General features: G+C 40.1%; 3 protein-coding genes across 5 annotated transcripts; 2 read left to right on the forward strand and 1 right to left on the reverse strand.

The window, feature by feature from the left end:
* The first annotated feature begins 17280 nt into the window (after positions 1-17280).
* On the forward strand, positions 17281-34864 carry NUDT4 (nudix hydrolase 4). 2 transcript variants are annotated; one of them, XM_070599484.1, is made up of 5 exons: positions 17281-17998; positions 27551-27661; positions 28933-28977; positions 31103-31190; positions 31440-34864. In XM_070599484.1, exons 1-5 carry the CDS (start codon positions 17900-17902, stop codon positions 31640-31642), a joined length of 546 nt encoding a protein of 181 aa, XP_070455585.1. In that variant the 5' UTR covers positions 17281-17899; the 3' UTR covers positions 31643-34864. The 2 variants fall into 2 exon arrangements, with proteins under 2 accessions (XP_070455585.1, XP_070455586.1); XM_070599485.1 differs by having other exon boundaries at positions 17282-17998; positions 31106-31190.
* A 6176-nt stretch (positions 34865-41040) lies between these two features.
* Positions 41041-75817, reverse strand: UBE2N (ubiquitin conjugating enzyme E2 N). The gene is made up of 4 exons (XM_070599486.1): positions 75200-75817; positions 42839-43085; positions 42511-42651; positions 41041-41779 (listed from the first exon to the last, which is right to left on the reverse strand). The coding sequence occupies exons 1-4, from the start codon at positions 75227-75229 to the stop codon at positions 41739-41741; spliced, it is 459 nt and encodes a 152-aa protein (XP_070455587.1). The 5' UTR covers positions 75230-75817; the 3' UTR covers positions 41041-41738.
* Positions 75818-87671: 11854 nt separating this feature from the next.
* Positions 87672-114050, forward strand: MRPL42 (mitochondrial ribosomal protein L42). 2 transcript variants are annotated; one of them, XM_008537636.2, is made up of 6 exons: positions 87672-87783; positions 89715-89806; positions 92710-92773; positions 94718-94802; positions 100924-101087; positions 113873-114050. In XM_008537636.2, exons 2-6 carry the CDS (start codon positions 89737-89739, stop codon positions 113916-113918), a joined length of 429 nt encoding a protein of 142 aa, XP_008535858.1. In that variant the 5' UTR covers positions 87672-87783; positions 89715-89736; the 3' UTR covers positions 113919-114050. The 2 variants fall into 2 exon arrangements, with proteins under 2 accessions (XP_008535858.1, XP_008535850.1); XM_008537628.2 differs by having other exon boundaries at positions 87695-87783; positions 89643-89806.
* The last annotated feature ends 30129 nt before the right edge of the window (positions 114051-144179 follow it).

A 144179-nucleotide genomic window follows, 5' to 3' on the forward strand; every position in this document is an offset into this window, starting at 1 on the left:
TATTTTGACAATACTAAGAAATAAACCAAGGCAGCCTTTCTGGAGGCCATTTGGCAATATCCCTTGAAATGAGCCTTTTTAAAAATATGCATGTATTTGACACAGCAATTCCGCTTCTAGGAATATAAGTTTATGTCACCTCGTGTGCAAAGACTTAACTACACTGATATTGGTAACAGGGATGTTTATAATAGGAAGAGAGGAAGGGAGGGTGTTAAAGAAATCAAAATATCCACCAATAGGAACTGGTTAAATAAATAAATATGGTGCAGTGCATTCATAAAAAGCAATATTAGTTTTCCATTAAAAGTGATGTTGTGGATAAATGTTATTGAAATGAAAATCATTCACATATGTACTAGGTTGTTTTTTAAAAAAATACAAAACTCTTTGTAACTGTGCTTCCATTTATTGAAACACATTATTCCATTGAAGTTCAAGAACAGGCAAAACCAATCTGTAGCCATAGAAATTAGAACAGTGGTTGTCTGGGAGGGTGGGGAGCAGGCAAAGAGACCAGAGACTGATTTGAAGCGAGATAAAGGAGATTTCTGGAGTGATGGAAGTGTTCTAATCTTGGAATATGGCTTGAGGGGGAGGAGGAGAAACAGAGTGGGTATACATTTGTCTGAACACATCAAAATGGACACATCTATACATTCCACTTTATGTAAATTATACCTCAATTTAAATAAGGAACAAAACCCTTGAATGTACATCATCTCAACTTTATAACAAAAACAATGTTTGGGGCCAGCCCGGTGGTGCCGCGGTTAAGTTCGCACGTTCCTCTTCGACAGCCCGGGGTTCGCCAGTTCGGATCCTGGGTGAAGACAATGCACCGCTTGGCAAGCCATGCTGTGGTAGGCGTCCCACGTATAAAGTAGAGGAAGATGGACACGGATGTTAGCTCAGGGCCAGTCTTCCTCAGCAAAAAGAGGAGGATCGGCAGCACATGTTAGCACATGTTAGCTCAGGGCTGATATTCCTCAAAAAAAAAAAAAACTTACAAAAAAAAAGTTTGAATATGTCCTTGCAGAAAAGGATTTGGAGAGGATTTTGGGTCGTGGGATTACGGGTATTTTTTTTTTTTTTTACTTTTTTTTAAACTTGTCAACCAGCATTGTAACAATTAAAATAAATACAAACATACAAATGTATCCAAATGTGCTTCATTCACCCTCTCTGGCCCTTAATCTGGATATTCCCTCCTACTCCCTCAAAAGGTAGAGTGCAGATCACCCCAAGCACGGGGGGCCACCCTCAGGTCCAGAGTGCCCTATGTTCCCATGAATGGATACCACTGGGGTCCCACCCCTTGTGGAGGTCCTTCATAGTATGCACTCTCTGGTCGTTAGTTTCAACTTTCAGACAGCTTCAAATCCCAAAGTTAAGAAAGGCATGCTTTAAGTAGATTTTCTTTATAGAACCCAAATTCCTCTCAGGTACAGAGGAGAAAGCTTCCAATTACTGAAGGCAATGCAAATGCTTTACAGCCCGAGAAGTAGCTATTCTTTCGCACGTGTCCTGCCGAGCTTCTAAAAATGGTTTTGCCCTTACTTGCAGCCCCATAAGCAGCCTAGCCGGAGCCCCACCCCAGCCAGCAGGCCTGTCACAGAGAAGTCAGTCGGATTCCATGGGCCAGGGAAGCCGCCTGCGCCAGGTGTGCTCACCGCCAAGGCTGGGTGTCTGCCACCTCTTGCTGGTGGCAGCTCATGTTCTCACGCAGCCGGCAAATCTCAGCATGGGCTGCTGGGTAGTTAACCAGGCAGGCACAATTACCTAATAACAGTAACAATGCCAACAACCATGGGGCAGCTAGTTGATGGGCGGGAGAGGGAGAGAATCACAAGAAGATGAAACATAATTACATTCCTCCTCCTTAAAACCCCTGCAAGATGGATACAAATTGAGAACTGAAGGAGGTGGGAACAAGTGAGAACAGAGATCCAGCTTCTGGTTGGGAGACAGCCAAAGAAGCTGGCGAACAAACAGGGCTAAGAGAAACTCAAACCCAACAACCTGCTTGAATCTGGGGTGGGGGTGAAGCCAAATGCCCACGGGATCGGTATCTCTAGCCCATTCGACAGCTTGCCAAAAATGTCCCTCAGGGCCATCAGACTTGCCCGGTTTCAAATTGAACATCCCTACATCGCCCTGACCCTGATACTTCTTTGCAAAGCCCCCGTGTGAATGACACCCCCGTCTTCCCCTTTACCAGAGCAAGAACCCAGAAGCCATTTTAGACCTCCCCCTCCTTCAATCCCACATGCAGTCCATTTCTGGGTCCTGTAGATTCTATCATCTAAATATCTTTCCGATCAGCCCTTTCCGCCAGTTCATGCTGCCAAGTGTCACAAAACCTGCCCTCCACTTTACTGCCTGAACAAACTTCCTAAATTGCAAATCTGATCATGCCATTGACCTATCCCAGACTTTCTATGGCTCTCCATTGTCTACCTAGAGGTTTCTTGAGACAATCTCAAATGCCTTCACTACCAGGCATTTAAACACGTGAAGTCGTGGAGTTTAATATAGCAAAGTCGGATGCAGTATGGACCCAGAAAAGACTTGTCCCACTTAAAGGCATTCAAACCTAAAACTGTTTTAAAACAGCTGTGCCAGCCTGGTAAAACTCTTTCCAAGGTCATTTTGATACTCCTGGTCCACACAATAGAGTCCCAACTCCCTAGCCTGCATCTAAGTCTGCGATGTAGCCGATGCCTGCTTCTTCGGCCTCGTCTTCAGCTATTCTCCAGAAGTGGCTTTCTCTTTCCTGCAGATTCTCTTCCACACAGCAGTGCCTTTGAACACGATCTTCCCTCAGCATGGGCCCTCTTCTTCTTTCCCTAGCCTGCCCAGAAACTCTCAAGACCTCCACTGCCAGCCTTCCCGGAGCCTGGGAGAGAGCTGTACCCTGGACACACATCTGTTATTGTTCTCTTTTCCCAGCGAGCAGATATTTATTTTTCTTCCCCACTAGATAGTACTTAGGAGACTTGTCTTATAATTGCACAAATTATATGTTACAAAGTAAACAGCAAAGGCAAAATTTCCTAGGGACAGTTTTCCTCCTCAACATTTTAAATAAGATTGAGAAATATTGTTTGCAACACAGAATACAACTTAAAAAAAAAAAAATTGGTGTCCTTGGGGAGTTAATGGAGATCTTTGGGGGCCTCCAAATGTGTCCTGCTCTATGTCCTCAGACAGTGTCTGCCCACTAAACCTTCACTGAATATGGTATTGCAACAATCTTATGCCAGAAAAGCTGCTTTAGGCCTTGATTGATTTCCCAAAATGCTAATGGGGTCATATTAATCATTATCACAAATTTTCAGTGTTCAAAAGAAAGAAAGGAAAAAAGAAACTGTTACATGCTCCAACGCCTGTTAAAAAGTCACTTGAAGAAATAAAAGGGAACTCAACTCCACTCCCACAGCTGGGTCACCAGCTCCATTGGCTGAAGAAGTTGAACGCTCAGTCACATGAAATAGTTCTATTTCTCAGAACTTGTCCAAAGGGCCCTCTCCTGCCTGCAGAGATAGAAGTAAGGAAAAAAGAATCTTTCCTATACCTTTAAGTTTGACCTGCCCCATTTTTTCCTCCCTTCCTGTACGTTGATTGAAGCCATCCAGGAGGTATGGAAATAAAATGGGAAGTTGGAAAGGGAAGAGCTAGCGAAAGATGAAGCAGAGGGCAGTAATGGGGACTTTCAAGGTGTCCATGACTGTAGTGGCCGAGGTTAAATGAAGCTAACCACAAAGCTGCAGTAACTTCCCCACTTCCTACTTGGCACGCTAGCAGCCTGAGCTCTAGGCTGGACTTAAAAGTGAGTGATCTGGAGTGAATTCATTCGTATTACAGCAGCTCCTCCAAGAATATTATATTTTTAAATCATTGTTGGGATTATAAGAGCTTTTCTTCTTATTAACCAATGTGAAAGCAACTTCCTTAATATTTGGCAAAAAAACCACACACACAAAAAGAGACTCTATTCTAATATAAAAATGAACATGCTCATAATAAAAAAATTGGAGTAATACAGGAAAGTATCAAGAAAACCCCCCACCTATACTCAAGGGTCTTTATATAATTGTAACTGTATTGTATTTACTTTCTACACTTAAAAAAGGAACTTTGCAACAAGCTCTTGCTTTCTTTTTAGAAACTACTTCAGCATTGTTGTTTATTGCTACATAGTACTCTTTAAAGTGGATATATTATAATTTCTATAACCATTTCTCTATACTAGGAATTTGGTTTTTATCAAACATGTTTTAGTATAATAATATGGATTTAAACCTTTTCAAAGCTCTCAGTACCAGCAATGAGTAAATTAAATGAGAACTCTCCAAAGAAGGTGTAGGCAGCAGTAGGGGAAAAGTTTAGGACGCATTTTAGTTTTTGGTTTCCTTTAGCCAAGAAAAACAGATACAATATCACTGAATTATGGACAAAAGCAGGAAATACTCTGAAATTTCCTCAAGAATAATGCATTTTTTTAAGCCTCTGTTGTGTCGGAGGTGGGGCCAGTTCTAGGAAGTCTTTGGGGGAAAAGAAGAGTGTTGAATAAGGACCACAAATATATGAGAGGTGGTATAAAGACACGAGGTTGGAAATAGAAAACACAAGTTCTTAATGTGATAACAGCAGAGTTTTCTACCCATCACAGCTTTTGCTGATGACTAGACTCTGTCTGAAAGCTTGCCACAAGTCCTTACATCTCAGAGTAACACTTTTTTTTTTTGCTGAGGAAGATTAGCCCTGAGCTAACATCTGCTGCCAATCCTCCTCTTTTTGCTGAGGAAGACTGGCCCTGAGCTAAAATCCGTACCCATCTTCCTCTACTTTATATGTGGGATGCCTACCACAGCATGGCTTGCCAAGTGGTGCCATGTCTGCACCCAGGATCCAAACTGGCAAACCCTGGGCCACTGAAGCAGAATGTGCACACTTAACCACTGCACCACTGGGCTGGCCCCAAGTAACAAAGAACTTTAACAACCATTTGTTAACACTAATTTCCTACCTACCCTGTGTCTTTTTACTAAATCATTCTTTTTTTTTTTTTTTCTTGCTGAGGAAGATTTGCCCTGAGCTAACATCCATGCCAATCTGCCTTTATTCTGTATGTGGATCACTGCCACAGCACGGCCGATGAGGGGTGTAGGCCCTGTTTGGGATCCAAACTGGCGATCTCGGGCCACCAAAGCAGAGCACACCAAACTTAACCACCAGGCCATGGGGCCAGCCCATTCACCTTTTCCCAAGCTCTTCAGACTTTATGAGCCACAGAGTAGGTGGCCAGATGTTCTTTCACAGAATCCAGATGGCTGAAATCACCACTGTGGGAACGCTTTTAAAGTGATATAGAATTTAGAGTCTTCCTAAAACCCAATTTCCCTGGACTGTTGGGCAATCTGGGGAAAACAAAATGCTATGTGTCGTTATCCTTTCATTTGATTCTCACTTAAATCAGTTCTTTTCTTAGAAACCTATCTTAAAAATTTGTATTTGTTCTACATGCTTTGCCCAAAGTGTTTCCAATTATTTATTAACACAGTTCGTCTTCACAAAGCCCTGAGGGCTGGGCAGGGCAGGTGTTACCACCTCCATTGCAGAGACAAGAAAACAGATGAAGAGAGTTAAGGTGCTGCCACTAGAGCCCAAATGTCTTGTCTTTTGGCCCAGTGGGTCTTCTCCTCCCAGAGGAGACTGTCACAGTGGCTTTGTTAGATGGCATTGTGAGAGACTCTATGGCTTATGATTCTGTGATCAGATATCTCAGAACAGTTTTGTGCTTGTTTCAAACCTCACATATAAGCCTGGATACTTTCCTCAAGCATATATAGACTGTCTTAAAGCATCTCCCAGTTTCTTCAAATACGCATTTTAAAAATTTCCTATCTATTTAACCCACATAGAAGTAAGAACCAAAGATAATTTTAGCATTCATTCTTCCAAATAGTTAAAATAGGTAAAGATACATCTAAAGATACAGTGGCATATTTGAAAAACTATGGGTGAGATTTAAATGGCAAACAAAACTTGGAAATGTGAGTGTGTCTCAAATGCAGAAACGTCTACACTATGTGAGGTTTAAATTAAATAAATGAATATTTATCTTAAACTACCAAACTCTGCCAAATAAGGTAGAACAGTACTTTTTTTACATGTCTAGATATATAGAGGCTCAGCCTGAAAAATTCGACAGAAAAATGCTTCCATGTATGGATGTTTGCCTTTTTTAATAATGTAACTTTCCGGGCCGGACCAGTGGTGCAGTGGTTAAATGAGGATGTTCCGCTTCTCCGCGGCCCGGGATTTGCCGGTTCGGATCCCGGGTGCGGACATGGCACCGTTTGTCAAGCCATGCTGTGGCAGGCATCCCACATATAAAGTAGAGGAAGATGGGCACGGATGTTAGCTCAGGGCCAGTCTTCCACAGCAAAAAGAGGAGGATTGGCAGATGTTAGCTCAGGGCGAATCTTCCTCAAAAAAAAAATAATAATAATGTAACTTTCCTATGAAGCTGGAATGGAGAAGACTCTTGGAAGAACATACAACTGAAATAGGACGTCTTCTATATATCATACGTTAATGCACTATTGATTTTAGTTTTAAAAAGGAAAGGAACAGTGATGTTGAAAGTTCCTTTCATTAGGGATGGGAGGGTGTGTGTACATGTATGCACGCACGTGTGTGTTGTTATTGAAGAACAGCCTCCAAGAGTCCTCAGCTTGCCTCCGAAGGTGGCTACAATCTGGCACTCAATCACCCTGAGTTTCACACTTTACTCCACACTGCTGTTCTGCCTTGTATTGTTTCATGTTTCCTGAAAAGACTGCAAGCATCTTGAGATTAAGAATTCTTGTCTTTGGGGCCGGCCCCATGGCTGAGTGGTTAAGTTTGCGTGCTCCCCTTTGGCAGCCCTGGGCGTGGACATGGCACCGCTCATCAAGCCACGCTGAGGCGGTGTCCCACATGCCACAACTAGAAGGACCCACAAGTAAAAATACACAACTTTGTACTGGGGGGCTTTGGGAGAAAAGGGAAAATAAAATCGTTTAAAAAAAAGAAAAGAACCCTGTCTTCTATTTCTGTGTCCTCCACAGTCCCTGCCACAATGTTTGTATTGAATTTAAAGAAATACATCCAGTCTTCCATGAGCACCCATCCTACAAACCATCCAATCTTTGAAATAAATTATTCTCATTCTCTGAACTATAAAATTGAAGGTTAATGTTTTTATTTCACAGAACATCTTGACCCTACAATAATCTGCATTTGTATGATACAGTTGCAAGTATTATTATTATTGTGAGAAATAATCATATTTTTGTGCTTGCTCCCTGAAAATTTTAGAGCCTCAGACATAATTTTATAAATGTGGTGAATAGGAGGAAGTAATAGAAAGCAGGCTCATCATTGTAGATTGGTTTGTTTTTTGTTTTTTTGAGGAAGATTAGCCCTGAGCTAACTACTGCCAGTCCTCCTCTTTTTGCTGAGGAAGACTGGCCCTGAGCTAACATCTGCCCATCTTCCTTCACTTTATATGTGGGACACCTACCACAGCATGACGTGCCAAGCGATGCCATGTCTGCCTCTGGGATCCAAACCAGTGAACTCCGGGCCACTGAAGCAGAACGTGCACACTTAACCGCTGCACCACCGGGCTGGTTGCCCTTGTAGATTGTTTCTAAGGGTTTGGAGAGATCCCTTAGAAAGGAGAGTTGGAGTCATCATATAGTTATGTGGGAGTTCAGACACATTAACTCACACTGGAACACAGAATTGTCACTGGAACACTTATTGTCTTTCCCGAATCTCAAATCAATTCCTTTTCAAGCAACAGGTATTTGCTAAGACTGTCTTTGTTGTATTCTTTCTGTTCCTCTTTCCCAGTTCCAGACATGTTTCTATCCCTATATCTGGATCTGATTTACAAGCTTATGACCAGCTCATGACCACACTATCTGATTCTTGAACGCTGCACCTGGATTGTTGACAGTGTTATCTGATTCCAACTTTGACTCTAACTTCCTATCCAGAGATCCAGACTCCTATTGCCCTTGTCTGAGATTTACACATGGGTCCATTTCAGCTAGTGGTTCTTAACCCTTTTGAGGAGTTCCTTCAAAATGTATGAAAGCTACAGACTCATCCCTTCCAAAATATTTATATATGTACACAAACACATAAGGATTTGCATATAATTTCAAGAGGTGCTTGATTCTTTTTTTAAATTTGTTTTTGAGGAAGATTAGCTGTGAGCTAACTCCTGCCAATCCTCCTCTTTTTGCTGAGGAAGACTGGCCCTGAGCTAACATCCGTGCCCATCTTCCTCTACTTTATATGTGGGACGCCTACCACAGCATGGCTTGCCAAGCAGTGCCATGTCCACACCCAGGATCCGAACTGGCGAACCCCGGGCCACTGAAGTGGAATGTGCACACTTAACTGCTGAGCCACCAGGCCGGCCCCAAGAGGTTCATGATTCTTTAGATGACCCTTTTGAGGGGCTTCTGCTGGTAGTAACCTATAGGGTGTAAAAAAAAAAAACCTACAAAAACAGTGCATATCTGTATAATATAGAATCGATTTTTATACCTATCAGTGAATAATTTCCTTTCAATTTTTTTTTTCAGGGAAAGATTTGTCCTGAGTTAACATCTGTTGTCAATCTTCCTCTTTTTTTTTTCCCTCCCAAAGCCTCAGTCCATGGTTGTATATCCTAGTTGTAAGTCCTTCTAGTTCTTCTATGTGAGCCACCACCACAGCATGGCAACTGACAGACGGGTGGTGTGGTTCTGCAACTGGGAAATGAACCCAGGTGGCCAAATCAGTGAGAGCCCTGAACTTGAACCACTAGGCCATCAGGGCTGGCTCTCACCTTTTAGATAGAAGAAAGAAAGACATATACTCTGCTTTCCAGAACCAAATTAATGACCTTGTATGGTTCTTTTTCAATCCTGATCAAATAAATATCTAAATAGCCAGAAAAGTTCAAAGACTCCCTCTGTTTTCGTCACTCAAACAGATGCCACTAACTCTTGGTGGACTTTGAGAAAAGCTAGTGCTTGACTTTATCACTTCCAAGATTTTCCTTCCAAAAAATTGCCAAAGTAATATACGTACATTGTAGAAATGTTGAAAAGTGAAGAAAAGCATAAATAAGAATTTTTAAATCACACACAAGCCCAGCACTAAAGATATCCAATTGTCAATATTTTAGTGTACAAATTTCCAGTCTTCCAAAACACGTATTCATTAGATTTCCAAAACATCTGTCCTTCAATTTCTCCTTCAAGTTTATGGGAACCTGTTGTACATTCAAAGACTTAGTTCAATCTGCAGGGGTATAAGAAACTTCCATGTTGCCTGGGACTTGCCCCAGGCCTACACACTTTTGAGCTCTGACTGCAAAGTTACCTGCCAGTCTTGTCATCTATACACAGCACATACTCTAGCTGAAGGCAAGGCATCCACCGGAGACTGCTATTGTCTTCTGGTCGTTAGCTCTGCCATCAATATTTGCCACTGTGATAATTATAGTTCTGGAATCCAACTGCCTGAATTCAACTCTTGGCTCCACTGCCACCTTCTAATTTTGAGAATTGGACAAGTTACTTAACTCATCTGTGCCTTGATATTCTCATCTTTAAAATGGGAATGATGATGGAGGAAAAATGAGTACCTATAAAGGATGCAGTACACAGACTGTCACCTAGGAAGCACTGAATAGATGCTAGCCATCACTGCTATTGTTTATCTAGTGTTGTTGTTATTATTCCCCTGGATATTTTCTGCTTTGTTAGTCCAGCCATCACTATTGGTCCTTGTGAGCCACTTAGTCCATTGTATTCTAGCAAATTCTTCTTAGACTTAAATGGTTCTGCCTCAGATCTTTGCAAGTGCATTTCTTTATTCTACTGACATTCTTTGACAATGACTGTGCTGGCCCTACATTTGGCCCTGGAAACAGTAGAGGCCTCAAGTATTTGGAGTCTCTTGGGAACAAGAGACAAAAAAAGAAAATGGAAAGAGTATTTGCAATACCAAGTGATGTGTGACCATGGAAGAAGTACAGGGCACCTAAACAGGGGACCCTGACCCAGGCTTTGCAGGAAGAGGGAGGTAAAGCCTCCTAGAGGAAAGGCCTCTAAATTGAATCCTAAACCAAGAGTCAGCCAAAGAGGGACAAGAGCCAGAGAGAGGAGCTATGTTTGTAAAATAACGGATTTGACTATGATCTCCAAGATTCCTTTCAGTTCACAAGTTGAAGGACTCAGCTGTCCATCTGATTGGTGAAATCCACCTGACCCTTCCTGCCATGTCCATCCTCAGCCTAAGACCCTGCCAAAGGTGATTTAGCTAGAGGCAGTAAGGAGGGAGCATAAGCTGCCAGTAACGCTCACTAAAGCAGCCACACTGCTTCCCTTTAGATGCACAGTTGATATTTTCTCACTATTATGTAAACTGCTATAAAAACTGTGCTTCTGAGAAGTCCCCTCTTCTAACCAGATCACCAGCCCTAAGTCCCACCTAAAGAGAAATTCTGGAGTCCTTTCTATAGCTACCTGCTATAGACGGAAGATTTGTGTCCCCCTCAAATTCATATGTTGGAATCCCAACCCCCAATGTGATGGTATTAGGAGGTGGGCCTTCAGGAGCTGATTAGGTCATGAGGGCAGGGCCCTCTTGAATGAGGTTAGTGTCCATTTAAGAGACTAGAGGGAGCTCCAGGGCCCCTTTCACCACGTGAGGACACAGGGAACCAGGAAGTGTCTATGAACCAGCAAGCAAGTTCTCACCAGACACCGAATCTGCAGGCACCTTTGATCTTGGACTTTCCAACCTCTAGAACTGTGAGAAATAAATGTCTGTTGTTTATAAGCCACCTAGTTTATGGCATTCTGTTATAGCAGCCCAAACAGACTAAGCCAGGTACATTTTCATCAATGGTCCTCAAGAGCCCCCATTTATTCATGTCCTTTTGTCCTCATAGTCCATTCCAAATGCCCTCTCTCCCAATAGAGCCATTCTTCTGAGTAAATGTATATATTTTTCTGTTCTAATATATTATTGTAAACTATGCATTGTTTTATGTGGATGTATTTTTAATTTATGCAAATGATAATTACATATCTTAGTCTTCTTAGGCTTCTCAAAAGCAGATCTGTCTTTAAGATCTATCCATGTTGCTTTTATTTTTTATTTATTTATTTATTTATTTTTTGAGGAAGATTAGCCCTGAGCTAACATCTGCTGCCAATCTTCCTCTTTTTGCTGAGGAAGACTGGCCCTGAGCTAACATCTGTGCCCATCTTCCTCTACTTTGTATGTGGGACGCCTGCCACAGCATGGCTTGCCAAGTGGTGCCATGTCTGCACCCAGGATCCGAACCGGCGAACCCCAGGCCACAGAAGCAGAACATGCGAACTTAACCGCTGCACCACTGGGCCAGCCCCATGCTTTTATCTTTTTTTTTTTTTTTAAAGATTTTTTTATTTTTTTCCTCTTTCTCCCCAAAGCCCCCCGTACATAGTTGTATATTCTTCGTTGTGGGTCCTTCTAGCTGTGGCATGTGGGACGCTGCCTCAGCGTGGTCCGATGAGCAGTGCCATGTCCGCGCCCAGGATTCGAACCAACGAAACACTGGGCCGCCTGCAGCGGAGCGCACGAACTTAACCACTCGGCCACGGGGCCAGCCCCTGCTTTTATCTTTTTAATCCATGTTGCTTTGTGTACTTCTACTCGGTACTTCTACTTGGTTGCTTCTTTTTTTTTTTAAGGTATGCTTCTCTTTTATTTTGGTGAGGAAGATTGGCCCTGAGATAATGTCTGTTGCCAATCTTCCTCTTTTTTTCTCCCCAAAGCCCTAGTGCATAGTTATACATCCTAGATGTGAGTCCTTCTAGTTCTACTATGTGGGATGCTGCGGCAGCATGACTTGATGAGTGATATGTAGATCCACGCCCAGAATCTGAACTGGTGAACCCCAGGCTGCCAAGGCAGAGCACGCAAACGTAACCACTAGGCCACAAGGCTGGCCTGTCTAATTGGTTGCTTCTAATGCTGCCTAGACGTCAGCAGCGAGCTCCCACCTCTTTGACCTTTGTATAGGGGGCCATTTCACTTCTGAACATAAAAGCAAAAATCCTCCTAAACCACATCTAAAAAAGTCAAAGACTGATGGAAGTCCCTTTTCTAGCTCTGAACAAGTGGTGCTTTGAGTAACGTCACACTGCTGTTGCAAGTGAGGCGGGATTCTTGTCATATTTCAATGGGAACTTAAGGATTTAGGAACAGTCAAGTAACACTCCCTTGTTCTTTGGATATGTATCGCCTTTTGTCTTCTATTTGGAAATCCTTCACTCAGGAGGGGGAAAGTCAACTTAATTAGCTAGGAAACAAAATCTACAGGAAATACTCAAACTCATTTTAGTCATTGGATGATGCGACTAAGATATATAATCATCATTTGCCTAAGTTAAAAATATATCCACATAAAAGAACACACAGTATGCAATAATGTATAAGGACAAAAAATATATACATTTACACCAAAGAATATGATCAACTCAATCCTTGGCACCTGAAGTCCCCAAACCAAAAACAAAACAATAAGCCAAAATCAAGGAGAAATTTAAAACTTAGCATAAATAGTAAAAAAGAAAAAAATTGTGTTCGTATTTGCTTTAGAGGAATATAATACATGATATAGTTATCACGTCATGAGAAGAAATGACCAAGAAGTATCTGCGGACGGTCTCACAGCCTATAAATGGGCACAACAGTGTCCCTGGGTCACCCAGGCTCTGCCCTCCTGGGGCTTGTAGCCTAGTTAGAAAAATGAAACTTTGCCTCACCAGGCAAGCGTGAATGCTGATAACCAAATCAATTACCATTAAATTTTCACATAGAAATGACTGTGATGAAATTTTCAATTCATAGAATATCAGTTAAAACTGTATGCTAGCTGAGTAATTTTTATAGGTCATGTTTTTATATTTCCTAAAAACAGTGTCTACTTTTCAAACTGTATTTTTGGTTATTCCAACCATTCTAGATTCTAATACTTATATTACAAGTGTGTACAACTTATATTCTAACAGTGTGGCGATGTATTTCCGTGCGCCTGGACATAGGGAACATTTCTCTTCTCCTCCTTTCCCTCTCCTTCCTCTCTCTAGATTTCCTAACGGCTTACAACTTCAACAACAATAAATTCATGGCCTATCTAGCTTCCTCCACACTCCCACCCATCTTCCCTGCTCCAAAAACCTAGATTATTTTGAAGGAAATCTCAGACACATCACTCCAGCTCTGAATGTTTTATTATATATCTCCGAGAGGCAAGGAATTCCTTTTTAAACATCATCGCAGGCCCCAAAAGTAACAATAGTTGCTTGATATAAAATATTCAGTGTTCTTCACATTCCCTAACTGTCCTATAAATGTCCCCCCCTGCCCTTTTTTTTAGTGTGTTTGTTTGAATCTAAATCAAAACAAAGTGCATACATTGCAATTGATTCACGTGTCTCTTATGGGTAAATATTCCTTTTTTAGCTTTATTCTCAAACAAAAATGCAGAATTGTTATGTAGCAAAAAGAACTATCTCCAAATAAAGCGGGAGTTCAAAATGCTGTCCTGAAGAAGTCGGTAAAAGTGTCAAGTCATTGCCCTTGCCAAGGAGATAACCACTTGGTGTATACCTTTCCCTGAATGATAAAGAGGAAAAGGAGGGACCGTGCTTCCTGGTAAACATTTTTATCAGCCACAGAGAACTGCATATAAACACGATGCTCATGAAACAAAGTGTTCTGCAGTAAATGGGAATTGAGGAAATAGAAAATGAGTTGTATATCTGAAAATTATTTCTTTATTTCAATGAAGGAGAAGTTTATCAACAGCCAAACCGGTCTGCTTTGAAAGTTTTGCAAATGCTGGTTGGATGGATTAATCCTTTTTAGTAGTTTTAACACTAAGGATTTAATTTAATTTAAGGCTTTTTCATTTTCAAACTTTGCTTACCTCTATGCCTTTGGTAAAAGAAAAAAAAATCACTGTAGGTAATATGAAATGAATCAAAGACTTCCACTTCTATTTCTCACCATAAGAGCATCTCTTCTGGATTTCACCTTAAAGCTCCTTTTTCACTTTAAAACTGAAAGAAATCTCAGTGTTACAGTACAACACATATGAAATAATAATTACCATGTAATAGAAGAAGCAGGACACAAGAAGTAACACAGGGCAGGAGTTAAGAATGTGGGCTGCAAAGACAGAATGCTGTCCCCTGTTTCTTTGTCTATAGAATGGGGACAGTAAAGAGTAGTTGCCTCCTAGGGCTGCTGGTGGGGTCATTCAAACAAGATCATGAAAAGCATCCAGCACTGGCTAACACTCCACGGGCTGTTATTATCGTTAGAAAGACATAGGAAGGGGTCATTGGTCCCAGATAAGTTTCACCAGGAGAGAAGGAACTTACTTTATGGTAAATTGTGAGTCAGTTACAAGAGAAGGAAACAAGCTCTCTGGCTTCACCCGTATGACAGCACCTCCTGGATCCTCTGCTACATTGTTAAAAGGACCCAGGGAAAAGTACCTTACACAGGCAATGCTAAAATGTTTCTCTCTCTGACAGTTAAACTTTTGAAAATTGTACAAGAAATTGCTCTGTGTATAATAAGTTCTAGGTAAGACAATACTGGGGTATGTGAACTAAACAGAGATTAACCTGAAATTGGACTCTGATCCCCTAAGGGAGCCGGCCGGTGCAGCCCAGTCCTCGCTGGCCCTGCAGAGCAAAAACAAGCTTGCGTCTATCTCAACTGCGATCTGGCTGGATGTCATCTAAGCTTTGAACAGTGTCTCAGTCCATTTCAGATGTATAATATGGGTTAGACAACACTGAGCAGAGAGCTCTGGGCTGAACTGACACCGGAAAATGAAGACCTGGCGTTTGTAATTTGGTCTGTCTCTATTCTCTCATTTTAGACAAGTTTCCTTTTCTGTCCCCCTGAAATAATTGCAAAAATCTAAATAAATTAATTGACAAAAAAATTGGGGGTGGTTATTCATAGTATCAAAACATTCTCCAGTTTAAATCATTGGTTGCAGAATTCCTTTTAAATTAAGATCCCTCCCTCCCAGTGTGAAAATTCAAAGCACCTGGTCCTCTCCATTACTTCTTTACTCCTTTAGAAAAGGAAGAAGAAAGAGGAGAGATCACCAATGAAAATTTCCTTGGTAATAACATCCTACATTTCTTTAAATGCTTTACAGTTTTAATGCACTTTCAGACCCACTGTGGTCTCTCAGTTAAGTCTGGTACACGATGGATTTATAGCTATTTGATAGGAGAGAAAGGCTACATATAGTAATTGGTACATGTGAGAACTGAATTCAAGATGAATCAACCAAATGCAAGGGTCTGGAACCTGAAGCAAGTGCCCCACACTCATGCTCACTGGTTTTGTGCTGCTGCTTTTTCTCCCTTTGGTGAGTTGGTTCCAGGCATCTTCCTCTTTCTTCCTCAGATAATTCTGATACATGCCTCACCTCATATAACCACTAAAGACTTGAGTGAACCAACATTCAGTCAACTAGTAATTCTTGAACACCAACTAGAAGCCAGACCTTTGAAGAGTTTTAAGCAGAGGGAAGCTTAATCTTCTTTGTCATTTAAAAAGACTACAGTGAGATTACTCACTTTATCAATTTGAACCAATTATGTAAAAACAATATTGGCGTCTTAGCCGTACTAGAGTCCTGGCTAGATGTGTTCTGTCCCTGTTCGTGAATCTGGAAATAAACTTCAATTGGCTTCTATGAGAAAGCTAAGGCTTAGAAAAATCTCTCTGCACAGACTTGATAAGATTTCCCCTTGCGCTATGGTAAAGCCCCATTTCTTAAACCGCTTACTAACACTAACTCAGTGTACAAACTTGCCTCGCTAGGCTCTGAAGGTGAGAAGACGAGTTAGATGCAGCAGTCCTGAACCTCAAGGAGGTCAGAGCCTACAACAGGAAGACAAGTGCCGTGCTCCGAGCCCTCCCAGGACCCCTAGGTTCTGAGAGCTTAGGCCTCATAGCCCTCCCTGCTGGAGCGGGAACCCGGCTCCCCAGCCTGTCTGAAGCCACACTGACCTTTTTCTTTCATTTCTTGGAACTCTTCTGGTTCCCTCCCCCCACTGGACTTTGCATAAGTCCCAGTTGTCTCAGCCTTGAAAGTTCACTGAGCTCTGGGTTCTCCTTAGCTCCTCCTCCTCCTCCAGCCCTCAGCCCCGCCCTGCTGCCTCAGAAAGCCTTTTCTGACTTGCAGATCGGGTCAAATCTCCCTCTGAAACCCACTACCACCTTAGACCTTTTGTCCTTTGTAGTTTTCCGTATACTTATGCGGTTGTTTAATACTTGGCTGTCTGCTCTCAGGTGCCTAAGATCCTGGAAGGGCGGGGACTGGCTTTGGATGCCAGGGCCTGGCACACAGTAGGCCCTCCAGGAATGAAACAGGCATAGCCAGCTGTGCCGGGATCTAAGCCCCTGGGGCCTCTGTGGAGGGGGCAGGATGCAGACGGTGAGCTTCCATAACACGAGGCCTCCTGGCTCCTATCTCAGCCCTTGTATGACACTCTGAAATGTAAAGCTTGTTTGTCCCAAGTCCCCAGGAGACTGTAAGCTCCCAGACAGCAGAAACTCCATTACATTAGTGGTGTGGCCCCAGCACCTAGCTGGGCCTGTTACTTGGCATGAATACACAAGAAAAACACTTAGTAAATAGCAGCCATTGCCAGATTAATAAATGCATTCTAGAGAGTGGGAGAAAGTGGGAGACGTTATCCACAGCTTCAAAGAAATGTTTAAGCTTGGCTGACTCTTGAAAGAATACAAGTGACCACCCGCCACCCGGCAAGCAAAGATTTCAAATTTTTTAAAAAAGGAAATTTTCTCTTCTCCCTTTCCTCTGGAAAGCAAACAAACAAAACCTCTTAACCACCGTCTTCACCTCTCTAGGCCTTCACTCTCCTCTCTCCCCGTACTGCACGGAAGAATTCTGGACGTGTCTACACAGTCACTGCGGGGCCTCTGCAATCGCTGCCATGCTTCCTGGCATTTCCTGACCAGGGCGCAACTTTGCTGAGGCTGTACCGTGTAGTCAGATCCCCTGTCGTGGAGATGCTATTTCAGGTCCTCATGGGGAAAGTCACGGGATTTACAACCAGGGAGGGAGGGGTCTTTGCCTGTTTCCACTCACTGGCATTTTAGCGGGGCAGAGTCAGGCCGCGCTCGGCGGGAGCCGGAGACCTGCAGCCGCGCCAAACCCGAGCCGCAGGCGCCCGCGGCCCCGCCCCGCTCCCGTCCCGTCCCGTCCCGTCCCGTCCCGTCCCCTCCCCTCCCCTCCCCTCCCCTCCCCTCCCCTCCCCTCCCCTCCCCCGCCGCCGCTGTCCCGCACGCAGGCGCGTTGGCGCGCGCAGAGCGGCGCGCGCGGGGGCGGGGCTTGTGCGGCCCCCTTAAATAGGGGCGGAGAGGGCGGCGCGAAGCCGCCGCGCCGCTGCTGCCCAGTCGGCGTGGGTGCTCGCAACTGTCTCCGCGCGGCGTGAGCCTCGAGCCTCGCTCTTCCCCCGGCGGGCTCCATGGAGAGCGGCGGACGCCCCGGCAGAGGCGGCGCTTGCTCCCTGGCTCCCGGGCTCCAGTGACCCGCGCTCGCGCTCTGCCCCGCGTCGGAGCGGCCGCCGGCTCCCGGACTGACCGGCCTCGCTGCTCGTCCCCGCGCCGCCGCCTCGCCTCCCTGCGCCCCGACTCGCCCTCGCCCCCTCTCTCCGGCGGGGTGGCGGCGGCCGGGCCCCCGCGGCGACGGCTGGAGCAGCAGCGGCAGCAAGAGCCCGCCTCTATGATGAAGTTCAAGCCCAACCAGACGCGGACCTACGACCGCGAGGGCTTCAAGAAGCGGGCGGCGTGCCTGTGCTTCCGGAGCGAGCAGGAGGATGAGGTGAGGGCGGCGGGGCGCCGGGGGTGCGGGCCGGGGCTGGCCGGGCGGGGACCTCCCCTTGCCCGCCCGACCCTCCGTCTGGCCGCGGGGCTGGGAGGGATAGCCCCCTCCCTCCCTCCCTCCCTCCTCCCCGCCCGCCCTCCTTCCCTTCCTTCCTTTTTCTGGGTTGATAGAGGAGACAAAGGGGCTCGCCCAGCCGCCGGGCTCCGCGGGGCCGCCGTGAGCGCGGGAGGCCGCCTCCCGCCTGGCGAGGTCCCGGGGCGAATGGGTCGCGCCTAGCGGGAGTCACCATCTTAACACGCGAATTGAGCGCAAAGCCAGATAAACCTTGAGTGTGAACGGAGGAGATGGAAATGGCGTGAGTGTTGCAGCCCAAGCGCTTCTCTGCCTCTGCTACATTTTCCTTCCACGTTACAAGCAGTTTGCGGTTTCGGATTCAATCCGGCATGTTTGTGAAACAGCCAAACAGCCGCCGAGCTTTAACATAAAATCCATTCAGTCTGGTTCGGTCAATTCCACTTTCAAGTGAATGCTTTTAACTCACAAGCACTTGGCATAATTATACTTGCTTTTTATTAAAAAAAAAAAAAAAGGCGTATTCTTTTAAAGTTTTCTGCCTGCAGAAAGATGGTTCATGAAAAATGTGAATAACGCCAGAAGGGGGGAGATGGACAAGAGGTGGGCAAAGTTGCCATTTTCAGACAGTAATCTCTCGCTCTCAGCATATTTATCAAAGCTTCTTTCCTTTGCTGTGTTTGGCTTGACATCTGGAGAGGAGCGGTCTTTCTTGTCTAAGAGTAAGCAGTCTATCTTCTATAATTTACCCATCTGCATTGGGTTGATATTGAAGCCTTTGCGGTTTCCTTGGAGAGCAGTTTTTACTTAGTTACATTTATTTAATTTGGAAAGGGCTCCCTCTTTTATATTTGCTTAGGGCGATAACAGTTGATTGGTAGCTGATGAAAATCTTTTAGCATCGCCACTCCTCAAGTGATTAGACAGGGAAAAATTAACATTCTGAGTTCTGCTGCTGTCACCAACTGTGTCCAATAAAATCCCAGGCTAAAGCTGGAGGTGGGAGTTTAATGGCTTCCTTATTGCTAGTCCCTGTAGTTAGGATGAGTATGATATAGTGTACGCTCAGTGGCTTAGTTGTTCTTACTATGCTAACAAAAATCAAAGTGCTTGAAAAATGGTGCTCTTCAAATTCTTGTTTATTTTTTTAAAAGAAACCAAGCTTTTTTGTGCTGATTAGTGCTCACTTGGGGGCCTTTAAGTGTTAACCCTAAATCCGGGAGGAGTTTTCAGAAGAAATTGGTCTGTATCTACGAGCTGGGCCTACTTAGGAGAGCTAGAAAGTAGAGGGGGAAAGGTTTTGAACATTTACAAAGTAACAGAGTCTACAAGCATTAAGTGCATTCTGTGAAAAAAAGATTAGAAGGTCCTTGAGGGAAGGGCCACGGGAGGACAAAGCAAACTTTGAATATCAAAGAATATAATAGCCAGAAGTGATCCAGGAAGGTCAAGGATCTTGTCTGATTGGCTCACGATGGTGTAATCATATTCTTGAGTGCTTACAGTGTAGGGGGCGCTGCCTGAAGACCTTTACATTGCTTACATTAAATCCTTTTAGCGCTGGTTTCAGGTGAGGAGACAGTTGCAGAGCATAAGTACTTTGCCCAAATGACATAATTAGGAAGTGGGAGAGCCAGAATTCAGGATCTGGTTCCTGCTCCTGATGCTGGGCTCTTGGCACAGGGCCCCGCCCATAGCAATTAGGTGCACTCTGCTGAATGAGTGAGATTTTGTGAGGCTGAGCTTGAAAGCCTTTCTGAAAGTGGTGACTTTGAAGTCTTGCCATAATGTGAACTTGGAATTCAGGCTTTGTAAATACATAAGTTCCCAGGGGGAAATATGGGAAATAGGAGGAAATCAAAGTGATCCGTATTGTGTGAATGGTAAAGCAAAGTCTGAGGAGAGCTTCAGAAATTACTTTAGCAGATAACTGAGTTATTTTTGTGCCTGGAAATTGTTTCCATTGTAATAAATGCAGAATTCCTAGCATCGAGTTCAGTCAACAGACTGGCGCCGTTAGATAAAATGAAGTAAGGAGCAAGATTTGGAGAATTTACCAGAGAAATCCATTACATAAAACTTTGTAAATCTGGTAACCTGTCGGTTGAGAAACGAAGTGAATCACTTGGTTACAGAATGTGCTCTGAAGGAAGATGCTGGCATCTCTAAAAAATGCACGGCCAACTTTATTAGCTTTTCTTCGCGACCTTCCTTGCTGTAGTTGTGTATAGTCGGGGGGCTCTTTCTGTTATACGATAATTACAGAACGAAGCCTATTAGTTACTTTCCTGCACATCTTACTGTTTTGCTATGAATTTCTTCCCACTCTGTTGAAATTCCGTTGCTAGACTTCCAAGGATAGGATACAAACCAGCCAGAACCCACCTTTCCTTTAGCTAATAGGTAAGAAATGTTTCTTCGCACCGGATTAGGAACTCCTACATCCTGGTTGGGAGATTTCAATGTGTGCTTTATTTTAGGGTGAAAAGTTTATAGAGTGTAAACTGAAATAAAATAGTAATTTCTATTTGACCCCAAAAAGCTACGCAGTGCTCTGATCTGGCTGTCTCTACTGAAGTGGCCCTTACTTTAGAACAGGTTGTTGTAGGAAAGACAGTTGTTCTAACAGCACAGTCTGTATTCTTTTGGGGGTGGTTTTATGTGTTAACCCATTTTATCTTTTTCTGCCCTCTGAGGTAAATCATAAACATTAGCATTTGTATAGGAAGAAATTGGGCAGCAGAAATAACTTGTCCCAAGGTCATGGAAGCTGCCAGATTGTTTTGAGCCCAAGCCCTTTATTTCTAAGTCTCATGTTCATTTGGTCCTCTTTCCGGCTAGTTATTTCTGTGGGGAACCACCCTTAGTTTTGGCAGTTGGGCTTCCAGACAAGCCCACAAATAAGTTTCCTATAGAGTAGCTGGGATACTGTGCTTGTGCAGTGAAAGAAGACAGTCCATTCACAAAAGGTAACCAAAAACGGATTCCATTGGACATATTTGCGTATACGATACTTTGAACAGGGATGCAAGGATGAGAACTGTCAGCTCCTAAGGACTGTGTTCTGTAGTGGGAGGTTAGACAAATGATTGATACAAAGGGAAATAAAGTAAGATAAAAGTGCCAAGAGGTGCTCCAGGGTTACGATCCAATGTGAGTCATTGGCATTTGGATTTCAGGAAGAGGGAAAGGAAGGACCAAGCATCACAAACGGCATAGGACTTGGGCCTGTGGTCTAGTTGGGCTGCAGCTGAAGACAGCATGGAACAAATAATGACTGCAAAACAGAACACCTTAAATGTAGGGCTAAGGAGCTGCTAGGCAAGAAAGGAACTCTTAGTTTGGAAGAGTGAACTTTCAGATTTTAGATGTGTTCAAGCTTGAGAATGATCTGGCAGCAAAAGAGGATGGAGTGCTAAAGGGATAAATAGAAATGACTCGATCCTGGGTGCAATCCAGGCACAGTTGCCAGTGAGAAACACTGACAGAACAGTCCTAAGAACTGACCACTGCTCTTCCATTTGGACTTAACTGCTCTAATCAGCTTTTAAGTTCCTGAGCCAGGGGCCTCATTCTGCAGCGAGTCAGCTAAACACCGAATGTATATTCCTAAAATGTCTGAGTTCTACAAAATCATGCACTAAAACTAAGACTCGGTGGGAAAAGTAGAGCCTTCATCTGTGCCTGCGGCTCTCCCAGACCTAAAGAAGGGCTTCTTAGAAAAATCCACTCAACCAGCCGCTTCCTTCAAGGGAAATCTCTTCTGTAGAATTCGACTCTGTTTTTCTTTTCGAGCCTTGATCTATCACCAGAGATTTCTCTAATTATATAAAAGCTTGCCCCATCACTTCAAAACTGACACGCTAGGAGAACACATCGCCATCAACCCAACTTATCATTATTGACATGCGTCTCTCAAATCTGATGTAATCTAATTTGGGTTAAACACATTTTCACAGAGTGAGCTGTTATTTCTGATCCTCCTATAGCACTGTGCCTCTATAGTCCAAAAAGTAGTACAAATTTATTTAGTAATAGCAGTAGGTAGCTCATTAGTGGATGTAATAACCATTCTTGTAACTTAGGCTCTTTTAAATGTCTCTGCATGGTGAGTGTTCCTAATATGCTGTTGGCCCAAATGCCTGTGAAACAGTTAACTATGGTAGAGGTAGTTTTCACGATTGTTGCTATCCTGGTTCATGAGGATGGGAAGAAAGAACCACCCCAGAACAGCTTCTAAATAGCTACAATTCACAACATAAAGCTCCTCATTCTTAGATTTAGGATCGCTTGAGAGCTTCTCTGAATAGCTTTGTCTTTTCCGGGAGAGTGTGGTAATTTGTAGTGACTGGCTGTTCCCAGAGGCATGTCCTGGCTGGGAGCAGTTAGAGGGCTAAAAGCTGAAAGACAAAAGCAGTTTGGGGACTGGCAATCCCACATTCCTCCAGCCTCTGGAGGCATCGCTGCATCACGCAGGCCTTGAGCAGCACTGTTCAGTTTACATGCTTTGACACATCCCCAGTGAGGAGGACTTGCCGGGCGATAATAGATCGTTCCAATTCACAGACGAACCTTCATCTGGTGAGGCTCAGGACTAGCTCCGAGTTGGCCACTATCATGACACTATTGCTGCTTAAAGTGAGAAATACTTCTATTCCAAATGCATAAAGCATTAGGTTTCTAAGAAAAAGACAGGTGTGAGAAATGACTTCTCGGCAACGCCAGGTGAACATGTTCTCTTCCGATGACTGCTCACTGCACGGGGAGAGGGCTGCGGTCTGCCCGGGTAGTGGGAGGAAGGCTTCTGTGAAGGTGGGCAGGTTGCACTGAGGAAGAAATCTTCTCACCCCTCTAACAGCATTGGCTTGGGGTTTGAGTGTGATTCAAGTCTAATTCTGCAACCTGGTGGGTTGACTAGCTTCCTTTTTATAAATCTTTCCTTTGCTCTCAGCTCTGTCTTGTCTGTAAGGTTGAATGTCGACTTTCATCTCTGTCATCTTGTTGGATACACAAAATCCAATATAACTAGAATAGTTGAAAAGAAATTTAAAACCTATGAATGACCATGTATGGATCTGTCAGCTGTTGGTGTAGCCTCTTACTACACTTTTATAACCTGTCTTTGTTACTTCGGTAATACCATTTTTAGAGCATTAGTTAGCATGCTAAAGCTATGGGATGGATCTAGTAGATTGGGGATGTTATAGAAGTGTTTAGATGGTTTTGCAGGCGAGAGGGGATATTGAATAGTAATGCTTTGTGGTGGGTTCTATAGGTTTAGATTATTCCAGTGTGTACAGGGAGTTTTCATCGTCCTTGTCTCTGCTTCTGCTATTCAGATTCATTTCTTCTACCCTGGAGACCTATGCCATAGTTCTGTCTACTCTTGTCTATGGAGTGCTTGCTCTTTCTTAATCACCACACACGAATGTGGCCTTGACCTCATTTGAACTCCAAATGAAGTACTCAAGATGAGTAGGCAAGTACTTAATGGAACACATTGGTTTTCAAATCTGTACTGTCGCTCAAAGGCTCACTGTCAAATCTCTTAAGCTGGTAGTTTAGATGCCAATCATTTCTTTTTTTTTCAAGCTTTTTTTTTGTTTTTTTGATGAGGAAGATTGGCCTTGAGCTAACATCTGTTGCCAATCTTCCTCTTTTTTGTTTCCCCTCCCTAAAGCCCCAGTACACAGTTGTATATCCTAGTTGTAGGTCATTCTACTTCTTTTCTGTGGGATGCCACCACACCATGGCTTGATGAGCAGTGCATAGGTCCATGCCCAGGATCTGAACTGGTGAACCCCAGCCCGCTGAAGTGGAGCACGCAAACTTAACCATTCAGCCACGGGGCCAGCCCCACCAATCATTTCTATACTACAGGTATTAATTACTCATTTAAACTGATCATTTTGGGGAAAGATACATTTGAAGGAAGTTAATGGCTTAATGAGATTTAATCATTTTGGAATGTCAAGGGACTCTTGTATGATGAGTCTTGATTTAAGCTAAATCATTTGTCCAAAGTTTATAGAATTGCTTTTGTAAGGCTTTCCAAAAAGTAATTTATGAAGGGAGATGTTGAACCATGCAGGGGTTCCATTCACTGACTTTTAGAAGAGAAGTTTAGTCATATGTTAATGATGTCCTGTAGATAAATATTTGGTTTTAAATAGGAAGCTTAAGTGTTAGTTCAGAAAAGCAGAGAAAGACCATAGTAATGAGTTATTCAACATTTACTAACCTTATGTAATTTAGCTTTTAAAGACTATTTTGGACAAATGGGAACATAATAGTCATTGACCTACATACATGACACTGAATTTCATTTTTTAAAGACTCTACATTATGAATATCGATATAGTTTCAAAACTCCCTATTTGCTAAATAAGGATGTACTTTCTCGGAGGCTAGCCACTTGCACTGTCTGTCCCATTATGAAAGTAATCAAGAAAGTTGCTTAGAGAGCACAGAATCGTGTAGTAAGAATTTTATCCAGGCAACAGCAACCAGATTATCCCTGACCCATGCTTTAGTGACCAGGAAACGAGGCCTCTAACTCTGCAGTCAGGACGGTTACTGTTCCTCTAGTTCCTGTTTCCTTTTCCTTTTTCTTTGTTTTTATGATCCTTTAAGATTGGTACCTGACCTAACATCTGTTGCCAATCTTCTTTTTTGCTTGTTTTTCTTCTCCCCAAAGCCCCCCAATACATGGATGTATATTCTAGTTGTGGGTCCTTCTGGTTGTGGCATGTGGGACGCCACCTCAGTGTGGCCTGATGAGCGGTGCCATGTCCACACCCAGGATCCGAACCGGCGAAATCCTTGGGCCGCCAAATTGGAGCATGCGAACTTAACCACTCAGCCATGGGGTCAGCCCACCTTTTTTTTAATTTAAAGCTTCAGTGCATAGTTGGGTATCCTAGTTGTTAGTTTCAGTTCTCTCTGCGAGCCGCCGCCACAGTATGACAACTGACAGATGGGGTGTGGCTCCAGGACTGGGAAACAAACCTGGGCGACGGTGGTGAGAGCGCAGAATCTTAACCGCTAGATCACCAGGGCTGGCTCTCCTTTTCCCTTGATGCAAGATATAATGCTTTTGTACCTTGAACATTTTTGTTTTAACTTAAAAACTTACATTCACTTGCCAGCCTTTGAATACCATAGATCCTCGGTAAGCTTCTTTTGTGAATAATATACAAAGGTGAAATCTAGTTTGCAGTTTGACTCTGTTTAGTGAATTTGAGCTTAGAGACTCTTGCAAACCCTTCCTGGATTTTTTAAATTTCCTTTTTTCCCGTCTTTTATAGTAGTCTCATCCATACTTAATTTTATAGCAGTTTTTAATAACCCACCTTTAATGAATCTTTGCAGAGTATTTCTGATAATTCCTTTCTGCCCTTATTTCATCAACTCTCAGTAATTATAAAACAAGTACAACTGGCAAAATATAGAGAACAAGTCTAATTCCTGGTAAGCTGATTCAACTCAAATGGTGGGAGAGCAGAAGAGCTAGTCACGGCCAACAGTGAGTGCTTAAGCCAGGATCTGAGATACTTAATACTCATTAACACGCAACAATCCTACAAGGAGAGTTACTTCTTTTTCCAGAGGAAGAAACTGACACATTGAAAGGTAGACTGTTAGCCTGTCATTAGCCCCCTGCATCAAGCGATAAAGCACATCTTGGTTATGCTCTGTACAGTTACCAACACCGTCAAGTTCAAACCTTTTTCCAGTTCTCGCCAGATTTGCTTATTCTGGCTGTTTTGTTTCTAATTTTGATACATAAGTCCTATTTGCTAATACTTAAGAAGGCTTAAATTTAAGGCTGTCTTAGATTTCATTTTACCAAAATTGCTATACTTGGACTTCGTGGTACCCTCAATGTCAAGGCTTCGGGGTGGTACTTTACGGGGCTTTCTCTGTATTTGCCGCTGTTCAGCCGGTTCCTCACTTGAAGGAAGGATGCTGGTGGAAGCAGCAGAGTCCTACTCAGATCAAGGACAAGGAAGCAATGCTCAGACTCTTGAACGTTCATTGACTCTAACTCGACGTGTTAGAGGTTTGAGGGAAAGGGAAGTGTTGCTCAACTACTTACTGTCAGCCTGGAATTTTCCAGTTGGGAAAGGTTGAGTTCCTGGCAGCTTCCTCAGGGAGCAGGTGAATCCTGTGAACTCTTCAGGGCCAGCAGTTCTCTGGCGGTAGGGAGGGAGCTGGGCAGATAGAACTTCTGCCATGCATATCAGAAAACCAGGACCCACGCTGGAGAGAAAACTTGGCTCCAAACTGATGCATTTATCTGCTTCCTTTACCTTTACTTACAGGCATATACAAAGGTAATTTTGCAAACAGTTTTGTTCAGGTTGGTTAAGACACTTGTTACCTTCATAAATGTCATTTGGTTATTTATCATAGCCTTTGGGAGAGGTTAATTTTAACCTAACCCACAATATTTGTTTCAGGTACTGTTAAAATAGTGAACCTCTAGAATACTCTGTGTTAATATAGTTAGTTTGTTTCTTTAAAAGTGTTTTCACATTTCAAGCTTAATGCTCTTGTTGATCAGGGTCTGCAGACTTTTCCTGTAAGGGTCAGATAATATTTTAGGCTTTGCAGGTCCTACAGTCTGTCGCAGCTACCCAGTTCTGCTTTTGTAGCATGAGAGCAGCCATAGACAACATGTAAAATGAATGAGTGTGACTGGATTCTCATGAAATTTTATTTATGAAGACTGAAATTTGGCTTTCATAGAATTTAAAAATATAAAAACTATCTTTAGCTCACAGACTGTCCAAAAACAGGCAGTGGGCTAAAGCTTGCCAGCCCTCTTCCAGATCACAAATTATAGCTGCCTCTTTTCAAAATGGAGCAACTTTTGCTCATTCATATAGGTTTGGAATATGGAGGGTGCCTCTTTCCACCTAATCATAATTATAAAAATAACAAGAACTCTCCATGTTCCCAGCATTGGCTTTACATGAATTTTCCCATTCCCTTGTCACAGTGCCTCTTATCTTCTACGTATTCTTACATTTTATAGGTGAAGGAACAGTGACCTCCCTGAAGTCACATGTCCTTAAATTTGGAAGAATAGTAAGATTCTGTGTCTAAAGAATAACAGATGTGACCACAAGCCTCAGTGCATACAGCTCTGGGGCTTAGTAAACCAAGTCTCTGCTTTTCTCCTTTGTTAGCATCCAAGAATTGGAGAATTGTACTAACTGAACCTGGTAGTTTAAATGACTTCGTGAGGTATAGAATCATTTAGTAATGTGATCATGTTCTTGTTGAATTCGGAATTCAGAAAGACAGCGTTTACAAAGGCTGTGCACTGCTTTTTTGTGGTGTAACGTGTACCCCTAATAATGTTAATGGGTTAATCTAGAAGAGATTTACTCCTCGTAAGGGCTTGAGAATGCTGCTTACATCCATAGTGCTTCTTCGGCTGGGAGTGTACGGTCGTGGTCTGTCTTGCAGGTGCTGTTGGTGAGCAGCAGTCGGTACCCAGACCAATGGATCGTCCCAGGCGGAGGCATGGAGCCCGAGGAGGAGCCTGGTGGTGCCGCGGTGAGGGAGGTCTATGAAGAGGTGAGAGGAGGAGGAGTTCGTTGGTTCTCCTTTCACACAGACGGTATTTGGGGGGTTTACAGGAACGGTCTTCTGCATGAGGTTCAAACAAGGCACTTTGCTACATACACTCAGGAGAAGGCAAGAAGACAAAGCAGGTCACATGGTTGCTTTTGTGTTCTCTAATTCAACATTTTTAAGCATGTGACAATAGCATTTTGCTAAACAGATATTTTTTGTACCTGGTAAAATAGAGCTAAAATCAATGTGGAAGTCCCCCAGAATTGTGTAACATGTAATTGTGTAACAGACCAGTAAGTCTGATTGGTGATCAATATATAGCAAGACGATGGCCTTGCCCGAGAGCCAGGTTAGTATTACACTGAGCAAGAATGTACAGAGACATTACTCATGTGCTGTAATTCTTATTCAGATGAATAAGAAGCAGATTGTTTTTCTTTTACTTGTTTTGTCTGAAAGCTCAGTAGAATGTGGCGTGCACTCATGTGCACGGAAGCACACGTGGCCTGCTTATCTTCCTACAGCTGATGATGCAGAACTCGCTTTTACTCAAGAGGCAAAACAGCATAGATTAATGCCATGAAAAGCTACTGAGCAGCAGTTACGGTAGGAGTGAAGCAAATGCTGTAGCTCTCATTGGGCCTTGGTGTAGTCGGCGAGGTTTCAAGGCGATGGGTCTTGAAGGGAGAGCGGCCTCCTCGGGGAAGAACACATTCTAGATAGAGGAGACAGCATGCACCAATCTGTTAGTTTGCAGTCTGGATTTGAATGGGGCCCACACTGAAGTTCCGGTCAGTGTGTCACATGCTTGCTAAAAGTATGAGGACTCTGAGTAGAAGGGCAGCATGGAGAGAGAATTTTACTTCCTGAGCCGGTGACAACAGGAGAGAGACGCGCCTTCAGGTAAGAAGAGGGAAGGGCATTTATTTTATCAGTTCATAGAGAAAAGTTCATTTTCATTCATAAAGCTTGTCCCAAATTGGTAGGAAGTCTAATTTTTGGTTAGTCCTTGCCATTTCTTATAAAATAAATGACAATAAATCTGATGAACAGGAAGTTGCATGTGGAACAAATGAAGCCGTATTTTATAGCAAGCCACAGGTTGCAAATCTTGGCACAGCCACAAAAAACTTCACAGAAGCAGGCTTGGTGTGGGAAGGCCTAGGCCGATGGTGTTTAGATTCAAAAATCGAAATAGCCAGAAAATAACTTTCATACAAATTTTTTTATGAAAAGGTAAAAATTTTTACATTTCATCTTTTTCTTAATAGGCTGGAGTCAAAGGAAAATTAGGCAGACTCCTGGGCATATTTGAGGTGAGTTATAAAAGTAATTCTCAGCTTGCTGGTAATAGGATTAATGATTGATTCCTTCCTAACCTGCCAGATTATCTGGCAGCAACCTGAACTAGATATTCCTCTAAAACTATCAGTAGGCAAGTAAGTCATAAGGATTAGGAGGGAGGGAAGTAAAAGTTAACTTTCCTATACCATCAGTTTTATGCAGCATTATTACAGTAACAATCACTTCTATATGACAATACAGTGGAGTTGATATAGAAAGACATCTCTTGGTTCACTGTATACTGTGCAGGTAGACTTCTTAGGAGGTGCAGTATCCTCAATATCATCTAAGGGCTTGGCTCTCTTGTGGATACTGTCTGGAAATGTACCCTTTGCCTTCAGCACATAACATTCAATGACATACATGACTATCCTTAAAGGACTCATGGGGATACAAAACTCAGATACATAGAATAGATGTTAAAAGCACAGAATCCTCTTCTGTGTAATCCCTTATTACTAAAGGTAGAAAGGAATTTGTGGGGAGGGAATTTGAAGTGATATATATACTATGGAAGGTAGGGAGAAACCAAGTCAGGTCATGGAGACCCAAGCTATTCTCAAATGGGTGTTCATCTAAGATTTAGACCAGATACATGGTACACCAAACACACTGACATTTTTTACAAGATACTATTTAAGGGTTGTCTCAGTCCTGGTAGAGCCATATAAAATTTTGTTTTTAAGCCTTTTTTTTACAAGAATTCAGGAAAAGATCTGTACAGCACTTGGTAGAATTGATGATTCCCAGAACACTATAGTAATTGTAAGAGTAAAGTTCTTAAGGTACTGTCACACTTTTCCAGAATTCCGCCCTTGCTTTCCCCAGTTAAAGAGCACCATCTCCTGGTTAAACTGAAAAACGTGTCGAGGGTTTTCCGTCAGTGTAGCCACGGTACAAATAGCATATCTGTCAGTATGCTGACAAGATTTTTGAAGAAAACTTCTCACATTACAAATAAAGCTTATATAACACAAGAAGGTGATAGTGTTATGTGCTTTACAAATCCTATTTAAATTTTATAGAGTCTGAACAGAATATAGTAATCAATGTTACTTTCCTTTAGAGAATATAAGAAAATTAGAAATATCCTGCTCGCTCACTGTGGTGATTTCAGTGAACATAGCATAATAAATGTATCGATGTTCCAGGCATAGAGATAAGACAACAGATTTGTAAAAATAATGAACAATAATGTTTTGAGTGAGAGATGCCTCTAACTTGTTGCTGTTCTCATTCCTTCCCAAAGACGTAATACACTGTTTGAATGAGTGGATTACTCAGGTTATTTGTGGTGGAAAAAATCAGGGCAATTATGTGTAGTCTTAGACTACAGCAAACAAGGCTAATTTTAACCGAGACGATGGTAGGCGTCTTCATCTCAAGGCCAGCTTGTGTTTGATTTTGAACACAGACACAAGACTAGGTGGCAGTGTTAATATGGGTAAAAACCGAGTTTGAACATACTAGGACTAAAATGTCATATTCCAGAAATGGACTAACCCAGGTATTGTCAACCTTGGCTATGCATAGTTCATCTGGAAGCTTTTAAAATATCAATACTGAGGCCTCATCTCAGATGGACTGAATTGGTGTCTCTTAAAAACCATTCATCTGGGTGATGGAATGGACAGCCAAGGTTGAGAAGCCCCAGGCTAGGTTATAGGCCTGTGCTTTGTGTTGTAAACTCTCAGAGACATGTTCTAAAGGAACTGGGGATGTGGTGTTCTGCAGAGGTCCTGAGAGAAGCATCATGTTGGAAGGCTATCAGGATTAGCCCTAGAGAATAGAACCTAGTCTAAAACGACAGGAATGCAGTTCTTTTAAAATAGATTCCATTCCAGTCTTAAGATTTTCTTTATGAAAATTACTTGTCTAATGGACAGAAATCAAAGTGCTAAAAGTTTAGTATTGGGATTTAAATGTTTCGTCTTACAAAAACTCACTTCTGTGCTGGATTATACAACCGTGCATACTTGCGTATGTTGGCAGAGACACTAGGCTACTGCAGCAGTATGCCACAACTGAGTTTTCCCCTCAAAAATGTGTACATGGCCAACTCCTGTAGATTGAAATGCTTTTCTTTTTATATTCAAGCAGAACCAAGACCGAAAGCACAGGACATATGTTTATGTTCTTACTGTCACTGAAATATTAGAAGATTGGGAAGATTCTGTTAATATAGGTACGTTCTCTTTTCTTCTATCTGAATTCTCTTAAATACTGCATCCTTGTATCCAATTTCATGTTCAAGGGACGATCAATGTTATCTACACATTTGAATTATCTTAAAATTCTTCCCCAATATATCATCATCTAAGCCATTCCAAAAAGTAATTATTCGTGGGGGAGGAGTGAGGGGCATTGTTAACAGGATATGGCTTTTTAAAGTTGACTTTATTGTACAGTGACCAATGTCATTACTATTTTCTAGGAAGGAAGAGAGAGTGGTTCAAAGTTGAAGATGCTATCAGAGTTCTCCAGTGTCATAAGCCTGTACATGCAGAGTATCTGCAAAAACTAAAGCTGGGTTGTTCTCCATCCAATGGCAATTCCACTGTCCCTTCCCTTCCAGATAATAACACCTTGTTTGTAACTGCTGCACAGACCCCTGGGTTGCCATCTAGTATCAGATAGAGGGGGCTGGGAGCATCTCCCCCACCATGTGCCACCTCACGGGGAGAGGCTTCTTTACTTTCCTTGGCAAACATCTGAATGACGCTTGCAAACTGTCTGAATTTGCCCTGCAGGATTTTCAAACAATTTGCATGTTTTTCAGATGATTTCAAATCTTTTTTTTTTAAAGTGTAAAATATTTTAATAAGCCAAAGCCATGTGGAATTTTTTTTAGATGCCTTAACTGTGCCCCCTGCCCCACCCCCCCATGTTATTTTGTCATTTTTTTCAGTGTTTTGTCCATTCGACATCAGTCTGTGGTTTTCGTCAGATCAACTTACTTGTGGGTACATTTTCCCCCTAAATTGGTCTCTCATTCACAGCATTAACGTATTCAACAAATCCTGTTGTGGGAATTTACGAAGATCCTGATATTAAAGAAATCCACCCATCCAAAAACTTATTTCATAGGATCACAATTTTAATTCATAAATTCCAGATTTGGACTCTTTCTGTATGGGTCAGTAACTATTTTGACAAAGGACTCAATTTGCTGTTTTTAGGAATTTGTCAACTCATTTGTCTCAATTTTCACAACTAGTGTTATTGTCACTAGCTACCTGATATGGCCAATTCCCCTATAACTCAATAGTCCTTTAACATAAAGTTCAACTCTCGGAGTTGGTGATTTTTAGGGAGGTATTGTAAGCAAAATGCATGAAGCAAATACATATCATGAAAACTGTATTCATGGGATTTGAGTTAGCATGTTTGTCAGTTCCCTTTATCAATAATCTCTCTTTACATAGAATACCTGAGAACCGTATTTCCCTCAATGTAAATTGCTTTTACAAATGTACTTTTGAGTTTTTGAGTTTAGTGACACCTCTTCAGTTAAACTTGCTGGTTACCGATAACCACAAGATTGTAGTCTAGCCTCAAATGCCAGTCAGGGGTGACTGCGTCAACGATTGAGTAAAAGGGCCTTTTGCTGTTCAGCTGTTACAGACCTAGATTGTTAGGGCACCACAGAATGTCTCATCTTATATAGGTTGTCAAGAGGTGCCAGTTGTCATCTAACTTTTGGGGCACTGGAACATCCCTGAACTAAGAATTATTTTGTGTCATACTTGTTTTTATACTCAAAATCAAGAATCCCATCTGAAATACATAGGTACCTTCTCTGAAACTCCTGGACTTCCCCAACCAGGTCAGAAATGAGGTGGGAGGAAAACCCTTTGAAAAAGATGTGGGGTGGGACGAGGGAAAGATCATCCTACACATAGACATTTGCCTCCTGTAGCCATTGTCCCTGGTGAGTACAGAGTAGACAATAAGTATAGGTATACCTCTCTTCTACAAATTGTTAACCTCTAAAAAGACAATTGCTGCTAAAAATAGTGCTGTTACACTTGAGGAAAATGGGTGCCACTGTTTTGAAAAGGAGATCCTGTGCCATAAATGCAGCTGAATAGAAACATTAGTTCACAAATTAATGCTGTCAAAAGAATGAGTAAAGTAGAAAAACTTTTAACCAATGACATTTCATTCTAAATTATGTAGTGTGATCAAACATGGTCATCAGAACTTGTATATTTTTCTTTGTACAGAGGTTATGTATTCTGGGTGTTTTTTAAAAAGGAAACATTTTAAATCCCACAGACTGACACTTTGTATCGACCTTCAATGGACTAAGATTTTTTTCTCAGTAATCTCTGAAGTTTCTTTAAATTATATACTTAACAGAGAAACTGGATAGTTTTTGTATATAAGACTGTGTCCACCTGAAATGCTGTCACAAGTATGGGGAGGGGGGGTTATCTTGTACATGATATTTTTAGAGGTAATAATGCATGAACTTATTTTATAAACTCTTGGACTATGTATTTGACATGTAAAATATGTACAGTATTAATGTCAGCCATCTCTTAAAAATGAGCCTATAAATATTGTTGTATAATTTCCTTTGGTCAGAAACGTTTGGACTAAGTACTGCCACTGGAGTCAGGATTTTCTTCAGTGCCATTTAGCTAACCACCTGTCTTTAGTCTATGCAACTAGCAAAAATCTGTATAATGCAGAGAGACACTTTACAGTTGTCACACTTTAAATTTCACACGAGGAGTTCTTCACTATTCTTCTGGAACCTAGTCTAGCAAAATTAGAGGAAGGGCCCTAAAGAGATTTCTGTTAAGAAAAAAAGCCTACATTTTCAGGCTCAACAGCTCCATCTACCACAGATAACAAACCGTGTCTACTGTCTCAACCCTCAGTTTACAGTTCTGGGACTGTCATTTGTGTGGGGTAGTTGGATAAAATTGGGCAGCTAAACTTCTCAGTCCCCGAGTGCCTCCTAAATAAAAAAAATAGTTTATAAATGGACTCACAGATACAAAGTAGCAGCTATCCTGCATGTTTGTTGTTGGGTTTTGTGGACAGGTGAACATGCATTCAGGCTTCGGTGGCTCACACAGTTGCACAGAGCAGCACACCTGCAGCAGGGTGATTGTTGTGTACATCTTACATTGCTTTGCATGGTCTCCTTTGAGATAATCAGTGTAAGAATTTTGACTTTTTTTATATTTGGAAACATCAAATAAAAATGGAAATAAATTATCTTTTTTTTTTTTTAAACACCACCATCCAAGAGAAAAATTGTGTGGATTCCATAGTAACAGCTTTACTGTTCTCCCATTGATGGTTATATGCAATTGGAGTTAACTTGGTTAAAAGGAACTGTTCACTAGTAGGGTGTCACCATAACTCTCCCAATGGATATTTTCCATCTTATTAGACACCAGTCTGTGCTTGTCTTATTTACTGCTATTCCCCCACCCTAATGGGGTTTTGTTAGAATTATTCTAATCATTTTCAAGAGCTCTTGCCTTATTCTATAAGCACTTTGCTGTAATATGTTGCAGATACTTTCTACACTACCATCACTTTAATTATTGCACCTCTTTAAAAGGGTGGTGAGACACCCTGCCCGCAGCTGTATTTCCCCAAAGTAGTGTTTACCCAAGACCAACTTTAGAATCCTCATGTAAAAGTTGTATTCAATCTCATTTAGTTTTTGTTTATGATTGTTAAATTGGGGGGGAAAGATCTTGGCATTTTCCAGTGTTTTCTTCACATTGGAATACAAGAATTCTCTTTAAGCAGAATTTTGTAGACAAAGTGACACAGTACTAATTAAACACTAGTTGAGTTTATTAAAGTATAATTTTTAATGAGTTGGCTATAGCTGGAATGTTGCTGTGTAGTTGATTCTGTCTAGAAGTTTCCAACACTGTCTCATAACTTCTCAATACAATGTTACCAGTAACTGTACAATGATAGGCATCTCCTTTGTGCCCAGCATCAGTGCTACAGCACAGAGCGAATTTCCACCCTCCAGGAGCTTATGTTCTAGTGGAGTAGAGATAAGTGGCTTTTCTGGGTGTTGATTTATACATAAGTTCCTAAAATGTCTTTCAGGGTGTTACAGCAATTTTTTATACAGACCTACATGAACCATCTGTAAAAGCAAAATTTTATTTAAAAATATCCCCCACCAAAGACTTAGCAGCGTTTTACATGGAGCTATAGAGCAAAAGTCAGGTTGAAAGTGATCTCATTCCTGGTGCTACTTTCTCTCCCTCTTATTTTCACTACTTTCCTGACTAGTGCCATTGGCTAAATTCCAGCAGCAGGCCCATCATAGCAAAGATCCAGATTTACTCAAAGGCTCCGTGTCTTTTTGCCAGAAACTAGCATTAAATTCCTTTACTTTGATATGATTTCAGCTAATTCTGATCCTAAAAGTTACTGTTCCCAATATGTGGAATATTGCCCTCTGGATATCACATTATCTGATTATTAAACACCAGTGCCAGACTTTTTAACTTTTACTCAAATTCACTCCTTAGTGAAATAAAAATATTTGGTCATTTGGGGTGAGCCTGGTGGCGTGGTGGTTGAGTTTGCGTGCTCCACTTTGGTGGCCTGGGAATTGCAGGTTCGGATCGCGGGTGTGGACCTGCACACCGCTCATCAAGCCATGCTGAGGTGGTATCCCAAATACAAAATAGAAGATGGGCACAGATGTCAGCTCAGGGACAATCCTCCTCACAAAAAACTCCCAAAGTTTGGCCATGAATGTATATCAAGAACCTTAAACATCTTTTGATCAAGTAATTACGCTAGGAATCCAACTAACCTCCAGGAATGTGAACACGATTTATGTAGCAACATAAGGCAACTGAAATGGTGATACAAGGAAAATGCCAGGCCCACAAGGGTATATCCATATAATGGAGCATTATACAGACATAAAAAATAACAGTCAGGTAAGGATCTGTGCATGTAAACTGGCAAAGCCTTTTGGAGAGCAACTAGTAGTACCTACCAAAACTTACTGCAGGGGCCAGCCCCGTGGCCGAGTGGTTAAGTTCGTGCGCTCTGCTTCAGCAGCCCAGGGTTTCACCGGTTCAGATCCTGGGCTCGGACATGGCACCAGTCATTAGGCCACGTTGAGGTGGCGTCGCACATGCCACAACTAGAATGTGCAACCATGTACTGGGTGGATTTGGGGAGAAAAAGTAGAAAAAAGACTGGCAACAGTTGTTGGCTCAGGTGCCAATCTTTAAAACAACAAAACAAAACAGTGCATATAACCCTTTCACCCAACAATTCCACTGCTGGGAATCTAGTCAACAAATACTTTGACAAGCTGCACAATCGAAATATGGTCAGAGATGTGTACTGTAGAATTTATAAAACTGGCATCAATTTAAATGTACAAATAAGGGAGATATCATCTATTCAACATAATATATGGATACTAAAGACAGGTGCTGCCACAGGTGGGGGTCCTTTCAATAATGCTGACTGGAAAAAGTAGCCGACTATGTAACATTATCTGTTACAAGTCACTTTTTAAAGAGCCTGTACAGATTTTAGATTTTTTAAAACGTATAATTTTAATTTTAAAATGAACATTCTGAGAAATTTTCAATGTGAAAATGTTCAGTAATCTTTTACATGAAAAAATTGGGCTTGATAAATGCTCGATCTGCACCTACCTCTTATTAGAATACGCATATAAACATCAAAGCAGAGAAAGGGAACCTGCACCACAAATCTTTGCTGTAATTATTACTGGGGTAACAGCAACGTATCAGTCCTTAAGTGGGGCAGGAGGAGAGGCATAGCATTTGGTTCTAACCTAAGAGCAGTGAGCGAGCAATCACTGCGGTGGGGAGGGTGGGGGGCACTCAGGCGACACGCCAAAGCTAGCCCCCAGCCTGTTTCTGCACAGCCCACAAGCTTAGGATGTTTTTCACATTTTTAGTGGTTGGAAAAAAACACTTTGTGACATGTGAAAATTAAAGTTTTATCAGAGCACAGCATGCTCATTCATTTAAAATTGTCTGGATGCTTTCTCATTACAATGGCAGAGTTGAGTGAGACAAATCCATGGCCTGCAAAGCCCCAAATATTTAATGTTTTAGAAGGAAAAAACAGATTGCAAGAATTTAGCCCTACTCCCTTCGATACTCAGTCCTAATGCTTCCTGCCAAAACTTAAAGGAAACAGCACCAAGGTCAAATCTAGTGGAACTGCCCTATCACGTCTAAGCTGCTTTTGACAGGTCTGAGTAAGTCTTGAGTAGTCTGCTCTTGAACTTAAGGCAGAATACTTTGTAAACTTGCTAGGTTATACTGAAACTGAAGGATTACTGGGATTTATTAATCTAGATCAGAGAACTATTTCAAAAGGCGTCACGTAGTGGGTGAGAACGGATCAGGAGTATGTAAAAAGGAAAGACACTAGTTACTGTACATGGTAGCACCATGAGATTATCAATCTTTTTCTAATTTCTAAAACACTTGTCACAGATACAAATGATTAGCAGAGGAGAAATGTTAAAGCTCCTTAAGAGCACTATAAAATGTATTTTTACAAGATAATGGGATTTCAGTTGTTGCTCTGCTACAAGAGACAATAAACAAAGTCTAAATATGCAGGCAACTACTATATGCTTCTATAATCAACCAGAATCTGAAACAATTACATCAAGTCAGAAGAGGCTCGGCTCGGAAGCAAGTCCACTTCACACACTTGAAACGCCACATGGACGCACGTATGGAATGAGGTTAGCTGAACGGTGGCAAAGATGAGCCTGGCTCGAAGACGGAGGACCCAAACTCTTCACGCTGAGTTTTACATCTACCGGGAAAAACTTTAGTGCAACTCCCAGTTTTGCAGCCAATGGAAACTAGCCCAATTTGTAACATAAAGCCGCAGCAAAGCCAACCCTTGGAACAAATCCTCCCAATTTTCAACCTCAATGATAAAACGGAAATAATTGCAGGGGATATAGTTAAGGAAAGAGACAAAGTATCACCAGTTTGGGTGGTGGATTATAGATTTTTATTCTTTATATTTCTTTCAAGTTATTACATTCAACAGGTTTTGCTTTTGTGATCAAGTCATTTAAAAAATAAACCCCTGATATAATTCCTTAAACTAAGCAGCATGCTAAATAGCTAAATGAAATGTTGCCCCGGCCCCAAAATACATTATTCCAATGAAATATTACATTTTTCTTAAATAAACTGATGAATTAGCTACCCTATAATCATGGCATTTTCTTTTTTTTTCTTTTGGCCCGTTTTTCTAGATAAGGCTATATTTTTAAACGTTTGCTACTGCAACTAACAAAAACTGAAGTGGCCAGAGTAGCCAGAAGATTCCTGAACCATCAAATAGAAAAATAAAGCCAATTCCTATCATTCCCATGACACCATTTAGTTCCATTTAACTGAAATTGTGTTTGTCTTGTAGGATCCCAGATTTCCTTCCCCACACTCAGAGTAACAGTGCTAAACCATAGCACCTGTGGCTTTTATATACTGATTTGTATTTAACTTTATTTTAAAATGCTTCTGAAATTTTGTATGAAAAGTATGTTCTTGGTCTAGAGCAGGGTTTAAGTTCTACATACTTCGGATCTAAGATTAAGATCTTATTAGGCAGCTTCTGAGAGGACCAAGAATAACCAATGTGGAAGCAAATCACAGCAAAGTCGACTACAACAAAATTAAAAAATCAAATTTAAAACATAAAGCTCCTATCAATGCGTCAGGATTTCAGAAAAGCTCCCAGAGGGGCAGAGTTTTCAGGAAGCCACTTATCAATATATTCAGATTCTTTTCCTCTGGCCCACGGCTTTGCACATGCTGTTCCCCCTGCCTGGAGGTGTTCCTCTGGCTTGAAACCAGAAGAGCAGCCTCTCCCAAGTACTTCCTTCCCTTCTCCAACACCAAGGTGCAACTGCTGTTTGTCCATGCCCCCTCCCCTCATTAGAGTAGAAGGTCCACAAGGGAAAGCCCCAAGGGTTTCATTTACCTAATCATCGCCAACTGGTAGGGTGTTGGGCACATATTAAACACTTTTATTTGTCAACTAAATTAACTGTTTCCTTAAGCATAGGAGTTACAAAGTCAAAGGCTTACAAGGGAACAGGATAGGACTACACAAAGGAGCTGGGACGGGACTCTAGGCACCTGGAGAGTCACTGGATAAGAGGAGAGCAACCAGCTCCAGTCTGAGTGGCTGCTCCTCAGCTCCTCCCAGCAGGGGCCATGCACTGAGGTGGGTCATATCCACTGTTGCTAGATCTTCAGATCATTCATGTGACCAGAATTCTGGATTTTCATGTGAATCTCCCAATTTTTAAAAACACTGGCATTGAATTCAAAATGTTTTGACCAACCACACTGTGTGGGCCAAGGAAAACAGGCCCAGAAGCTAGATGTAGCTGCCAGTTTTCAAACTCTACCTTGGCCTCTCCTAGAGCCCCTTAAATCCTAAGAGGCTCAGTCAACACACTGGCTCTTGATTCATCTCATTGGTTGAGAAAGCAAGTCTCATTAGAACAATGGGGACTCTTATCAAAGATACAAAGAAAAAAAAATGATGCCATGAAATTAGGAATCCATACATTTGAAATGAAAACAGTGAGTTATTCCAGTTCAGTACTCCATAACTCACAGACTTAGCGGACATCAGAGTCCTATTTTATACAGAGTTTTATAGTGCAACAGATATAAATCTGGAATTTTATAACTTATAAATCACTATGTGATACCAGCTAGCATCATGAGCAGTGCTGCCTGCAATAAATAAAGTTGATCTCTACTTAACTGCTTGAGTGTTCATTCATTCTGGCCCCAGAATGAAACTCAGTTTCCATATTTGCAAAATGCCCTCTAAACAGCCCAAGAATTGTTATAAATGACAACTGCTGTTAATAGTTTTAAAATTTACAATATTAGGGTTATGAACAATTTTATTCTGAATTAAACTAACATTTGTTTCCAAGCAATGCATTAATCTGTATATCAGGATACCAGTTACCAGTCATCAAAAACTTTTGTATGTTGAAAATGTAATTTTAATAGATAATTCTTCATCTTACATAGGAGCACAATAAAATACACCACATTCTGAAGAAACTCCAGAAGTTACGAGAGGAAGAGTGGGGATGATTCAGATGGGCTACAATATCCATTACCTTAAACTGCAAGAGACAAAGGTTCCAACCCACAGGTTAACATTTACATACTTATGACTGGCTACATTGATGACTTAAAAATAACAAGAATCAGGAATTAGATATGGCGAGGGTTGGGAAAGAACAGTTTTGTGGGGGGAGGAACTCTGTCAATGCAAAAAAATTACTGAATATCAAATTAAAGAATAAAAGGAGCTCCCACAGCAAACACTAGAGTGATGAAAGGAAGAGTCATTAACTGAGGACCTGATGCTCTCCAAGAAGAAACCTTTCTGATGACACTTATGCAAGCTGGTTGCCTGAGATTTGCTCATCAGGTCTGTAAGGAAGATTCATAAATGCCTCAGCAAACCCCAAATGATCATCAGATTGGTGTTTCCTAATAACACACGTCACGGTCACACATGAAGTTTTCAGACAAAAACTAAGGAGAAGGTCAAAACCCAAATGCCAGACAAAAATGTGGCACAACACGTGAAAGTCCTACACAAAGTCAGTCACAACTGCTGCTTTGCTGTGACTCTCCTGTACAGTAATTTTCAAATATTGTGGCAAGACATCAATGACAGTCTAATCAGACAACACAAACACATTTATTTCAAATTTCTAGGAGGTAAAAAAATGTGAGACACTGATGCTTTATGCATGCTCAGGGCCAGCTTATAAATACTCCATTCAGTGATATCTTCACACAAATTTGCATCAGTGAAAAGAAACTGGCAAAATCCACCTCTTGCCATTCAATTTGTCAGATGGTGAAGACCAAAACAGAATGTTCTATCAGTATTAATTTTTAAATACGATTGTCACATTGGGAAAATGAAATAAACACAGTAAAATAAACTGTACAAAGGCAAAGTAGAATAACAAAAAATATTTTACTAAAACATAAGATTTACAGAAGTTTCCAGACAAGCCATACAAAATGGTCACAAGCTTTTTCTTGAAGGGAGGATTCTACACTTGACAGCAAAGTCACAATATTATTAGTGAGGGCTGTGATGTTTGTTTAATGTTCCCATTTTGGTTCAAACAATCAAGCTTGTCCATCTACAGCGTCTAAATAAAGTTAGACTTGGCTAGAGAGCATACTCTAAAGAACTGGTTAGCTGCTTTTAACCAATGCAATTAGATCACCATAAAAAGGGGGAAAGGAGCCCATTAAATTAAAATAAAACTACCTCCCCCCCTCCAAAAAAATAATAATAAAATAAAGAAAACCACCCACACCCCTGCAGCTAACCCTGACAACTACGTCATTCACAGTGCTTTATACTTAAACCATGATGGGGAAAATGAATAAAAGCAGAGATGGGCCACTGCTTTTAAACGTTTCGCAACAATCCAGATGATACTTCTAGCCTCTGCTCATGCTTTGCAACAGTGAATCAGGACAAGACATAGATTTGCTAATGTGCATTTAATCACCAAAGGACTGAAGATGTCTGGGCTTTTATTCTGTAATGTTTCTAAGACTGTGTCCATTAAATGCAAACAAAAAAGGAAGAAGTCTTGGCAGAACAGGAGAAGTGATGCACACTTGATGATCAGATCGATTTAAATATTATTCATGGCATATAGCCTAGTCCATGCTCTAGCTGTAGACAAAAACAAACAGGAATCATTATTTTACTTAGTTCAATATGTTACTTTCCAAACTCCATAAAAAAGTAAACAAACACTATTAGTTAATTATTGAAATGTCATGCTGTAATCTCTTAATGCCATTTTCCATAATCTGTATCAGGGCAGAAAGACTGTCTGTCTATACCATGTCTAATTACCAAAACACTACAATGGAATTCAGAAGTTCTATAAAATCCAACAAGATGAAGAGCTGTCTTTTTTGTCTGCTTCATTTCTAGATATATAATGCTCCCTACTAATTGTGTTAAAATCTGTAGCAGGAAGAAGTTTACTGATTTCAAACTCCCTAGCCATACACTGATACACAGTTAAATTTAATCAAACTGCAAAAACAGCCTAAAAGAGTTCAAAAGTTTCCCATTATCATTACATACTGCTAGATGAATAACAGACACTCAGTATTTGTTAAATCAGATGTAGTTAAACAAGAGTTCAAGATCTCCCAATTACAGGAGCTCTATAATTGTCTTTAAATTTGGGGGTCAGGTAGCAGGCCGTAAGATGAAGCTTGAATATGTTTTGTTAAGAGGTATGTACATACTTTATAAGCAGGATCTGATTTATTCTTTTTAATATTTTTTAATTTTTCTTGTTAAGACCCTAAAAAATTTTTTAAAGGTAATACAAATGTTTTAAAAAGTGGGAGCGCTGTAAGGAAGAAGGAATATTAAATATTAAATACCTGTTTCTATGGCTTGGGCTTCGTTGGTCTTCCACTGCTCCGCTACATCATTTGCTAACGGGTCATCTGGATTGGGAGCACTTAACAAAGCCTGGATCGATAGCAGAACCGTGCGGATCTGCAGTGCTGGGGACCACTTATCTACGAAGGCAACAGGCCCAGAACGATCAAGCATGAAGAAACAGTGCCAGAACTGCTGCATCTCCCTCCCACAGACCTCTGTGGTCTTTATACAAGGCAAGATTACAATGTTCAGATTCTCAACATGGAATGCATAAGAGAAAAAGGAGAAATCTCAATAGCATATAATGATTAAGATAACACTTACCTTTCAAAATATCTAAACATATTCTTCCCAACTTGTCTACATTAGGATGATAAATTTTGGTCATGAAACGTACTTTAGGGGCTGCCATCGGGTATTCTTCTGGAAGGAATAGTTCAAGTTTAAAAGTCCCTCCCTCAAAGGGGGAATCCTGGGGGCCAGCAATGACCACATGAAAATAACGGGCGTTGCTCTCATCTGGTTCTGCTTTAATCCCGGGAACTGGTTCTGCCAGCAAACGCTGGGTTTCCTACAACAGAAAAACATAATGCATTTGTTAGACAAATGTCATTTTGCTAAACACTAAAATAAAAATTAGAAAGTTCATCTCGGAATTGGACATAAAAGAACCTTTCTAAGCCCCCAATGGGTTTTTATTTAATAGTTTATAAAATGCAAAGTTCAGAGAAAAGACCCCTTAAATAATCACAATCAACTGAATGAAACTGCAAGTAAATACTGATGACCCATCATAAACATTACAGTGACAAATGTCTACAAATATGTTGATAATAAAATTAGGTTAACGAAACTGATTTTATACTCAAGGAAACGAAAACGAAAGCACGAGGATTACTACGTAGGTAAGGCAACTTGCCCTGTTTAAACTCTACCAAAACTCAGCTGTTTAAAAAAGTAAAGTTAGTTTTCAAAGCCAGTAAAAATCTCCCCTCTGAAAAATATAACAGAAGGAAGGACGAATGCCTAGGCACCTAAACAGGGCTAGAGAAATACATACAGGCATGCTGTTTAATCTCTAAAATTGACAATAAACTTCAAAGAGACCCTTACTGCCCTTCAACAATCATATCATCAGTTATCTCTTCCATCTTTTTCCCTCTCTCCTAAATAACTGTAACATTCTTCCTCCTCTCTCTTCAAACCTCCAACATCTCCATTCTCATCCTCACTTTTGGCTGATGACTCTGCTTTCTATTTCATGAGAAAACAGAAACTTCCTTAAGTTCCCACTGTAGCATTTGTACACCTATCTGCATCTGTGCGCCCACATGTTCCATCACTATGAAGGAATGACTGTCACTCTAGGCTAATGCCGACCTCTCCTTTTGAGCGCTAGGCCTTATCTCCTCCTCACCTACTCAAGGACATTGCTCTAGCATCTCTCTCCTCTCCTGAATCATCAGTTTTCCCGTCTTTATTGGATCTTTCCCCAAACTGTATACACTTGCTATAATTTCTCCCAATAAGAGAAGAAAATGACCTTGACCCGACTCTTTCCTGCCAGCTACTGCCCCATTGCTTTGCTCCTCTATGAAAGTTATCTGTACATGCTTGTCTCCAATTTCTCTCCTCCCCTCCTATCTTGAACACAACTCTCCAATCAGGCTCTAGCTACTAACCTGCTTGTTGATGTCACCAGTGGTTCCTACACAGTTAAATCAAATGGCCAATGCTTAATCTTCATCTTACTTGATCTAAATGCAACATCCTACCCCGCTGGTCTGCCCTCCTCCTTGCAAGGCTTCATCCCTATCTCCCCAACACTGAAGTCTGCCAGGGCTCTGTCCTAGGACTTCTTTCTGTCTACATACTTGCAGAGTGATCTCATCTAGTCCACTGAATTTAAATACTAACTATACTCTGTATATGCTGAAGCCTCCCCAGATTCATATCTAGCACAGATCTCTCCCCTGTCTATAACTGCTTGTTCAACAGCTCCTCTTGAACGTCTAATAAGCACCCCAAACTTAGCAGGACCTTCCCTACCCTCAACCTGCTCTTCCCCCAAAGCCTTCCTCATGTGAGTTAACCATAAATCCATCCTTCCAGTTCACCATCTTTTCCTTCTTACCTGACACATTTAACCTGATGAGCAAATTTTGTTGGCTTGAACTCGAAATCTACCCACGACTGGACTGCGTCTGCTTCTCACCACCCCACTGCTACACTTCTCATCCAAGCCATCCTTAGCTCTCACTTGGCACACTGCAATAGCCCCCTAACTTGTTCTCCCGTCTTCTGACCTTGCTTTCCTCTCCCTCCTGGAGCTATTTTCCACTGACCTTTTAAAAGTCAAAGTCTTTATAACGTCTCCCCAGAAAGAGGCTTTATATGATCCCCTCACTCCGCCTACCTCTTCCTCATCTTCAGCTATGCTTGCTCCAGCCAGACTAGCTTCTTTGTAGTTCTTTAACCTGCCAGGCACGCTCCTCCCTCAGGGGCTCTGCACTTGCTCTTCTTCTCCCAAACTTCTTTATGGCTGGTCCCTCAGCTCCTAAGATCATCATTCAAATGTGTCTTCTCAGTGAAGCCTCCATAATTGAAACTGCAAACCCCATTCCACCCTCTCCCATGCCCTCCCTATCTGTGCTCCCCTACTGTACCTCCACAGCAGTACTAACATATTACAGGTTTCACTTATTTTGTTCAGAATGGAAGCCCATAAAAGGAGAGATTTGAGTATGTTTCATTTACTACTATATCCTCAGCACCTGGAACAGTGTCTGGCACGATAGATGGTCAATAAACACTTGAGGAATTATGACTCTATTTGATGTTACAAAGAATAAACTATGAGAATTTCGTCTTTACCATTAAAGCAGTGTTATTCAAAGCAGGATGTGCACATCAGAGGAAGAAAACAGAAGGATCCATTCAGGCGTGGGAAGAAATAATCTAACTTCTATTTATAAATAATTTCTTTTTAGCGAGAAAAATGTTAATATTCAATATACAAACTGACAATAGTATGTGTAATTTTATAATAATACATTTTCAACATTTTGAATAGACATGTATGGTCAAAAATGTTCAGAATACTGCTATATCTAAGATTTTATGTATGAAAAACAAAGAATGAGAGTATTATATTTATGCTGCCTTCACTTAAGAAAAAGTATACACCTCACACCATTTCATTCTACTAGAGCCTACAGTGCCTCTACTAAAAAAGGATTTCTCTGTCAGCACAGACACTGAAAGAGTCATAAGATGCAGACACTAAATCAAACCCTTCCCCCAAATGTGTTAAATCATTTTAAGCCATTTAAAGTAATGCCTATAAGACTTTAAATCAAGACTAGTTTTTTTGGTTTTGTTTTAATTGTGACAATGCAAGGGCAAATGAGAAACTGAAATGCTCTAAGGGACTTTCAGCAAAACGTTCTTCAGGTTCAAAGGAAACCATTTTCAGAGCATTAAACGTCTCGAGAGGCAACAATGAAGTCTCCCATCCTGAGAAGTCCTCCAACAGGCAACTAGAACGAAGAGGCTGCTCTTCATTTTTATGAAAAAAGTAAATATATTAAGACTGAAAAGTAGTTGTAAAGGAATGAGAAAAGAATTGGATGGCAAAATTCTTGAATTCTGACATTTCCTCACCTTTATCCCCCTTTTGTTTTGCCCTAGGTCTTCATATTTTCAGAAAGTCATCAAGAGGGAGACTGGAAAAAAGAGAAAGCTGGGGTCCAAGAGCCCCCCCAAACACCTCTCCCTGGTTACACAAAATAGTAGCAGCTCTATTCAAAGCTATAAAAAGCGACCAGAAGGGCCTCCAAGATCATATCCCAAAATAGCTTCAAAATCACTCTCAGTACACACTGTGAGAGAGAGAGAGCATTCTCATCCTCATCTTCAGCTCACCCTCAGGACCAGACAGTCTTTCTAAAGAATGTACATATTAAACATATCACGTGGCCTGGTCAATTCTAAGATTTAATTGGAAGACATTCTAAAATAAGCGTTTAGGTGTGGAAACCTTCTTGAAAAAGTTTTTATGTGCTCTCAAGTTCTAACAAATTTTGTTCAGTTCTAATGATACAATGAACAGATGCCTAATTATCTGACTACATGGCACTGATTTCCCAAACAACCCACAGCATAAATTATGAGAGGAAAAAAATAAAATCCAAACCAAGTGGAACAAGTCTCATCCACAGAGTTTTGTGTCAATTTTTTTCCCTAAAAAGGCAAAAACTGGGTAGGAAATAAAATCCTTCCTGCTACTACTCACACATGGTTCACTGTTAAACACCTTCTAGTTTTATACTATTCTTTGGTAGAAGGACAGTATGATTTCTTCAAGCCTAAATAAGAGGTCCAAATTCTTACCGTACTGCTCACTTAACTATACTTTTGAGCTAGTAATTTACATTGCTCTGAGTCCCAGCTTCCTCATCTATATAGTTAACATTACCTCTCATGCAGAGTTGCTATGAAGATCACATGAGATAACATTCTAAAAGGACTTGACAAATGAGATCACACAAGAAAGCCACAGTCATATATAACCAACTCAGAAAAGAATGTAGGGTAACAACAAAGCACAATAACAAATCTCAAGATTGATTAAATAAGTATTTTTAAAGAAAACAGAATAAGCTTTAGTTGCATTTTGTGATCCTACTTGTTTAAAAGCGATCCTAGGACTGAATCGCAGGTAGAACTGAGCTTAGGCCATGCTGAACAGAAAGTACTGTAAACTACATTTAGGAAATTAGTTACTAAAAAGAAGTACTTAAAAGTAGAGTGTGGACTTAAGTGGCAATAAGACATTCTCAAGGAAATTATCTCACCTTACAGAATGTGTACAACAGTTCATGCTACAAATACTTTTTTAAAGGAACTAAATAACACATTAAATTAATCTGATTATCAAAAGACCTCTTGGGACTCAAAGAGCAAATCCCAGAATTATACCATAGTAAACTACAACACTTGACATTCTGTCAACTAAACTCCATTAATTAGGACTGTTCCAGTTTTTTTTCTTTTCTAAAGACTGGCACTTGCGCTAACAACTATTGCCAATCTTTCTGGTTTTTTTCCTGCTTTTTCTCCCCAAATCCCCCCAGTTCATAGTTGTATATTTTAGTTGTGAGTCCTAGTTGTGGCATGTGGGACGCCGCCTCAGGGTGGCCTGATGAGTGGTGCCATGTCTGCACCCAGGATCCGAACCAGCGAAACCCTGGGCCACCGCAGCGGAGCACACGAACTTAACCACTCGGCCATGGGGCCGGCCCCAAGACTTTTCCTATTTTTTTTTTTTTTTTAAGATTTTATTTTTTCCTTTTTCTCCCCAAAGCCCCCCGGTACATAGTTGTGTATTCTTCGTTGTGGGTTCTTCTAGTTGTGGCATGTGGGACGCTGCCTCAGCATGGTTTGACAAGCAGTGCCATGTCCGCGCCCAGGATTCGAACCAATGAAACACTGGGCCGCCTGCAGCGGAGCGCGCGAACTTAACCACTCGGCCACGGGGCCAGCCCCAAGACTTTTCCTATTTTTAAGTTCAACAATAAGTTGTGCTCACTATGAAGCAATGTAAAGTCTTATTATACATTTTGTGAAGCAATGACTGAACTGTGTATAGTAAAATTTTAAAGAAATTAAACAGTATTCTTAGAAAAATACTGGCAATTTGCATGTGAGAAAAGTTGGTCAGTTAGTAACTATCTACATATACTCCCAACACATCATATCTACAGCAATTAGGTTTCTCCCCATTAAGAATATTCTCTGGGGGCCAGCCCGGTGGTGCAGCGGTTAAGTTCGCACATTCCGCTTTGTCGGCCCGCGGTTCCCCAGTTCAGATCTCGCGTGCGGACAAGGCACTGCTTGGCAAGCCCTGCTGTGGTAGGCGTCCCACATAGATAGTGGAGGAAGATGGGCACGGATGTTAGCTTAGAGCTAATCTTCCTCAAAAAAAAAAAAAAAGAAAAAGAATATTCTCTGAAACACAAAAATGCAATCTATGACTAATAATGCCAACTGTAGATCTTTTAGCTCATTTCACCCAAGAGCTATCTGACTATACTCAATAACTCTATCAATTTTGTCATCACAAAAATAAGTCTTAAAAGAATAAGAGATGCCTCAATGATACCTACTCTGTCCTACTCCAACCCCTGTCATTACATCTTTAAGTGATTCTAAAATATTAACAAACAGGGGCTCCTTTTGGGGATTACTAATAAAGCAAAAGTCAATTTTTCATTATATACACAACTACTTGAGGGCATCTACAAGTTCACCCCTGTAAGTGGGCATTTTTTAAATGTTATCAATGATGTTTCTGAGCGTCAAATCCCTAACATTTTATCCATGAGCCCTGTGGTTTTCGCTGCACGATTTTGTTTGTTAACACAGAATAGGAATGCATACATCTCCTTACAGTAGAACAGCTTGTATGTATTCTAGCTGGGACTAGAAACAAAACCGAAGTTGTGCTCAATCTCTTCACTGTACTACCTCCTTACAAATCACAGTCCAGCTAGAGGTCTGCCATGATAAAAATGGTTGAATGCTTTTCTCTGCAGCAGTACTGTCTAACAGAAATATAACGTACGCCACATATGCAATTGTAAATTTTTTTGTAGTCACATTAAAAAGTAAGAACAGGTAAAATTAATTTTACTATTTTATTTAACCCAATATATTCAAAATAGTATTATTTCAACATGTAATCAACATAAAATCAATGATATATTTTAGAATCTTTTTTAATACTAAGTCTTCAAAATCCAATGTGTGACATATATATTTACAGCACATATCAACTCAAACTAGCCACATTTCAACCGCTCAATAGCCACATGGGGCTAGTAACTACCATAGAGGACAGTGAAACACAAGATAATCATGTTATAAGGATGTTACTTTCAGATGATTAGGAATAATTTAACTTATATTTCATATAGTGATTAAGACATCATAAAAACTTTAAAGCACCACTATTTTCCCCTCAAAAATTCTATACAAAACGTACTATGGGAACATCTGAATCACTACTAACAGGAATGTATATAAGTATTATTGTTTGTTACAGTCACAAGATTGTGTTTGAAAACGATTTGTAGCAATTTCAAAAAAATATTGCATAGACAAAAATTAATTCAAACAAGCCAACTGCATGAAGAAATAAGAATAATTTTAAATTTTACAGTCCACACTACCCCCTAGTGGACGGAAAACATCACCTACTTATCTCAATCCCTTTTCCTTTGCAAATAAAAAAACTGATACTCATAAAAGTTAACTATTTCACCCTCATTCGTGAAGTTTTTTAGATGGCTTATCCTAAAGTGAGATGAGAATAATGATTCTCAAAGCACATCCTCCTCCTTGCTCTTCTTCTCCCTCTACTCCCACACACTTAAACCTCATGGTTTCTTAGGTGGCAGATTCAGAGAAGGAAAAATGGAGGTAGCTCTTTCAAAGGCTCTGGGTACCAAGGACTAAATCTTAAAAGAGTTTAGACCAAGGTCTCCCTTTGCTGAAAAGCTTTATTTCCAGTCGATTGAGCAACAGTTAGGAAAGTACTCTCTATTCCCACTTGGAGTAATAGCCAAGAGATGGGGTGGGACGACTTGGGCTAGAAATCTCTACATTCTAATTTTTCCCCTCAACCCAAGATCAGATCAACACTTCTGTGAGGTTCAGTGAAAAGGAAAGACTTGGGAGACAGAAAGAAACTTCTAAAAGGCTAAGTATAAGTATATCCGACCACTTTGTTTCTCAGTTCTGAGTCAGCCTGGAAGTATCTCCCCTGTACTCCCCATTTCCTGTGCATTACCACCACTCCTCTTACTATAACGAGCACATGACTGTTGGTTGACTTGTCAGACCCTAAACTATTTGAAGATGGGAACTCCAGCTAGCAAATGGTGGTGGTGAAGTGCTAAATAAATGCTTGTTCAACGATGCGTGCATGCTTAGGTACCACACTGAGCTGATGACAATTACTATACCTGCTGTGTTAGCTGGTAACTTCTACCCCAGGAACAGCATTTAAGATCATTCCAATCAGGGACAAGGGATGAAAACTACTAATAAGGGGCCAGCCCGGTGGCGCAGCGGTTAAGTGCGCACATTCCACTTTGGCAGCCCGGGGTTCACTGGTTCGGATCCCGGGTGTGGACATGGCACTGCCTAGCAAGTCATGCTGTGGCAGGTGTCTCACATATAAAGTAGAGGAAGATGGGCACGATGTTAGCTCAGGGCCAGTCTTCCTCAGCAAAAGGAGGAGGATTAGCAGCAGATGTTAGCTCAGGGCTAAGCATCCTCAAAAGAAAAAAAAAAAAGAAAAGAAAACTACTAACAAACTGTGCCTCCAAGAAGAAAAATCGTTAGACCGAATTCCTTGATTTCCTTGTGTACCATCTTCCAATTCTTCTGCCCCACTAAACACATCAGGTTATATTGTAGTCTGTGTTTCTTTTCCTCCCCTCACAACTACTCCATAAATTCTATACGGGACTCTATGCGATTATCAAGCATTGTTCCCAGATATGCAAAGAATCAACAAAGGTTGAAGTAATAATAAAAATTAACTGCCAAATACTGATTTGAGTGCTCTACATGCATTAACTCATTTAATCCACATACCCATTGTACAGATGAGAATCTAAGAGTGACCACTTACAATATAACCAAAGCTATCAAGTGGCAGAGCCAAGAGTAAAATCCCAACTTTTGGGCTCTACTCAGTCTGGCGTCAGAGCCTGTTTTCTTAATCTCAGTGGTATACAGAAAGACAATTAACAACATGAACAGTAAATGTCAAATGTTTGGCAGGACAGTAAATAGCAGAAAAGTTAAAGAAGGGCTATTTTCAGTCCTTCATAATCATGAAGAAGTGCTTCATGAAAGAGGTAAATTAATTTAAGCCATAAAGTCATTTTTCTTTTCTTTTTTCTTTCGGGACTGGCAACCGAAGAAGTATACAATCTTATTAAGATAAATGAAGTAGAAATGAAGTAAATGAAGATAAATTAAGATAAATGAATTATCTATTACATGGTAAGCCTTTTTGCCTATCTTTGATGTGGCAAGAAATCTATATGCTCTGAAATGTTCTTGTGACTTTGAAATATGAATTTACTAACAAATGTTTATTAACTGCTTATTTTGTACATGACATAGTGGTATCAACTCACTCAAAGGAAGAGTAAAACAGAGTCCCTTGCCCCTCAGGAATTTATTTCATTGTGAGTATACAGTAGTCAGTTTTTGAACGATGCATTTTAGAATGGGTATGTCAAGCTCTCGGAGAAGGTACAGGTGTGGGTTATGGATACTATATGAACAAGGGGACTAAGGGGGGCATATATGCTCCTCTTTATTTTTAAAAACATCTTAAGTTTTCTGGAAAGATAAGAACTTTCCACCTCTTTGTTTTTTGAAAGATTCCTTTGACTACCCAGCACTGTAATTAGTAGACTCATAGAAGCTAAGCTTCTCCATTTTCTCTTGGTTTCTGATTTGATGGATGATGTAACACTTCATTGCCTGGACTTTCTTTAGCACTAGCTCAAAAAATAAAAATAAGCCTTTAGTGATTTGAATAATGTAACTTTCTGCCTGTCTTAATGAATTCTGTGTCTTAGGAATAATATCTTAGAACTCTGAACGAAGAGAGGATCCAGCTTAGGAACACTTTATTGAGATTGCTGTTGTGCCAAGGTCCTTAAAGCACTGTTAACAAACCCATCAAAAAGCATTAAAAAAAAACCACTTGCATATTTTAGATTCTCGGAGGGAGTCCGTAACTGAGTAGATGGGAGAGGAAAGGTCTTCCGTATTCATCCTGAACGAAAACTAGGGGAATTTTTAATGCCTGTTTCTGAACAGTGAACACTAAAATTATGAGTGATGAAATTAGCAAAAACCAATAAACGTGTACTTCTATAAAATTCAGATTTTAAATCAGAAATGATCTAGATCGTGTGTTTCTTTCTTTCTTAAAATTTTAACTGGTTATTTGAAGTTGATAACTCATTTTAAGGCCTTTATGTGTAATTTTAGCCATTTATCTATAAATTTATCTACTATTAAGACATGGTAAAAACTCCCCCATTTGTTCATATCTTCCTTCCCCTTCCTTAGTGTAATGTTGGGGTTGAGAGCTTAAGAAGAATGTGAAATTTTGAAATAACTGTTGTAGAAAAATAGAAAAACTTATCTATGGTCACACAAAATGACTACCTGGCAGTATATGGCAAAAAGAGGTTCATGGTAGACACCTGTCATTCCTTTTGCCCCACCCAACAGCTACAATACCCTTGTTTGGGAATAATACCCCCTCAACCTTTATGGGTCCTCAACTCCCTTAATAGAAGCTTTAATTGTACTTCCTCTCTTGCAACTAAGCATGTGAGACCTAGGCTCAGTCAAAACCTGTGCACGAGAAGTTAAGACATGAAAGGATTCATTCTGGAGGGAACAGCAGTAGTCACCTCTAGACAGCAATGGAAGAGGTTCTCGTGTAGCATCCTGCACTTGGCATCAGCAATCACACTGCACAGTGTGTTACACACAATCCTGGCAGTGAAGTTTCCACTGTGATGTGATTCTGAGCCTTGTTCCCAGCTGCCTTTTTCTTTAGCACTCCCGAAGATTGCATTAGGTACCTAATAACTCAACAAATACTATTTCTACTTAAACTAGCCAAAGTTGACTTCTGTTGCTTGCTAAAAATACAGAGTCTAAACTAGACAGAGAAAAAGTGAACAAAAGGTAAGAGTTAATAGACTGGAGGGAAAATGAACAGGTTAAGAAGCTAAATATCTCTTTGGGATCAAATAGGGTGGAACGAGGAGAGCACTGAAGTCAGTTAACCTCTTTATCAAGGAAATTCTAACTAGTTTAAGAGTCTCTAAAGAGGGAGTGAATTTCACATTAAAGAGCTGACTTCAACTAGGCAGCGTGGTATACCTAGTGGGGAAAAAACACAGCTAGGACATCGGAATTTAATCCCAGTTCTAATTGTACCACCTTGTTATGCAACTATACACAATGCATTTAACCTCCCTAGCCTTCTAAAATTTAGTCCCTTGAACATTTCAAAGGTTCTCCCTAACACTAACGTTGATTATTTTATTATTGGAATGGTTAAATCTTACTGCTACCTGCTTCCTTCTACTAGAAGGTCCCCTTTTGTAATACTCTTTAATCTTGTAATTTTGTTGTTAGAGCCATGGAGTCGATTCTGACTCCTAGCAACCCTGTACACAGCACAACTGAGCACAGCCCTGCCTAGGCTTTTTGCATCATCCTCTCACCTTCTGGCACTATATCAGACAATGCTCTGCTGCTATTCATAGGGTTTCCATGGCCCATTTTTTCGGAAGTGAGTGGCCAGGTCTTCCTAGTCTTAGCCTGGAAGGTCTGCTGAAACCTGTCCACCATGTGTGACTCTGCTGGTATTTGAAATACCCGTGGCATAGCTTTCAGCATTAAAGTAACATGCAGCTGCCACAGTATGACAACCTGATGGAGAAACAAACCCAGGTGGCGGCGGTGAGAGCGCTGAATCTTAACCACTAGACCTTTTCATCTTCCCTGCTGAGGGGAGGAATATTATGGACTGTATCCCCAGCATCCATGCCAATGCTCATTATCTAAATAATGAAGAAATTTGTTGCTAACAGTACCTGCTTTTTTCCCCATTTTTTTCACCTGCTGATTAATGAAAAATATGAAATCAACTTAAAATTAGCCATACACCTAATTACCAAAGTCTGGTTAACATTCTAGTATGTTTATATTTTGTTCTGATAAAGACAACAGCCCTTAAAAACACTTTAATCTGTTCTTTAATAAGTTTACATTTTTTTATTTACAGTGTCACTGCATCTTGCTTTTTTGGTTGCTTTATAGGCAAATCAATCAATACTCTTTGCAATAAACAGGCAATTCTCCTGGCCTACAAGCTAGTGGCTACACTTCTACAGCTACCATACACTACTCACTCAACCCTTTTCATCGGTTACCAGTTACTTCAGGATTTTCAAATGCAGTAATCACAACAAAATTTAAGTGCCAAACGCCTGAGGACTCCACTAATAGGAAAGGTCTAGGCTTATATTAACAGACAAGACAGATGGAAGCAGAGGGGTTCAAATGTTTGGTATTTGGCAAATAAAAACAAGTTACAGTTGGTTCAGATTTGCAGTCTCAATCCAACTGTGCCACTGACAGAATTTTGTCCAAAATCCAAACCACTAGGAAGGAAAAATTAGTTTTTTCACACTCTGCATACTAACTCTGAGATATATTAAAAGCGTCAGATATTAGGGTTTCTGTCTCCCCCAAAACAAGCATCCTTTAACAATTCTGCCACGCTGCACAGCTCCAGGAGAAGACCATTCACATCATATTCTGCACAAATGGCACCCCCGAAGGTGTGCAGTGCAAGATCCTAAATACTTTGAATTAAAGAATAAAGCTTCACTTTAGCAGCTGTAAAAACATTATTATTGTCTAACTCATGGAAAATTGATTATACGATAATTCTAATAAAATCAAAATATATTATGTACCCCAGATATCCCATTTTCCTACCTACTGTTGATAGTGTGCTTTAAAAATCCATACCACACTTCAGAGAGTTATGTTTAATGTTACCTATTTTGTGAGACTAATACATAAATGACAAACAGTTTTCCCACACTGGGAAGACGTCCATTCTTTTAGATTTATGGTGAAGCAGCATCTCTGCAAAATCAGAAAACAGTAATAACCAACATTAAATAAGGCTCACTACTATGTTAGGCTCTGTTCTCTGCACTCTAATCCTCCCAGCCTCCCTAGAGCTACAGTAGAACATTAAGCAGATAAAGCAGCAGAGAGGTCAAGTGAAGATGTCCAAGATAGTATTTGGCAGAGCTAGAAGTCAAGCCCAGAGAGCCTGGCTCCAGATGCTGTGCTCCGACCACACACAATGACACATCTCTGCATACCCCAAATCCTTTTGCATTTGAGAATTACTAAGTAGACCTAAGCCATTTAAGCCATAAGTCATTATTTTGTCCACAAAACAGTATTTCTACCATTGGGAAAGTCATCTGTCAGTTAAGAGGTAAGCAACTGACTAAATGCTCCTGAGTATTTTTGGAAAGTAGATGTGTGCCTTCTGTAGAAAGCCACCTTTCTGCCTGTCTCCCCCTCTACACCAGTTCCTATAGGTCAAGGCCAGGTCTGATGTTTGCAGTCCCAATGCTGAGAGCCAGAGTGTGTATCACATTCCACACCAGTTGAATGAACAGATCTAACTACTACTGAGATCAACCCCACAGAGGAAAGAAAAATAATGACTGGGTAAAAAAGGGGATTCAAGAACTCCCAAAAACTGTAGGCCTAAGGCTCTAAGGAGCCAGAGATGGCTGTAAATGGCAGGAGTATGCAGGAAAAAAGGACTTTTTAAAATTCCAAACCCAATATTCACAAACTATTTCATACTTCTGTTCAAAAGCCTTAGCCTTGATACCTTCCTACAAGTTGTACACTTCAAGGACCAAACACTAAGCCCCAGACATATCAGGCTTAAGTTTCTTCTGCCCCTTTAGCGGCTTTCCTGATCTAATAGTAATTTTCCTCAACTTTAATAACGATCATTTGCTCATTACTGACCAGCTGACATACTGAAGAGTCTCCTCTGCCTCAAGGTTTTTGGAAGAATTTGAAATGAAATTGAGCAAGAAACCAAATTAACATGAGGTTACAGACTTTAATATTTCAGAAATTATTAGTTTGGTTTGAAACTTCAATAATTTTAAGAGAGCCAGGTGGAGTATGTAACTCAGTAGTTTTTTTTTTTATTCTTCTGTGATTTCATATGATTAGCTTGTCCTGTGCTACTGAGCCAGAGGAGGAGATGACCCAGACAACTCAGATTTTAATGTAACTGAAATAAGCATAGATTCACATACTGAGGCAGACATAGTATATGATAGAACACCTGTGTACAATAATGGGTCAAACTCATCCACTTCATGTGGATACCCTGAGTCTCTGAAATATGCAACACATTCAAGGAATGTGATTTTTGGACTTAACGCTTGCTAACAATGTGGGCTCATATAATATTGTGTAAAAATGCATCTAAATGAAAATAACAGGCTACAAAATCATAAAATAACTGATTTAAATGGTCCAAGTAAGCAGTGGCTTCCTTGAGGAAAGGAATGAGCTGACTGGGAAACAGAGGTAGGAGACATTTTTCAATGAGTACCCTTTTGGTGAATTTTGTAACATGTGCAAGTATCACTTACCCAAAAAAACAAGAAAAAATGTTTTTAAATAAAATCACCTCGGGAAACTGAATAAGCATTTTGAGTAACCCTATTCTGAAAGTGACAATGTCCCACTATCAAGACAATCTTCAAAGCTCAGAACAGATAAAAGATTAAAAAAAACCAATGGTCTTTAGTGTGGAGAAAACTGGCTCTCACCAACGTGGCTGGTGGGACTACAGCTGACCCAACAGTCAACAATTCCACCTCTTGGTATTTATCCCAAGGAAAAACTGTGAATGTGCCAAAAGTACACCTCCAGAAATAATGATCACACCAAAACCTATAGGAATAAGATGTCATAAAGGTAATCTGCAACATCATAGAAAAATATTCCTTCTAAAAAAGTGAAAACGGACTTCAAAACAGTATAACCTTTTAATTAAGTGCTGTGCTGGGGTGATGGAATGTTCCACATCTTAACTGAGCTGGTGGTTTCACAGCTGTACACGTTTGCCAAAACGTAAATTGTACACCTAAAATGGGTGCATTTAATTGTATGTAAATTACACCTTAATAAAGTTGATTTAAAAGGAAAAAAGTGTACTGTATGTTCATCTTGAGGTTATTGAGGGCAGAAACTAGGTCTTAATTTGGGGTGACAGGGCTCTTTATTCACCTGAATGCTTGCTGAGATTTGGGGGCAGCAGCTGCATTGTCTGACCAGGCATTTAAGAATCTGAGCAATGGAGTAATGCAGGAGGAAAGACAGAAGAAGAAAGAGGGAAAACACCAAGAGCAAATGAGGTGGCTTCTGGCCACTGACGCCTAACTCTTCAATAAAAATCACTAAACCTGCAAAATGCTTGCAATTAGTGGATTCTTCTGTGGAAACTGTTAAAAGGGGTGAGCTGCGTGTCAAGGTCAACAACATGCACAATCCCCGAACCACAGACAAAAGGAAACTTCAAGCCCTTAAACTACTTGATAAATGGCCAAACCGTGGGCAGGACATTGGACTTTCAGAGGCTAAAGAATTGGAAGCTAGAGAAATTTAGTTAGAATTCCAAAGTGTAGGGACTGACACCTGAATTCATCCTTAAAACTGACTTAGATGTTCACATACATTATTTCTTTTGAGCCTCAGAACCACCTCTGAAAACATTTTATACAAGTGTGCACAGAAACCTATCAAGCAGCAGAGCATGGAAGAGAAGCCCACTCTAGTGTCAAGGGCTCTTTTCACATTTCACAGCTAGAACTTGGAACCCTCAGCATCCAGCAGAGCTTTACACCTATGCATTGATGTTAGGTGAATGACGAAGAGTTATAACTAAAAGGTGTATCAGAGCTAAAAACAGAAAATACGTTTCTTAATTTGTTCTGATAGTATATGAAAAAGTGTCCTTAGAGCTGATTCAGAGAAAGTCACCAAGGATAGGGAAAGGGTAAACTCTTGAGGCACCATTTGCCTGTCTCCTTGGCATTTTCTCTCTCTAATCCTACTTTCTTTTCTAACAATCCTAGCTTGAAGGCATACAGTTAGTCTTTCCCGAGATTTGAGGGTTGACCCAATAAAGTGGAGGAAAGATTCAACTGATTTGGAACAAAGGCATTTCCCTATAGCATATAATGCTTACTTAAAAAAAGCCCAAAACTCTGACAGTCAAACAAGGCGGGGAGGGGGAACACTCCTACCTCTAAGCTTAATCAAAACAAAACCGAACTTATTTAAAAAGCCCTTATAAAATCCCTAATTCTGCAGGGCTGAAGTCAAGCCAAGTATTAGCACATCTCAAGGGCTTCTTGTCCTTCCCTATCTATCATGGGCTGGACCAGAAGGTCAGGTAGCTTTCCATCTTTAAAACCTCTACACTAGGAAATTTCTATCTGAGCCACATATAAAGTAATCGTCTCTCACTTGCCCTTCTACACTTTGTGATTCTGAAGGTGAGACTCTACAAACCACATTTCTGCTCTTCCAGGGATTCCCTGTTAAACCCTGCAGATGGCCATACTAGAGGGTACTTGCCTCTTCCTGGCTTCTTGTCTACGTGAGGTGCCCGTGAGCATCACCCAACATCTCTGCACCACATTCATCCAATTTGCCGTTTATCCCATACTAAGAACCAGCTTAATCATCACCCCTCCCTCGAGAGGAGCAGACTCTCTTCAGAGGTCTGGATCCCAGCTGGGCCTCTTTCTCCCAAATTTCTAAATTTTAATATTTTCTATCTTTTCGCTTTGTTTTTCCCCCAGACTGAGTAGTAACAGTTGCTTCCTATAGTTGCTACCTCCACTACACCTTAAAGTTCTCTTTTCACCCTTTCAGTCACCTAAGTAACGACTTCATACAGTCATGTGCAGCATTAATGACGTTTCCGTCAACAATGGCCCACACGTATGACGGTGGTGCCATAAGATTAGTACCATGTAGCCTAGGTGTGTAGTAGGTTATACCATCTAGGTTTGTCTAAGTACACTCTATGATGTTCACACAACGATGAAATCGCCTAATAACGCGTTTCTCAGTACATATTCCTGTCATTAAGTAATGCATGACTGTGTATGTGATGATTTCCACGTGTTCACAGAAATGCCAGAGTAAGGATTAGCCCATCTGCCTGCACACCACCTAGTATTACCCTACCCCTGTTGCCCTCCGCTCAGCAAAGGACACAAAGGCTAGCTGGGAAGTAGAAGGGCAGTGACGTCAGTTAAGGAAATGCCAACCCTAAAGGGTGCCCACACAAGCACCTCAGGTCCCCAGATGTCTGGGAGCCCTTAGACTTGACATGGGCAGAAGCCACAATGTCCATACCCAACAATTAGAAAATAATCAAATTCAGGATTTAAAAGATGGTTTACTGGTATCAATACGTGAGTTTCATAAAGTCAGAATCAACACTATACCAACAGCATGCACAATCCCCGAACCTTCCTCTCCCTTCAAAGCAGCAAACCTCAGCTACATGCTCTTCAAAGAACAATCTGATAATACGCTCAAACTAAGCCATACTCAAGTGTGAATGACCCAAACAGAATTTAACAATCTGGGAAACTTCCAACCACCATGCAACCAACTTCTCTCCAACCATGCTTCTCAAGTACACTTAAAAGAAGAGGTACGGTTCGGCAATTTTGCACACAACTTAGGTAACACTTTGAGGTAACACCTTCACATATACGGGAGTCAAATGAATCTAAAGGAAAAGGTAAGCTGTAAAAATTAAGATTAAGGAAGGAGACAATCTATGAGCTCTTCCTGTCAGAGGATATAAATATCTTTTCTTAATCTTTCTCATTTCCTTTATAAAGCTTTCTCAGTAGAGATGTGATAACAATAAGACTCTTGAGCAAAATGGGCAACATTTCTGTTGTTCGCTATTAATCACATTTTCAAGACACTTTGGTTTTCCAACAGTTATATGATTAACTCTATGATACAAAGAGAATAAACAGCATGATGATGTAAAACACCTAGGATTTTATAATTATAAAATGAATCTTTGGGTTTAGAATGCAACATTTGTTTGGGGCTTTAAAAAAACTACAATCTTCCTTTTTTTTTTTTTTTTTTTTTAGATTTTATTTTTTTCTTTTTCTCCCCAAAGCCCTCCGGTACATAGTTGTGTATTCTTCGTTGTGGGTTCTTCTAGTTGTGGCATGTGGGACGCTGCCTCAGCATGGTCTGATGAGCAGTGCCATGTCCGCGCCCAGGATTCGAACCAACGAAACACTGGGCCGCCTGGAGCAGAGCGCGCGAACTTAACCACTCGGCCACGGGGCCAGCCCCAATCTTCTTTTTTCTTAAATGAATGTGTGTTTCTACACTATCCCACCCCTCCTGGTCCAGTCATACATTTGCTTTCATTTTACTAAAATCAAATGTTGGAATTAAATCATTCTCTGACTACATCTGTCAGCTAATAGCAAAATGAAGTGCCTGACATACATCAAGCAGGAAGAATTAACTTGAATATTGTTTTCAGTCTGCCATAAACAATAAAGGGAACTGTCTACAATAAGTATAAGGAACACAGCAGATATCCAACATACTCATTAATACTCATAATGTTTAAAAGATTAACACATAGGGGGAGGCTCGGGGTTCACCGGTTTGGATCCTGGGTGCGGACACGGCACTGCATGGCAAGCCATGCTGTGGTAGGCATCCCACATATAAAGTAGAGGAAGAGGGGCACGGATGTTAGCTCAGGGCCAGTCTTCCTCAGCAAAAAGAGGAGGATTGGCAGCAGATGTTAGCTCAGGGCTAATCTTCCGCAAAAAATAAATAAATAAATAAATAAATAAAAAGATTAACACACTGATCATAATTTACATCAGAAACACATAACCATGACTGGCCCTATGATCCAACTCAAGAAATAAAGTAGCACTTTGGAGTAAAGAAGTGTGTCTGTGCACGCTCAGAATATTAAAACTGCTCTAACTTCTTTACTCATAAGAACACTAGTTTTACTTTCTTTTCCACTGATAGACCTAAATAGCTGCATTTTTAAATACACACCTGTGGGGCATAAGGAGCACAGGCCAGCTCACTGATTAGGACTGGGTTCCTGGCCATCAGGGTCTCCTTGCATCCTAATACAGGAAAACCTGCTCAGGTAATCTCTACGATGAAGGGGGATGACACTGGAATTCTCCAATGCCTTTCTTTATGGCCCTGCTGTGATCAATCCACTATTATCAATTAAGCAGTTGAAAACAAAAGGCTAGTCTGCTTGTGTGTGAACCCTGAGGGCAAGGGTCTACAGGCTTTTAAAAGAGTATATACAGTGCTTAAAATCTTAACCCAGGGATCATCAAATATTCTATTTTTCCAATAGTTACAAAGAGCAAATTAAAATATTTTTTCATCAGCTTTAAAAAAGAAATCCTGCCAGTTGCAACAACATGGGTGAAGCTGGAAGAAATTATGCTAAGTGAAATAAGCCAGACACAGAAAGACAAATATGCATGATCTCACTTATGTGAAGAATCTAAAAAAAAAGTCAAATTCAAAGTAACAGAGAGTAGAATGGTGGTTACCAGACGCTGAGAGATGGGAGAAAAGGAAAGATACTGATCAAAGGGTACAAACTTTCAGTTATAAGATGAATAAGTTCTGGAGACCTAACGTACAGCATGGTGACTACAGTTAACAATAATGTAGGGTATAACTGAAATTTGCTAAATTTGCTAAGAGTAGATCTCAAGTGTTCTGACCACCACCACAACAAAAAGGGTAACTATGGAAAGTGAAAGATATGTTAGTTTGTGCCAATCACTTTACAGTGTAGATATACATCAAACCATGACCTTGTAGAGCTTAAATGTAGAAAACTTTTGTCAGAAATAAATTTTCTTAAAAAAAGATTTTTTTTCACTGTAATTAATGAGCCAATTAGCAATAGGACCAACATTTGTTTCCCAGAGTGGCTGAAGAGGAAGGCAGAAAATAAAGCCAGTGACTTAAATTTCATCCTTGATTTTTTCATGGCACCTATAGAAATAACAGAAAATAGTATTTTGAAAAAAATATAGCATTTCTAGTTAACCACAATCTACTCGATAGAAGGGATATAAACAAGATGACTACAGTCAAGTTCTCCCGGAAGAGCAGAGGAAACAAACCCAACCAACAGAGTGCTGGACAGCCTCATTTCATGAGGGATGTTCCCCTGCAAACATGGCATAATTCGAAAGTTGGAAAAAACATTATTTTAACTGGTAAACAGTACCAGTATCAGAGGTTGTAGAGGAGGGGAAACAAAGAAGAAGATGTCAATGAAATAACTAAGATGAAAAGACCAGGTTGTGAAAAAGCCTTTTATGGCAAGTGAAGGAGTTTGGATTTGATTCTATACACAGTGGAGAGGAACATGATCACATCTGTGTTTTGGAATAATGTGGCAGGAAAATGGAGAGGGAGGGAGGAAAGGAGGGAGAGAGACAGTGTCTGTGTGTCTAAGTGAAGACAGGAAGATGAGTTCTGAGATTATTGCAAAAAAATCTAGGCAAGGATAAGAGTCCACATACAAAGATAACTGGGAGGGGGAGAGACAGGAATGTGTTAGCAGAAGCAGAGGCATTTCCGAGGTTGAATCAATTGGGCTTAACAACAAACTGAATGGGGGGGGGGGGGCGGCGAGGAGAAGAGAGGGAGCAAATCTCAGGCAACCAGGTTGATGTTGAGATGATAAACAGAAGAAACACTAGAAGTGCTGATGCACACGAGGGGAGACAGCAAAATGAATACATTCCATTGTAAATAAAAGTTGATTTTAAAATGCCTGCAAGAGGTCTAAGTGGAGATAAAAAGTAGGCAATTGGAGAGACTCGAAACTCAGTGCTGGATTTTGGAATCATTGATCAATGTGGACTGAAGCCAAGGGAAGTGAATAAATGTGTTCAGGAGAATATATAATGCAAAAAGGTCGAAAGTCTGAATCCCAAGAGAATACAAACATTTAAAGGCTTTAAAACTATCACAGCAGATGGGCTACAGGCCTTCATATTAGTTAGGAAAGCTATACATTTATTTCAGAATACTAATACTCAGTATCTGTGCAATTTTTTGGAACTGCCTAAGAGCCCGTTTAAAAATCAAAAGGGAAAATCAGTTCCAGGATTATATGATCACAGCTTCTTGTCATTGTTTTAAATTCCGCCCAAAGGGATCACATAATCATCAAGTTTTAAAATAGAAATTGGAAATAACTGAGGTCCCGGGAAAGTGACTTGGTCAAGGTCAGAAAGTTTTTTAATGCTTGAGATAAGAATAAAAGACAATGCTGATTCCTAACCATTATTCACCAGAATTCGCTAAAATTTCTCAGTGTCCAGCAATCAAATCTAATCTTTAAAGACAGAGATTTACTACTGCTGACAATTTTTTTTAAATAATGGCTCACAAGGCTGAAGGATATTTCTTAAATGTTCTAAAGCAACGCAGGTTTCAAATGTGACTACTTTCACGGAACCAACAGATTCTCTGCCTGACAAAGCTTCTGCTTTGCCTCACTGCATCGCCATTTCTCAAAAACAGTTACAATCGTCCCTCTGTCATCGTCAGGGGATTGGCTCCAGGAACCCCCAAGATACCAAAATCTGTGGATGCTCAAGTCCCTTTTATAAAACTGTGTATGTAGTACAATGAACACAGTTGGTCCTCTGTATCCTTGGCTTTTGCTGTCCATGGATAGAGTAGGCCAATAGCACTTAGAAAACTTCGCCTAAAAAATTTAAAAGGAAATGAAGTAGTGATACATGCTACAATATGGATGAACATTGAAAACATGCTAGGTAAAAGAAGTCAGACACAAAAAGCCATACATTATGTGATTTCATTTATGTGAAATGTCCAGAATAGGCACACGCATAGAGACAGAAAGTAGGTAAGTGACTGCCAGGAGTAGGGGTGGAGAGTGGTTGAGGGAATAGGGGTGGAGAGCGACTGCTAATGGGTATAGGGTTTCTTTTTGGGATAATGAAATGTTCTGGAATTAGATAATGGTGATGGTTGCACAACTTTGTGAATATGTTAAAACACTGAACTATACATTTTAAAAGGGTGTATTTTATGATATGTGAATTTTATCTCAAAAAAAATAAATGAAGCATTTAGGTTTTCCTTTCACATTCAGTAAGATTTTAGCATTTTATCCTATGAACTGAAGATTGGAAAAGCAAAAGAAAGTGAAGGGGAAATAATTATCTGTATTGCTTATTTTTAGTATATAACATTTAGCCTATTAATTGAATTTTTAGTAATGAATATATATTCATGAACTACACTTCTGAAGAAAAAAAACTTTTTCAAATTACAAGACTGCATTTAAAGCGTCTGTGATCCAAGCAAAGAAGTGCTGACTCATGTTACAATTTTAGCACTGCTCAAATATCTTCCTAGAGTTTGATATGTCTGACCTGGAAGGACATTCTACTCCCCCACCCCACTTTTCTACTTATCTTTCAAAACTCAGCTCAAATGTCACTCCGCTAATAATCTCTTTCTCTAAACCAACCTTGAGGGTTTCCCCACCCAGACTGTCACCTCCTTGGTGTTCCCATTGATGCCTCTGTTTTCTATATACGAGAAGGTACTTGGCTGTATGATTTTACTTGCATCTCCCACATTCTACCCACTTTTGCATTGAAGCCAAGCACACACAAGGCCATTGTTTCTGCGGGTGCCCACTAAAATCATCTGGGGATCTTAAAACAAAACATGACCAAAAAACATGCTGGGGCTGGCAACTGTTAAATTTATAAACACCTCGGATAAGTCTAATGCACAACCGTGAACTAAGTACTCAGATTATTAAAAAAGTGTTCCCAGAAAATGTCTTCTAGTTCCCACCTCTCAATATATCAGCAGCCCACCCAATTAAACTGGGAGAAGATTCTGCTAAGAAATAGGCAAGGTTTGGCCAAGTATTCACTCATCTCTAATCACAGTCAGTGGCAGGAACCTGAGGGGAGCATGCAGCACTTTTAGTTTGACCCTTATCTGAACCACAACAATAAAGACAGGGTGGACAGAGTGCTTTACTTGGAAAAAAAAAAAGTTACTTAATGGGAATAGCTCTTTTATGGCTAAAGGCAAGAAGCTTCAAGCTTTACAGCTGTGAATCACTGTGCCTCCAACTGTGAAAAGAAATCACTTTTTTAAAAAGCCAAAGCAAGAATTATAATATGTGCAGGTATAGGGGGAGTTGTATCAGAAAAGCACTTTTCCTTATTCTCTCCAAATGGGAGCAAGGAAATCAAGTAGGTACAAATACCACCCTGAGTGGAAAACCCAAGATTCAACATAATATATAAACAAGTGTAAGGTAATTCCTTTTTTTTTTTTTTTTGATGAGGAAGATTGGCCCTGAGTTAACATCTGTAGCCAATCTTCCTTTTTTTTTAATCTCCCCAAAGCCCCAGTACATAGTTGTATATCCTGGTTGTAAGCCATTCCAGGTCTTCTACGTGGGATGCCGCTTCAGCATGACTTGACAAGCGGTACGTAGGTCCACGTCCAGGATCCAAATGGGCCACCAAAGCAGAGCGCATGACCTTAACCACTACACCACAGGGCCAGCCCCTCCTTTTTGTTTTCTTATCATCATGTTTGGCTTGACCAACCTGAGTCACCCACTGAGGCTAGGGATGGAGCCAGCCTTCTCTGAAGGACTGAAGCACCACATGGAGGAGCCATGCAGTCCTGTACTGTTCGAAGGAAAGAAGGAGGTAAGCCTCCGCAACCCTAACTGGATACTACAGTCACCTACTTGTAAAACACCAGTGGTATAAACAGTTCACACGCACACAGCATTGCCACGTAACATAGTTCTGAACTTGGGTACCACGGTTACTCACTGCCAGAGAAGAGGAGACTATTCCAGGATGACTAGGGGACACGAGAGAGTATTTGGTTCTGGGAGAAGCAGGAGAGAGAAAGTGATGAAATAAACAAAAGATTCTAAGAGAAAATGCAACAGGAAGCAAGGATAGAGAGAGGCATGACGTAAGAAACGAGTGTAAGATAATTCTAACCTATTTTTAGGGTTAGTGAACAAAAAAAATTTTGTTTAAAATTAACATTAGAGTGGTTATGGTCTGATGCAGTGATACCTCAAATGTATTTTGCTGGTAAGAAATAGTAGGAAAGAGAGGAACAGCTGCTCTTTAGCTCCTTCTCAGTAGGCTCCCAAACTTCCCGAAATCCAGGGATCCAGAAGGGCAGGAGAGGAATATGCCACCCCAGATCAGAGGCATTCCATCTTAAGGCAAACTATATTACAAACTATATGACTATGCAGGAACTCACTTGTGCAAAAGCCTCTAATTATGCTACAATAAGGAGACTTTTGATAAAAAACAAGAACTTAGACTCTGTACATGAACATGTCTCCAGTTCACTTGTCCAAATGATAAAATATAAAAATACACGCACTGCCAGTTATTATGTAGGGGCAGATATGTTCTGGCACATTCCATCTACAGTCCCCACAGTCTACAGAATCAGAGTGCCCGAGTTCATCCCACAGCTTCACCAACTACTTAACCCCTCTGTGCAGGTTTCCATTTCTGCAATATAGGGATAATACTAATATCCATATCACAGGATTGCTGTTAGAATTTAATAAATCAATGCAAGCAACATGCTTAGAACAGTGCCTAGTACACAGTAAATACTCAATAGAAGATGTCTATTATTTACATAATATAAACTGTATGACAATCTCACTTCAAGAACAGTTGACACACCACACTCTGGTGCATATGATTCACACGCTAAGTCTGAATTTAATAATTCAAAAACTAGCGGGGAGACGGTGTAGCCTAATGGATAAGGCATCTGACTTCAGATTAGAAGATTGAGGGTTCGAGTCCCTTCGTGGTTGAAACATTTGGGGTCAGCTGGTGGCTCAGCGGTTAAATGCGCACGTTCTGCTTCGGCGGCCAGGGGTTCGCCGGTTCGGATCCCGGGTGGGGACATGGCACCACTTGGCAAGCCATGCTGTGGTAGGCATCCCACATATAAAGCAGAGGAAGATGAGCACGGATGTTAGCTCAGGGCCGGTCTTCCTCAGCAAAAAGAGGAGGATTGGCAGCAGATGTTAGCTCAGGGCTAATCGCCCTCAAAAAAATAAATAAATAAAATATTCAAAAACTCAACAATGCTTTGTTTGCCCAACAGTTCTTGAAGCCAACCCTCTGAACTTCGTAGTTAAACAGTAGTAGTTCTCGATGGGACCTCTAATAATTATGTAAGACACTATGTACCACACACACTGGATGTCTGGAATATGCTATGCATTCTCTCCTTCCAGCTTTGACACCTGCCATTCCATTTGCCCAAAACTCCCTCTCCCTCCTCTTTGGGTTTAAAAACACTTCCTCAACAGGTCCCTTCCCTCACGCTCAGACTCCGGTAAATCCCATGCGTTTCTTCTTTCATAACACACCTCATGGTAGTTTCTTATTTCGTGACTGTGCTTTACACTAGACAGGGATGCCTATCTTGTTCACCCGGCTTAGTGCACAACACATATTATGCATTCAATAAAAGTCCATTTAATTGAACTGAAACATGTCTGATGAATGGATAATAAAAAGGCAGACAAATCGCAATGTTATGGAAGACTGAAATTTGGCCTTGGGCTTTTACTAGCTTACTAAAGCCACTTCTGCCCCTGCACCATAGTAAGGGGGTGAAGGGGATCGTAATCCCAATTCTCCTTAAGGGTCACTAAAACACAGCAACCTGAAAGGAATAAGATTTCCCTTAGTATACACTATAAAGAAATCTTGGAAAGTTGTAACGTAAAGGACCCATAGTCTCAAGACACAAAGATAACATTTGTTATACTTCTTTCCAGTATTTTCTCGACTACAATGCCTCCAATCACTAGACCGTAAAGACTTTGGAAATAAAGACTGATTTGCCCAAAACAGACCAAAACTCTGATAGCGACCTACTGTGATGGTATTGAAAACCAAAGGAGTTTGCAAATCTGAAGAGGAAACAGAGAATTAAAGAAAAAAAAAAAGCAAGAAGTCAACATTAGATTCTGAAATCAACGTCTAAAAGTCCTTGAAATTATAGCCAAATCCTAATTATTCAGAAACATTTGAGTTACAGGCCAATTCAAAATTACAAAAATTTCTATATCAAAATATCCTTAGTGGATTCTAGAAAAGCTACATGCTACACTCAGGATTTTAACAAATATACAAGGTCCTGAATGGTGTAGTATAGTTCTTGAAAGAATGAACAAATAAAGAATTCATTTCTTTAAATTTAAAGAATGAGGGATCTTCACCAGTTATCCAGCTCTTCCTACCATACATTAAATGGTTTCTGCCACCAGAGATGCTAGGGCCACAGTTCTCACTCTCTCACTCTCTTAGACTATGGTGATCCTACATCCTATGTAATCCACAAATTGAAGATGACTGTATTTAACATTAAAAAAAGAGAAAACTTCACCTGGGAAGCATTTTTACAAGTTGCTAAGACTTCAGCTGAAGTTAACTGATTCCCTATTATTCCATCTCCTAATTTGTATATCTATGCTGATGTCCTTCACACACTACATTTGCAAAGAAAATTTCAACTGTATAATGAAATACAGTCCAACTCATCTTTCATACAAAAAATTATTTCTTGATATAACATTAGTACATATACTATGCCTTTCAAATCTATTTTGTTTTTAGAAAGCAAAATTATATAACATAGTAATTAAGTAACAACATCAGAACTGATAACTACAATTGTAACGCCAAAGTCCCTGCTGGATGCTATCCTCACTTCCTTGTTTCTGGTACTTATTTCTATAGTACATATGTATCCATAAGTAATGATAACAGATTTAAATGTATATTCAGAATTCATACTACTTGAATCAGTAGCGTAGTTATTTTTTTCTTAAATCCACACACAGGTAAACCAAACTACTAGGTATAGGGAAAAAAGCAAAAGTACTGACTTGCAAGTCAGAATCCTAGTCATGCAACTTCTTGGGCCTACAGACTCCTCATCGGAGAAGGAAAAGGATGGTGTTCTCTACTGTGTATAACTGTAAGGGGACACAACTGAGGGAAAAAACTCAGAACTTCCACAAAACAATGCATAACATTTCTGATGTCATCATCATTTAGCATGGCAGATAATCAGGAAGTGCTTGATAATTTGACAAAATTCAATTTCTATTGTGCGAGAGCTGATCAATCTGGACTGAAGAAAGTGCCTGACACAGAGGAGCTTAAAAAATAACACTCAACTGACTGCTACTCTTAACTTGCTTTCAATTACGCTCAAATTTCATAATCAAAACATTGGGTAGTATATTAAACAATATCCTTATAGCCTGACAGTTTAATCACTACTAAAAATAGTACACATATACTAAAATATACTGCCCCCCTTGCACTCCCTCTGTCCACCCTCCCTACTGCCTCACCTTCCCTCAAGTCAGGAAATTAGGCTGGGAGGTTAGTGCATAATTGGTGGATAAATGCCCCCCTTCCAAGCTTTGTAAGTCTCCCCAGAAAGGGGGGAAAGCACTTCCCTTCAGGAGCACAGCTAAGGTCGATTAGTGTTGGTTCCACAAGTTAAGGGATTTCTAGCTGCTTTGGCGGCAGTGTGGATTTTTTTCCCTCTCTTAACCTGGAGCCTATAGAGACTGAGGGGATTCACAAATAAGCTTGTCAAGAACCTGAATCCCCAGAAGTCATATGCAAAAAATGTGGTTTATCGTCCCAGAAAGGAAGTCAGAAAATTCTTAAATTGGGACAACCACCAAAAGAGCTAAGAACTACACTGTTTCTAGTCAAATTCTTACTACATGAGTGTATCTGTTTCCTAAAGATGCTTTAATTATTATTTATAACAAGTCTATCTTCATTGTGGTAAATTTTTCATGCCTGTTTTGTTTTGTTTTGGTGAAGAAGATTGGCCCTGAGCTAACATCTGCCACCAATCTCCTCTTTTTGCTGAGGAAGACTGGCCCTGAGCTAATATCTGTGCCAGTCTTCCTCTACCTTGTATGTGGGACACCTCCACAGCATGGCTTGATTAGTGGTGTGTAGGTCTGCACCCAGGATCCGAACCAGCGAACCCCGGGCCACCAAAGGGGAGTGTGCAAACTTCACCACCACAGCACCAGGCCAGCCTCTCTGCCTGTTTTTAAAATGGGAAAAAAACATCACCAGGCAAAGGTTTACAACACTTAAAAAAGGGTCACTTTTCTTACTAAAAACTAGTAATGTACTAGTACTAGTTCATGTACTAGAATACATATCAAATAAGTGGCTTTGAAACAGTGATAGCAAAAAGTGATATCTACATTTTTAAAAATCAAAATCATTAAATTAAAAAAACAAACAGAACTCAAGTCTCAATGCAAAGTCAGATCACGTCAGGTTTCTAAGAATTTGAAACTAAACCTCACCAACCAGAAAAGTAAATTTTAGGAAAGACTGGTGAAATTCTAATCTCAGAGGTTTGGTTTCCTAGATTTTAATCAAGTCAGTCAACTTGTTGAGTAAATTAACTACTGTTTCCTACAGGTATATTTTATTGTTTTCAGGATTAATTTTGAGAAGACAAAAGAATTTCACTCTGTCAATGGAACATGTAAAACTGAAATAAATTTGTTTTTTACCAAGGCCACAACTATAAATCTCATTTATTTATTCTCAAAGTAACTCTGGCTCTTCTTTATGATGGATGGATTAGGGGGGACCTCTTACGTTAGGTACCTTTTAACCTATGGGACTTTAAGCTTTAATTGCTCAGTCACTTTTAGAGTCTAAAAGAGCTTTGGCCCAGGGGAGGAGAGAAAAGAAAATTGTAAAAATTCTTGCTAAACACAGAACTTCCAAGATTCAGTATAACTCACACAAGAACAAAATACCTCTCTAAATAAGACTATTCATTACAGCATTGTTTATATAGCAAAATTTGGGGGACAATCTAAAAGTTATCAATAAGCAATTAGTTAAATTAAGATCTTAACCACAAGGTTCCACAAGGCAGCCCTTTAAAAAATGAGTTACCCAGAAGATATGTTGGAGGAGGTGGAGGAGGACTCAAGATATTTGCACGAGGAGGAGGGCAATAGGCCTAACATATAAGCGCGGAAACTCTGGTCTTTCTGGCAGGATACACAATACAAATAAATAGCGGTTGTCTGGGAGGAGAACTGGAATGCTGAAGGATATTTCAGAGAGTCTTAATTTCCCTCTGTGTTTCCTTTAGAACCTTTCAAATGCTGTGCTCTATGTTTGTATTTCCTAGTCAACAAATAAAAGATTGTTTTGTTTTTTAATGAATTTATGGGTGGAATTAGAGAGTAACTTTTAGCTCAAATATCGGTTCAGATAGAATCCACTAAGCAGGAACAATGTCAAATTACGATATAGAATAACTCTCCTATAAGTTTCTTCCGAAGAGACTGAAGCAGATGAATATTTCAGTGCCTACTACGTGTTCTAGGCATTAGAGCAATGCCCAAGTCATCCAAGAGTGCCTCCCTGACTTCATGGAGCTTTAGTGGGAGTAGAGATAAATAGGAAATAATATAACTTCGAGTAGTGCTGAGTGCTATATAGAAGAGAGGGGAATGTGGGGATAAAGAGAAACTACAGGGGGCAGGGGGACTGTATTTTAGGACAGTTAACGTAAATCTCTGAGGATATGACATGTGAGCCAAGAACTGAACAATACGACAAAGCAAGCAATGCAATAAACAGGAGGAAAGCCCTGTGACTGGAACAAGCTTAGCCTCCTATTGTTCAGGGTACAGCAAAGCAACAGTGCGGCTGCAGTGCAGCAATCCAAGCAGGGAAGGGCAGGAGATGATCGCAGAGGTAGGCAGATCCCAGATATCTGTAAGGCCTTGTAGCTGGCGCGGGGGAAAAGGCAAGATTCCACTCAAAGCCTGGCGGAGAACCTGTGTAGAGTTCTGAGCAGGGGAGTGACAAGATCTATATTTAAAAAAAAATTACACTAGGTGCTGCTTAAAAGGAGTAGGCCAGGCAACAAATGATGGAATCGAACAATGGTTTCAGAGAGATGGGGAAATGTGTTCGATTCAGGACATATTTTTAAAGTAGAGCCCAGAGAATTTGCTACTGGATTGGAAATAAAAATTTGAGTGGGACAGCAACTGGGTGAATAGTAATTCAAAAAGTCATCTTACATTTCAATAGTCATTTACAGTCATCAAGGTACTTTTACATATATTACATCATTTCATAATAACAAGAGGCAGGGGAAGGTCACACGGACTCAAGATCCAAGTTCTGCCTCTTGCCAGCTTCAAGACCCTAAGAAAATCGTCTGAATGGGTTTTCAGACTATAAAATGCATTGTCTACTTCACAAGATTTCTCCAGTTATCAAGGGGCTGAAGAATTTTCCAAATGTAAGTAACCATTTTGAGGTAGCTAGCATTATATTAATAGTTGTCCAATGGAGGGATGGTATGTTCCTATCACTCTGGACAGTAGAGCTACCATCCCACCACCACCACTATATTCCACATAGGACCTTGTACTGTGGTTCACAGAGAAGAGGCAAACTTTTTAAAAAAAAAAAAAACTCTGATACATGGGGCTGGCCCTGTGGCCTAGTGGTTAAGTTCCTGCGCTCCGCTGCACGCGGCCCAGTGTTTCATTGGTTCGAATCCTGGGCGCGGATATGGCACTGCTCATCAAGCCACGCTGAGGCAGCGTCCCACATGCCACAACTAGAAGGACCCACAACGAAGAATATACAACTATGTACTGGGGGGCTTTGGGGAGAAAAAGGAAAAAAAAAACATACAAAAAATAAACATTTTCACTGATTATGGAAAAACTACATCATACAAGCATGGGCACTAGAAAAAACAGTATAATCTTTGAATCCTTTCTAGGGATTGGAGAAAACAGTTCTGTAAACGGTATTAAAGCAAAACCACCTAACTTTTACAAAATAAAGCCCAAATCAAAGCATCTTTCATTAGAGAGATGCTATCAACAAGAAACTGCAAAATTAAGATTATACACGAGTTACCACTGTCTCGCTTTAAATAGAAAGACGTAAATGCCTAGTGTAAAATAAATATTGTGTGCCAAAGAAACTGAATTATGAGGACTTCAACTTACTGCCTTAAATCATTTCTGTAAGTTTATAAATGAGATTCCACAGAACTTATTTTTCCATTCAAGGCTTTCATATTACCGCAGAATATCTCCAGAATCAAGCAAAAATGGAAAACTTTATGTTAAATGTCCAGTTCATTATGTATTTTGGAGAATTATCTTGACTGTCAATTTGTTACGTACTTAGTCGATAACCTGAATAGCAGTCAATAAAAATTCAGCTCTATCCTCCACCCTTCATTTTCACTGGGGCCTCAATAAAGATGATCACTGGGGCCACGTGACTGCATTATAACTAAAACCGCGTTTTAAGGACCTTCCAAAGCATACAGCAATTAAACTGCCTTGGACAGAGTCCGAGATAAATCCATTCATACAACAAATTTCGCACTATGAAGATTCACATTATTAGACTCCAGCGACCAACGACAATCTGTTCTACTTCTCTAAGAATATCTACCTTAGAAAACGTCTTCTTTCTCTAAATCAAGAACCTTAAGTCAGACACACACCCCCATCTCAGACATACTTAACTGCAACCGCACGAAACACTACACAATACTTCATCTTTCAACAGGTCTTTCACTTACTATCAGCTCCCCCCAAAACTTGAGAAGAACAGACTAGATTAAATACACGCTCACTAGCAAAACGATGCTGCAATTCAGTCACTTTAACTCGTATGTTGAGCAATGCAGAGTTCAACTAATTTCCTTCATCAAAACTCACAAAAAATTTCAAGTTTTGTTTTGGGGGATTGCAAGAAACATTTCACACGTGAAGACTTGACATCACGTAATTTACAATAATGACAATAATACAAGTATCACCAATATCAAGATGTCGAGTTCTTGATGGTTTCACACGTATGCGTCAAAATAGTGTTCAAGAGCCGAAGAACGGTTTAATAAAGTGCACAAAATCGAGGCGCAAAACATTTCACAAGGTTCCCCATACCTGTGACCCCCACCCCGCCCTGACTTGTGTTAAACTATTTCGTCTGAACAGAAGGAGCTCTGAAAGAGTTTGCCAACCAGAGTAAAATCACTTCGCCGAGATAACGAGCGGAAACGTATTTAAAGAAAACAGATCGCGGAAGCGAGGGCAGCGGGGCGCGAAGCTCCGCGTCCCCGGACCCCGGCAGCCTGGAGCCAACATGTGCCGACGGCGGCAGGACGCGCGGCCCTCCCGGAGCCGCCTCCCGGGGCACAGGGCCCCGCCCGGCCTCGCTCTCCCGGTTCATTCATTCTGAACCCGGGGCTGCCGCAGCCCCGCGCTCCCGCTCGGGCCGAGCAGCGGCTCCGGCGCCGAGGGGCCGTGTCGAGCCACAACCCCCGCCCAGAGTCCCGGCCCCGCCGCGATTCCCGCGCGCCCGCGGCCTCCGCCCGGGGGGTGGTCTAAGAGGCCGCTGAGGCCCGCGCCGGCCAGCGCCCGGGACCAGAGCCCCGCAACCCCGCGGCCCCACCCTCCGCCAGGGCGCGGGCCAGGCCTTCCCCGCTCGCGGGGCGGCCGCCTGGAAGCCCCGGGTCCCCGCCGCCGGGCTGCCCCACCGCGGCCGGAAGTCTCCCCGGCGCCCCCTCCCCAGCGCCCGACTTCCCTCGCCGCCGCGGCCAGACCCTCTCCGCGCTGCCTCGGGCCTCCCAGCGCGGGCCGCGGGCCGGAGGAAGCGAGGGGCCGCGTCGCCCGGTCCCCCGAGCGGGCACGAGCAAAGCGCGGAGCCGGAGGCCGGCCTGGGCGGTTACCTTGATAATCCTGCGGGGCAGCCCGGCCATCTTGTCAGATCCGGAGTTCGGCCTCTGGTCTCGTCTCCGGCTCCGCTCGCCTCACGCACGAGTGGAAGTCCTGGACTCCACTTCCGGGGGACGTTGCCGCGCCCGCCGCCGCCGCCGCCGAGGCCCCTCGGGAAATGTAGTCCCTGCTCGGGCGCGGGCGGTCTTCCCTCGGACCTGGCCCCCTCCCCCGCGCTCCCCGCCCCAGCCCCGGCCAGAGGGGGGCGGAAGTGACGCGCCGCAGAGGGGCAGGGACTTGGGAGAGGCGGCGCGGAGCTCCGGCGCTCCTGGCCCAGCGGGCCACGCGTTGGTGGGACTGGGGGGTGCGCGCCCCGTAGGCTTCTTATCCTCAGCCTCGCCCGCGCCGGTGGGCGACGTAACAGAGGCCCGGCCGCCGACGTCGCCCATTCATTCTTTCGTGCGATCGTTCATTCCTTCAACGTTCCTGCATTGCGCATGGCCGGAGCTGGTGCTTCAGGGAACGACTGCGGTCACGTTGGTTCGCCGGCTCCTTACTCAAAGAGAGGGCAAGACCGAAACTGGGTAGCAAAGTTCCTAACTGTGGGTATCGAAAGTTAGCCCGGAACACCCTAACCAGATTGTTGCGATGTTTAAATTTCGCAAAATCAGGCCTCTGACATACCCCTTGGGCCCGGGGAAGGCTAAAAGGGCTTGGAGAGTTGGGGGTGGGGAAGAATGGCTTCTGAACGCCTGGATTCAGTGGTTGAAACGGCAGACTCGCTAGCTGGAGGAATGACCAAGGAGAGGTTTAGAGAGCCCAGAGTAATCCTGGAAAGAGGGATTACCCGCAGAGTGCGGGGTCCTAAAGGAGGATTAGAGCGGGGATGCCCGAAAAGAGGATTTGGGGAAGCATTTCGTGACATCCTGGTCATTGACTGCTTGCCATGTGATGGGCTTGTTGCAGCTATTTGTTTTACTTCATCTTCACAGCAATCTTAAGAAGTTGTTGCCTCTACCTTCATAAATGAGGTTCAGAGACGCTAACTTTTTTCAAGGCTACGCAGGAGGTGGAACTGTTTTGTCCTCAGGCAGGTCTGCCAAAACATGGACCCGGTAACTACTTAACCACAGTGTTTCCTAGCACAGGAGCACAGACAGTAGGTGGTGAATGAAGATGTGCCAGGTGCTATGTTAGAGGATGAGAATACAAAGAGGCTGACCCTGCGTTCCGGGAACTTAAGAGTCCAGTGGAGAAGAGACAAGTAAACAATTACAATCCAATGGCTAAGGGCTATAATAGAGGTTCCTCCAAGGTGCTATTTGAGCACAGAGAGATGTTAACTGCTTGAGAAGGCTTTCCAAAGAAGTAGAGTCCTAAAAGATGGGTAAGAGTCTAAGTGACCTGGTAGAGATGAGCATGCCAGGCATAGAGAATAGCCTGTGAAATGGCATTAAGCTGTAAGGAAAAAAAATAGTGCATTAAAGAAATGGAGAATATGAATGCAACAAACTTAATAAGAATAATAAGAGAAAACGTGTGCTGGGCACCATGCTAAAAGATTACACGGATTATCTCCTTTAATTATAAAGCATTAAGGTAGGCCTCCTTATTACCAATGCTTTTTAGATGCAAAACCGAGCCTCAGAGGTAATAATGAGAACTTGAAATAACCAGAAGTCTGAAATGAGTGGTTCTGTGATTAGAAGAATCTGTGAAAGTAAATGACATTGGACAAGGATGCTTTCAGAATGTTTTAGAGAGGGCCCAGGAGAATTCACCTTGACGGGAAGAAATGCAGAGTGACTATTGAGTTAGAAGGGGACTATGCCAGTTGTCTATTGCATAACAAACCAGCTCAAACTTAGTGCTTATAAGGATAACAATCATTTAATTCTTGCCTCTGCAGTTTGGGGGCTAGGGAAGGCACATCTCTGCCCCATGCTGCAGCAGCCTGGGCAGCTTGACTGGGACCAGATCCATTTCCAAGACAGCTCACATAGCTGGCAAGTCAGTACTGGCTGTTCATTCCTGGCTATGTGGGCCTCTCCCTGGGGCAGCTTGGGCTTCCTCACTGCATGGTGGCTGGGTTTCAAGAGTGAGTGTTCTAGCAAGCAAAAGTGGAAGCTGAATCAACTTTTTTGCCCCAGCCTTGGAAGTCACATAAGAGCACTCTCGCCATAATCTATTGGTCAGCTAGTCACCAATAGAAAAGCCCACCCAGGATATGGACTCCACCTCTTCAAAGAGGAGTGATGAGATTCTAGAAACTAACAGAGTATGTGTGATAGGGGCTGTGGTTGTGACCAACTTTGGAAAACACAGGTACGACATTTGTCACAATATGTGTAGGAGCCACCTGCCTTAGCATCACTGGCAGTGCTGGTTGAAATAAGCATTCCTGGAGCCCTTCCCCCAGAGATTCTAATTCTCTAGGTCAGTACTGAGGCCTGGGACTCTGCATTTAAACAGCATGGGTAATTTTAATAGATCCTAACATTTGAGAACTAAAGTGTTTTTGGTTTTTCTTTTTGCTGAGGAAGATTTGCCCTGAGCTAACATCTGCCGCCAGTCTTCCTCTTTTTGTAAGTGAGCCACCACCACAGCATGGCCACTGACAGATGAGAGGTGCAGGTCCACGCTCGGAACTGAACACGGGCCACCAAAGCAGAGCACACCAAACTTAACCACTAGGCCACTGGGGCTGGCCTGAGAACGAAAGATTTTGAGTAACAAGAACAAAAATATATAAACAAAAAATGTCACATGCTGTCTTTTGGCTATTCTCCATCATATTGGATAGTGAGTATCATGCAGATTAAGAGTGAGGGCCCTAGAGTCCTAGCCTTAATTTGAAAACTACATTTGCTTAACTATCTGTCCTTCATTTTTTTCACCTATAAAATGTACTTACTTCATGTGATTGTTATGAAGTTTCAATGATATATATATATAGGAAGTACTTAGAACACTACATAGCACTTAGCAAGGACTGTTATTTTTGTAATCTTGATGGAACCAGGTGTAGTTTTCCTTAGGAAAACAGATTTTTAAAACTTGACAGTATAACCTTGTTTGGTAGAGATTGGTTTGATGGCATGAAATTCTCTTAGAGTATTAACACCTTAAAATACATTTTTTTATGTCTCTGCTAGTTGTTTTTCCTGTTCTTTTTCCCCTTGAGGACAGCTCACACTATAGTCATCTGGAAAATAAAATCTGAACTTCTGATTCACGTAAATCCTGTAGAACAGGATATACTCTAGAAGGAGAGGTTGCCACAGGGCTGAGATGAGGTTTATTCTCAAGTTAGAAAGCTGGTTGAGAATCCTACTTACTATATCTGTAAAATATGGATAAAATTAGGATATCCACAAAACTAACTGAATCGATTCCTTCAGGGGAGGGATGCTGGGCAGCTGGAGAACAGAGGTAAAAGGAAGACTTTTTACTCTATACTCTTGTATTGTTTAGATTTTGAACTGTGTGAATGTGTTACCTCTTCAAAACATAAAATAAGAACCCAATTCACTAATTTCAACAGTCTAAGCTAGGTCTTCAAAGCTCTTTAAATGCTGATCAAGAATGATATTATACACTCAAAACTCAGCAAAAAGATGCTGGTCCATGGTATTGAATAAATGATTACAGTGACCAGATAGATTCACTAAGCTGAACAATGCTAGGCAGAACTCTTAGCTAATTACTCTTTTGCCGGCTTTTTCTCAGGCCTTGCTCTCTTCCAGGTTTTGTTCCAGTCTCTCCTCCTTCTGGGACTCAAACTGCAAGTGCCTTTGCATTATGATATAGGGAAAGAGCAAGCAAGAATGCTGTGTTGGAGGAATTAGAGGAATCCTGTTCTTTGCAAATCTGTTACTCCCCAGAATACCATTTTACTGCCTCCTGTTCCTTCCACACCCCCACCCCCAAACATTCCAGGTTTGCTAATTTGGTCCTATAACAGGAGATGTGTAAGTACTATTTACCTTGCAGAAAATATCCCAGCATATTTATACCTGAGCTCCTGAGAGTCAGGGATCTCCTCCATCTTGGTCAACACTGTATCCTTGTGGCCTAGGGCAGGGTCTGCTCCATGAGAGATCTCAAAAACAATATTTATTAAGGGAATGAATTGATGACCGCAGGCTGAAAATAAACACCTGTTTGGGAATAGTTGACATAGATTCACAGTCCAGAAGTGAGTGCTTACAGAAAGCACAGGATGCTTACGTTCATCCCTACACTCTTCAACTTGACTTCCTGGAGGGCAACAGAGCTTTTCTACAAACTGTCTCGTGCTTCACAGAGACAAAATAGCGTAGATCAGTTTGGAAAATATGTAGGTCAGTCACCTTTAATAGAGGCCCTATTTCAATTCATGAGCAATAGTCATTTGTCTGTAATACCTTATGGTTTCTTGCACATAGGAAAACTGTTTTGTGGGCAGTCAAGACAGAAGTCTCCCTGAGAAGAGGATTCATGAACACTGACTCAGGGAGGAAGTAGGTGGGGGAGGAAGAAAAGGCTGCACACTGATTTAAAAAAAGAAAGAAAAACGCCTGCTGCCTCATATTCATGACTTCAACGTAAATGGCTGAGCACTTACAAACTGTTAACCAACACAACGCCAGCCTGTAAGAAGGCTCTGAGCCAGGTCATCCAGGGTCATAGGAGCACTATCTCAAGGAGGAAGGCCTCAAGAAAGATGCAACCCAGGAGAATCAGAGTAATAGTCTTCCTTTTGTTTAGTGCTTTATGCTTTACAAAGCATTCTTGAATGTAATCTCAACCACGGAGAGCCTGTAAGTGTATGCACCACTGGAGTGATTCTATAGAGCCCATCATTGATTCCACAATGTTTCTATCAAGGTAGATGGAGGAGGTATTCCTTTCTCTGGGCCAGTTCTCAGTGGAAACAGGATTCCAGAGGATGGTGACTCAAGACATTTGGCTAGAAGCCTGGCTGGAACAGGAACTCTGAAAGCAAGGTCTCTTCCCTGCCTCTCTGTGCCATCCTTTCAGGTTCCCAAGAGAATGTCTGCATATCACATCCTTGGGTTTTCGTCACTGCATAACTCCGCCTGTGATTGTGTCCTCAGCCTACCCAGCCTAAACTGTTCCCCACTTCCTTCCCTGCCCAAGTTTCTCTTCAGTACACACCCAGCATGTTTCTTCCTCCCCCAGCATCACCTGTCTTTCTCAAGTCCTGTCGATTGCTAATATGCTTCTCAGTTGTGTCACTTGTGTTCTGCAGAAAACTGCCCACTTGGTTCCAGTATGATTAGAAATGTTTTGAAACTTTGTTTTGCTTCTGAGTGCAATGATTTGGGATCCGATATACTCTGGAGCAGAGGTTTTCAAACTTTGGAGTGCGAATCGCCTCAGAGGCTGGTTAAACATACAGGCGCAGGGGCCCCACTTGAGATCTGAATGCAAGTCAGAGGCCCCACACATCTGTGTTTTCAACAAGTGCCCCAGCCACCACTGAAGGGTCCAAAGCTTGAGAGTCACTGTCCCATATTATCTGATTTGCTCAAGAAAACAAAACGGTTGCAACAGCCACCTTGACTTATACTTTTCTTGTTCTTGGTTTTCTAGATCCTTTTAACTCGATACCCATATCTTTCCTACTGCTTGTTCTAATTCTCTTGGTCCGAGTGTTAGATATTCCACATTGTTGGGGTTTAAGTTGACCCAGGTGTTCAGTATTCTAGATTGTTGGGTTTTGAGAAGGCCAATAAATAACACCCTCCTTTCCCTTCCTGAAATTATAAACAACTGAAAGAGATGGAGATCAAAACATTGCCTTCCTTTCTAATAAAGCAGACTGAACACTACAGCTCTAAGTCTGCAGTCATTTGGGCGTACTCATATTCCCCCCACCAGCTCCCCAATTGCAGGCACAGCCCCCTAGTCACTTAGCACAGCCAGACAACTATAGGCCCCTTAACCCAAGATAGAGCAGATGGGAATGCATGAGAGCAGAAGATAGGCCACTAAAAAAAAAAAAAAAGGAAGAAGAAGGAGAGAAAGAAAGGACGAAGAAGAAAGATATAGATAGAGAGGGAGAAAGGAAAAGAGAGGAGAAGCAGAGGGAGAGAAAGAAAGAGACAAGGCAGAGCAGACCCAGCTCATTGTTTTAAATTCACCAGTCAGAAAACTTACTCCTCTTACCTTCTAATCATAAAACCACTTGACATTTTCCTAACCTACTGCTTACTCTCTATCTCAACTCCCCAAAGGCTACCTCAGACCAGGGGACAATCTCATCATTGCTCTAAATAGCCTGTGATCCATCATCCCTACACTCTCTCTAACACCATCCTTTTCACTTCATGGTGCCTTCTCGTCCTATTCCATCTGCCCCTTGGTCTCTCCCCTCCTCTGAGAAGTCTTCTCCGTCCTCTTCAAAGCATTTTGCACATTATGTTCCGACAAATGTTCCCTGTAATAACCTGTTTGCCTATTTCCCTCACCACACTGTGCATCCAAGGCAGAAAGCACTCTATTCTTCTTTGCTGAGTGTCCAGCAGTAGCATAATGTCTGCCCCATATCCCCTCCTTCCTCCCTTCATGCCTTTCTTCATTCTCTCTCTCTTATGTACCAGCCCTCCCTAGGAACTGGTTTTTAAAAATGAGCAACGTAGGATCTCTGATCTTAACTTGTTTTCTAACAGGGGAAAGAGACATTTAAAGAAATTAATATATTTGATGTGCTAAGTTCTATAATTGAGATATATAAGATACAGTCAAGAGTATATGTATATAAGATGCAAGGAAGTCTTCATTCACTCAGTTATCCAATAAACATTTAGGGAGTGCTTACTAAGTGCCAGGCAGGATACTAGATTCTGCAGGTAAAATGATGAGCCAAATCTGACATGGAATTACCCTCATGGAGAATGGATGAATGAAATTAATGTAAGTGTGAAATGTTATTTTAGTCAGGGTTCCTGGTTGCAGGCATAGAAACTGACTCAGACTAACTTAAACAGAAAAGGAATTCATCGGGAGGAAATTGGGTGGTTCCTATGATCACAGGGGAGGCAGCAGACCAGGCTCAGAAAACAGAGGGTGCTGGCATTCTGGAGCTGGGCAAGCAAGGGAGCCAAGGAACTCACCTCACTAGCTCTCTGTTGGACATTTCCCCCCTGCCCGCCCCAGGTATTGTGTTCCTGAGTCCAGGCCTCTCGGATTCAGATTTCTAGTGCTGACTAGGATGAGCTAATAGGTAAAGGAGTCTGGGGTCTAACTTCACCTTATACTGACTTTCAAACATTCCATCGATTTTCAGCCTCCTCCTCACTCCCTCTTCCTAAATACTTGGTGCCAGCAATTATTTGAGCCTTGGTACAACTTGCAGGCTTAGCTTTGCTCTGTTCTGCTAAGTCAGGTGCCATTCCTGTGACTGCTGGCTTCCATCCTTGTTCTCATGTTATTTGGGTGTGATTTTTTTCTCTTTGGTTTGATTTTTTGAGAGAAGAGGGTAAAAGCATTTTTATGCTGACATGAGTATTTTCGTGTCTATGAGGCAGCTTTCCTGTACAAGATTATTCACAGATTAGTTTTTAATTAACATTCAATTTATTGAAGTAACAGTAAAGTCTAGCTTTTCCTTAAGCTTTCAAGTTCAATTTAAAAACCTTATTCTTCTACTTACAAGACTAGTAACTAAAATTCTTTCAAGGGAATCTTTCATAAAAGTAAATTAAATACATTTCAACATTGTAAATTGCACTTATAAATTTAACATATCCAATTTTCTTTTCCGGCCTTTCAATTTTCTGACAAATAAGCATTCCCAAGTACCTAAATAATTCTTATAAATTAAAAAAATAAATTTAAATTAGTCTTCTATTAAATATGCTAATACTATTTCCAAACCTAATACAATTCTTTTACACCCTTCAACATAGAATCACAAGCCTAAATAAGTTATTGAATGACAAGTTCAAATTGGACTCACAATTACAGAAAACACAAGGGGCTAGGGAACATGTGAAAGTTTGCTCCAAGGATGCACTCAGCAAAGTCCAGGTGGAGAGAATCTCTGCAGGACAATCAGGTTTCTTTAACAAATAAATGCAAGGAAAAAAAGAGAGACAAATGGAGGAGGAACTTAGAAATTAAAGAGCCTTAAAAGTGATATTAAGCAACTGAAAGGTGTGGATCCTGATTCAAATAAGCAAACTAAATAGAAAACAGGACATTTATGAGCCATTGGGAAAGTTGCATGTTGACTGCATATTTAACGATGTTAAAGAATCATTGTCATTTTTTTCCAGTTGTATAATGATATTGTGATTATGTTAGAAAAAAGGAGACTTTATCTTTTAGCATTTTTTACTGAGATATTTATAGATGAAATTATAGGCTACTTGAGATTTGCTTGAAAATAATAGAGGAAGAATGTACATAGTGGGAGTAAAGAGGAAACAAAATTGGCCACGAGCTGGTAATTGTTGAAGCTGAATGAGGGGTATGTGGTGGTTTATTATACTATTCTTTTTAATTTTGTATGTGTTTGAAATTTTCTGTAATAAAAGTTTTTAAAAATTTGAATCCCAAAGCAAAACAAATAGTCCAAATTCTCTTATATATTCTTAATACTTAAATATAAACATAGAATACACATGTTTATAAGTGTGTTATATTCTCAAACCTAACTGGAAAATAGTACTACTAAGTGAGTTTGACTTACTTCATCGTTTCTCCACTTAATTTAAATCTTTGAGAAGCTAAAAGTTACTTTCACTGAAGGAGACAATAAGTAACCTGGGGTTACCTACATGAACAATTTGGAGGTGCTTTCTAGGTTGGTTGTGAGGATGAGGTCTGGAAGTGTAGACTTCCAGAATCATCTTCTGCATGAACTCGAGGGAGAAGCAGAGCCCTCTTTTATGGTTGCCATGCCAATAGGAATTCCAAGCCCATGCCCTCCAAATGGGGTGGCCTCCCCACCCCTGTCACCTGAATCAGGTTACACGTATTATCTAATTCTTAAGTGTGATTTGAGTCTCTAACCCACCCATGTTGTTTCACTATTTGATTTATCGACATAGCAATAAAGCTTTTTAGTGCTTGAAGCTATTTAGAATTCTTTTCACATTCTATCAAGGTGAGAGGGTCACACTGCTTATATTTAAAGACATCCAATTGGATTCTGCACCAAACTCTGGCTTTACAGTCACAACACCAAAGGCGTGCTAATGACACTTAATCTGACAGGGTGGCAGTTGTCTCCCTTTTGCTCCTCTGGATCCACTCTTTGCCTTGTCCACCCTGCTCTCGGCCCAAGAAGTTGATTTGAATGGACTACACTACATGGAGGGGGTTCCTTGCCCTCTGGTTTCTGTTTGGTTTAGGCCAATGAGGAACCCCTGCAGGAGACTGGAGAGGGGACTGACAGGGAGTTCAGAGTAATAATTACCCTGGGTTGCTCCTGGCAAGGTCACCTCTGGCTGGCTATGCCCTTCAACAGAAGATTACTGCTCCCCGCAAGGTAGCCAACTACAGCATTCTCTCCTTCTGGAGTCCAGTAACTGCTCCCTCTCTTTGTCCCTTCTGGCCTGGAAAGAACAGCCAGGGCTACTAAACCTGGGTTATGCTATCACTACACCTGTGATTCCACTCCCACCTCTGTAAAGAATCCCTGTGTAAATAAACCGTCTTGGAATTATACCAATTTGAGTATGTTCATCTGTTTTCTGCTGAAGCCCTAAGTGACATACTGACTTAAAGCTAGAAATCATTGTTGTCCATTTTGGATTAAATTCATTTTTTCATTTTTAATTACACTCATTAGATTATTCCTGTCAGAGAATTTTGGAAATTATAGTTTTAAACTTGCTGGCACTGAACTCTAAAGTCATGAAACACTTCATGACATGCCCCTCTTAGCTGCTCTCACACCACTGTCTCTTGGTTTTCCTCCTGTCCATCTCCCTGCCACTTCTGAGAGGCCCTTGCTGTCTGTCTTCCTCCACCTGATCCTGACATGGCCCCGGGGCCAGGTTCTGGGTCCTTTTTCTTTTTTTCTACACTCTCTCCTATGTGTACTCAACATTCCTGTGGCTTTAAATCTATATCTAGCCCAGCCTGAATTCTCCAGACACATCCGTTCAGCCACCTGCCTCATTTTAGATCTCTGCTTGGATAGCTCAGAGGTATCTCAAACTCAACAACTCCCCAATGGAATTACTCATTTCCGCCATCATCAAGCCCCTCAAACCTGCCCCTCTTTTAGTCTTCCTGTCTCATGAACCACACCCCCTTCAAGCTAGTCCTCAAAGCGTCACCTGAAGTGTCTTTCCTCTCACTCCCACATTCAATCAATCCATCAGCAAGTTCAAAACTTTCAAAATATATCTGGACTGTCTTCCCTTCCCTCCATCTCCACTGTTGCCACCCTCCATCTCGTCATCACCATCATCTCTTTAATTTTTTGTTTGTTTGTTTGTTTGTTTTGTTTTGAGGAAGATTAGCTCTGAGCTAACATCTGCTGCCAATCCTCCTCTCTTTGCTGAGGAAGACTGGCCCTGAGCTAACATCCATGCCCATCTTCCTTTACTTTATATGTGGGACGCCTACCACAGCATGGCTTGCCAAGTGGTGCCATGACCACACCCGGGATCCGAACTGGCAAACCCCAGGCCCCCGAAGTGGAACGTGTGAATTTAACTGCTGCGCCACCGGACCGGCCCCAGTTACTGTCATCTCTTGACCTAACTGCAGTGCAGCATAACTTCATTAGATTTGCTTGTAATCTTGCCACCCTCCAAACTACTACTCACAGTGCAGCCAGACTAATTTTTTTAAAACAGAAATTATATCATGTCATTCCTTTTGTATTAAAACCCTTCAGTGACTCTGTGCTGCATTTAGATTAATATCTACATGTATGGCCTGTGTCCTAATTCCATGTTATCACCACCAAGGCTTACAAAGTCAACATGACCTGGCTCTTACCTCATCTCCTTCCACTCTCCTCCTCACCATACTCCCAGCATATGGTAAGCTATTTCCATCCCCTTTAGACTTTTAGTTGTTCCTGCAGCCTAAAGCTGTCTCTACTCTCCCACACACATGCTTGGTTTCCTTTCTGATCTCAGCTTTGTGAACCTTTTCTGGCCCCACTAAGAGAGACTCCCTGTTGGTCAGTGGTCCCGACTTGCTCACAGCCATCAAGATGTGTCCTCTGGGATCATCTTTGATTCATCTCTCTTCTCTTTTGCACCGTGAATGTTTGACAACTCCAGTGGATTGTTGAATCAAATCTGTTTCTCCTCTCTGTCTCTTCCTACAGCATAGTCCAGAAAGACATTACAGGGTGGCTATCAAGGGTGGATAAGATTAGAAAGGACAGAGATGGGCCCTCAGTGTGGGCTTCCATAGGAGCCAAGATCAGCAGCAGAGCAAGCCTGATATTCTCTGAGAAATGAGGAGAGACTCCACAGCAGCCTACATGTATTTTTCTTTATTGCGAACTTATGTTCATTTATTTTCAATATTAATCACTTCAGGACTATGGGCCCTTATCTTTTTGAGAGGGTCATTGACCCTCTTGAATACATGATAAAAGCTGACTCTTTTTCAGAAAAATGAAAATAAATACAAAATTTTGCAAATCATGAGGGAAAGGAATTCCCAGGCTAAACTGATGGTTTACCAGTCGATCGTCTACTACCTTGGATACCCGTAGTGTTAATTGTTTCATTCATTCAGCAAATACTGGAGACCTACAATTAGGTCAAGCACAGTTCCAGATGTTGGGATTGTACACGGTATAGAACAAGACAGATGCTTGTCCCTGCCTTCACGGAGCTTGCATCTAGCATAAGAGACAGTCATTAAACAAGGAAACAAATGATAATTTAATGTCATATAATGGTAAATGTTATGAAAAAAATAAAGGAGGGCAATGGGATAAGGGTGAGTGAGGCTATTTAAATGGTGTGGTCCTCTCTGAGATATTTGAACAAGATCTGTATACAGTAAGGCAGTGGTCATGAGAAGAGATGAGAGAAGAGCATTGCTTGCAATGAGAATAGAAAATGCAAAGTGCAAAGGCTCCCCTCCACCCCGACCCCCGCCAATATAAGGCAAAGTCCAAGATTCTGCACATTTTCTTCCTCCCATGATGAATAGCCAACACAGTTCTCAGAACACAGTGCTGGGGTATCGGGTTGGAGGGCCTCTACATCTCCCGGTTTCAAACGTCAAATCCAGTCCCACTTCCCTTCAGTGCTTCTCTGAAATGTCTCTTCTAGAAAACCTTAATTCATTCACCAAAAAGTGATCCCGAATTCCTCTAATGATTAGTATAAACTTTAAAAAACAATAGTGTTGGCTACTTTCCAAAGACGTGTGCGTGGGGGAGTGATTTTGGTTTTTTTGGTAAAGTTGGAGGCAAGCTGCAGCAACTAAACGCGTGAGCACGTCGGACGGATCCCCCCTAGTCTCCAGCGGCGCCCGGGTTTCTTTCCTGAGGAGACTACATTTCCCAGAGTGCCCCGCGGGGCAGGAAGGCACGTGGAGCCGTGTCTCCCAGGACCCGGATTGAGGCAAGATGGCGGGCTCGCAGTGAGCAGCTGTCAAGGTAACCGCTGCCCTCTCCACGTACGGTCAAGGGGTCCCTAGAAGCTGGGCAGGCCCAGAAGGTTTGTCGGCAGGTGTAGAGGTCCCTTACCTGTTGTTCGCGGCAGGATAAAGCCTCTGGCATCATTAGACTCGGTCCGTTGTGCAGAAGTGCCGGCATGTGGCCGTGCGCTTCCTGTGAGGTCCCCTTGTGCCTCAGCCGATCGCTCGAGGACTCCTCCAGGTCCAAGTCTTGCGAATCTGTCCCTGGGTGCTAGGCCCCGTGCTCTTGGTGGCCGGTTCTTCCAACCTGGGGCCTTCCGAGACTCTCCGCAGCTTTTGCTTGGGGGTTGAATTCTGGGCCAAGGGGTTACCCTCTAGCTTTCCGTGGGGTGACGTCCCTGACCCCCAGCTGGATGTGCTTGCCTCTTGGCCTGGGACAGAGGGGACCTAATGTTCCCCCAAATGTTTTGTTGCTCGGTTTGGTTTGCGAAATCGTTTGACCTCTCTGAGCCTCGGTTCTTTTTTTTTTTTTTTGCTGTCCCCAAAACCCGCCCAGTAGCTAGTTGTGTATTCTAGTTGCAGGTCGTTCTAGTTGTGCCGAACCTCGGTTCTTAATGTATAAAATGGAAATGCTTCCTTCACAGACTTATGAAAGAGCACATAATGTTTGTATAGGAAAGCGGGGTGTAACCTGTAAAAAGCACACTCTGTGAACAGAGGAAAAGCAGTGCTAATGTACTGACTATTTAGCCTAGCAAATAAGACTTTGCAGTCTGTGTCCTAACTCCATTTTTTCACTCTAGGGGAAGGGAAAGAGTAGTCATCGAGGCCAGTTAAAACCAAGGGATGTAACAACTGTTATGTGTCTGGTTATATGTCATTTATTCACAACAGCATGGAGATTGTGGTTGTTTTCCCCCTTTACCATGGAAGAAACTGAAGGTTGTTCAGTTAATGACTTGCCCAAAGTTTCCCAGTTTGTAAGTGACTGACTCCAAAGTTCTTGGAAGCGAGTCGTTTAAATTTTGTACTTTAGTTTCTTCATGAATCAAAATAAAGATACCTCTCATGATTACTAAAAGAGTAAAATGAAATAGTAGTGAAAGCACTTTGGAAAGTTAAAACCCTTATACGTAGACAAGAGGGTGAGATTTTATTTTGGACTTTAGGGTGTTATCTGTGTTCCTCTAAATCAGTATTTAATAGGCCAAGGATAGCCCTTCATTCAATGAGAAACAGAATACTACTTTAAGAGATGTGATAAGATCTTGTGTGTGGTACCTGGGAGTTTGCACACAGACACACTAGCAGTATGAAAGAGGCCGCTGCGTGTAGCATGTGTCCTGTTTCTAAGGGTAATTACAGATTTGTTGAGCATAGATTCAAAGGAAAGAACTCCATGAGGTGCCGAGAAGTTTACATTTGAGAGAAACAGTAATGGGTATAGTTTTGGGGTTTCTGATCTATTTTGATGATGTTGCTCTTCTGTATCGCATAGAAATGGAAAGTTGCCTAAAAGTTTTGCTTTAGGTGACTAGTTCTAGTGATTCCTGTCTTGTTCTTGTAGTGTTGAGTATATTGCGTCACTTTTTTGGGTTTTTTTTTAAAGATTTTATTTTTCCTTTTTCTCCCCAAAGCCCCCCCGGTACATAGTTGTGTATTTTAGTTGTGCGTCCTTCTAGTTGTGGCATGTGGGACGCTGCCTCAGCGTGGCTTGATGAGTGGTGCCATGTCCGCGCTCAGGATCCAACCCCGAGAACCCCTGGGCCACTGAAGCAGAGCGCGCGAACTTAACCACTCGGCCATGGGGCCGTCCCCTATCTTGTGTCACTTTAATTTACCATAGGTAGAACTCATTTTTCTTTTTCTCTTACTCAGGGATGAAAATAGGTATGCCTAGAAGCAGATTTTAAAAAAAGTTTCTCTTCAAATCATCTTCTTTCGTAACAGCTGATGAGCATCTTGATTCACCATGGCATTAGCAGCAGTAAAATGGGCAATATCAAGCAGAACCGTCTTGAAACATTTATTTCCAATTCAAAGTAAGTGAGTTTTTTAATGTTTAAAACCAGTTTTAGACTTTTTCAAATAATGTAGAAATACGTGTTCATTGTAGAAGATTTAAAGCGTTTGGTTATTGTATATGCCTGTTAATAGCAGGAGAGGTTGCAATAACGGAAAAGGGGAGAAAGCCTAAATGTATGTTAAAAGTGGGGTGGATAAGTTATGGTACATCTTTATTATGAATATCGTGCAACTGTTACCAACATGGAAAGATCTCTAAATAGAAGGGGAAAAAAAGTATGTCATGGAACAATATCTATTATATGATCTCGTTTGTGCATTTAAAAGATAATTTACCATATACATGTGTATGTGTATATGTATAAATGTAGAGTAAAAGGTGGGGACCAAATAGATTATCTGTGTAGACCACAAGTGGCATTTAGCTGAGGGTGAGTGAGGGATTGATAAAGAGGAACTTTGTCTGGTTTGAATCACTTGTATTTACTGTTTTCACATATTACTTTTTTAGTAGTTCTTTTTTTTTTTTTTTGTGGAAGATTAGCCCTGAGCTACCATCCATGCCCATCTTCCTCTACTTTATATGTGGGACGCCTACCACAGCGTGGCTTGCCAAGCTGTGCCATATCCGCACCTGGGATCCGAACCGGCGAACCCCAGGGTGCTGAAGCAGAACGTGCGAACTTAACTGCTAAAGGGCATATTTACAATTCCATCTTACGAAGATAATTGTTGTTAATATTTTGGTGTATTCGCTTTGTGTTTTATCTATGTACATAGCCATTTAAAAAATGGAGAGCTGAGTCTCTTGACATTCTTTTTGGCCCATTGAGTTGCCTTGGGTTGATTGATGTTAACTTTGGCATCGGTCTTAATTATACATTTAGAACCTCTGATAATTATTGTATCTAGAATCTTTCTCTTGATAAAATGTCAGGTGAGTTTTTCAAGTATTAATTATCCAGAAATTAACATTTTAGAGGCAGTTTGGCATTCACTTTATTAGTAGCCACTATAGGGGACACAGTAATGAACAAGGTGTGGTTCCTGGCCTTAACGGTCTTATTTAGACTTGTCGGTGAAGCAGACATCTATGGAAACAAGAAATAACTGGAGTATGAGGTAGAATGTGATATATGTCATGAGGCTATGAACAAATGGATATGTAAGTGCAGACTAGAAATTTTACAGTTTCTTGTGGAACTGAAATACTGTTGTCTTGAGTTTTCCCTGCTACCTATCTAAGAACACTTAATTCTATTTGTCCTGCCTCTGCCACCCAACCCTGTTTCTTTCAGCACATGTGTACATCACCTAGCTGGTTTGTATTCAGAGAATACAAACTTCTTTTGATATCAATCCATGCATAATTAGGAAGATCCCCAATAGTGTCAAACAAGAAAATAAAATATGTGTAAATGATTTTTACATTATCTGCTGATTTATCTTACTGAATCTTCCTGTATATTAGCACAGATAATTGAAAATTAATAAATCTTTTTGAGAGATGAGGTTAAATTTCTGATTCTTTATATTTTGTTACCTTAGATCAATAGAATTTGGGGGTTGATGTTTTGCTGAACAATCTTTTAAAATAGTGAATTTTGTTAAGGTACGTTTTATGCTTTGGGATGAGAATTTATATTTAGACCTCTAAGTATATGCAGTCCTTGGGGAAGGGAGATGTATGCAAAGACGGAAAACACATCTTTGATAACATAAATAACTTGCAGAAAAAAAATAAAGTCTGCAAAGAAGGAATGGCAGTGTCATATGAGGCACTGGTTGTGGGACATGTAAAACAGACAACTCTTCCCTCTGTGATGGGGCTTGTGGGGCAGGGAGGGGAAAAAGGATTTTGTGGGAGAGAAGCCTTTGACTTTGAAGGGTGAGTGGTATTTGAGCAAAGTGACGATGGTGTTCCATACTGAGGAGCAAGAGGCTCATCTGAGAGAAGCTGATCCTTGGCTTCAACCAGGATATATTCAGAACTGGTTTTTAACTATACTGAGGGATATTTACATTTTTTTCTATATATTTAAAAGAACACCCTTTCTTTGAACATAGAAGAACCTTTCACAACTTTTTAAAAAGTAATTATTGCTCTTGAATTTGTAGGTATTCTAAAAAAGAAAAATATGCTTTAAAATGTGAGAATTTTGATTAAGGAAAGTTAAATTTGAACAATTTACTTTGTATTTCATCAGTTAATACGTCCCATTTATGAACTAGGTGCTCCAGTCGCACCAGAGTTTTTAGAATACCCAACTACTTCCTGTTCTTTCTTACCTCTGGTCCTTGGCACTTGTTACTCCCTCTGCGAGGATTGTACTCATCCCCTACCAACTCTTACTTATTCCCTCATCCTTCAGAGCACCTTAGATCCACAAGAAGGGTCTTCCTGAATCTGCACAGTTGTGTTTGTAATTTGTCCGGGTGCCCTTCCCTCTCCCATGCTTGGCTGTCCTAACAGAGCTCATCTTTTTTTTTTTTTTTTTTGGTGAGGAAGATTTGCCTGGAGCTAACATCCATGCCAGTCTTCCTCTATTTTTTAGTATGTGGGCCATCAGCAGAGAATGGGTGCTAACAGAGCGGTGTAGGTCCGCGCCGGGGAAGCAAACCTCGGCCGCTAAAGCGGAACACAGTGAACTTAACCACTAGGCCACTGGGGCTGGCCCCAGAGCTTATCTTTTGTATTGGAGTTATTTGTTTACTCACCTGTCTCTCATCAGACTTGTACCCTTTCTGAGGGTAGGGATTGGAGCTCACTTGTTGTTGAATCCCTAGCTCCTAGTACAGCCCTGTTTCATAGTAAAAGCACAGTAAATATTGGTTGAATGAGTGAAACTTGTTTTACATTTATGTGAGAACATACGCTCAAATTAACTAAATCCATTTTACTGTTTTGGGGTTTTTGCAGACGGAGCTTTATATTGTGTTTTCCATAAATCTACGTATTCTTCTCTTCCAGATGACTATAATTGGTATGTATTAAAATTCAGTTGAAAAAAATAATGTTAGCTGTATCTGAAATGATTTAATTTTGTTTCTTGTTTTGGTGTTTTCTTCTTTCTTTTCTGATTATCCTTTTTTTAATTTTGTTTTTAAAAATGATTCTAGTGATCTTATTTACCCAGTATCTGGGCTTATCAACATTTTAAATAAAAATCATTATCATTGTTGTTTCAGTGAATACTTAATTTGTTGTAGGACAGACATGCTGTTAGAAATGCTATCTTTTCTTCCTAAAGCATTCTTTAGATTTCTGGAAAAGTTAATTAGTTTTTCTAGTTTTCTCGTAGGATTCATGTCTATTAGCTTAAGCAGTTATTTGTCTTTTGTTTGACGTTGAATAATCCTAAATTACAAATATTTAATTCAACCGCAATTTATTTGGTATTCAGTTCTAGTCACTATGCTGAGCACTGAGAATAACATGTGAATAAGATGTCTTTTTTCTCTATAGCAGAGTCTGATGTGCAGAAACTGCAACATATTTTTTAAGCTACATTGTTTTTATTGCAAATTTTAGTAAAAATATATTTTCTTCCCTCTTGACACTAATTTTCATTTGAGTTTTAATTGTACATTTAATAAGTACTAAGAGACTGATGAAATTAGACTAGGTAATAGGTAACACTTTTTGAACTTGACTGAGTTTTCTAAGTGTTTTGCATTATGTAAAACTCCGTCCTTCATCAGAAATCATTTGATAGATTATGTTCATTATAGTCATGCTATGGTATACTCAATCTTAAAATCATGGTGAAACAACCTAATACCTTATCCTGTGTTAGCTAAACCACGCCTTATGGTTTAATTGCTGATCTGGCTCAGATCTGGTTGGTGTTGAAATCCTAGAAACTTAAATTTATAGACACCTAGAGAACACAAGTTTAATAAAAGCTGAAAGTCGTGCTCCTTAGAGTGTATATGGATCTAAGTGCAATAGTAGTTGCCAGGGTCTTTGAAAACCAGGCTTGGTTAGTTGGTACCCGAAGGAATCAGATCCAGCCAGAGCATTCTGGGAAGAAGTGTTTAGAGGAGTATTGCCCAAAAACTGTTCTTCTGAGGGATATTAATGGAGAGAAGGGGTAATATTCAGTAATTCCCAAGTTTGTTTGACCACAGAACCCTTCTTATAGTTGTAGTGTTCTGCCAAAGGCACTTGGAGGAATTCTTTTTTTTTTTTTTTTTTTTTTTTTTTTTTAAAGGTGATATTTTATTTTTTTTTTATTTTTATTTTTTTTCTTTTTCTCCCCAAAGCCCTCCCGTACATAGTTGTGTATTCTTCGTTGTGGGTTCTTCTAGTTGTGGCATGTGGGACGCTGCCTCAGCGTGGTCTGATGAGCAGTGCCATGTCCGCGCCCAGGATTCGAACCAACGAAACACTGGGCCGCCTGCAGCGGAGCGCGCGAACTTAACCACTCGGCCACAGGGCCAGCCCCTGGAGGAATTCTCATCTAGAAAAATTGCTCAGCCACAATCTTTATGATTGGAAATTCAGGTGATCCTTTACCTGGAAGATTATGTCCTTTGCTGGTCTTCAACTTCAATAATTTAACCAAGTAATGTCCTTCTTAGAACTGTTTGAACGTAGTTTTTAGATAAGGAAAAGAAGTTCTAATGATAGTGATGAATAAACATAAAGATTTCTTCCAAAGATTTGGATAGTCTAAAAACAAGTATGTAATTTGAAGAATAATTTATGTAAAATAGTGGGTTATGCAATAAGGGTTTGTTGTGGTACTTAAGCTGACTTATTTGGGGGACAGTTTGAGTTGTCTCCTGTGATATGAGTGCCAGGTTTGCCAGTCCAATGCCGTTGCGTTGATCCTTCAGGGACTCATGATTAATTAATTTAGCTCTAAGAATAGTTGTTCTGCCTTGAATACAGTATAATCTGTTTCTGAAACATTCTTTTTTAGCAAAGTGGAGCTTGCTTTGACCTCTGATGGCAGGACGATAGTCTGCTACCACCCTTCTGTGGACATTCCATATGAACACACAAAAGTATGTATGAGAAAATCTCTTACAATTTTTAATTTGCTGTTAGAAATATTCACACTTTCTTACAGTACCCAAAGAGAAGGGAGTTGTTTGATTTCCTTTATTGGTTTAGATCTTCTTTTGGCTTTTTTATTATACTCTTTTGATTTTTGTCTTATTTCTTTTTCATCTTTCTTTAGAGGCTATTTTTAGTACACGGAGTGAACCATTTAAACGCAATTATGGCATCAGTTTTCTGGTCTAAAATTTGGTAGATTTCTGTAGGGATAAAACACCTGGTTTAAACTTACAAAACAAAATTGTTCCATGCTACCTTATATTATAATCTAATAAATTTTGAAAAACTTGTGTTTTAGAGTGCTGTTTCATAATTTTATATTGTATTGCTTCTGATAATCCTTTTAATATTTGGTAAATTTCTTTTACTTTAGTTAGTTTTTTCTAATGGACCAACATGGGCATATATTTTAAGTGGCCTAGTTTTATTTTTTCCATATTTCTTCAAAAGTCAGGCACTTGATAGAGGAAATTTTGTTTTGACTTTAGTACAATTTATTTCAGCTTGGCCCAGGTCTTTTTTTTTTTTTAACAATTGGCATCTGAGCTAACAACTGTTGCCAATCTTCTTTTTTTTTTTCTGCTTTTTCTCCCCAAATCCCCCCAGTACATAGTTGTGTATTTTAGTTGTGGGTCCTTCTAGTTGTGGCATGTGGGATACCCCCTCAGCGTGGCCTGATGAGTGGTGCCATGTCCGTGCCCAGGATCTGAACCAGCGAAACCCTGGGCCGCTGAAGCAGAGCGCATGAACTTAACCACTCGGCCACGGGGCTGGCCCCTTTATTCCCTTTTTAACCTCACCATTTTGTCTGCCTGCTTTGTACACTAGCCAGATATAGGCAATAATTCAGTACCTCTTTTGTTTCATTTCTTTGAGCCATGTGTAGGAAATAGGCCTAAGTCACTGACTTTTCACCTGTAAACCCTCCAGCTCACACTAATTGTGCCTTCTTCCATTGTTATTTCATGGTATATTATTGGTTACATGCTTTATCCTGTTGTGGCAGTTGTACCAAGAAGCCCAAGACTGTGAGGTTAGGTCTCAGCATCCAGACTCTCATCCACATGCATCCTGAATCTGACCCTTTTTCTATCCCTCCCAACTCTCAAAACCTTTCTACTATACTTTTGGAACTTACTACATCAGTAAAATAATCTTATAACCTTGACCTCTTCCAGAATCTTGCCTTCACCTTCTGGCTCTGACAGAAACCTAGCTGTACCCTCGGGCCATTGCTTCCCCAGTAGTCTTTTAAGTAGTTGCCCTTTTCTCTCCTGTACCCTTTTACTACTGGGCCTGGGGGTAGAGTAGATGTCCCTGTAGCTCCTCATTGTCACATCCAGACCATTTTTCCTTCTCCCTAACAGTTTCTAGCTTTGTAGTTTGTATCATGAAACTATGCCTTCTACTATCTTTTTTTGTTGCTATCATCTGCCAACGTGCAGTTTATTTCTTCTCCCTCCCCCACCCCTCCACTCTTCCTTGAAGATGTACGTGTACTGTCACACTCTCCAACACTGTTTCTATCCTAATTCTTTGTTATTTCAGTATCCATGTAGAAGATCTGTCTAATACTCTGGGCTCTCACTTCTTGATCTTTTCTCCCTACTTCAGCCCCGACTCACCTGGTTGTACCCCAGGGATGTTCTAATCACAAATAACTGGTCCTCCTTCCTCCCACTCTAGATTTCAAGAATTCTACTGGCTTACTGTCAACTCCCCCTAATCTCCCAGCTCCAAGGATTGTTCATCCCTCATTGAGAACTACATTCATTGATGAACCACTTTTTCACAGTCCCTCCTGTATCTCACACATTCTCACTTCTCTCCTACCCAGCGTAGATTCCATGGTCCGTCATTGTACACACCCCCTTGCATACATGCCCAACTTCCTGCCTCCCCTTTTTTGTTGCACTCCTCTTGTTGCAGCAGTTGTGTCCTGTCTCAAATCATCAGTATTCCTTTCTCTAGTCTAGAAGACTGTTCCTATCAGTTTACACGTCATACTCCACTGCTGCCACACTGGCCTCCTGCTGCTCTTCACATACATTAGACAAGCTCCTGCCTCAGGGCCTTTGCAGTTCCTGCTTCCTCAGCCTGGAATGTTTTTTCCCCCAGAAATCCTAAGTTTATTCCCTTTCCTTTAGATCTTTCCTTATTCATTACCTAGCGAGGCCTTCCTTGGCCACTGCATTTAGAGTAGTACCCCAGCCGCTGGATTCCCTATTGTCCTTTGCTTTACTTTTCTCCATAGCATTTATCATTTCTGGCACACTGGATATTTTCTTGTTTTTCTGTCTATCTCCCACCACTAAAACGTAAGCTCATGAGGGCAGGGCCTTCTCTCTTGTTCCTTTCTGTGTCCTCAGCACCTGGAATCAGTGTCTTTTACTTGGTAGGAGCACAATAAATATTTGTTGATTAAATGAATAAATTTGTTCCTCCCTCTTCATGCTTGAGAGTTTTCTGTTTTAGGGCTAAGAGACATTCACCTAGGGAAGCATGAAATTTTTTTGTTTCTCAAGTAATAAATTATAGATTGGGCTGCGCAATAAGAAACATTCTTGAAAACATGTTACTGTTAGAATAAAGTATGCTGTTTTTGAAACCAGATTTACAAATCTCATGAAGACAGTACATAACACTGAATAAACATCCTCAAACAGGGCTTAAAATATAGACTTGGGGCTGGCCTGGTGGCATAGTGGTTAAGCTCGTGCGCTCCATTTCAGTGGCCTGGGGTTCACTGGTTTGGATCCCTGGTGTAAACCTACGCACCACTCATCAAGTCATGCTGTGGTGCCATCCCACATGCAAAATAGAGGAAAATTGACACAGATGTTAGCTCAGCAAGTCTTCCTCAAGCAAAAAGAGAAGGATTGGCAGGGTCTGGCCCAGTGGCGCAGTGTTAAGTGTGCATGTTCCACTTTGGCAGCCCGGGATTCGCCAGTTCAGATCCTAGGTGTGGACATGGCACCACTTGACAAGCCATGCTGTGGCAGGCATCCCACATATAAAGTAGAGGAAGAGGGGCACGGATGTTAGCTCAGGGCCACTCTTTCTCAGCAAAAAGAGGAGGATTGGGAGCAGACGTTAGCTCAAGGCTAATCTTCCTCAAAGAAAAAGAGGAAGATTGGCAGTAGATGTTAGCTCGGGGTCAATCTTCCTTACCAAAAAAACACACAAAAATATAGACTTGATTTTCCTCTTTTCTCAAGCAAGTAGGGCTGCAACTCTAGTGGGCCCTGTGCTTCTCCGAGCCCTGGGAAACATGTTGTGTACAAAGATCCTGGTCATAGGTACAAATACCAACTGAGGCTGGCTTTAAGAAAGTGGAGATGATTTGCATCTTTGGTTTTCTGGTAATTCGCATTTGAATCTAAAACGTGTTGATTATCTTCCCTAGATCCAGGTAAAAAGATTGTTCTTTCTGCTTCTGCCACGTATATGTTTTATTAAAAGTAGTAATCTGAAAATGTTTTTCTCAAATTTAGGATTTCTAATTTAGAAAAATAAAGATGTTATACCAGGGGCAAAAAAATAATGACTTGGAAAAATAAAGTAAAAATTTAAGTACTAATCAGTTCTTTTTAGTGGCTGATTTACTGGAAAATTTCATAAGTCAAATTTTAAAAATTCTTAAGAAAAGGGAAATTCAGGATGACAGTTCTGAATGTTTTATGAAGTTGGTATTCAGTTTTATTTTAGTTTTCCTTTTTACTGAAACATTCATGTACCCTTTCTTTGAAGTTTGATCAAGGAGATCAGATACTACCAAAAAATCAATTCTGAGTCTGCTGGAGGTTCTTGGTGTAGACTTTGAAGAATCTGTTAATTCCGATGTCTTTTATCTATGTCCCTGGAAAAAAAAAGTTTTTAATCATACAAAGCAGAGACAATTTGTGATATATTGGAATTGAGCCCACTTGGGACTAGGAAGAGAGACAATGCACATTTATGAACACTTGAAAATCACTTTTTGATCATAGTTAAAACATTTGATCTTTAGCAACAGGTGTAATAACTTAGAGAGGAAACTGTTTATAGGGTCTAATCCCATGTTTGCTAGTACCCCTCAGGGTCTAATAGTAATTTACAAATACACTTACTGATATTTCACTTTACTTACAAGAAGTGATCTTTTAAAATTACTTAAGTGTCTAAGGAGCACTTTTTCTTTAAAATAAATTTACATCACTTTTTTCCCGTTTGAGGCTTTAATAGAAATGTTAATAGCTACCTACCATTATTGAACTCTTAAAGTGTGAGAGACGGCTAAGTATATTTTATTATTTCACTTAATCCTCATCAAACTCTTATTAGGTAGATAGTACTTCGCTGATATTACAGAAAGGGAAATTAAGAGCTTAAATAACTTGCCCAAGGGCCCCGAGCCAGAGCTAGTAAGTGGCAGAATCAGAGTCTAAAGCCCAAGTTCTTAACCTCTTCATAATACTTTCTCCTTATTCCCTCCCACGCTAGGTAAGTGGTCCCTTTTTCTACTTATGTCAAGTTGTTACTTCTAAGTCTGACTTTGAGGGTCTTTCATAATCTGGTTTCTTGAGATCCCTTTTTTTTTGAAGAAGAAGAAGATTAGCCCTGAGCTAACTGCTGCCAATCCCCCTCTCTGTTTTTTTGCTGAGGAAGACTGGCCCTGAGCTAACATCCATGCCCATCTTCCTCTACTTTATATGTGGAACGCCTACCACAGCATGGCTTGCCAAGCGATGCCATGTCTGCACCCAGGATCCGAACCAGTGAACCCCGGGCCGCTGAAGTGGAACGTGCAAGCTTAACCGCTGTGCCACCAGGCCGGCCCCTTGAAATCCATTTTTTAAGATTACGTCTTTGTTGTGTGTTCTTCCCTGTGTTTCTTTACTCATAATGTTCATTATCCCTTGTAGAATGTGTTCTGCACTATCTGATGAGGCTCTGACTTGGCTCCCATTCTACTTCTCACTGATATCTTTGTTACTTTGCATTTCTGATGTACTTAGTCAATTGTGTCACCTTTTGCACTTATATCGCCTTTTAAAGAGGTCTTATTGTTTCATGTACATAAATTAAATAAATATATGTTGTAACATTTATTACAGTTGGTAGAATATAGTAGTTGTCATTAGTAGTGTATGGATGTAAAGAGGACATCCATGTTTGAATTGTTCCTTATCTGGTTGTAAATTTAGATTTTCATTGTAGTGTAATATATATGTATGGTATTTGTGAACCATTCTTCTCACATCAAATTTTGGGTTTTTCCCCCAATAATAAAAGCCTTACTTACAGTTCTTTTTTTCCCCTCAATAATAAAGTACTTATCATTTTTCCCCAATAATAAAAGCCTTACTTACAGTTCTTTTTTTCCCCTCAATAATAAAGTACTTATCTTACATCTATGCTGCAATCTTGTGTTACATACATTATCACTTAATATTTAAAATATAGGTAACCTGACCCTCCAAGACAGTGATTCTTAAAGGCTTTAGTGAGCCACTGTTACTGATGGGAATATGTTATATCACTCGTGTGTTGGGGAGGAGATGAGATTTTAAGTAAGTAGTGTCTTTGGGGGAAAAAACCACTCAGATTACCCTAAAGCATTGGCATTTCAGTTACCTAAAATAAACACATTGAAATTTTTCCTCCTTCTGTTAGATGTAAGAAATGTCACCTTCAGTGAAAGATTTTTCATTGTCTCTCACTTTAATGATGTACGAGGTAGAGACTGTAAACTTCTAAGTTAAAAAATAATAATGAGCACAACTTACAGTTTTGAGAAATAGAAACTAAAATGATAAGTACTTTATTATTGAGGGGAAAAAAAGAACTGTAAGTAAGGCTTTTATTATTGGGGGAAAAAACCCAAAATTTGATGTGAGAAGAAAAACATTTTTGATTCTTTAATGAATAATGCGACTAAGTGAAACCGTTCTGTTAACTTATATTTACCCACCTTGAGGTACTGTAATAAATTATTGAGAATGGTAATTGTTTCATTGTGAACTCACTCAGATGCCGGCTAACATTCTTGCGTATTTATGCTGTTCATTACTGATTATTTTGTAGCCTATCCCTCGGCCAGATCCTGTGCATAATCATGAAGAAACACATGATCAAGTGCTGAAAACCAGATTAGAAGAAAAGAGTGAACACTTAGAGCAAGGACCTATGATAGAACAACTTAGCAAAATGTTCTTTACTACTAAGCACCGTTGGTATCCTCGTGGACAGTAAGTTCTATTTTCTTCAACTCCTATTAGACACACTAAAGGAACACATAACTTACCTTGCATTAACAAACTTCTAAGTTTGTATTCTGCCTAGAGAAATTCACACCCAATATGATCACCCAGTCTATTTTATTGAGGTATAGTTGACATATATTAGTTTCAGGTGTACAACATAATGATTTGATATTTGTGAATATTGAGAAATGATCACCACACTAAGTCTAGTTAACATCTGTCACCACGCACAGTTACAAAGTTTTTTTTCTTGTGATGAGAACCTTTAAGATTTACTCTCTTCACAACTTTCACATATGCAATACAGTATTATTAACTATAGTCATGATGTTGTACATTACATCCCCATGACTTATTTATTTTATAACTGGAAATTTGTACCTTTTGACCCCCTCCACCCATTCCCCCCATCCCTGACTCCCTGCATCTGGCAACCACCAGTCCGTTCTCTAGTAGCCTTGTTTGTTTGTGTTTTAGATTCCACATGTAAGTGAGATCTATGGTACTTGTCTTTCTCTGTCTGACTTATTTCACTTAGCATAATGCCCTCAAGATCCATCCATGTTGTCACAAATGGCAAGATTTCATTCTCTTTTATGGTTGAATGATATTCCATTTTATTTATATACTAGGTTTTCTTTATCCATTCATTGGTCGTTGAACACTTAGGCTCTTTCCTTGTCTTGGCTTTTGTAAACAGTGCTGCAGTGAACTTTCAAGTGCGTTTATCTTTTCAAGTTAGTGTTTTCACTTTCTTTTTTCTTTTAAAGATTGGCACCTGAGCTAACAACTGTTGCCAATCTTCTTTTTTTTTCCCCTGCTTTTTCTCCCTTAATCCCCTCAGTACATAGTTGTATATTTTTTTTAGTTGTGGGTCCTTCTAGTTGTGGCACGTGGGACGCCGCCTCAGTGTGTCCTGATGAGCAGTGCCATGTCCACACCCGGGATCCAAACTGGTGAAACCCTGGGCTGCTGAAGGTGGAGCGCATGAACCCAACCGCTCAGCCATGGGGCCGGCCCCTTCACTTTCTTGTGATAAATACCCAGAAGTGGAATTGCTAGATCATATAGTAGTTCTATTTTTAGTTTGGTTTTTTTTTGAGGAAGATTAACGCTGAGCTAATATCCACCACCAATCCTCCTCTTTTTGCTGAGGAAGATTGGCCCTGAGCTAACATCTGTGCCCATCTTCCTCTACTTTATATGTGGGACGCCTGCCACAGCATGGCTTGGTAAGTGGTGATAAGTAGGTCTGCACCCTGGATCTGAACTGGTAAACCCCAGACCGCCTAAGTGGCGTGCATGAACTTAACCACTATGCCACTGGGCCAGACCCTGTTTTTCGTTTTTTGAGGAACCTCGATACTGTTTTCCATAGTAGTTGCACCAGTTTACATTCCTGGCAGATCACATATTATATTGTATTTTTAAATCTATATATACTTTAGCTAAAATGACATGGTACTTTTTTCCTTTATTTTAATGAGAGCATTTCACCAAAGCTTCCAGTGAATTTTGCAAGAGTTCTTGAAAATTTTTTCATTTGGTGATACACAGTCATGCATCACTTAATGATAGGGGTACCTTCTGAGAAATGTGTCATCAGCGGATTTCATCATTGTGTGAAGATCATAAAGTGTACTTACACAAACTTAGATGGTATAGCCTCTACACATCTAGGCTATTTGGTACTAATCTTATGGGACCACCATCTTATATGCAGTCTGTTGTTGACCAAACTATCATTATATGGCACATGACTAGTCATTTAGCATATTGTTTTTATTCATCTTCCTGATAAATCATTGATCTTGTCCTGACCCCTTTATCCATTTCTTTAACAGATTTTGAGTTATTGCAAAAAAAAAATTGGGGTGCGGCAAATGATTGGGCAGTATTTGTTATTCTCAGTTCCTTTGGAAACTACAATTGCCCTTCTGTTTGCAAGTACTTATATTTTATGACATTGATTCTTACTTCCTATCTGACTGACTCTGATTAGTTTTCTTCTTTTGATTCTTCTTTCTTTTGTATCTATCTTCTTCCCTACCAAAACTATGAAGTGGCTGTTTTTATTGTTTATGTTTGGGCGAACTTTGTTCTTATTCACTTGTGTCAGCCAGCAACTAGCCCTGGGCTGGCACATTTATGGTGGGACATGCTTATGGAATTAATGAATATACATTCATCAAGCTGATTTACTAAGTCCTGGGTGATCAAAAACACAGTCCTTGTTTGCAAGTTGTTTATAGTCAAGGAGGGAAGATAGTACAGTAAGTAAAATCAAGTGATTGAGCCTTGAAGTATGGTTAGGAGTTACCCAGGGGGATGGGGAAAAGACTCCACAGGCAGAGAGAACAGTACGTCACAGAGTATGCTGGGGAAATGGCAAGTGGTTCAGCTTGGATGGGACCCAGAATATGAGGAGAGAATGAAGGAAGAGTCTTATGAAGGATTTTATGTTGTGCTGAGGAGCTGAGATTTTTATTTTCATTGCCAAATTTTAAGAAGCAAAGTGAGATGCCCAGTTTTTATGCATTAGAAAAACACTTAAGTAGGCTCTGTATTTGGGATAAGGTGATATATGGAAAGATTGGAGTCAGGAAAGGGGGAAATTAAAACAGAGGACTGTGTTTAAGAACTTTAATTAACAGCAGTAGGTGACCTGGCTGGGTGTGAGTGAGGAGAGAGGGAAGAGATAGGAGGCCTGTCAAGTTTCTGGGTGGATGGAGCTGCCATTCATACAAGTGGGGAAACAGGTTTGGCAAGTGAGGCAGATGAACCCGTTGTTGGTTCTGTTGAGTCTGAAGGGTCTGTGGATCAACTGGTGGGAAGCAGTTCTGAAAGCAGGTGGATATATGGATCTAGAGCTAGGTTTACTTCTTTAAATTTCTCTTTAGAAGGTACTTCCTCCCTTATCCTTAGTTCTAATAGATGTTCCTCAGGGCTCTTCCTCATACTCCACGTCTTGCTGAAATTCATTCTGAGAGTTTCAGTTACGTTCATTGTATAGATAATGTGCACCCTGCTCTGTTACTTGTATTTTTTATTTCCTTGGTCTTATTCCCAATATCATTGTCCTTCGAATATGTCAAACTAGATTATCTGTCTGAAGTTTTAACTTTATCATGACAAAACACGGCTTTTCTTTTCCTGTCTTAAAAAACCTGCTCCCTTAATAATCTTTCTAATAAAAGTGATATTTCTGTGTCAATTTCCCAAGGAAAAAATCTTGAGATTTCTTGGCCTCTGGTGTCTTTCAATTCCTGCTTCTATTTTATATCCCCTTCCTTAATTTTTCTTTCTTATTTAGTAATTTGTTTATGTTTATTTTGTTTATGCACGCTATCTGGGTTTCCCCCTATTTTTGAATTTCAAGTTAGGGTGTGTGAAAACAAACTAGCGTGCCATTTCATAGCCAAATGTCTAAGTCATTACTGTGTTGTAAGATTTCTATCCATGATTCATAACATCTCTCATGTTTGTCTTTTATTTCTGTCCCATTATCCAGATATTTTAGTTCAAGCCTCATCTTGAAATTCTTCTGTAATGGCTTTCAGTACCTCTTTTCTTCCTGCATGTTCCATATTGCTGCAGTCTTTTGTCATCTTTTGTTCATAACCAAATCACTGAAGTTATGAAAATCCTCTAAAGGTGCATAACTTGAATCAGGCAAGATTGAAGGCAAGAAGACCATTAGGAAGCCTTAAAACCAAGCATGTTATCTTCAGACTTTTGTGTTTAGTACCCCGCCTATGTTTAATCTTATTTACTTATTTAATCTTGTTACTGCTAATTAACTTTTGACTGCTAATTAATTTAATCTCCTGGTATGTCTTGTCCCATCAGGATTACTAAGCATTTTCAATTGTAAGCAGACTTTAATTAGATGCAATTAATTGTCCCAATATTTATCCTAATAAAGAGCTCAACAGAAAAACTCCAGATACTAGCTTATGGATATAAAGAAAATTTTTACCTGTAGGTGTTGTCCTTGAGATGCATCATCTTTCAGAATTTTAAATAAGGCAATGTGTGATCATTGATCATTCAATACGTATTTATTTTGCATCTACATATATATTTTGGATTAATGTAAGCCATTTTCAAGTGTTGGTTTCTAGATGTCAGAGACCACTTCTCCTAAAACATCAGGCAATATATAGAAGGATGTTCTACCAAATATTTCACAATTTTTAAGTTATAGCAGTCAAAAAAAGGGATTATCATTTTAATAATTGGGGATATATAACATTTTTTTAATAAGTATTTATTAAAAAGTATAAAATGCTTGTTTAAGAAAAAGATATTTTTAAACAATGCTGAAGTATTTAAAGTATAAAATAGAACTCCTCTTTATACCTACTCATACCCTGTTCCCCATAGGTAAACATTGTTAAATTCTACATATATGAGTAGCCTTACCTCATGTTTGTGCTTTTTAAACTCCAATAAAGTAAAACTCTTTTCTGAGAGTGCAATTGTGTGTTAGAGAGTCCTGGGCTGACTTAAATCATCTTGCACCTGCTACATACTACCAAGTTACTCAATCTTGTTATCTAGTAAAGAAAGTAGAAATAATAATGCCTAATTTGCATTGTGGTTTTGAGATAAAATATAATCATATGGGTCAGACACCTGGCGTATGGTATATACTCAATCATAATATAGTAGTGATATTGTTAATATTGTCTCCTACTCATAGTTTTCCTCTTAACTCACTCTTTTTGGAGAATCTTTTCTTAAATAGGCTCTTTTGAGGTATAATTTATATACAGAAAAATTCACCAGTTTGAACTATACGATTCCATGAGTTTTGACAGTTGATGATCAATATCACAATCATAATACAGACCATTTCATCACTCCAAGAAGTTCTCTCATGCCCTTTTGCAGTCAATTCCGTCCCTTTAACCTCTACCCCTGATAATCACTGATCTTCTTCCTATAACTTTTTCGGATTTCATGAATTTCTAGAATTTTATGTTTTGCCTTTTTTAGAATTTCATGTAAATGGAATTATACAGTATGTAACCTTTTGTGTCTGGCTTGTTTCATTTAGTATAATGCTTGTGGGATTCACCCATGTTGTTGTGTGTACCAGTAGTTTGTCCCTTTTTATTTCTGAGTAGTGTTCCCTTATATGGATAGACCACAATTTGTTTACTTATCAATTAGTGGACATTTTGGATTCTTTACAGTTTTCGGCTGTTATGAATAAAGCTGCATAAACGTTGAAGTACAAGACATTGCCTTGATGTGTTTTCCTGTCTCTTGGGTGAATACCTAGGAGTATGGTTATTCAGTTGTATGATAAGGGCATGTTTAATTTATAAGAAACTTGTTTGTGATATATTATTCTTTTTATGGATTGTTGGATTCAATTTGCTAAAATTTTGTGTAGAATTTTTATATCTTTGCTTATTAGAGATATTGGTCTGTTGTTTTATAATACCTTTATCTGGTTTAGGTATCAGAGTAATGCTTCCATCATAGAATGGGTTTGGAAGTATTCTCTCTTCAGTTTTTTGGAAGAGTATATGTAGAATGGGTATTATTTCTTTCTTAAATGTTGGAATTCACCAGTGAAGCCATCTGGGTCTGGAGTTTTCTTTGTGGGAAGGTTTTTAACTGCACATTCAATTCCCATAGTCAATATGTGGAGCTACTCAGTGTATTTCTTCTTGAGGAAGCTTTTGTAATTCGTATCTTTCAAGGGATTTGTCCATTTCATCTAAGTTGTTTAATTTATTTGCCCACATTTTTTCATAATATTCCATTATTATCCTTGTAATATTTTTATGTTCTGTAGTGATGTCACCTCTCATTCATTCCTGGTATTGTTATTTTGTTGATCTTTTTAAGAACCAGCTTTTGGTTTCATTGATTCTCTCTATTGTTTTCTATTTCATTGATTTTTGCTCTTTCTTATTTCCTTCCTTCTGTTTACTCTGGATGTAATTTGTTTTTTTCTAATTTCTTAAGGTAGATTGTTTGGAAACCTGTCTTTTTTAATTGAAACATTTAGTGCTATAAATTCCCCCTTCAGCACTGCTTTAGCTGCATCCCACAAATTTTGGCATGTTTTGTTTTCATTTTCATTCAGTTCAAAATGTTTTCTAATTTCCTGTGATTTCTTCTTTGATCCATTAGCAGTGTGTTAATTTCCAGATGTTTTGAAATTTTCCAGATATCTTTCTGTTACTGATTTCTAGTTTAATTCTGTTGTGATCACAAAGCATACTTTGTTTGCTTTCAGTCTTTAACTGATTGAGGTTTGTTTTATGGCCCAGATTATGGTCTGTCTTTGTGCATGTTTTATGTACATTTGAAAAGAAAGTGTATATTCTGCCATTGTTGGCAGTGGTTTTCTAAAAATATTGATTAGGTCTAGTTAGTTGGCTGTTAGTGTTGTTCAAGTTTTCTATACTGTTATTAATTTCCTATTTAATTAGTTATTTTGAGAGGAATGTTGGAATCTACCACTGTAATTGTGGATTTTTCTATTTCTGCTCTCAATTCTGTTTGTCTTCACATATGTTGAAGCTCTGTTATCAGTGTATATACATTTATTATTGTTGTACCCTCTTGATAAATTGACACCTTTATGTTTATAAAGTGTTCTTTTCCATTGTTGCTAATATTTCTTATTCTGAAATCTAATTTATCTGTCTTTATATTTAAAGTGGATTTCTTATAAGTGGTATATAATTGGGTTTTGCTTTCCAGTCTGATTTCATTGCAGTATCAAGCCATCTTAAATGCTTTTTTCTTTGATTTTCTGTACATTCACTCTTCCTCTGCCATTGCTGTTAGCTCAATTCCTTCATGAAACTTCATTTGAGTATAGTCACTTTGAATATTTACTACCCCATTAGCACAACTATATATAACTATAGTTTATTAGGTATCTGTTAATGTTATATCTGTAGGTAATTTTTTGGTTACTTGTGCTCTGCCTTGTTTTCTCTTCATCAAGAATGCATCTTCTGTTTTGTAATTTTCCACAAGACCTCTAATACAACACCCTTAATAAAATGTATGGGTGCTAAGTTACTGTCTGATGGAATATTGTCTTAACTAATTATCTTCACAGCTTCTTGAAGGTGTTCACCTTCTCTTTGAAATGGTACTTTACTTTGGGTTGGTCCACTGGTAAATTTCCCAGTGATTTTTGGAAGTTTTATTTCCAGTGTTCAGCTATGAAATTATGTGGGTTTGTCTAATTTCCATTTTATCTAGGTAGTCACAGGTGGATTAAGATGTTTCTCGTTATCATATTCTGTTTTTTTTTTTTTTAAACAATTGGCATCTGAGCTAACAACTGTTGCCAATCTTTATTTTTGCTTTTTCTCCCCAAACTCCTCCAGTACCTAGTTGTATATTTTAGTTGTGAGTCCTTCTAGTTGTGGCATGTGGGATGCCGCCTCCACGTGGCCTGACGAGTGGTGCCATGTCCGCGCCCAGGATCCGAACCAGCAAAACCCTGGGCCACCGAAGGAGAGCGCAGGAACTTAACCACTCGGCCACGGGCCAGCCCCTAGATTCTTAATTAAGGTCCCCAGGGGTTTATGAGCCTAAGATATTGCCCCATCTCATTCAGTCCTGAGCTACCTGCATCTAATTGTTGGCCTCACCCAAGGTGGGTGGACTGGGATTGTAGGCAGTATGACTATATAGAATTGGTGCTGAAATAGTCTTGTGGCCAATAAACATTGGTCATTAGATTATCTGAAGTCTGAAAATCTGAAGTTAAAATTGTTACTACCAAATCTGTGAGTTGGATTTTGCCTTTTCCTAATCCTGAAGATTAGGCCTTTCCTAATCCTCTTTACTTTACTTTACTTTAGGATGGCAATTCAAAGATTCTTAGATTTGGGCTTTATACCAAGACTGACTGCTAGAACTATTTGAATTCTTAAGCATGGGAGATGGGTGACAAGGAAACCCAAGACATTGTGTTTGGGGATAAATAGAACTTTTAGTTCCCTACCCTCTGCTTTTGCCTGAATGCTGTTTTTATATTCAATATGCAAAGGTTGATTTAAAAAAATAGCATATATAACCATGAGGCTCCTGCTACTTCCTGTTTGATAATACTACAGGTGATGAGAACATATTAAACTAGCTTAGCTATTACATTATATTTACCTAAGTCATGTGGCTTCGAACATATTCTTTGAAAGGTACCCCTTCTGGAAATCCATTTGTTTTGTACTCTCTACAGCAATTTACATTTGATAGCCCCTCTGTAAATAGTTGTTGAGAACCGATTCTGAGTTGCTGTGCCCTCCACAGCTGCCCCTGAGGTATCTCCTGTTGGCCTTTAGTGTTGCCCGTAGTCAAGAATCAGGGGTGTCAGTCCCCTCAGTTGCCAGCATCTGTGTACAAGCTCTTCTTCCTTTCTTCAGTTTTCCTCAGTTGGCATGAAAAAAATCAAAAGTGATGGAGCATTCCTTCCAATATAATTCTTTCCAGAACACATCATTTTAGCAATATTGCAGAATTCCTGATGATTGTGTTTGAGTTTTCTGTTATTTTTCTTGTTAATTGAACCTTAGTAACTTTCTTGAAACTCTTTTTTACATAGCTAAAGTTCATATACTGCTTGGTTTCTCTTGCTGATTCCTTCTCTTCTCCCCTATCTCTAAATTTTGGAGTGCCAGGAGGAGCAGTCCTTGAATCTCTCCTCTGTCCTGTCCCATTCTCTAAGACAGTGATCCCTTCTGGTCTCATGGCTTTAAATACCATCTGCATGCTGATGGCTCCCAAATCTATTTCTGGTCGAGACCTCTCCTCTGACCTCCAGACTTGTATATCCAGCTGCCTACTCAATACATCTGATAGGCATCCCTAACTTAATGTATCTCCGACTGGGCTTCTGATGGTCCCCCTCAAACCGACTTCTCCTGCAGCCTTCCCAGTCTCAGTTAATGCCAGCTCCATTCTTCTAGTGCTTGGGCCACAAACCTTGGTGCCATTCTTAACTCTTCTCTATCTCACACTCAACATCATGTCTATCAGCAAATCCTATTAGCTCTGTCTTCAAAATGTATCCAGATTTGACCATTTATCACCATTTCCTCTGCACCATGCTGGTCCATGCAACATCCTTTGCCTGGTTTATTGAAGTAGCTTCTTTACTGGTCTCCCTGCTTCTGTCTTTACTTCCCTGCAGCCTTTTCTTAGCACACAGAGTAACCCTGTTAAAACTTCCATTAGTTCTTGTAATTTTTCTGTTGAAAACCCTCCAGCAGCTTCCCCTCTCACTCAAAGAAAAGCTGTAGGCCTTGACTGTTACCTACAAGAACCTACGTGATCTGACCTCATTATCCTTCCACCCTCTTTCCCTACTGTTCTCTTCCTTGGTCACTCTCTTCCCACCACATGGCCTCTTTGTTGTTCTTTGAGCTTGCCCTTCCTTCCGCCTCACAGCCTTTGTACTTGCTGTTCACTCTGCATAGAATGCTCTTCCTGCTGATCTTAGCAACACTCTCTGACTTCCTTCAGGTTTTTACTCATTGAAGCCTTCTCTGCCCAAGTTATTTATCTTGTTTTTCTATCTCCTGTACTGGAGTGTAAGCTTCATGAGGGTGGGGATTTTGACTTTTTTTGTGTACTACAGAATCTTGAGCACATAGAAATAGTGCCTAGCACATGGTAGATGCGCATTTTAAAATGAGTGAATAAAATGAACGAGTGATCCTAATTCTCATACCTCTTAAGTAAGAAAATAGTAAGCAGACATAGCTCCACTGAATGTAAAATTATGTTGAAAGAAAGGAGACTTGAAAGAGGCTAGATGGAAAGTAAGAAGGATCTGAAAAGTAATTCTAAATTTCTAAAATATAGAGCAATCCTATAAATGTAAAAATAGCAGTACCACTTTATTTGAAGAACTACTTTAATATTTTCCCATGGAGGCAACAAAAATTAGATACTACTATCAGTAGGAAACAGATTTGAAGACCTACTGCAGTGAGAGCCAGGAGGTAACGTTCTGCTCTGGATTAAGAACTGTGGACAGGGGCCACCCGGTAGCCGAGTGGTTAAGTTCACGCACTCCACTTTGGCAGCCCAGGGTTTTGCTGGTTCGGATCCTGGCCGCAGACATGGCACTGCTCGTTGGGCCACGCTGAGGCGGTGTCCCACATGCCACAGCTAGAAGGACCCACAACTAAAATATGCAACTATGTATGGGGCGAGTTGGAGAGAAAAAGCAGAAAGAAAAAAAAAAAGAACTGTGGACAGATATTCCAGATGTCACTGAGTCATTGTGCAGTTTAAGAAGGGTAGCAGTATACGTCTTGGTTTGCCAAGAATAGTCTCACTTTAACTCTTTTGTTAATTATTAATAGGATGGGTTTTTATTCTCTAATGGGTACCAGTCTGGGTGATAAGTTATAAGGGCACCGTAAAATTAAGGTGCTTGCTTCTAGCTAGTGATTGTAGCATATATTGAAATTCATGCATGAGAAGAAATCTGTAAATGCTATTTGACATTCCTTGAGCATGTAATGACTTACTATTAAGTTTAGGGCTATCAGGGTCACAAGTATTTTTCAATTGGTCTTGATTGGTGAAAATAGTTGAACAATGTAAGCTGAATCACATTTTTATAGGATAGTTCTTAGCATTTTTAGGGCCACAGACTTTATTGAGAATCCAGTCAAATCCACTTTGCAGAAAAATGCACATTCAAAATTTTTATAAATAATTTCAGCAAGTTTGTGACTTCCCAAACCCCTGTTCTGGTGCCTAGCTGCTTTGAAAGAACACTTTTCAGGGATACTACCACACTAGTAAAACCTTGATGATCTGGCACATAACTGGACCCTTAAGGAAATGTGTTTTGGGGCCAGCCCGTAGCCGAGTGGTTAAGTTCACGCACTCTGCTTCCGCGACCCGAGGTTTTCCCGGTGCGGATCCTGGGCCTGGACCTGGCACCGCTCATCAGGCCATGCTGAGGCAGGATCCCACGTGCCACAACTAGAAGGACCCACAACTAAAATATACAACTATGTACTGGGGGGCTTCGGGGAGAAGAAGAAGGAAAAAAGAAAAAAAGAAGATTGGCAACATGTTAGCTCAGGTGCCGATCTTTAAAAAAAAAAGAAAACTATGCTTTTTCTCTGTGCCGTTAAAAGTACCTGTAGAAATGTTTACGTAAACGGTATTATGCTATATGTATTATTCTACAACTTAGTGTTCCATGTTAGTATATATAGATATTGCTTATTTTACCACACCTGTGCTTGGAATGAGATTATGATTTTAAAAATATTTGCAATCAGAAAACAAGTAAAAGCTTCCTCACTGTTTTAATTTGTATTTCTTCCATTTTTTGTGACAGTGCACATTTTCTCATAAACATATCACTAATTGTATCCTATTGTATATTAAAACATGATTTTGCAGCTTGAGTCCCCCATTTAGAGGGAAATATCTCCTTTTAAATAAAACTTTGATAGAGTATGTTCAGCGTGTTCACAATGTGCTGCTTCTTTCCTATAAAGAGAATCATTAGAAAAGATATCTGCACCCTCATTCACAGCAGCATTATTTACAATAGCAAAGACATGGAAACAATCTAAGTGTCCATCAATGGATGACTGGATAAAGAAGATATGGTATAGGGGCTGGCCATGTGGCATAGTGGTTAAGTTTGGTGCACTCTGCTTTGCTAGCCCAGGTTTGCAGGTTTGGATCCCAAGCACGGACCTTCACCACTTGTCGGCCATACTCTGGCGGTGACCCACATACAAAATAGAGGAAGACTGGCACAGATGTTAGCTCAGGGCTAATCTTCCTCAAGCGAAAAAAGAGGAGAGTAGCAACAGATGTTTGCTTTGGGCCAATCTTCCTCAGCAAAAAAAAAAGAAGAAGAAGATGTGGTGTGTAGATATACAATGGAATATTAATCAGCTATTAAAAATGAGGAAATCCTGCCATTTGCAACAATATGGATGGACCTTAAAGGCATTGTGCTAAGTGAAATGAGTCAGACAGAGAAAGACAGATGCTGTATGATCTCACTTAGATGTGGAATCTTAAAAAAAAACAAAAAACAAAAAAAAACCCAAACTCATAGGAAAAGAGTTCAGACTTCTAGTTCCCAGAGGCAGGGGGGTCAGGGGAGGAGGAACTGGAAGAAGGTAGTCAAAAGGTACAAACTTCCAGTACTAGGGATGTGATGTACAACATGATGACTATAGCTAACACTGCTGTATGATATATAGGAAAGTTGTTAAGAGAGTAAATCCTGAGAGGTCTCATCACAAGGAGAAAATTGTTTTCCTCTTATTATTCTTTCTTTTCTTTTTATTGTCTCTGTATGAGAAGATGAATGTTAGCGAAACCTATTGTGGTAATGATTTTACAATATATGTAAATCAAACCATTGTGCTGTATGCCCTAAACTGATACATTGATGTATGTCAGTTTTTTCTCAATAAAACTAAAAAAAAAGGGCAATCATTAGTTTTTAATTAAAGATCAATCCTTCAGATTGCCATATTGAAATTATCTCAAGATCTGAAAAATTTTCCAAAATGCTTAATTAATAGAAAACAGTTTTCACAGTAGGGAAATACGGCTTATTGTTAAAAAGTATCTATCTATAGAGATGTATGTAACAGTATATATATAAGTTTTCATTTGATTTCATTGAGTACTAATAAACAGCAAACTAATCATAGATATTTGATATTTCTATGAAGAACAGTTAACTTTTATTAAAATAATCTTATCTTAAATATTTTCTTTTCAAGGTATCATAGACGTCGTAAGAAACTGGATCCTCCAAAAGACAGATGATACTGAGGTTTTCAGTAATCAAAGAGAAATGTTATCCTGGGTCTCATTTGCCATTTGAGGAAATGCAGTTGGGTATATTCACTAAAATGTTATATAGTAAAATAATAATAAAATTTCTTTTTTGTATTAGAATGTATTTTTTTTATTGCGATTTAATTGACATACAACATTGTATTGGTTTAAATGTACAGCATAATGATTTAGTATTTAGGCATATTGTGAAATGATCACCACAATAAGTCTAGTTAACATCCATCACCATACGTAGTTGCAGATTTTTTTTCTTGTGATGGTAACTTTTAAGATTTGCTCTCTTCACAACTTTCAAGTGTGCAATACAGTATTATTGACTGTAGTTCCCGTGCTCTACATTACGTCCTCCTGACTTAGTTGTCTTATAACTGGAAGTTTGCACCTTTTGACCCTCTTCATCTGTTTCACCCGCCCTCACCCCTGGCAACCACCAATCCCTGTGCCTAAGAGATCGTGTGGTATTTGTCGTTCTCTGTCTGGCTTATTTCACTTAGCATAATGCCCTCAGGGTCCACTCATGTGGTCACATATGGCAAGATCTCATGTTTTTTTATGGTTGAATAATATTCCCTTGTGTGTGTGTGTGTGTGTGTGTGTGTGTGTGTGTATACACACCACATTTTCTTTATCCATTCATCTGTCAGTAGACATTTAGGTTGTTTCTATATCTTGGCTGTTGTAAGTAATGCTGCAACGAACATGGGGTGCATGTATCTTTTTGAATTAGTGTTTTTATTTTCTTCGGATAAATCCCCGGAAGTAGAATTGCTGGATCATGTGGTAGTTCTATTTTTAATTTTTTGAGGAATTTCCATACTGTTTTCTGTAGTGGCTGCACCACTTTACATTCCCACCAACAGTGCACAGGGATTCCCATTTGACCACACCCTCACCACCACTTGTTATTTCTCATCTTCTTATTATAGCCTACAGATGTGAGGGGATATCTCATTGTGCTTTTTTTTTTCCCCAAGTTTGGCACCTGAGCTAACATCTGTTGCCAGTATTCTTTTTTTTTTTTAATTATTCTTCTCCCTAAAGCCTCGCAATACATAGTTGTGTATTCTAGTTGTAGGTCCTTCTGGTTGTGCTGTGTGGAACACCGCCTCAACATGGCCTGATGAGTCATGCCGTGTCTGCGCCCAGGATCCAAACTGGCGAAACCCTGGGCCAGTGAAGCAGAGTGCACGAATTTAACCACTTGGTCACAGGGCCAGCCTCCTCATTGTGCTTTTTCCATTTCTCTGATGATTAGTAATGTTGAACATCTTTTCATGTGTCTGTTGGCCATCTGTATATCTTCTCTGGAAAAATGTCCATCCAGATCCTCTGCCCATTTTTGTAATTGGATTTTTTTTTTTTTTTGCTATTGAGTTGTATGAGTTTATGTATTTTGGATATTAACTCCTTATTAGATATAGGAATTGCAAATATTTTCTCATTCAGTAGGTTGCCTTTTCATTTTGTTGATGGTTTCCTTTGCCGTACAGAGGCTTTTTAGTTTGATATAGTCCTACTTAGTAATTTTTGCTTTTATTTTCTTTGCTTTTAGTGTCAAATACAAAAAGTTATCACCAAGACCAATGTCAGTGGGCTTACTGCCTATGTTTTCTTCTAAGAGTTTATGGCTTCAGGTCTTACATTCAAACCTTCAGTCCGTTCTGAGTTAATTTTTGTGTATGATGGAAGATGGTGATCCAGTTTCATTCTTTTGCGTATTGCTGTCCATTTTCCCCAACACCATTTATTACAGAGACTATCCTTTCCCCCGTTATATATTCTTGGCTCCTTTGTCAAGAATTAATTGACCATATATACATGGGTTTATTTCTGAGCTATCTATTCTCTTCTTTTGATCTATGTGTCTGTTTTTATGCCACTACCAACTGTTGGATTACTAAAGCTTTGTAATAATATTTTGAAATCAGGGCACGTGATGCCTCCAGCTTTATTCTTTCTCAAGATTGCTTTGGCTAGTAGAGGTCTTTTGTGGTTCCATATAAATTTTAGAATTCTTTCTTCTGGTTTTGTGAAAAATGCCTTTGGAATTTTGAAAGGGATTGCATTGAAATCTGTAGATTCCTTTGGATAGTATGAATATTTTACCAATATTAATTCTTCCAATCCATGAGCATGGAATATCTTTCCATTTATTTATGTCCTCTTCAATTTCTTTCATCAGTGTCTTACAGTTTTCAGTGTACAGGTCTTTCACTTCCTTGCTTAAATTTATTCCTAGGTATTTTATGCTTTCCGATGGAATTGTAAATGGGATCATTTTCTTAATTTCTCTTTCTGATAGTTTGTTATTAGTGTATGGAAATGCAACAGACTTCTGTATATTGATTTTGTATCCTCCATCTTTACTGAATTCGTTTTTTTGGGGGAGTCTATAGGGTTTTCCGTATATATAGAATCATATCATTTGCAATTAGTGACAGTTTTACTTCTTCCTTTCCAATTTGGATGACTTTTATTTCTTTTTATTGCCCAGTTGCTCTGGTAGGACTTCCAATACTAAGTTGAGTAAAAGTGGTGAGAGCAGGCATTCTTGTCGTGTTCCCGATCTTAGAGGAAAAGCTTTCAGCTTTTCATTGGAGAGTATGATGTTAGCTGTGTGCTTGTCATCTATGGCCTTTACCATGCTGAGGTATGTTCCCTCTATACCCACTTTGTTGAGATTTTTTTTCATAAATGGATGTTGAATTTTGTCAAATGCTTTTTCTGCATCTATTGAGATGATCATATGATTGTTATCCTTCGTTTTGTTAATGTGGTATTTTATGTTGATTTATTTGTCGATGTCGAACCATCCTTTCATCCCTAAAATAAATCCCACTTGATCATGGTGTATGATCCTTTTAATGTATTGTTGAATTCAGTTTGCTACTACTTTGTTGAGGATTTTTGCATGTATGTTCAGGAGAGTTCTTGGCCTAAATTTTCCTTTCTTGTGCTGTGTTTTTCTGGTTTTGGTGTCAGTTAATGACACCAAATGGTAATCGTGGTCTCATAAAATGAGTTTGGAAGTGTTCCTTTTTCTTCTCTTTTTTGGAAGAGTTTGGGAAGGATTGGTGTTAATTCTTCTTTGAATGTTTGGTAGAATTCACCAGCAAAGTCATCTGGTCCTGAACTTTTGTTTATAGGAAGTTTTTGAATTACTGATTCAATCTCCTTACTAGTAATTAGTCTGTTCAGATTTTCTATTTCTTCATATATTTCTTTATATATATTAAGTAATTCTGGGCTTGGCATTCTTTAGAGAAACCTATTTTATCTTATTTTCCTTTCAAGATGTTAAAGTCTACCATTTATTTTTATGTAACTAGTATGATTAAGTATTTTTACATTATCAGCCAAATTTTCTTAGTAGTATAAATATGATTAATAAAAACGTGCATGGTTCTCATACTTCCAAAGGAAATTTTAAAATTGACTGGAAAAAAACTCATGAGGTCCACCCAGAAAATAAATGTTACAATGTTTCCTTTTTTGTGGCTTCTAGGAAATAATTAAATTAGTTACATTCCAATCAGTTTCTACTATCTGCTAGGCTCTTTACATACATTATTATTAAATTCTCATAGCGATCCTTTGAAGAAAGAGCATCATGCCTATTTTATAGATGAGGCTAAGTGACTTGAACTCTACCTACCTAGCAAGTCAGAGAGCCAGGACCCAAACTGTTAGGCTCCAAAGCTTTTTTTACAGTGCATCACAATGACAAAGGTGTTTTCCTCCACCGAAGAATGTAACTTTCCTAGAAGGAATATTATGTAGTTCATTTTGAGATTTTCTTTCTGGCTGTCTTAAAGTTATGCTAGCTTCAAAATGCATGTAACTCTGTGATTACAATGTTAATATCACTAAACTAGTGTTAAAGAATGTTAATAGATTATTCTGCTGTTGATTGTCACTGTCAGCTTATATATGAACCTTAATACCATTGCTGCTCCTGTGATTTCCATTTAGGAGGTAAGGAATCTTTTAAGAAGGTGGAAAGTGCTTTATTCAAACTAGTGAAATATTTGTGATGTTTTAAAAATTGATGTGAAAAATGATTTCACATTCAAAGTCTACTGTTTAATTATTTTAATAAAGTAACTCTAGCTAAAGGTTCAAGTATTCAGTAAAGAATAGTAACTAGGAAAGGAAAGAAAATAATAATAGCCACCCTCTGTTACTGAAAGGAAATGTTTTTTTTTTTTATTTTTTTTTATTTTTTTATTTTTTTATTTTTTTTTTTTATTAATGTTATGATAGATTACAACCTTGTGAGATTTCAGTTGTACATTTTTGTTAGTCATGTTGTGGGTACACCACTTCCCCCTCCGTACCCTCCCCCCACCCCCCCTTTTCCCTGGTAACCACCAATCAGATCTCCTTCTCAATATACTAATTTCCACCTATGAGTGGAGTCATATAGAGTTCGTCTTTCTCTGACTGACTTATTTCGCTTAACATAATACCCTCGAGGTCCATCCACATTGTTGTGAATGGGCCAATTTCGTCTTTTTTTATGGCTGAGTAGTATTCCATTGTGTATATATACCACATCTTCTTTATCCAATCATTAGTTTCTGGGCATGTAGGCTGGTTCCACGTCTTGGCTATTGTAAATAATGCTGCAATGAACATAGGGGTGCAACGGACTCTTGAGATATCTGATATCAGGTTCTTAGGATAGATACCCAGTAATGGGATGGCTGGGTCATAGGGTATTTCTATTTTTAACTTTTTGAGAAATCTCCATACTGTTTTCCATAGTGGCTGTACCAGTTTGCATTCCCACCAACAGTGTATGAGGGTTCCTCTTTCTCCACAACCTCTCCAACATTTGTCGTTCTTGGTTTTGGATGTTTTTGCCAATCTAACGGGGGTAAGGTGATATCTTAGTGTAGTTTTGATTTGCATTTCCCTGATGATTAGCGATGATGAACATCTTTTCATGTGTCTATTGGCCATATTCATATCTTCTTTTGAGAAATGTCTGTTCATGTCCTCTGCCCATTTTTTGATCGGGTTGTTTGTTTTTTTGTTGTTAAGCAGTGTGAGTTCTTTGTATATTATGGAGATTAACCCTTTGTCGGATAAGTGGCTTGTAAATATTTTTTCCCAATTAGTGAGCTGTTTTTTTGTTTCAATCCTGTTTTCCCTTGCCTTGAAGAAGCTCTTTAGTCTGATGAAGTCCCATTTGTTTATTCTTTCTATTGTTTCCCTCAACTGAGGAGTTACAGTGTCCGAAAAGATTCTTTTGAAACTGATGTCAAAGAGTGTACTGCCTATATTCTCTTCCAAAAGACTTATTGTCTCAGGCCTAATCTTTAGGTCTTTGATCCATTTTGAGTTTATTTTGGTGTGTGGTGAAAAAGAATGGTCAATTTTCAATCTTTTGCATGTGGCTGTCCAGTTTTCCCAGCACCATTTGTTGAAGAGACTTTCTTTTCTCCATTGTAGGCCCTCTGCTCCTTTGTCGAAGATTAGCTGTCCATAGATGTGTGGTTTTATCTCTGGGCTTTCAATTCTGTTCCATTGATCTGTGGACCTGTTTTTGTACCAGTACCATGCTGTTTTGATCACTGTAGCTTTGTAGTATGTTTTGAAATCGGGGATTGTGATTCCGCCGGCTTTGTTTTTCTTGCTCAGGATTGCTTTAGCAATTCGCGGTCTTTTGTTGCCCCATATGAATTTTAGGATTGTTTGTTCAATTTCTGTGAAGAATGTTCTTGGGATTCTGATTGGGATAGCATTGAATCTGTATATTGCTTTAGGTAGTATGGACATTTTAACTATGTTTATTCTTCCAATCCATGTGCAAGGGATGTCTTTCCATCTCTTTATGTCATCGCCTATTTCTTTCAAGAGAGTCTTGTAGTTTTCATTGTATAGATCCTTCACTTCCTTGGTTAAGTTTATCCCAAGGTATTTTATTCTTTTCGTTGTGATTGTGAATGGGATAGAGTTCTTGAGTTCTTTTTCTGTTAGTTTATTGTTAGTGTATAGAAATGCTACTGATTTATGCACGTTAATTTTATACCCTGCTACTTTGCTGTAGTTGTTGATTATTTCTAATAGTTTTTCTGTGGATTCTTTGGGGTTTTCTATGTATAAGATCATGTCGTCTGCAAACAACGAGAGTTTTACTTCTTCGTTACCTATTTGGATTCCTTTTATTTCTTTTTCCTGCCGAATTGCTCTGGCCAGCACCTCCAGAACTATGTTGAATAGGAGTGGTGAAAGTGGGCACCCTTGTCTTGTTCCTGTCCTCAGAGGGATGGCTTTCAGCTTTTGTCCATTGAGTATGATGTTGGCTGTGGGTCTATCATATATGGCCTTTATTATGTTGAGGTACTTTCCTTCTATACCCATTTTACTGAGGGTTTTTATCATAAATGGGTGTTGGATCTTGTCGAATGCTTTCTCTGCATCTATTGAGATGATCATGTGGTTTTTGGTTTTCATTTTGTTAATGTAGTGTATCACGTTGATTGACTTGCGGATGTTGAACCATCCCTGTGTCCCTGGTATAAATCCCACTTGATCATGGTGTATAATCTTTTTGATGTATTGCTGTAATCGGTTTGCCAAAATTTTGTTGAGGATTTTTGCATCTATGTTCATCAGTGATATCGGCCTGTAGTTCTCCTTCTTTGTGTTGTCCTTGTCAGGTTTGGGGATCAGAGTGATGTTGGCTTCATAGAATGTGTTAGGGAGTTCTCCATCTTTCTCAATTTTCTGGAACAGTTTGAGGAGAATAGGTATTAAGTCTTCTTTGAATGTTTGGTAGAATTCTCCAGAGAAGCCGTCTGGTCCTGGACTCTTGTTTTTGGGGAGGATTTTGATTACCGTTTCTATTTCCTTACTTGTGATTGGTCTATTCAGATTCTCCATTTCTTCCTGATTCAGTTTGGGGAGATTGTAGGAGTCTAGGAATTTGTCCATTTCTTCCAGGTTGTTCAATTTGTTGGCATATAGTTTTTCATAGTATTCTCTTATGATCTCTTGTATTTCATTGGTATCTGTTGTGATTTCTCCTCTGTCATTCCTGATTTTATTAATTTGCGATTTCTCTCTTCTTTTCTTGGTGAGTCTGGCTAGGGGTTTGTCAATTTTGTTAATTCTTTCGAAGAACCAATTCTTTGTTTCATTGATCCTTTCTATTGTCTTTTTTGTTTCAATATCGTTTATTTCTGCTCTTATTTTTATTATTTCCCTCCTTCTACTGACTCTGGGCCTTGTTTGTTCTTCTTTTTCTAGTTCTGTTAGGTGTCGTTTGAGGTTGCTTACGTGAGCTTTTTCTTGTTTAGTGAGGTGAGCCTGTATTGCGATGAATTTCCCTCTTAGGACTGCTTTTGCTGCATCCCAAATGATTTGGTATGTCGTGTTCTCATTTTCATTTGTCTCCAGATAATATTTGATTTCTTCTTTAATTTCTTCAATGATCCATTGTTTGTTGAGAAGCGTGTTGTTTAGTCTCCACATTTTTGCACCTTTCTCTGCTTTTTTCTTGTAGTTGATTTCTAGTTTAATAGCGTTATGATCAGAAAAGATGCTTGATATTATTTCAACTCTCTTGTATTTATTGATGTTTGCTTTGGTTCCCAAAATATGGTCAATCCTTGAGAATGTTCCATGTGCACTTGAGAAGAATGTGTAACCTGCTGTTTTTGGATGAAGTGTTCTATATATATCTATTAAGTCCATCTGGTCTAATTTTTCATTTAATTCTATTATTTCCTTGTTGATTTTCTGTCTGGATGTTCTGTCCATTGGTGTTAATGGTGTGTTGAGGTCCCCTACTATTATTGTATTGTTGTTGATGTCTTCTTTTAGTTCTATTAAGAGTTGCTTTACAAATTTTGGTGCTCCTGTGTTGGGTGCGTATATATTTATAAGTGTTATGTCTTCTTGGTGGAGAGTCCCTTTTATCATTATATACTGTCCCTCTTTGTCTTTCTTTATCTGTTTTGCTTTGAAATCTACCTTGTCTGATATTAGTATAGCGACACCTGCTTTCTTTTGTTCATTATTAGCTTGGAGTATTGTTCTCCATCCCTTCACTCTGAGTCTGTGTTTGTCTTTGGGGCTGAGGTGTGTTTCCTGGAGGCAGCATATTGTTGGATCTTGTTCTTTGATCCATCCTGCCACTCTGTGTCTTTTGATTGGGGAGTTCAATCCGTTTACATTTAGAGTGATTATTGAGACGTGGGGGCCTACCACTACCATTTTGTGTCTTGTTTTCCGGTTTTCTTCACTTTCCTTTGTTTCTCGTCCCATGGTTTAATCTGTTCTGATGTAGAGCTGCTACTCTCTGTTGTTGTCCTTCTACTTATCTCCTCTGCTCTTGGTTTTGTAGCCCCTTTCCTTTTTTGGATTTTTCAGGAATGAGGGTTTTCCTGAGGATTTCCTGAAGAGGAGGTTTTGTGGCAATGAACTCCCTTAATTTTTGTTTATCTGGGAAAGTTTTTATTTCTCCATCGTATTTGAAGGATATTTTCGCTGGGTAGAGAATTCTCGGCTGTAGGTTTTTGTCCTTCAGATTTTTGAATATATCATTCCACTCTCTTCTAGCCTGTAAAGTTTCTGCTGAGAAATCTGCTGATAGCCTGATGGGGGTTCCTTTGTAGGTTAGTTTCTTTTGCCTGGCTGTCCTTAATATTTTCTCCTTGTCGTTGACTTTTGCTAGCTTCACTACTATATGCCGTGGAGTTGGTCTTCTTGCATTGATAAAGTTTGGAGATCTATTGGCTTCTGTCACCTGAAGATCCATCTCCCTCACCAGATTTGGGAAGTTCTCAGCCATTATTTCTTTGAATAGGTTTTCTGCCCCTTTCTCCTTCTCTTCTCCCTCTGGTATACCTATAATCCTTACGTTGCATCTCCTAATTGTGTCTGATAATTCTCGGAGAGTTTCTTCATTTCTTTTAAGTCTTGCTTCTCTCTCCTCCTCTGCCTGCAACAATTCTATATTGCCATCTTCCAAATTGCTAATTCTTTCCTCCATATTATCGGCCCTACTGTTCAGAGCATCTAGATTTTTCTTAATCTCCTCTATTGTGTTCTTCATTTCCAGTATTTCTGTTTGGTTCTTCTTTATCGTATCAAACTCTTTTGTGACATAGCTCCTGAACTCGTTGAGTTGTCGGTCAGAATTCTCTCTTAACTCAGTGAGTATTTTAATGATGGCTGTTTTGAAGTCATCATCATTTAGGTTATATATCTCATTTTCTTTGGGATTGTTTTCTGTGTATTTGTTACTTTCTTTCTGTTCTGGAGATTTAATGTATTTTTTCATATTGCTTGATGATGTTGATTTGTGCCTCCGCATGGAGATAGAGTTTAGTTGCTCCTTTCACTTGTTTCAGCTGCTGCGGTGGGGGGAGCAGCTGTTTATACTTCACCAACCAGGAACCCTGTCCGTAGTTGCTAACTGGGCCTGGGCCCCTCTTCGTAGCCACAGTGGCCCTTTGGATTCCCTCCTCTGCCGTGGGGGCCGTCACGGGGGGCTTCAGGCTGCAGGTGCCTACTGTTGTTGCCCACCTAGATGCGCTCTCTCCTTGGGGTCTGCAACGGTGTTATGGGCTTTTCCAGCGGCCAGGGGTGGGATCACTTTTATTTGTCGCTCGGTTGCTGTCGGCACCCACCAAATCTCACTTGTCCTCTATGTGTCGCAGGAGAGCTATTGGCATCTTCTACAGTCTGTGGTTAGTACACCTAGCTATGCTGCTTTTGCCCTGGGGTCTTCCAGCCTTGTGGCTGGCGGCTGGGTGCCTTCTACTGGTGCTGTGCAGAGGCTTTCCCTAAGGCTTCTGTGAGCCTGTAGGGTTTCCCCCTAGGCTACTAAGCTGGGTCTCTGGAACTCTCTCCAGCCCCAGTCCTCTCCGAGATCTCCGGCAATCCCTAGCCTCACCGGGTGGGCAACGGCAGCTGGGGGTCGCCCCGCCCTCTGGGCTTCTCTCCGGGCCTCTGCCAGGAGCCCTGAATGCTGGGCGTGGCCCCTCTGCTAATGGCAGACAGAGAGTTTTGTCTGCTGCCCGGGCGGAGCTCCGGCGCTTCTCCACCGGGTCGCCGGACCCGCCTTTGAAAGTTCCCCCGCTCCGGTCCTCTCCGAGATCTCCGGCAATCCCTAGTCCCACGGGGCGGGCAACGGCAGCTGGGGGTCGCCCCGCCCTCTGGGCTTCTCTCCGGGCCTCTGCCGGGAGCCCTGAGTGCTCAGCGTGGCCCCTCTGCTACCGGCAGACAGAGAGTTTTGTCTGCTGCCTGGGGGAGCTCCGGCACTTCCCCTCCGGGTCGCCGATCCGGCCTTTGAAAGTTCCCCCGCCCTGGTCCTCTCCGAGATCTCCGGCAATCCCTAGTCCCACGGGGCGGGCAACGGCAGCTGGGGGTCGCCCCGCCCTCTGGGCTTCTGTCCGGGCCTCTGCCGGGAGCCCTGAGTGCTCAGCGTGGCCCCTCTGCTACCGGCAGACAGAGAGTTTTGTCTGCTGCCTGGCGGAGCTCCGGCGCTTCCCCTCCGGGTCGCCGGACCCGCCTTTGAAAGTTCCCCCGCCCCGGTCCTCTCCGAGATCTCCGGCAATCCCTAGTCCCCCGGGGCGGGCGTCTCTCTGGGACCCTCCGGGCGCCCCGAGCACCAGGCTGGGTCTCCCCGCCAATGGCGGGGAGAGACTCTCCCCGCGGGCTCAGGTGTGCAACTCCAAAGTTTCCCTCTGCGTTTAGGAGTAATTGCGGGGGGTTTAAGTAGGGTTCTGGTCACCTGTTTCCACCGTCGCTCCTCTGTTGTGTTCTCGCTCCTGCCCTAGATGTGTGTGGATCCTCTGGGGGCGTCCGTTGGAAGAAAGCCGCTTGCGGGTACTAGGCTGCCCATCGGGGTCGGAGAGTTTTCACCTATTTCCACATCCTCCCGGAGGAAAGTCCGTCCGCCTTCCGATGTATAGTCGCGTGGGTGTCTCAGACGTCCTGGGATGCTGTCTGGATATCCTTTGTCAAGCGATAAGTGTCCAAATAATTGTAGACTCGAAGGGCGAGAGACAAAGAGGACTACTCACGGCGCCATCTTCCTAGCTTCCTCAAAAGGAAATGTTTTTTAAGTGGTTTACTTTATTCCTTAATATTAATTTTTTTGGAAAGAGCAAAGAAAAAACTAGTTGATAGAACTTGATAATCAGAAATATTTAGCAGCTATATTTGATGACATATCTCTGAAAAATGGTTAGTTTTTTTTTCAGGTTGACTTAGATCCAAATTTTTACGAAGATTGAGATGTACCACATTATAAAAATAGGAAGAATAAAAAATAATTAAATGAAAAATTTTCTTCTTTTTCTTTTCTTTTTTTTTTTTGCTGAGGAAGATTCTCCCTGAGCTAACATCTGTTGCCAATCTTCCTCTTTTTTCTTTTTTTGTATGTGGACTACTGCCACAGCATGACTGCTAACAGATAAATGGTGTAGGTCCACACCTGGGAACCGAACCCAGGCCACTGAAGTGTAGCACGTTGAACTTAATCATTAGGCCACCGGGGCTGGCCTGAAATTTTCCTTTTTTTCATTACCAAGATCTCCTGAACAGAGAGTGTTCAACTGTAAAATGCCCAAACCACACGTTCACATGTCAATGCTTTGGAGAATTAACTTTGATTTTATCGTGCTGGAACTGTAGATTAGTACTGTAGTTCTTGGAATTTGGGTTCTCATGGGTTGCTGATTTTTTTTTTTTTTTTTTTTTGAGGAAGATTTAGCCCTGGGCTAACTGCTGCCAATCCTCCTCTTTTTTTGCTGAGGAAGACTGGCACTGAGCTAACATCATGCCCATCTTCCTCTACTTTATATGTGGGATGCCTGCCACAGCATGGCTTGCCAAGTGGTGCCGTGTCTGTACCCAGGACCTGAACCGGCGAACCCCGGGCCGCTGAAGCGGAATGTGCACACTTAACTGCTGCAGCACCAGGCCGGTCCTGATTGCTGATTTTTAATTTTGCTAAATAAGTACATATTCCATCACCACCATCACTGTCCCTCTGCTCCTCCCATTCCCCACTCCAGGGGTAGGAACTTAGCCACCCTCACTAACAATTTACGAAAGGTCCACTTATTTGTCTGTTTTTTCAGAAATTAAAAAATTACATAAGGTGGAATGGTCCTTTAAATGGATTAAGTTTAGCTTCAAGAAAAACTCACTACCCGCTCCTTGTTCTCATATTTCCCCTGGTGAGGTGGATTTAACACACTTCAAATTGATGAAAATCACTGTTGGTGAGACCACCAGAGGGCACTCTCACATAGGTTCCCTTCCAACGTCGGCACCTGAAGGTAGTGACCTTTAACATGCTTGATTAGCAGAGAATATTTGAATGTTCTTTAGGCAAGAGTGACCAGCGGAGTAAATGGCAGTAGTGAAATTAAATGTTGAAATATTCTGAGGCCATTGTTCATTCTGTTCATCTAGCTATCAAGCATTTATTGTACGCCTACTACATATGAGGAGGCATTATGCTTTTTGCAGGCCAATAGCAAAAAGTAGTTCCTTCTTAAGGACTTTTGTATCTAACTAGTATCTACAGAGCTACTTAAATTTTCTTTTTTCATGTTACATAGTAAATTTTCATATACAGGCACTACCAACCTGTGCTCTCAGGTTACTTCATTGTGGAGCTTCTCTTGCTCCACAAATTAATATATTTGAACTTGTAAGTGTGTTTTATTTATTTATTTATTTTTTATTGAGGCCATAATAGTTTACAACATTGTGAAGTTTCAGTTGTACATTATTATTTGTCAGTTATCATATAAGTGTGCCCCTTCACCCTTTGTGCCCACCTGCAGCCCTCTTCCCCCTGGTAACCACTAAACTGTTCTTGTTGTCTGTGTGTCTGTGTATCTTCCACATACGAGTGAAATCATATGGTGTTTGTCTGGCTTATTTCGCTTAGCATAATACCCTCAAGGTTGATCCATGTTGTTGCAAATGGAAGGATTTTGTCTTTTTTTATGGCTGAGTAGTATTCCATTGAATATATATACCACCTCTTTATCCAGTCGTCAGTCAATGGGCACTTGGGTGGCTTCCACATCTTGACTATTGTGAATAATGCTGCAGTGAACATAGGGGAGCATAAGTCTTTCTGAGTTGTTGATTTCAAGTTCTTTGGATAATTACCCAGTAGTGTATTTCTATTTTTAATTTTTTGAAAAGTCTCCATACTATTTTCAATAGTGGCTGCACCAGTTTGCATTCCCACCAGCAGTGTTTGAGGGTTCCCTTTTCTCCACAACCTCTCCAACATTTGTTATTTTTTGTCTTGGTGATTATAGCCATTCTAATGGGTATAAGGTGATATCTTAGTATAGTTTTAATTTGTGGTTCCCTTAAGATTAGTGATGTTGAACATGTTTTCCTGTGCCTGTTAGCCATCTGTATATCTTCTTTGGAGAAATGTCTGTTCATATCCTCTGCCCACTGTTTCATTGGGTGGTTTTTTTTGTTGTTGAGTTGTGTGAGTTCTTTGTATATTATGGAGATTAACCCTTGTTGGATATATGATTTGCAAATATTTTCTCCCAATTGGTAGGTTATCTTTTTGTTTTGATCCTGGTTTCCTTTGCCTTGGAGAAGCTCTTTAGTCTGATCAAGTCCCACTTGTTTATTTTTTCTCTTGTTTCCCTTGTCTGAGGAAACAGGGTATTCAAAAGATCCTTTTAAGACCGATGTCAAAGAGTGTACCACCTATATTTTCTTCTAGAAGTTTTATGATTTCAAGTCTTACTTTCAAGTCTTTGATCCATTTTGAGTTCATTTTTGTGAATAGTGAAAGATAATGGTGTACTTTCATTCTTTTGCATGTGGCTGTCCAGTTTTCCCAACACCATTTATTGAAGAGACTTTCTTTTCTCCATTGTATGTTTTTAGCACCTTTGTTGATGATTAGCTGTCCATAGATGTGTGGTTTTATTTCTGGGCTTTCAATTCTGTTCCATTGATCTATGTGCCTGGTTTTTTGGGAGTTTTTTTGAGGAATATTAGCCCTGAACTAACATCTGCTGCCAATCCTCTTTTTGCTGAGGAAAACTGGCCCTGAGCTAACATCTGTGCCCAACTTCCTCTACTTTATATGTGGGACGCCTGCCACAGCATGGCTTGCCAAGTGGTGCATAGGTCTGCACCTGGGATCCAAGCCAGCAAACCCCAGGCTGCCAGAACGGAATGTGTGAACTTAACCACTGTGCCACCGGGCTGGCCCAGTGTGTGCCTGCTTTTGTATCAGTACCATGCTATTTTGATTACTGTAGCTTTGTAGTACATTTTGAAGTCAGGGATTGTGATGTCTCCAGCTTTGTTCATTTTTCTCAGGATTGCTTTAGCTATCAGGGTCTTTTGTTGCCCCATATGAATTTTAGGATTCTTTGTTTTATTGCCGTGAAGAATGTCATTGGGATTCTGATTGGGATGACATTGAATCTGAGATTGCTTTGGTTAATATGGACATTTTAACTAGGTTTATTCTTCCAATCCATGTGCATGGAATATCTTTCCATTTCTTTATGTCATCATCCATTTCTTTCAGTAATGTCTTATAGTTTTCATTGTATAGGTCTTTTACCTCCTTGGTTAAATTTATTCCTAGATATTTTATTCTTTTTGTTGTGATTGTAACTGGATTTTATTCTTGAGTTCTCTTTCTATTAATTAATTCTTAGAGTATATAAATGCAACTGGTTTTTGTAAGTTGATTTTGTACCCTGCAACATTGCTGTAGTTCTTGATTATTTCTAATAGTTTTCCAATGGATTGTTTAGGGTTTTCTATATATAAAATCACATCATCTGCAAACAGCCAGAGATTCACTTCTTCATTTCCTATTTGGATTCCTTTATTTCTTTTTCTTGCCTAATTGCTCTGGCCAAAACTTCTAGTAGTATGTTGAATAAGAGTGGTGAGAGTGGGCATCCTTGTCTTGTTTCTGTTCTCAGAGGGATGGCATTCAGTTTTTCCCCATTGAGTATGATGTTGGCTGTGGGTTTGTCATGTATGGCCTTTATTATGTTGAGGTACTTTCCTTCTATCCATATTTTGTTGAGTTTTTATCATAAATGGATGTTGGATCTTGGGAAATGCTTTCTCTGCATCTATTGAGAAGATCATGTGGTTTTTATTCCTCATTTTGTTAATGTGGTGTATCACATTGATTAATTTGTGGATGTTAAACCATCCCTGTGTCCCTGGTATAAATCCCACTTGATCATGGTATTGATCTTTCTGATGTATTGCCATATTTGGGTTGCCAATAGTTTGTTGAGGATGTTTGCATCTGTGTTCATCAGTGATATTAGCCTGTAGTTTTCCTTTTTTGTCTTGTCCTTGCCAGGGTTTGGTATCAGGGCGTTTTTGGCCTTGTAAAATATTTTAGGACCTGTTCCATCTCCCCCAATTTTTTGGAATAGTTTGAGAAGGATAGGTATTAAATCTTTGAATGTTTGATAGAATTCTCCGTGGAAGCTGTCTTGTGCTGGACTTTTATTTTTTGGGAGGTTTTTGATTACTGTTTCAATCTCTTTACTTGTGATTGGTCTATTCAGATTATTTGCTCTTGATTGAGCTTTGGGAGGTTGTGAGAGTCTAAGAATTTATCCGTTTCTTCTAGATTGTCCAATTTGTGGGCATATAGTTTTTCATAGTATTCTCTTTTAATCTTTTGTGCTTGTGTGGTATGTGTTGTAATTTATCCTCTTTCATTTCTAATCTTATTTATTTAAGCTTTCTCTGTTTTTCTTTGTGAGTCTGGCTAAGGGTTTGTCAATTTTATCTTCTCAAAGAACCAGCTCTTTGTTTTGTTGATTCTTTCTACTGTCTTTTTTTGTTTCATTTCATTTTTTTCTGCTCTGATTTTTATTATTTCCCTCCTTCTGCTGACTTTGGGCTTTGTTTGTTCTTTTTCTCATTCAGTTAGCTATAGTTTGAGATTGCTTATTTGAGATTTTTCTTGTTTGTTAAGGTGAGACTCTATTGAAATTAATTTCCCTCTTACAACTGCTTTTGCTGCATCCCAAATGAGTTGGTATGATATGTTTTCATTTTCATTTGTCTCCAGATGCTTTCTTTTTCGGGGTTTGGGGGAAGATTAGCCCTGAGCTAACGTCTGCCGCCAATCCTCCTCTTTTTGCTGTGGAAGACTGGCCCTGAGCTAACATCCATGCCCATCTTCCTCTACTTTATATGTGGGATGCCTGTGACAGCATGGCTTGACAAGCGGTGACATGTCCACACCTAGGATCTGAACTAGCAGACCCCAGGCTACAGAAGTGGAACGTGCGAACTTCACCGCTGTGCCACTGGGCTGGCCCCTCCAGATATTTTTTGATTTCTCCTTTAATTTCGGTGATCCATTGGTTGTTCAGTAGCATGTTGTTTAGTCTCCACATCTTTGTCCCTTTCTCAGCTTTTTTCTTATAATTTCTAGTTTCATGGCATTATGGTCCGAAAGGATGCTTATTATTTCGATTTTCTTACATTTATTGAGGCTTGCCCTGTTTCCCAACATACGGTCTATTCTTGAGAACGTTCCATGTGCACTTGAGAGGAATCTGTATTCTGCTGTTTTTGCATGGAGTGTTCTATAGATATCTATAAAGTCCATCTGGTCTAGTTTTTCATTGAATTCCACTGTTTCCTTGTTGACTTTCTGTCTCAATGATCTCTCCGTTAATGTGAGTGTAGTATTGAGGTCCCCCACTGTTGTTGTGTTGTTGTTAATATCTCCTTTTAGCTTTGTTAATAGTTGCTCTATGTACTTTGGTGCTCCTGTGTTGGGTGCATAGATATTTATAAGTGTTATGTCTTTTTGGTGGAATGTCCCTTTTATCATTATGTACTGTCCCTCTTTGTCTCTCATTACCTGTTTTATCTTGAAGTCTACTTTGTCTGATATAAGTATGGCAACACCTGAATTCTTTTGTTTGCCATTAACTTAGAGTATTGTCTTCCATCCCTTCACTGTGAGCCTGTTTGTCATTGGAGCTAAGATGTGTTTCCTGGAGGCAGCATATTGTTGGATCTTGTTTTTTAATCCATCCAGCCATTCTTTGTCTTTTGATTGGAGAATTCAATTTACATTTAAAGTGATTATTGATATATGAGTGCTTAATCCTGCCTTTTTATCACTCATTTTCAAGTTCTCCTGCATTTCCTTTGTTTCTTGTCTCATGTATTTCAGACTACCAATTTGGTTAGGTAGTTTTCTATGCTGGTTTTCTTAGTTGTTTAGTGGTTACCATGAGGTTCATATGAAAAATCTCGTATGAGATAATCCATTTTCTGATAACCTCTTATTTCCTTAGACTAAGCCAATTCCATCCCTTTACTCTTCCCCTCCTAACTTGTTTTTGTCACATCTTATTCCATCTTGTATTGTGAGTTTGTGGTTAAAATGAAAAGATTATGTTTATTTTTGGTGTTTTCCTTACTGTTATCTTTAATGTTATATTTGAGTGTTTGCTAACCTGTTCTGATGGATAGCTACAATTTTCTAACTTTGTCCACCTATTTATCTCCTTGTTCAGGGTTTTGTAACCCCTTTCTTCTTTTTTTCAGATATGAGGGCCTTCTTGAGGATTTCTTGTGGGGTGGGGTGGTCTTGTGGCAATGAACTCCTCTAGCTTTTGTTTTTCTGGGAAAGTTTTTATTTCTCTATCGTATCTGAAGGATATTTTCACTGGATAGAGTATTCTTGGATGAACCTTTTTGTCTTTCAGAGATTCAAATATATCGTTCCACTCTCTCCTAGCCTGTACAGTTTCTGCTGCGAAATCTACTAAAAGCCTGATGGAGTTCCTTTGTAGGTTATTTTCTTCTGCCTTACTGCCCTTAATATTTTCTCTTTGTTGTTGACTTTTGCCAGCTTCACTACTCTATGCCTTGCAGTTGGTCTTTTTATGTTGATATGGTTAGGAGATCTATTGGCTACTTTCACTTGCATATTGAGCTCTTTCCCCAGGTTTGGTAAGTTCTCTGCTATTATTTTTTTGAACAAGCTTTTTACTCCATTCCCCTTCTCTTCTCCCTCTGGAACTTCTATAATCCTTTTTTTTTTTTTTTTTTTGAGGAAGATTAGCCCTGAGCTAACTACTGTCAATCCTCCTCTTTTTGCTGAGGACGACTGGCCCTGAACTAATATCCATGCCCATCTTCCTCTACCTTATATGTCGTACGCCTACCATAGCATGGCTTTTGCCAAGTGGTGCCATGTCCACACTCAGGATCTGAACTGGTGAACCCTGGGCCGCCAAGAAGCAGAATGTGTGAACTTAACCACTGCACCACCGGGCCGGCCCAGGAATTTCTATAATCCTTATGTTGCATTTCCTAATTGAATCAGATGTTTCTCAGAGATTTTCTTCATTTCTTTTTAGTCTTAGTTCTTTTTTCTCCTCGATCTAAAGCATTTCTATATTTCTGTTCTGAATATTACTGATTCGTTCCTCCATAATATCAGCTCTATTGTTCAGGGAATCCATATTCTTCTTTATCTCATCCATTGTGTTTTTCATCTCCAATATTTCTGATTGGTTCTTCTTTATAGTTTCAATCTCTTTTGTGAAGTCTCTCCTGAATTCATTGAACTATTTGCATTTTCTTGTAACCCATTGAGTTTTTTTATGATAGCTAGTTTGAATTCTCTGTCAATTAGATTATAGATTTCTATGCCTTCTGGATTGATTTCTGTGTACTTGTTCTTTTCCTTCTGGTCTTGAGATTTAATTTTTTTTTTTTTTAAAGATTTTATTTTTCTCCTTTTTCTCCCCAAAGCCCCCCGGTACATAGTTGTATATTTCATTGTGGGTCCTTCTAGTTGTGGCATGCAGGACGCTGCCTCAGCGTGGTCTGATGAGCAGTGCCATGTCCGCGCCCAGGATTCGAACCAACGAAACACTGGGCCGCCTGCAGCGGAGCGCGCGGACTTAACCACTCGGCCATGGGGCCAGCCCCTTAATATATTTTTTCATACTGCTAGAGGGCCTGGATTTGTGCTTGCGCGTTGTGGTAGTATTTGATCACCACTTCCGTCTGCCACCACTGGGTGGGAGTCAAGAACTGCATATTCTGAGCCTGCTGTGATCTGCAGCTTGCTTGCTCTCAGCCGTCTCTTTTCTGGTCCTGCTGAACTAGGGCGCCGGGTGAGGGGAAGATCACTTTCTTTCTCCTGCATGATCTCGGTGGCTTCCCACTCTGCTCTCACTATTTGCTCTCCTGGGGTGTTAGCTTGATGAAGACTCACCCGTGATAGCTAGTCACCTCTGTGTGGGGCTTTCCCTCAGGCTGTGAGAGACCTTGGAGAGCAATGGTGTTCCTGTGGAGGGCTGCCCCCCCCCCCCTTTCCTCTCAGAGCCATGTGCAGTCCCTGGGTTGCTGCCCTTTGGGAGGAAGGGAAGATTTCTCTTACCTTGTTCCACTTCCTTGGCAGGGAACTCTAGCTCCTCCACCTTCAGACATGTGGCTGTGTGGGTCTCTCAGATGTCTTTTGTGTTGTGTGGATGTCCTCTGTTGGAATGTGAATGTCCTTTTTGTTGTATTTTACAAGGAGAGCTCACTCCACCATGATGCTGATGTCACTCTCTGAGCTACTTATTTTTTTTAAAGACATTGTTTTTTAACCATAAACATAATGCATCATTATTTTTTAAAAATTGGAGACTAACTAAATAGAAAATAAAAATTACCCATAATTGTCTTATCCAAACATAACACTAACATTTTTGCTTACCTTTTTCCCTTTTATTTAGCTGCATAAATGTATTTCAAAAAATAAAAGTAGTATTTCTTATGCATGCTGTTTTGTGACTTGCTTTCTTCATTTAATATCATGAATTTTTTTGCCATATCATAAATACTGTTATTTAGTGGATGCAAATGATTCTATAAACTGGATTGTTATAATTAACTCCCTACTGTTAGACATAATCATTGTTTCTGTTTGTTCCCTATTATAAATAATGCTGTTATTAACATCCTGATGGATACTTTTTCTTTTTTAAAAATACTGATTTTTTTTAGAGCAGTTTTATGGTCACAGCAAAATTGAGTGCAAGGTACAGAGACTTCCCATGTCCCCACACATGTGTAGCCTCTCCCATTATCAGCATCTCCCACTGGAGTGATACATTCATTATAAATGCTATATCTGCATTGACACATCATCACCCAGAGTTCATAGTTTACATTAGGGTTCACTCTTAGTGTTGTGTATTCTATGAATTTTGACGAACATAGAAGGGCATGTAGCTACCATTATAGTATCATCAGAGTAGTTTCACTGCCCTAAAAATCCTGTGTGCTCTGCCTATTCATCCGCCTTTTCCTCCCTAACCCTTGGTAACTACTGACCTTTCTTTGTCTCCATAGTCTTGCCTTTTCCATAATGTTATATGTTGGAATTGTACTGTATGTAGCCTTTTCAAATTGGCTTCTTTCACTTAGTAATATGCATTTAAATTTCCTTCATGTCTTTTCATGGCTTGATAGCTTATTTCTTTTTAGTGCTGAATAATATTCTATTGTATGGTTATACCACAGTTTATTTATCCATTCGCCCACTGAAGGACATCTTGGTTGCTTCCAAATTTGGCAATTATGAATAAAGCTGCTATAAACATCCATGGTCAGGTTTTTCTGTGGATGTAAGTTTCTAGCTCCTTTGAATAAATACCCAGAAGCATGATTGCTGGATCATATGATAAGAGTATGTTTACTTTTGTAAAAACCTGCCAAATTGTCTTCCAAAGTGGGTAGACCTTTTTGCCTTTCCACAAAGAGTGAATGAGAATTCCTCTTGCTCCTCATCTTCACCAGTATTTGGCATTGTCAGTGTTTTGGATTTTGGTTATTTTAATAGGTGTGTAGTGGTATCTCGTTTTAATTTGCATTTCTCTGATGACATGATATTGAAGATCTTTCCATATGCTTACTTGCCATCTGTATATCTTCTTTGGTGAGATGTCTGTTAAGGTCTTTGGCCCATTTTTTAATTGAGTTATTTTCTTATTGTTGAGCTTTAAGTTCTTTGTATATTTTGGATATCATTTATCAGATATGTCTTTTGCAAATATTTTCTCTCAGTCTGTTACTTGTCTTTTCATTCTCTTGACATTGTCTTTTCACAGAGCAGAAAGTTTTAATTTTAATGAAGTATAGCTTATCGATTATTTTTTTCATGGATCATGCCTTCAGTGTTGCATCTAAAAAGTTATCACCATTGGGGCTGGCCCTGTGGCCGAGTGGTTAAAGTTCCCCGTGCTCTGCTTTGGCAGCCTAGGTTCACAGGTTTGGATCCTGAGTGTGGACCTACTCCACTCATCAGCCACACTGTGGAGGCATCCCTCATACAAAGTAGAGGATGATTGGCACAGATGTTAGCTCAGGGCTAATTTTCCTCAAGCAAAAAAATTTTAAAAAAGAGGAGGATTGGCAACGGATGTTAGCTCAGGGTGAATCTTGCTCACAAAAAAATAAATTAATTAAAGTCATCAGCAAACCCAAGATCATCTACATTTTCTCCTATGTTATCTTTAAAGTTTTATAGCTTTGCATTTTACATTTAGGTCTATGATCTGTTTTGAGTTAATTTTTGTGAAAAGTTTAAAGTCTATGTCTAGATTCATTTTTTTGCAAGCGGATATCCAGTTGTTCCAGCACCATTTGTTCAAAAGACTGTCTTTGCTTCACTGTATTGCCTTTACTCCTTTGTTAAAGATCAGTTGACTATATTTATATGGGACTATTTCTGAGCTCTCTGTTCTGTTCCCCTTGATCTGTTTGTCTGTTCATTCACCAATAGCACACTATCTTGATGAGTGTAGCTTCATAGTAAGTCTTGAAATTGGTTAGTGTCAGTCTTCTGACTTTGTTCTTTTCGTTCAGTACTGATGGATTACATTAATTGATTTTCAAATGTTGAACCAGCCGTACGTACCTAGGATAAATCCCACTTGGTCATGGTGTATAATTCTTTTAAGATTTTTTTAGATTTGACTTGCTAATGCTTTGTTGAGAACTTTTGCATCTATGTTCATTTTAGATTCTGCCCTGTAGGGTTTTTTTTCTTGTCGTATCTTTATCTGGTTTTGATATTAGGATAATGCTGGCCTCAGAGAATAAGTTAGGAAGTATTCCCTCTGCTTCTGTCCTCTGATAGAGATTATATAAAATTGTTGTCATTTCTTGCTTAAATATTCTTTAGAATTCACCAGTGAACCCATCTGGGTCTGGTGCTTTATGTTTTAGAAGGTTATTAATTACTGATGCAATTTCTTTAATAAATACAGGCCTGTTAAAAAAAAGTCTATTTCTTCTTGTGTGAGTCTTGCTGGATTGTGTCTTTCAAAGAATTGGTCCATTTCATCTAAGTTATCAAATTTGTGGATATAGAGTTCTTCATATATTCTTTTATTATCCTTTCAGTGTCCATGGGATCTGTAGTGATGTCCTCTCATTCATTTCTGATATTAGCAATTTGTGTCTTTTCTCTTTTTTTCTTAGTTAGCCTAGCCTAGTCACTTACTAATTTTTATTGATCTTTACAATGCACTGGCTTTTGGCTTTGTTGATTTTTTCTATTGATTTCCTGTTTTCAATTTCATTGATTTCTACTCTGATTGCTATTATTTCTTTTCTTTTGCTCACTTTGGATTTAATTTGCTCTTTTTTTCCCTAGTTCCTAAGGTGGAAGCTTAAGATGGTTGATGTTACATCTTTCTTTTTTCTAATGTATGCATTCAATGCTAAAATTTCCCTTTAAGCACTGCTTTCATTGCATCCCACAAATTATGATAAGTTGTATTTTCATTTTCATTTAGTTCAAAATATTGTTTAATTTCGCTTGATATTTCTTCTTTGACTCATGTTATTTAGCAGTGTGTTGTTTAATGTCCAAGTATTTTGGGATTTTCCAGCTTTTATTGATTTCTAGTTTAATTCCATTGTGGCCTGAGAGCAGACATTGTATGATTTCTATTCTTTTAAATTTGTTAAGGGATGTTTTATGGCCAAGGATGTCATCTATCTTGGTGAATGTTCCACATGAGCTTGGGAAGAATGTGTACTCTGCTGTTGTTGGATGAAGTAGTCTTTACATGTCCATTATATTTAGTCAACTGATCATGTTGTTGAGTTCAAATATGTTCTTACTGATTTCCTGCTTGCTGGATCTGTCCATTTCTGATAAAGGTGCGTTAAAATCTCCAATTATAATAGTGGACTCATCTTTTTCTCCTTGCACTTCTATCAGTTTTTGCCTGACATATTTTGACATTCTGTTGTTAGATGTATACCTGTTAAGGATTGTTATGTCTTCTTGGAGAATTGACCCTTTTATCATTATGTAATGCCCCTCTTTTCCCTGATAACTTTCCTTGTTCTGAGGACCACTCTGTCTGAAATTAACATAGCTACTGCTTTCTTTTGAATGGTGTTAGTATGGTATATCTTTCTGTATCCCTTTAGTTTTAATCTATATGTGCCTTTATATTTAAAGTGAGTTTCCTGTAGACATAGAGGTGGGTCTTGTTTTTTGATCCACTCCCATAACCTCTCTGTCTTTTAATTGTGCATTTAGACCATTGACGTTCAAAGTGATTATTGATATAGTTGGGTTGCTATCTACTTATTTGTTAGTTTTCTATTTGTTGCCTTTGTTCTTTTTTCCTATTTTTGTCTTCTACTCTTTTTCTGCCTTTTGTGATTTTAATTAACCATTTTATACGATTCTGTTTTCTCTCCTTTCTTGGCGTATGTTATACTTCTTTTTTTAAATATCGTTTTCAGTGGTTGCCCTAGAGTTGGCAATATCCATTTGCAACTAAGTCAAGTCTACTTTCAAATAACATGATATTGCTTCTTGGATGGTGCAAGTACCTAATAATAACAAAATATTTCTAATTCCTTCCATTAGTCCCTTGTATCATTGCTGTCATCCGTTTCTCTTATACATAGGCATATAAGCATATATACATAAACATATATATAATTGAATATAGTGTTGCTATTATTTTCTGAACAAATTGTTATATGTTAGATCAATGAAGAATAAGGAAAATAAAAGTTTTTATTTTTTTATTTTTTTAAAGATTTTATTTTTCCTTTTTTCTCCCCAAAGTCCCCCGGTACATAGTTGTGTATTTTTAGTTGTGGGTCCTTCTACTTGTGGCATGTGGGATGCCAAATCAGCGTGGCCTGATGAGTGGTGCCATGTCCACACCCAGGATCCGAACCGGCGAAACCCTGGGCCACCGAAGCGGAGTGCGAGAACTTAACCACTCGGCCACGGGGCCGCCCCATGAAAGTTTTCATTTTACCTTCACTTATTCCTTCTCCACTGCTCTTCCTTTTTTTATGTAGTTCTGGTTTTCTGACCTATATAATTTTCCTTCTCTCTGAAGAACTTCTTTTCACATTTCTTGCAAGGCAGGTCTGCTGGCAACAAATTCCCTCAATTTTTCTTTGTTTTAGAAAGTCTTTATTTCTCCTTCACTTTTGAAGGATAATATTTCAGGGTACAGAATTCTAGGTTGATGGTGTTTTTGCTCTCAACACTTTAAATATTTCATCCCTTTCTCTTCTTGCTTGCATGATATCTGAAGAGAGGTTGGATGTAATTCTTATCTCCATAGCACTTGATCACAGTTTATAATAGGAATTTTTTCATGTGATTATTTGATAAATGTCTGTCTCCTCTACTAGACTGTAAACTCTGTGGCTTGCAAGGACCCTGATTGGCTATATGTATCCCTGTGTCCCTAGCACCTAATATGGTCTGGTACATCCATTGTAACACAAGCACCTAAATATGATTTTATAAAAGAAATTGGTGCAGAGGATTCTATGAATTGGATTTGGGATTGGGGGGAATCTGTGAAACTCCCGAAATTGTGTAGAATTTTGAGAATATTTGTTGTGTATTTTCCTGGGTATAGGGTGTGTAGGTTTTCAGCAGTTCATTAAAGGCTGTGTCACATCGTGCCCTAGTTCTCACCTGCCTGCAGCTAAGCACATAATAACATTAGTACTGGGATGATATTGATGTGCAAGATAGAAAGTGTGGTTTCCACATATTCTATGAAGCAACCTTAATTAGATTTCAAGCATTTTTTAAGACACAAGACATCACATGCCTTCATTTTGGATGGCTCTACCATTTTAGGCAAAAGCCTTGCTCAAGGAGTATTTTTCCAGTTTCAGATTTGTATATTTTGATTTCCAGAAATAAGTCGATTTGAGTATTAGTGCATAAAGACAAGCAGTTAGCAAAGTATTTTATTTGCTGAAGGTATAAATAATTGTCTTCATTGTTCATAGGCAAAGGGAATGATTTATTAAGATTTTTTTCTCAGAAATTCAAAATGAATTGCTGATATTCTTACCAAAATTTGCAAATATTCTAATGCTAAAGAAATATTTCCCCAATTACAGATCAGCCGTTAGCCCCCCTACTATTTTCTAATGTGTGGTTTAACTTCCTGAAAGTGAGACTATTTTCAATGCACTGGGCAGAAATCCTTGGGAGGAATATGTAATGTGCTTTCTAGTTTTGCACAAAGGCAACCACTGTGATTCAGTAACATCACCTGATTTATGTAGCACCTTCCCGCAAGAAGCGGAAAATGCTTCACAGTCATGATTGCTTGAATTCTTGTAACGCAGCTTATAAGTTAATGCCTGTTTTTAGATAGAGAAACTGAGGCAGAGTCTCACAATTACATCCGGAAATCACAAGTAAAATCCTTCTCAGTCAGTCTTCAATTCAGCAGGATTGTATCATCTTTCTAGTGTTCTCTTGTCTAATCTAATCATTTCAGCAAATTTTGTTAAGCACCTATAGGCTTCAAGTCGCTGTGGATTCAAAGATGAGACCTCATTCCTGATTGACTAAATATCTCGCCCAGACCTTCCCTTCTTCCCCTCCAGTCAGAATTCACCTCTTACTCCTCCATAATCCAAAGCACATTGAATTACTATTATACCACTTCCTTCAATCTTGAATTAGAGCAAAGTTTGTCTTAGTAACATCGTCAGTGTGACAATTTGAATTGATCTCATTGGCCTTTCCATCATTGCCATCCAGGTGTAACTACTGCCAGTAGGATCGTAGAAGATAGAATAGTAGGCCTGAAAGACACCTTAATGATGATTTATATGCACAGGCTTTGATTTAACAGATTTGGGAACTGAGATTCAGCAAGACTAATTGACTTGCCTAAGATCACATATCATGACCGAACCAACCAGTGTCTTCTTTAAATATTAAGGATATTTTTATATGCATATTTATGCATACATATACTGATGAAATTTGCCTCTAACAACAGATGTGCCCAGTGGTATACTAGTAAAGGTTTAACAACTGGCTCTGATTGATAATGTTTCCCAGTTTCCAAGTGTAAATATTCATGGCTGATTTAATCTACCAATGGTTTAACAACTGGCTCACAAAATTTCTGAAAATTTAATAATTGGATTTCACAGACTGGTATGAGCTAGCTCTAACGTTGCACTGAATGTGCCCCTGAAATCGTACGTTTACTATTCAAGCATTAGATCATTTCCCCACTCATTCCAATTATCCATTCAGAGACACTTCACCTTATTTTCTGATTACTATTTCCAGGGAAAAATAAATTATTCCTTACATGTCAGCTTCAACCTTCACTTTCAGTTTCTTTTAAGAATTTAATGACTTGTTAATATGTGTTTCAAACTACTTGGAGGGTCTACATTTTAAGAGAACTTCGGATGGATCCTTGAGTATCAGTCATCTATTGCTAAGTTACAAATCGCCCCCAAACTTATTGGCTTAAATCAACAACCTTTATTTAGTTCACAGTTCTTCTGGTCTAGGTTGGGCTCAGCTGATCCTGACTGGGTTTGCCCATGCGTCTGAGGTCATTAATTGGGTTGATGAGGCTGGCTGGTCTTGGATGGTGTCACCCCTATGTCTGGTGATTGATGACTGTCAGCTGGGGCAATAAGGGGAACCGTGTGTTTCTCATTATCCAGCAAGTCAGGCCTGACTTGTTTACATGGCTTCAGGCTTTCAAGGATACAGGACTGGTATCTGCAAGGTCTCTTAAGGCCGAGTCTCAGAACTGACACATCCTCACTTCCACAAGGCCATCCCAGGTTCGGGGAGTAGGGAAATAGACTACCTTTTGAAGGGAAAAGCAGCAGATACTGTGGCCATTCCATCACAATGGGAATCACTAAGCTTAACTGATTTGTTTTTGTGTTAGACTGTCATGTCTCTGTAGGACAGAGCTGAATGTACATAGTATGGTTGGCTCTTAGAAATTGATTGGAGTTTTCTTTCCCAATGTCCAAAAGAGATTCATAACTTTTACTTATAATCCATCTCTACTTGAATGATCAGTCATTGATATACACAATAACTGATAATTTCCTTATCAATTTAAACCGTATATTTTAACACTGTCTCTTTTCCACACACACAAATTATCTAAGGGTGGTGTAGGGGTTGGGAAGAGCTAAACAATAAGGCAGTATGGTCTGCTTAACAAGCGGAGACCAAAATAAGACGTTAAGTAATCACTTGATAAATTGTGTACCGTCATTCAAATTCAGGAAAGAAGCAGTCACTCGGGATTAGATTAGTTGGAGCAGTTTGCTTCATGGAGAAATGCTTTTTAAATCCACCTTATTGAGGTTCAATTTACATACAATAAAATGCACACATTTTGAATGTTTGGTTTGATGACCTTTGGCAAATGTACACCCTCATGTAACCGCCACCACAATCAAGACAAAGAACATTTTTATCATCCCCCAAAATGATCTTTTGCCCCTTTGGCTGTCAGTCCTCTCCAGTTCCTGGCCCTAGACAATCGTAGAGAGAAGTCAAAACCAAAGGAACTCTGTGAAAGAAAGGCGAATGAATTTAAAAAGCAAAAAACAGGGGGCAGCCCAGTGGCATAGTGGTTAAGTTCCCGTGCTCCACTTCTGGGACTGGGGTTCGCAAGTTCAGATCCTGGGCATGGACTTACATACCACTCATCAAGCCATGCTGTGGCGGCATCCCACATAGAAAAACTGGAAGGACTTAGAACTGGGATATACAACTATGTACTGGGGCTTTGGGGAGGGGAAAAAAAAGAGGGAACTGGCAAAAGATGTTAGCTCAGGGTCAGTCTTCCTCACCAAAAAAGCATAAAAAAAAAAAAGACTTGCTGACAAATGTTAAAAAAAAAAGCTGAAAAAAGCAAATGTTCAATATGAATATTAATGCTTTATAGGCATCTTATAAAGTGAGCAACTTAGGTTGCTAAAACTAAAATATGTAAATATAACTGTCAGAACATTAGTGAAAAACATCAAAAATTCTGTCTTAGAAATGTTGGGAGAATCTGCGGCAAAGAAGGTAGCTCGGTTATCACTTACCAACGGCACAACTTGAAATATTCAAGTAGATTAACTCATAGAACAAATAAAGCTAATAAATTATTTTTCTCTGCAACCTTATAGACCTGAATATATAGATATTGCTAATATGGCAATTCTTTTAGTTTATGTGCTATTCGAATATGTTAGTAATGTGAAAGAAGAATTCTCTTGTTCTCACCTTCATTGCTGACAAACATAACTAGCTCTAAACAACAGAAAGCTATGAAAAATTACACTGTCAGTGAATATGGTTTGAAGTTTTATCTAGGAATACAATTGGATGCGTAGGTGCAATGACAGGAAAACATTCTGGAGTAGTTGCTTAAATCAAGGTCCTTGACCCAGAATGTAAGTCACATACCACTTCTTTCTTTGAGAAACTGTTGGTATAGAAAGCTTAGCAACTGAACTAAACGGTGTGCTTAGTGACATAGTAATGATTATAAATTATGTAAAGGCTAATGCAGTAAATTCGAGATTATTCTTTTTACTATGTGATAATATGGAAGACAATCATAGACAACTGTGATTACATGCTGAGATAGGATGGTTATCTAGGGGGAAAGTTCTATTGAGTATATTTGAACATTTAGCATCATGGCAAGAAACCAGTTTGGGCCTAACTTTTTAAAGATATTTATTGCCCAGGTAGAGTTAGTCATTTATTTGATATCTTCAGAATTTTAATCTTCAGAATTTTTTCATAAAAGGCAGGAACACAACATGTTTTTCAATGGCAGATAGAATTGAAGGGCCAAAGCAAAAAGGTGGAAGCTTGGAAGAACAAGCTTTCTCCAGATCGTTATCACATGCTTCATAATTTAACGACGGTTGTCAGTGAAGTAGGTGATTATCTTGACGGTGCACAGCTACAAAAAGTTATCATCGAACCCTTATGAATTTAATAGAATACTCTGAATTTTATTTCTGTTAAAGAATGTCCAGCTACAGCAAATTCATAGATCTGGAATCCATTTATTTCAACAAAAGATGAGTTAAATTTAATTACAGGATACATTGTTCTAACTGGCAACTAATGAGAAGTTAAAAACAAATTTTGAAAATACAGCATTATTTGCTTCATTTTGGACAAAAATTAAGATGAATATCCTGGGCATACTGAAAGTATTTTAAATCCCTTTGTAAACGTGGTTTTCCTATGAATGGTATTAAAACAACACACAGAAGCATTTAGATATACACCATTCCCTGAAAGTGGCATTGTCGTCAATCTGACCTGCATTGGATGTTTTAACAAGAAACAAACTCATTTGTCACATTAAAACTTTAAAATATTAAGATGCATGGTGTTTATTCAAAGTATGTCTATAATGGTTTAATCAAGAGAATTACTAAGTCACTCAATTTTCTTCAGTGACAAGTGAAGAACAATAAAATGTTAAGGGTTATAGAAATTTTGTATATTAATCTTAAATGCACATTTTCAACAAACAGTTTTTTAAATCATTCTTTTCTCTTTCCCTTTTACGTTTGTTCTAATTCTATTTATTGAAATTTAATTTTATGTTTATTGAATCAGATCATGAAAAATTTGAGCTTGTAGTTTTTATGGTTTTTTTCTCTTTTCATTTGTACTAATTTAGTTTTATTGTAATTTATGAAGGTGTTGGACCACAATGGCTCAAACAACGGTCCTATCATCACAGATGGTTTGACACTCCTATTTTACAGTTCATATACTTTCCAGACAATTATTCAGCTTTAGCTTGAAACCTGCTAGTCACTAGGAGCTCATTGCCCTTCCAGGAAGCCAGCTCCATTATTTGACAGCTCTGA

The sequence above is a fragment of the Equus przewalskii genome, chromosome 29 (assembly GCF_037783145.1).
Source record: "Equus przewalskii isolate Varuska chromosome 29, EquPr2, whole genome shotgun sequence".
NCBI classification, from domain to species: Eukaryota; Metazoa; Chordata; class Mammalia; order Perissodactyla; family Equidae; genus Equus; species Equus przewalskii.

Coding starts and splice junctions, on each gene's coding strand:
- NUDT4 (XM_070599484.1), top strand. CDS start 17,900: ATGATGAAGTTCAAGCCCAACCAGACGCGGACCTACGACCGCGAGGGC. Junction 27,662..28,932: donor TGAGGGAGGTCTATGAAGAG/GTGAGAGGAGGA, acceptor TTTTCTTAATAG/GCTGGAGTCAAAGGAAAATT. Junction 31,191..31,439: donor GGAAGATTCTGTTAATATAG/GTACGTTCTCTT, acceptor ACTATTTTCTAG/GAAGGAAGAGAGAGTGGTTC.
- UBE2N (XM_070599486.1), bottom strand. CDS start 75,229: ATGGCCGGGCTGCCCCGCAGGATTATCAAG. Junction 43,086..75,199: donor TGCCCCGCAGGATTATCAAG/GTAACCGCCCAG, acceptor TTTCTGTTGTAG/GAAACCCAGCGTTTGCTGGC. Junction 42,652..42,838: donor ATGTTTAGATATTTTGAAAG/GTAAGTGTTATC, acceptor TTGCCTTCGTAG/ATAAGTGGTCCCCAGCACTG.
- MRPL42 (XM_008537636.2), top strand. CDS start 89,737: ATGGCATTAGCAGCAGTAAAATGGGCAATATCAAGCAGAACCGTCTTG. Junction 89,807..92,709: donor ACATTTATTTCCAATTCAAA/GTAAGTGAGTTT, acceptor GGGTTTTTGCAG/ACGGAGCTTTATATTGTGTT. Junction 94,803..100,923: donor TTCCATATGAACACACAAAA/GTATGTATGAGA, acceptor ATTATTTTGTAG/CCTATCCCTCGGCCAGATCC.